This window comes from Condylostylus longicornis, unplaced genomic scaffold (assembly GCF_029603195.1).
Source record: "Condylostylus longicornis isolate FDR11 unplaced genomic scaffold, ASM2960319v2 ptg000011l, whole genome shotgun sequence".
In the NCBI taxonomy this organism is placed as follows: Eukaryota; Metazoa; Arthropoda; class Insecta; order Diptera; family Dolichopodidae; genus Condylostylus; species Condylostylus longicornis.
This window is the reverse complement of record NW_026577980.1, coordinates 3,811,909-3,949,859: the sequence shown is the minus strand read 5'-3', so window position 1 is coordinate 3,949,859 and position 137,951 is coordinate 3,811,909. Positions and strand designations below refer to the sequence as shown.

The following is a 137,951-nucleotide window of genomic DNA, read 5'->3' as shown; positions in this document are numbered from 1 at the left end:
TCTATCTCTTCTAGTTTAGCCAGAAAACGCGTTTAAAGTTTTGTAAAAGATTTTTTTAAATATCTCCAAAAATATTTTTGCTACAGCCCATTATCATATATTGGCAGAATCTGTGGACTCCCAGTGATCACAAAAAATACGTAAAATCGCTCTATCTCTTCTAGTTTAGCCAGAAAACGCGTTTGAAGTTTGGCAGAAATTTGTTTTAAATATCTCCAAAAATATTTTTGCTACAGCCTATTATTATATATTGCCAGATTCTGTGGATTCCCAGTGATCACAAAAAACACTTAAAATCGCTCTATCTCTTCTAGTTTAGCCAGAAAACGCGTTTAAAGTTTGGCAAAATTTTTTTTTAAATATCTCCAAAAATATTTTTGCTACACTCTATTATTATGTATTGCCAGAATCTGTGGATTCCCAGTGATCACAAAAAACACTTAAAATCGCTCTATCTCTTCTAGTTTAGCCAGAAAACGCGTTTGAAGTTTGGCAGAAATTTGTTTTAAATATCTCCAAAAATATTTTTGCTACAGCCTATTATTATATATTGCCAGATTCTGTGGATTCCCAGTGATCACAAAAAACACTTAAAATCGCTCTATCTCTTCTAGTTTAGCCAGAAAACGCGTTTAAAGTTTTGTAAAAGATTTTTTTAAATATCTCCAAAAATATTTTTGCTACAGCCCATTATCATATATTGGCAGAATCTGTGGACTCCCAGTGATCACAAAAAATACGTAAAATCGCTCTATCTCTTCTAGTTTAGCCAGAAAACGCGTTTAAAGTTTTGCAAAAGATTTTTTAAATATCTCCAAAAATATTTTTGCTACAGCCTATTACCATATATTGGCAGAATCTGTGGATTCCCAGTGATCACAAAAAACACGTAAAATCGCTCTATCTCTTCTAGTTTAGCCAGAAAACGCGTTTAAAGTTTTGCAAAAGATTTTTTTAAATATCTCCAAAAATATTTTTGCTACAGCCTATTATCATATATTGGCAGAATCTGTGGACTCCCAGTGATCACAAAAAACACGTAAAATCGCTCTATCTCTTCTAGTTTAGCCAGAAAACGCGTTTAAAGTTTTGCAAAAGATTTTTTTAAATATCTCCAAAAATATTTTTGCTACAGCCTATTATCATATATTGGCAGAATCTGTGGACTCCCAGTGATCACAAAAAACACATAAAGTCGTTCTATCTCTTCTAGTTTAGCCAGAAAACGCGTTTAAAGTTTTCCAAAGATTTTTTTAAATATCTCCAAAAATATTTTTGCTACAGCCTATTATTATATATTGGCAGAATCTGTGGATTCCCAGTGATCACAAAAAACACGCAAAATCGCTCTATCTCTTCTAGTTTAGCCAGAAAACGCGTTTAAAGTTTTGCAAAAGATTTTTTTTAAATATCTCCAAAAATATTTTTGCTACAGCCTATTATCATATATTGGCAGAATCTGTGGACTCCCAGTGATCACAAAAAATACGTAAAATCGCTCTATCTCTTCTAGTTTAGCCAGAAAACGCGTTTAAGGTTTTGCAAAAGATTTTTTAAATATCTCCAAAAATATTTTTGCTACAGCCTATTATCATATATTGGCAGAATCTGTGGATTCCCAGTGATCACAAAAAACACGTAAAATCGCTCTATCTCTTCTAGTTTAGCCAGAAAACGCGTTTAAAGTTTTGCAAAAGATTTTTTTGAATATCTCCAAAAATATTTTTGCTACAGCCTATTATCATATATTGGCAGAATCTGTGGACTCCCAGTGATCACAAAAAACACTTAAAATCGCTCTATCTCTTCTAGTTTAGCCAGAAAACGCGTTTAAAGTTTTGTAAAAGATTTTTTTAAATATCTCCAAAAATATTTTTGCTACAGCCCATTATCATATATTGGCAGAATCTGTGGACTCCCAGTGATCACAAAAAACACGCAAAATCGCTCTATCTCTTCTAGTTTAGCCAGAAAACGCGTTTAAAGTTTTGCAAAAGATTTTTTTTAAATATCTCCAAAAATATTTTTGCTACAGCCCAATATCATATATTGGCAGAATTTGTGGATTCCCAGTGATCACAAAAAATACGTAAAATCGCTCTATCTCTTCTAGTTTAGCCAGAAAACGCGTTTAAAGTTTTGCAAAAGATTTTTTAAATATCTCCAAAAATATTTTTGCTACAGCCTATTATCATATATTGGCAGAATCTGTGGATTCCCAGTGATCACAAAAAACACTTAAAATCGCTCTATCTCTTCTAGTTTAGCCAGAAAACGCGTTTGAAGTTTGGCAGAAATTTGTTTTAAATATCTCCAAAAATATTTTTGCTACAGCCTATTATTATATATTGCCAGATTCTGTGGATTCCCAGTGATCACAAAAAACACTTAAAATCGCTCTATCTCTTCTAGTTTAGCCAGAAAACGCGTTTAAAGTTTGGCAAAATTTTTTTTTAAATATCTCCAAAAATATTTTTGCTACACTCTATTATTGTATATTGCCAGAATCTGTGGATTCCCAGTGATCACAAAAAACACTTAAAATCGCTCTATCTCTTCTAGTTTAGCCAGAAAACGCGTTTGAAGTTTGGCAGAAATTTGTTTTAAATATCTCCAAAAATATTTTTGCTACAGCCTATTATTATATATTGCCAGATTCTGTGGATTCCCAGTGATCACAAAAAACACTTAAAATCGCTCTATCTCTTCTAGTTTAGCCAGAAAACGCGTTTAAAGTTTTGTAAAAGATTTTTTTAAATATCTCCAAAAATATTTTTGCTACAGCCCATTATCATATATTGGCAGAATCTGTGGACTCCCAGTGATCACAAAAAATACGTAAAATCGCTCTATCTCTTCTAGTTTAGCCAGAAAACGCGTTTAAAGTTTTGCAAAAGATTTTTTAAATATCTCCAAAAATATTTTTGCTACAGCCTATTATCATATATTGGCAGAATCTGTGGATTCCCAGTGATCACAAAAAACACGTAAAATCGCTCTATCTCTTCTAGTTTAGCCAGAAAACGCGTTTAAAGTTTTGCAAAAGATTTTTTTAAATATCTCCAAAAATATTTTTGCTACAGCCTATTATCATATATTGGCAGAATCTGTGGACTCCCAGTGATCACAAAAAACACGTAAAATCGCTCTATCTCTTCTAGTTTAGCCAGAAAACGCGTTTAAAGTTTTGCAAAAGATTTTTTTAAATATCTCCAAAAATATTTTTGCTACAGCCTATTATCATATATTGGCAGAATCTGTGGACTCCCAGTGATCACAAAAAACACATAAAGTCGTTCTATCTCTTCTAGTTTAACCAGAAAACGCGTTTAAAGTTTTCCAAAGATTTTTTTAAATATCTCCAAAAATATTTTTGCTACAGCCTATTATCATATATTGGCAGAATCTGTGGATTCCCAGTGATCACAAAAAACATATCAAATCGTTCTATCTCTTCTAGTTTAGCCAGAAAACGCGTTTAAAGTTTTGCAAAAGATTTTTTTAAATATCTCCAAAAATATTTTTGCTACAGCCTATTATCATATATTGGCAGAATCTGTGGACTCCCAGTGATCACAAAAAACATATAAAGTCGTTCTATCTCTTCTAGTTTAACCAGAAAACGCGTTTAAAGTTTTGCAAAAGATTTTTTTAAATATCTCCAAAAATATTTTTGCTACATCCCATTATCATATATTTGCAGAATTTGTGGATTCCCAGTGATCACAAAAAACACTTAAAATCGCTCTATCTCTTCTAGTTTAGCCAGAAAACGCGTTTAAAGTTTTGCAAAAGATTTTTTTAAATATCTCCAAAAATATTTTTGCTACAGCCTATTATCATATATTGGCAGAATCTGTGGACACCCAGTGATCACAAAAAATACGTAAAATCGCTCTATCTCTTCTAGTTTAGCCAGAAAACGCGTTTAAGGTTTTGCAAAAGATTTTTTAAATATCTCCAAAAATATTTTTGCTACAGCCTATTATCATATATTGGCAGAATCTGTGGATTCCCAGTGATCACAAAAAACACGTAAAATCGCTCTATCTCGTCTAGTTTAGCCAGAAAACGCGTTTAAAGTTTTGCAAAAGATTTTTTTGAATATCTCCAAAAATATTTTTGCTACAGCCTATTATCATATATTGGCAGAATCTGTGGACTCCCAGTGATCACAAAAAACACGTAAAATCGTTCTATCTCTTCTAGTTTAGCCAGAAAACGCGTTTAAAGTTTTGCAAAAGATTTTTTTAAATATCTCCAAAAATATTTTTGCTACAGCCTATTATCATATATTGGGAGAATCTGTGGACTCCCAGTGATCACAAAAAATACGTAAAATCGCTCTATCTCTTCTAGTTTAGCCAGAAAACGCGTTTAAAGTTTTGCAAAAGATTTTTTTAAATATCTCCAAAAATATTTTTGCTACAGCCTATTATCATATGTTGGCAGAATCTGTGGATTCCCAGTGATCACAAAAAACACGTAAAATCGCTCTATCTCTTCTAGTTTAGCCAGAAAACGCGTTTAAAGTTTTGCAAAAGATTTTTTTAAATATCTCCAAAAATATTTTTGCTACAGCCCATTATCATATATTGGCAGAATCTGGGGATTCCCAGTGATCACAAAAAACACGCAAAATCGCTCTATCTCTTCTAGTTTAGCCAGAAAACGCGTTTAAAGTTTTGCAAAAGATTTTTTTTAAATATCTCCAAAAATATTTTTGCTACAGCCTATTATCATATATTGGCAGAATCTGTGGACTCCCAGTGATCACAAAAAATACGTAAAATCGCTCTATCTCTTCTAGTTTAGCCAGAAAACGCGTTTAAGGTTTTGCAAAAGATTTTTTAAATATCTCCAAAAATATTTTTGCTACAGCCTATTATCATATATTGGCAGAATCTGTGGATTCCCAGTGATCACAAAAAACACGTAAAATCGCTCTATCTCTTCTAGTTTAGCCAGAAAACGCGTTTAAAGTTTTGCAAAAGATTTTTTTGAATATCTCCAAAAATATTTTTGCTACAGCCTATTATCATATATTGGCAGAATCTGTGGACTCCCAGTGATCACAAAAAACACTTAAAATCGCTCTATCTCTTCTAGTTTAGCCAGAAAACGCGTTTAAAGTTTTGTAAAAGATTTTTTTAAATATCTCCAAAAATATTTTTGCTACAGCCCATTATCATATATTGGCAGAATCTGTGGACTCCCAGTGATCACAAAAAACACGCAAAATCGCTCTATCTCTTCTAGTTTAGCCAGAAAACGCGTTTAAAGTTTTGCAAAAGATTTTTTTTAAATATCTCCAAAAATATTTTTGCTACAGCCCAATATCATATATTGGCAGAATTTGTGGATTCCCAGTGATCACAAAAAATACGTAAAATCGCTCTATCTCTTCTAGTTTAGCCAGAAAACGCGTTTAAAGTTTTGCAAAAGATTTTTTAAATATCTCCAAAAATATTTTTGCTACAGCCTATTATCATATATTGGCAGAATCTGTGGATTCCCAGTGATCACAAAAAACACTTAAAATCGCTCTATCTCTTCTAGTTTAGCCAGAAAACGCGTTTGAAGTTTGGCAGAAATTTGTTTTAAATATCTCCAAAAATATTTTTGCTACAGCCTATTATTATATATTGCCAGATTCTGTGGATTCCCAGTGATCACAAAAAACACTTAAAATCGCTCTATCTCTTCTAGTTTAGCCAGAAAACGCGTTTAAAGTTTGGCAAAATTTTTTTTTAAATATCTCCAAAAATATTTTTGCTACACTCTATTATTATGTATTGCCAGAATCTGTGGATTCCCAGTGATCACAAAAAACACTTAAAATCGCTCTATCTCTTCTAGTTTAGCCAGAAAACGCGTTTGAAGTTTGGCAGAAATTTGTTTTAAATATCTCCAAAAATATTTTTGCTACAGCCTATTATTATATATTGCCAGATTCTGTGGATTCCCAGTGATCACAAAAAACACTTAAAATCGCTCTATCTCTTCTAGTTTAGCCAGAAAACGCGTTTAAAGTTTTGTAAAAGATTTTTTTAAATATCTCCAAAAATATTTTTGCTACAGCCCATTATCATATATTGGCAGAATCTGTGGACTCCCAGTGATCACAAAAAATACGTAAAATCGCTCTATCTCTTCTAGTTTAGCCAGAAAACGCGTTTAAAGTTTTGCAAAAGATTTTTTAAATATCTCCAAAAATATTTTTGCTACAGCCTATTATCATATATTGGCAGAATCTGTGGATTCCCAGTGATCACAAAAAACACGTAAAATCGCTCTATCTCTTCTAGTTTAGCCAGAAAACGCGTTTAAAGTTTTGCAAAAGATTTTTTTAAATATCTCCAAAAATATTTTTGCTACAGCCTATTATCATATATTGGCAGAATCTGTGGACTCCCAGTGATCACAAAAAACACGTAAAATCGCTCTATCTCTTCTAGTTTAGCCAGAAAACGCGTTTAAAGTTTTGCAAAAGATTTTTTTAAATATCTCCAAAAATATTTTTGCTACAGCCTATTATCATATATTGGCAGAATCTGTGGACTCCCAGTGATCACAAAAAACACATAAAGTCGTTCTATCTCTTCTAGTTTAACCAGAAAACGCGTTTAAAGTTTTCCAAAGATTTTTTTAAATATCTCCAAAAATATTTTTGCTACAGCCTATTATCATATATTGGCAGAATCTGTGGATTCCCAGTGATCACAAAAAACATATCAAATCGTTCTATCTCTTCTAGTTTAGCCAGAAAACGCGTTTAAAGTTTTGCAAAAGATTTTTTTAAATATCTCCAAAAATATTTTTGCTACAGCCTATTATCATATATTGGCAGAATCTGTGGACTCCCAGTGATCACAAAAAACATATAAAGTCGTTCTATCTCTTCTAGTTTAACCAGAAAACGCGTTTAAAGTTTTGCAAAAGATTTTTTTAAATATCTCCAAAAATATTTTTGCTACATCCCATTATCATATATTTGCAGAATTTGTGGATTCCCAGTGATCACAAAAAACACTTAAAATCGCTCTATCTCTTCTAGTTTAGCCAGAAAACGCGTTTAAAGTTTTGCAAAAGATTTTTTTAAATATCTCCAAAAATATTTTTGCTACAGCCTATTATCATATATTGGCAGAATCTGTGGACACCCAGTGATCACAAAAAATACGTAAAATCGCTCTATCTCTTCTAGTTTAGCCAGAAAACGCGTTTAAGGTTTTGCAAAAGATTTTTTAAATATCTCCAAAAATATTTTTGCTACAGCCTATTATCATATATTGGCAGAATCTGTGGATTCCCAGTGATCACAAAAAACACGTAAAATCGCTCTATCTCGTCTAGTTTAGCCAGAAAACGCGTTTAAAGTTTTGCAAAAGATTTTTTTGAATATCTCCAAAAATATTTTTGCTACAGCCTATTATCATATATTGGCAGAATCTGTGGACTCCCAGTGATCACAAAAAACACGTAAAATCGTTCTATCTCTTCTAGTTTAGCCAGAAAACGCGTTTAAAGTTTTGCAAAAGATTTTTTTAAATATCTCCAAAAATATTTTTGCTACAGCCTATTATCATATATTGGGAGAATCTGTGGACTCCCAGTGATCACAAAAAATACGTAAAATCGCTCTATCTCTTCTAGTTTAGCCAGAAAACGCGTTTAAAGTTTTGCAAAAGATTTTTTTAAATATCTCCAAAAATATTTTTGCTACAGCCTATTATCATATGTTGGCAGAATCTGTGGATTCCCAGTGATCACAAAAAACACGTAAAATCGCTCTATCTCTTCTAGTTTAGCCAGAAAACGCGTTTAAAGTTTTGCAAAAGATTTTTTTAAATATCTCCAAAAATATTTTTGCTACAGCCCATTATCATATATTGGCAGAATCTGGGGATTCCCAGTGATCACAAAAAACACATAAAATCGCTCTATCTCTTCTAGTTTAGCCAGAAAACGCGTTTAAAGTTTTGCAAAAGATTTTTTAAAATATCTCCAAAAATATTTTTGCTACAGCTTATTTTCATATATTGGCAGAATCTGTGGACTCCCAGTGATCACAAAAAACACGTAAAATCGTTCTATCTCTTCTAGTTTAGCCAGAAAACGCATTTAAAGTTTTGCAAAAGATTTTTTTAAATATCTCCAAAAATATTTTTGCTACAGCCTATTATCATATATTGGCAGAATCTGTGGACTCCCAGTGATCACAAAAAATACGTAAAATCGCTCTATCTCTTCTAGTTTAGCCAGAAAACGCGTTTAAAGTTTTGCAAAAGATTTTTTAAATATCTCCAAAAATATTTTTGCTACAGCCTATTATCATATATTGGCAGAATCTGTGGACTCCCAGTGATCACAAAAAACATATAAAGTCGTTCTATCTCTTCTAGTTTAACCAGAAAACGCGTTTAAAGTTTTGCAAAAGATTTTTTTAAATATCTCCAAAAATATTTTTGCTACAGCCTATTATCATATATTGGCAGAATCTGTGGATTCCCAGTGATCACAAAAAACACGTAAAATCGCTCTATCTCTTCTAGTTTAACCAGAAAACGCGTTTAAAGTTTTGCAAAAGTATTTTATAAATATCTCCAAAAATATTTTTGCTACAGCCTATTATCATATATTGGCAGAATCTGTGGATTCCCAGTGATCACAAAAAACATGTAAAATCGTTCTATCTCTTCTAGTTTAGCCAGAAAACGCGTTTAAAGTTTTGCAAAAGATTTTTTTAAATATCTCCAAAAATATTTTTGCTACAGCCTATTATCATATATTGGCAGAATCTGTGGATTCCCAGTGATCACAAAAAACACATAAAGTCGTTCTATCTCTTCTAGTTTAACCAGAAAACGCGTTTAAAGTTTTGCAAAAGATTTTTTTAAATATCTCCAAAAATATTTTTGCTACAGCCTATTATCATATATTGGCAGAATCTGTGGATTCCCAGTGATCACAAAAAACACGCAAAATCGCTCTATCTCTTCTAGTTTAGCCAGAAAACGCGTTTAAAGTTTTGCAAAAGATTTTTTTAAATATCTCCAAAAATATTTTTGCTACAGCCTATTATCATATATTGGCAGAATCTGTGGATTCCCAGTCATCACAAAAAATACGTAAAATCGCTCTATCTCTTCTAGTTTAGCCAGAAAACGCGTTTAAAGTTTTGCAAAAGATTTTTTTAAATATCTCCAAAAATATTTTTGCTACAGCCTATTATCATATATTGGCAGAATCTGTGGACTCCCAGTGATCACAAAAAACACGTAAAATCACTCTATCTCTTCTAGTTTAGCCAGAAAACGCGTTTAAAGTTTTGCAAAAGATTTTTTAAAATATCTCCAAAAATATTTTTGCTACAGCTTATTTTCATATATTGGCAGAATCTGTGGACTCCCAATGATCACAAAAAACACGTAAAATCGCTCTATCTCTTCTAGTTTAGCCAGAAAACGCGTTTAAAGTTTTGCAAAAGATTTTTTTAAATATCTCCAAAAATATTTTTGCTACAGCCTATTATCATATATTGGCAGAATCTGTGGACTCCCAGTGATCACAAAAAACACGTAAAATCACTCTATCTCTTCTAGTTTAGCCAGAAAACGCGTTTAAAGTTTTGCAAAAGATTTTTTAAAATATCTCCAAAAATATTTTTGCTACAGCTTATTTTCATATATTGGCAGAATCTGTGGACTCCCAGTGATCACAAAAAACACGTAAAATCTCTTCTAGTTTAGCCAGAAAACGCGTTTAAAGTTTTGCAAAAGATTTTTTAAATATCTCCAAAAATATTTTTGCTACGGCCTATTATCATATATTGGCAGAATCTGTGGACTCCCAGTGATCACAAAAAACACGTAAAATAGCTCTATCTCTTCTAGTTTAGCCAGAAAACGCGTTTAAAGTTTTGCAAAAGATTTTTTTAAGTATCTCCAAAAATATTTTTGCTACAGCCTATTATCATATATTGGCAGAATCTGTGGACTCCCAGTGATCACAAAAAACACGTAAAATCACTCTATCTCTTCTAGTTTAGCCAGAAAACGCGTTTAAAGTTTTGCAAAAGATTTTTTAAAATATCTCCAAAAATATTTTTGCTACAGCTTATTTTCATATATTGGCAGAATCTGTGGATTCCCAGTGATCACAAAAAACACGCAAAATCGCTCTATCTCTTCTAGTTTAGCCAGAAAACGCGTTTAAAGTTTTGCAAAAGATTTTTTTAAATATCTCCAAAAATATTTTTGCTACAGCCTATTATCATATATTGGCAGAATCTGTGGATTCCCAGTCATCACAAAAAACACGTAAAATCGCTCTATCTCTTCTAGTTTAGCCAGAAAACGCGTTTAAAGTTTTGCAAAAGATTTTTTTAAATATCTCCAAAAATATTTTTGCTACAGCCTATTATCATATATTGGCAGAATCTGTGGACTCCCAGTGATCACAAAAAACACGTAAAATCACTCTATCTCTTCTAGTTTAGCCAGAAAACGCGTTTAAAGTTTTGCAAAAGATTTTTTAAAATATCTCCAAAAATATTTTTGCTACAGCTTATTTTCATATATTGGCAGAATCTGTGGACTCCCAGTGATCACAAAAAACACGTAAAATCGCTCTATCTCTTCTAGTTTAGCCAGAAAACGCGTTTAAAGTTTTGCAAAAGATTTTTTTAAATATCTCCAAAAATATTTTTGCTACAGCCTATTATCATATATTGGCAGAATCTGTGGACTCCCAGTGATCACAAAAAACACGTAAAATCGCTCTATCTCTTCTAGTTTAGCCAGAAAACGCGTTTAAAGTTTTGCAAAAGATTTTTTTAAATATCTCCAAAAATATTTTTGCTACAGCCCATTATCATATATTGGCAGAATCTGGGGATTCCCAGTGATCACAAAAAACACATAAAATCGCTCTATCTCTTCTAGTTTAGCCAGAAAACGCGTTTAAAGTTTTGCAAAAGATTTTTTAAAATATCTCCAAAAATATTTTTGCTACAGCTTATTTTCATATATTGGCAGAATCTGTGGACTCCCAGTGATCACAAAAAACACGTAAAATCTCTTCTAGTTTAGCCAGAAAACGCGTTTAAAGTTTTGCAAAAGATTTTTTTAAATATCTCCAAAAATATTTTTGCTACAGCCTATTATCATATATTGGCAGAATCTGTGGACTCCCAGAGATCACAAAAAATACGTAAAATCGCTCTATCTCTTCTAGTTTAGCCAGAAAACGCGTTTAAAGTTTTGCAAAAGATTTTTTAAATATCTCCAAAAATATTTTTGCTACAGCCTATTATCATATATTGGCAGAATCTGTGGACTCCCAGTGATCACAAAAAACATATAAAGTCGTTCTATCTCTTCTAGTTTAACCAGAAAACGCGTTTAAAGTTTTGCAAAAGATTTTTTTAAATATCTCCAAAAATATTTTTGCTACAGCCTATTATCATATATTGGCAGAATCTGTGGATTCCCAGTGATCACAAAAAACACGTAAAATCGCTCTATCTCTTCTAGTTTAACCAGAAAACGCGTTTAAAGTTTTGCAAAAGTATTTTATAAATATCTCCAAAAATATTTTTGCTACAGCCTATTATCATATATTGGCAGAATCTGTGGATTCCCAGTGATCACAAAAAACATGTAAAATCGTTCTATCTCTTCTAGTTTAGCCAGAAAACGCGTTTAAAGTTTTGCAAAAGATTTTTTTAAATATCTCCAAAAATATTTTTGCTACAGCCTATTATCATATATTGGCAGAATCTGTGGATTCCCAGTGATCACAAAAAACACATAAAGTCGTTCTATCTCTTCTAGTTTAACCAGAAAACGCGTTTAAAGTTTTGCAAAAGATTTTTTTAAATATCTCCAAAAATATTTTTGCTACAGCCTATTATCATATATTGGCAGAATCTGTGGATTCCCAGTGATCACAAAAAACACGCAAAATCGCTCTATCTCTTCTAGTTTAGCCAGAAAACGCGTTTAAAGTTTTGCAAAAGATTTTTTTAAATATCTCCAAAAATATTTTTGCTACAGCCTATTATCATATATTGGCAGAATCTGTGGATTCCCAGTCATCACAAAAAACACGTAAAATCGCTCTATCTCTTCTAGTTTAGCCAGAAAACGCGTTTAAAGTTTTGCAAAAGATTTTTTTAAATATCTCCAAAAATATTTTTGCTACAGCCTATTATCATATATTGGCAGAATCTGTGGACTCCCAGTGATCACAAAAAACACGTAAAATCACTCTATCTCTTCTAGTTTAGCCAGAAAACGCGTTTAAAGTTTTGCAAAAGATTTTTTAAAATATCTCCAAAAATATTTTTGCTACAGCTTATTTTCATATATTGGCAGAATCTGTGGACTCCCAATGATCACAAAAAACACGTAAAATCGCTCTATCTCTTCTAGTTTAGCCAGAAAACGCGTTTAAAGTTTTGCAAAAGATTTTTTTAAATATCTCCAAAAATATTTTTGCTACAGCCTATTATCATATATTGGCAGAATCTGTGGACTCCCAGTGATCACAAAAAACACGTAAAATCTCTTCTAGTTTAGCCAGAAAACGCGTTTAAAGTTTTGCAAAAGATTTTTTAAATATCTCCAAAAATATTTTTGCTACGGCCTATTATCATATATTGGCAGAATCTGTGGACTCCCAGTGATCACAAAAAACACGTAAAATAGCTCTATCTCTTCTAGTTTAGCCAGAAAACGCGTTTAAAGTTTTGCAAAAGATTTTTTTAAGTATCTCCAAAAATATTTTTGCTACAGCCTATTATCATATATTGGCAGAATCTGTGGATTCCCAGTGATCACAAAAAACACGCAAAATCGCTCTATCTCTTCTAGTTTAGCCAGAAAACGCGTTTAAAGTTTTGCAAAAGATTTTTTTAAATATCTCCAAAAATATTTTTGCTACAGCCTATTATCATATATTGGCAGAATCTGTGGATTCCCAGTCATCACAAAAAACACGTAAAATCGCTCTATCTCTTCTAGTTTAGCCAGAAAACGCGTTTAAAGTTTTGCAAAAGATTTTTTTAAATATCTCCAAAAATATTTTTGCTACAGCCTATTATCATATATTGGCAGAATCTGTGGACTCCCAGTGATCACAAAAAACACGTAAAATCACTCTATCTCTTCTAGTTTAGCCAGAAAACGCGTTTAAAGTTTTGCAAAAGATTTTTTAAAATATCTCCAAAAATATTTTTGCTACAGCTTATTTTCATATATTGGCAGAATCTGTGGACTCCCAGTGATCACAAAAAACACGTAAAATCGCTCTATCTCTTCTAGTTTAGCCAGAAAACGCGTTTAAAGTTTTGCAAAAGATTTTTTTAAATATCTCCAAAAATATTTTTGCTACAGCCTATTATCATATATTGGCAGAATCTGTGGACTCCCAGTGATCACAAAAAACACGTAAAATCACTCTATCTCTTCTAGTTTAGCCAGAAAACGCGTTTAAAGTTTTGCAAAAGATTTTTTAAAATATCTCCAAAAATATTTTTGCTACAGCTTATTTTCATATATTGGCAGAATCTGTGGACTCCCAGTGATCACAAAAAACACGTAAAATCGCTCTATCTCTTCTAGTTTAGCCAGAAAACGCGTTTAAAGTTTTGCAAAAGATTTTTTAAATATCTCCAAAAATATTTTTGCTACGGCCTATTATCATATATTGGCAGAATCTGTGGACTCCCAGTGATCACAAAAAACACTTAAAATAGCTCTATCTCTTCTAGTTTAGCCAGAAAACGCGTTTAAAGTTTTGCAAAAGATTTTTTTAAGTATCTCCAAAAATATTTTTGCTACAGCCTAATATCATATATTGGCAGAATCTGTGGATTCCCAGTGATCACAAAAAACACGTAAAATCGTTCTATCTCTTCTAGTTTAGCCAGAAAACGCGTTTAAAGTTTTGCAAAAGATTTTTTTAAATATCTCCAAAAATATTTTTGCTACAGCCTATTATCATATATTGGCAGAATCTGTGGACTCCCAGACATCACAAAAAACACATAAAATCGCTCTATCTCTTCTAGTTTAGCCAGAAAACGCGTTTAAAGTTTTGCAAAAGATTTTTTAATTAACTCCAAAAATATTTTTGCTACAGCCTATTATCATATATTGGCAGAATCTGTGGACTCCCAGTCATCACAAAAAACACGTAAAATCGCTCTATCTCTTCTAGTTTAGCCAGAAAACGCGTTTAAAGTTTTGCAAAAGATTTTTTTAAATATCTCCAAAAATATTTTTGCTACAGCCTATTATCATATATTGGCAGAATCTGTGGACTCCCAGTCATCACAAAAAACACATAAAATCGCTCTATCTCTTCTAGTTTAGCCAGAAAACGCGTTTAAAGTTTTGCAAAAGATTTTTTAATTAACTCCAAAAATATTTTTGCTACAGCCTATTATCATATATTGGCAGAATCTGTGGACTCCCAGTCATCACAAAAAACAAGTAAAATCGCTCTATCTCTTCTAGTTTAGCCAGAAAACGCGTTTAAAGTTTTGCAAAAGATTTTTTTAAATATCTCCAAAAATATTTTTGCTACAGCCCATTATCATATATTGGCAGAATTTGTGGATTCCCAGTGATCACAGAAAACACGTAAAATCGCTCTATCTCTTCTAGTTTAGCCAGAAAACGCGTTTAAAGTTTTGCAAAAGATTTTTTTAAATATCTCCAAAAATATTTTTGCTACAGCCTATTACGAGTATCATATATTGGCAGAATCTGTGGATTCCCAGTGATCACAAAAAACACGTAAAATCGTTCTATCTCTTCTAGTTTAGCCAGAAAACGCGTTTAAAGTTTTGCAAAAGATTTTTTTAAATATCTCCAAAAATATTTTTGCTACAGCCTATTATCACATATTGGCACAATCTGTGGACTCCCAGTGATCACAAAAAACACGTAAAATCGTTCTATCTCTTCTAGTTTAGCCAGAAAACGCGTTTAAAGTTTTGCAAAAGATTTCTTTAAATATCTCCAAAAATATTTTTGCTACAGCCTATTATCATATATTGGCAGAATCTGTGGATTCCCAGTGATCACAAAAAACAAGTAAAATCGCTCTATCTCTTCTAGTTTAACCAGAAAACGCGTTTAAAGTTTTGCAAAAGATTTTTTTAAATATCTCCAAAAATATTTTTGCTACAGCCCATTATCATATATTGGCAGAATCTGTGGATTCCCAGTGATCACAAAAAACAAGTAAAATCGCTCTATCTCTTCTAGTTTAACCAGAAAACGCGTTTAAAGTTTTGCAAAAGATTTTTTTAAATATCTCCAAAAATAGTTTTGCTACAGCCTATTATCACATATTGGCACAATCTGTGGACTCCCAGTGATCACAAAAAACACGTAAAATCGTTCTATCTCTTCTAGTTTAGCCAGAAAACGCGTTTAAAGTTTTGCAAAAGATTTTTTTAAATATCTCCAAAAATATTTTTGCTACAGCCTATTATCATATATTGGCAGAATCTGTGGACTCCCACTGATCACAAAAAACACATAAAGTCGTTCTATCTCTTCTAGTTTAACCAGAAAACGCGTTTAAAGTTTTTCAAAAGATTTTTTTAAATATCTCCAAAAATATTTTTGCTACAGCCTATTATCATATATTGGCAGAATCTGTGGATTCCCAGTGATCACAAAAAACACGTAAAATCGCTCTATCTCTTCTAGTTTAGCCAGAAAACGCGTTTAAAGTTTTGCAAAAGATTTTTTTAAATATCTCCAAAAATATTTTTGCTACAGCCTATTATCATATATTGGCAGAATCTGTGGATTCCCAGTGATCACAAAAAACACGCAAAATCGCTCTATCTTTTCTAGTTTAGCCAGAAAATGCGTTTAAAGTTTTGCAAAAGATTTTTTTAAATATCTCCGAAAATATTTTTGCTACAGCCTAATATCATATATTGGCAGAATCTGTGGACTCCCAGTGATCACAAAAAACACGTAAAATCGCTCTATCTCTTCTAGTTTAGCCAGAAAACGCGTTTAAAGTTTTGCAAAAGATTTTTTAAATATCTCCAAAAATATTTTTGCTACAGCCCATTATCATATATTGGCAGAATTTGTGGATTCCCAGTGATCACAGAAAACACATAAAATCGCTCTATCTCTTCTAGTTTAGCCAGAAAACGCGTTTAAAGTTTTGCAAAAGATTTTTTTAAATATCTCCGAAAATATTTTTGCTACAGCCTATTATCATATATTGGCAGAATCTGTGGACTCCCAGTCATCACAAAAAACACGTAAAATCGCTCTATCTCTTCTAGTTTAGCCAGAAAACGCGTTTAAAGTTTTGCAAAAGATTTTTTTAAATAACTCCAAAAATATTTTTGCTACAGCCCATTATCATATATTGGCAGAATCTGTGGACTCCCAGTCATCACAAAAAACACGTAAAATCGCTCTATCTCTTCTAGTTTAGCCAGAAAACGCGTTTAAAGTTTTGCAAAAGATTTTTTTAAATATCTCCAAAAATATTTTTGCTACAGCCCATTATCATATATTGGCAGAATCTGTGGATTCCCAGTGATCACAAAAAACACTTAAAATCGCTCTATCTCGTCTAGTTTAGCCAGAAAACGCGTTTAAAGTTTTGCAAAAGATTTTTTTAAATATCTCCAAAAATATTTTTGCTACAGCCCATTATCATATATTGGCAGAATTTGTGGATTCCCAGTGATCACAAAAAACACGTAAAATCGCTCCATCTCTTCTAGTTTAGCCAGAAAACGCGTTTAAAGTTTTGCAAAAGATTTTTTTAAATATCTCCAAAAATATTTTTGCTACAGCCCATTATCATATATTGGCAGAATCTGTGGATTCCCAGTGATCACAAAAAACACTTAAAATCGCTCTATCTCGTCTAGTTTAGCCAGAAAACGCGTTTAAAGTTTTGCAAAAGATTTTTTTAAATATCTCCAAAAATATTTTTGCTACAGCCCATTATCATATATTGGCAGAATTTGTGGATTCCCAGTGATCACAAAAAACACGTAAAATCGCTCCATCTCTTCTAGTTTAGCCAGAAAACGCGTTTAAAGTTTTGCAAAAGATTTTTTTAAATATCTCCAAAAATATTTTTGCTATAGCCCATTATCATATATTGGCAGAATTTGTGGATTCCCAGTGATCACAAAAAACACGTAAAATCGCTCTATCTCTTCTAGTTTAGCCAGAAAACGCGTTTAAAGTTTTGCAAAAGATTTTTTTAAATAACTCCAAAAATATTTTTGCTACAGCCCATTATCATATATTGGCAAAATCTGTGGACTCCCAGTCATCACAAAAAACACGTAAAATCGCTCTATCTCTTCTAGTTTAGCCAGAAAACGCGTTTAAAGTTTTGCAAAAGATTTTTTAAATATCTCCAAAAATATTTTTGCTACAGCCTATTATCATATATTGGCAGAATCTGTGGATTCCCAGTGATCACAAAAAACACTTAAAATCGCTCTATCTCGTCTAGTTTAGCCAGAAAACGCGTTTAAAGTTTTGCAAAAGATTTTTTTAAATATCTCCAAAAATATTTTTGCTACAGCCCATTATCATATATTGGCAGAATTTGTGGATTCCCAGTGATCACAAAAAACACGTAAAATCGCTCCATCTCTTCTAGTTTAGCCAGAAAACGCGTTTAAAGTTTTGCAAAAGATTTTTTTAAATATCTCCAAAAATATTTTTGCTACAGCCCATTATCATATATTGGCAGAATCTGTGGACTCCCAGTCATCACAAAAAACACGTAAAATCGCTCTATCTCTTCTAGTTTAGCCAGAAAACGCGTTTAAAGTTTTGCAAAAGATTTTTTTAAATATCTCCAAAAATATTTTTGCTACAGCCCATTATCATATATTGGCAGAATCTGTGGATTCCCAGTGATCACAAAAAACACGTAAAATCGCTCCATCTCTTCTAGTTTAGCCAGAAAACGCGTTTAAAGTTTTGCAAAAGATTTTTTTAAATATCTCCAAAAATATTTTTGCTACAGCCTATTATCATATATTGGCAGAATCTGTGGACTCCCAGTCATCACAAAAAACACGTAAAATCGCTCCATCTCGTCTAGTTTAGCCAGAAAACGCGTTTAAAGTTTTGCAAAAGATTTTTTTAAATATCTCCAAAAATATTTTTGCTACAGCCCATTATCATATATTGGCAGAATTTGTGGATTCCCAGTGATCACAAAAAACACGTAAAATCGCTCCATCTCTTCTAGTTTAGCCAGAAAACGCGTTTAAAGTTTTGCAAAAGATTTTTTTAAATATCTCCAAAAATATTTTTGCTACAGCCCATTATCATATATTGGCAGAATCTGTGGACTCCCAGTGATCACAAAAAACACGTAAAATCGCTCTATCTCCTCTAGTTTAGCCAGAAAACGCATTTAAAATTTTGCAAAAGATTTTTTTAAATATCTCCAAAAATATTTTTGCTACAGCCCATTATCATATATTGGCAGAATCTGTGGATTCCCAGTGATCACAAAAAACACTTAAAATCGCTCTATCTCGTCTAGTTTAGCCAGAAAACGCGTTTAAAGTTTTGCAAAAGATTTTTTTAAATATCTCCAAAAATATATTTGCTACAGCCCATTATCATATATTGGCAGAATTTGTGGATTCCCAGTGATCACAAAAAACACGTAAAATCGCTCCATCTCTTCTAGTTTAGCCAGAAAACGCGTTTAAAGTTTTGCAAAAGATTTTTTTAAATATCTCCAAAAATATTTTTGCTACAGCCCATTATCATATATTGGCAGAATCTGTGGATTCCCAGTGATCACAAAAAACACGTAAAATCGTTCTATCTCTTCTAGTTTAGCCAGAAAACGCGTTTAAAGTTTTGCAAAAGATTTTTTTAAATATCTCCGAAAATATTTTTGCTACAGCCTATTATCATATATTGGCAGAATCTGTGGACTCCCAGTGATCACAAAAAACACGTAAAATCGCTCTATCTCCTCTAGTTTAGCCAGAAAACGCATTTAAAATTTTGCAAAAAATTTTTTAAATATCTCCAAAAATATTTTTGCTACAGCCTATTACGAGTATCATATATTGGCAGAATCTGTGGATTCCCAGTGATCACAAAAAACACGTAAAATCGTTCTATCTCTTCTAGTTTAGCCAGAAAACGCGTTTAAAGTTTTGCAAAAGATTTTTTTAAGTATTTCCAAAAATATTTTTGCTACAGCCTAATATCATATATTGGCAGAATCTGTGGATTCCCAGTGATCACAAAAAACACATAAAATCGTTCTATCTCTTCTAGTTTAGCCAGAAAACGCGTTTAAAGTTTTGCAAAAGATTTTTTTAAATATCTCCAAAAATATTTTTGCTACAGCCTATTACGAGTATCATATATTGGCAGAATCTGTGGATTCCCAGTGATCACAAAAAACACGTAAAATCGCTCTATCTCTTCTAGTTTAGCCAGAAAAAGCGTTTAAAGTTTTGCAAAAGATTTTTTTAAATATTTCCAAAAATATTTTTGCTACAGCCCATTATCATATATTGGCAGAATTTGTGGATTCCCAGTGATCACAAAAAACACGTAAAATCGCTCTATCTCTTCTAGTTTAGCCAGAAAACGCGTTTAAAGTTTTGCAAAAGATTTTTTTAAATATCTCCAAAAATATTTTTGCTACAGCCCATTATCATATATTGGCAGAATTTGTGGATTCCCAGTGATCACAAAAAACACTTAAAATCGCTCTATCTCTTCTAGTTTAGCCAGAAAACGCGTTTAAAATTTTGCAAAAGATTTTTTTAAATATTTCCAAAAATATTTTTGCTACAGCCCATTATCATATATTGGCAGAATCTGTGGACTCCCAGTGATCACAAAAAACAAGTAAAATCGCTCTATCTCTTCTAGTTTAGCCAGAAAACGCGTTTAAAATTTTGCAAAAGATTTTTTTAAATATCTCCAAAAATATTTTTGCTACAGCCTATTATCATACATTGGCAGAATTTGTGGATTCCCAGTGATCACAAAAAACACGTAAAATCGCTCTATCTCTTCTAGTTTAGCCAGAAAACGCGTTTAAAGTTTTGCAAAAGATTTTTTTAAATATCTCCAAAAATATTTTTGCTACAGCCTATTATCATATATTGGCAGAATCTGTGGACTCCCAGTGATCACAAAAAACAAGTAAAATCGCTCTACCTCTTCTAGTTTAGCCAGAAAACGCGTTTAAAGTTTTGCAAAAGATTTTTTTAAATATCTCCAAAAATATTTGTGCTACAGCCTATTATCATATATTGGCAGAATCTGTGGACTCCCAGTGATCACAAAAATCACTTAAAATCGCTCTATCTCTTCTAGTTTAGCCAGAAAACGCGTTTAAAGTTTTGCAAAAGATTTTTTTAAATATCTCCAAAAATATTTTTGCTACAGCCTATTATCATATATTGGCAGAATCTGTGGACTCCCAGTGATCACAAAAAACACGTAAAATCGCTCTCTCTCTTCTAGTTTAGCCAGAAAACGCGTTTACGGTTTTGCAAAAGATTTTGTTAAATATCTCCAAAAATATTTTTGCTACAGCCTATTATCATATATTGGCAGAATCTGTGGACTCCCAGTGATCACAAAAAACACTTAAAATCGCTCTATCTCTTCTAGTTTAGCCAGAAAACGCGTTTAAAGTTTTGCAAAAGATTTTTTTAAATATCTCCAAAAATATTTTTGCTACAGCCTATTATCATCTATTGGCAGAATCTGTGGACTCCCAAGGATCACAAAAATGACTTAAAATCGCTCTATCTTTTCTAGTTTAGCCAGAAAACGCGTTTAAAGTTTTGCAGAAGATTTTTTTAAATATCTAAAAAAATATTTTTGCTACAGCCTATTATCATATATTGGCAGTATATACTCAATGTAAATATTTTGAATACTGATTTTATCGGGAAGAATAATTTACATGCTTGAGGACATAGTTTAAATATAGCTTTACATGAGATGAAATGTTTGTCATAGTGGTATAAACAATAAATGTCTTAACGGTAACAAATGTCTCGACAGTAAATGTCTTAACAGTAAAAGTCTTAATAGTAAATGTATTGACCATAAATGCCTTCATTCTTTAACAGTAAATGCTTTAGTAGCAAATATCTTAACAGTAAATGTCTTGACAGTAAGTGTCCCGACAATAAATGTCCCGATAGTAAATGTTACAAGTAAATGTTCCTGGCAGTAAATGTCTCGACAATAAATGCTTTGACAGTAAATTCTTTGACAGTGAATATTTTAACAGAAAATGTATTGACAGTTTTAAAGTTCCTAGCATTAAGATTTTATATATTCTCATAAAGAAAAATTTCTCAATAGTTCTACACTATTGAAATGTTGCTTTAAGGTATAGAGTATTCCTATGTATACCTGCAATAGCAACAGCGCATTATTATATTTCTATATACATAAACAATTTATTTACACAACATTTTTAATATAAAATATTTACATTAATATTTATTAAGGGATTTAATTAATTAAAATCAAAAAAAAAGTTAAATGTTCAAAAATCTTTTCGAATCTTTTTTGTCAATTATATTATGGAAAATAAATACGACGCTCTAAAATATTGTATTGGTAAATATGTATACATACATAAAGGATCAATCATAATAACAATTACATAGAAAATAATTAATATTATTTTCGCAATGGGAATATTAATTTTAATTATTTCCTCCTTCATTAAAAAAGCAATAAACATTGTGTTCAATGGTTGTAGTAAATATTGTGTGCGTTTTCTACGCGTAACACGTTTATTGAGAATTAATTCAAAATTTTTCATATTTAAAAAAAATGTCACACAAGAACGTAGTGAGGAAAGGGAAAAAACAATTTATTAATACTCGTACTATATTTTTTGCTGACATATAATAAGGAAGGTTTTTCGATGGTGCAAAATTCCGGATGTCGAGTTTTCGGTGCGAACGCACTTCGCCATAGTAAGGCAGCATAAATAATAAGATGTCGGGGTTTTCGTGTACCCGTGTATATGTCAAGAACACATTGATGTATTTGAGTTCTGGTTGGAAACTAACTAGCAAACTTTTTAGTTAATTCGAATTCCTCTATTAAGAGCTTACTAGTGTCCTTATAATTGCAAAAAGTATTTAAAACGTAATTTTTACAATTTCCTAAAACACTTTCACTAAACTAGACAATATACATATTCTGATAAAATGTATATTCCGATAAGCCGGTCGATTATGTGCTGACCACATTTTGTAAAGTATTTTTTTGTTTATGTAGCTATCAAAGTATTTAGGTTAGGTAATGTCAAGTCATTAAATATTTATATTAAAATTTTAAAATAAAAGATTTTATTTTAAAATATAGAGTTCTTGGAATTTTCATGATATCATAAATTTGGCAGAAAAACCTGTAGGCGTAAAACCCTTTTTAATTTTTTTTTTTTCAAAATTTTGATTGATTCATGTTGGCATTATTATGATTTTCTTTGTGTTCAAGCATTAAAAGTTAAAATATTTTATGATGCTTTTTTCCAGGTATTTTTCATAAAGTTTAGATGAATTTTATTTTGGTGATAGAAAATAGTTAATCCATTGCATAAAATGATTGAGGTGGCCCAATTTTCAATTCGACTGAACAATTTTAAATAAATATAAATATGTACGATTTTTTATTCTACATAATATGAGTGCGGCTCAATTGTACAAAATCAAAAAAACAGAATAGTTCTTTGACAAGTGGTTCAAAATCCTGCAAAGTTTAATATTATTTCTTTAAGCACATGATTTTAAAGAGTCAGAGAAGCATTATCAATCATTTTTAGTTTCTCATATATTTACTTCTAAAAGCTTTCAAGCTTTATAATAATACTTGAAAGTATCAAGTCTGAAAAATATCCAAAAATTATTTGAATAAAATTTGTTTTTAATTCTTCAAACTTTTTGAGCAAAAACTTTCTATTTAAAATTCCTTTCAACTTTTTACATTTTAATTGTTAATAGTTTCAAGTGTAAATTAAATTGTGTATCCATTTGGAAATCCTTCTCATTTTCTCCTATCCCTCTTCGAAACTTATCTATTTAAAAATTATTATATACAATATAAAACTGAATGCACAAGCAAACACGCATAATATATAAAAAAAAATGTTTCTATCATAAAATGTTATACTCGTAAAAGTTTATTAAAATATTTTTGGAAAAAAAAAAAGTTTTTCTCAAGAGTCTTCTTTATTACTGTCCTTGATATGAAATCAGGTGTTGCAAAATATTAAAATTAGTTTTACTTTTTTCAATGTCTTATGGCGAATGGAATGAAAAATTTTTTTGAAGTCATAAAATCAAATTTGAGTAAAAAATTATTAAAGTAAAATTTAAAATGGTAAAAAAATTCTTTACTTAAAAATTTTTTTTTTTTTAATGTACTTTAAATTGGTGAAGAAATATGAATTCGGAAATTCAGAAAAATATTCGAAATCCTATAAAAAAAGTTTATGCACAAAAATATCAAAAAAATTGTCTTAAAAACACTTTGCATACACATAGGCGTTTACTAAAAATATCTTCCAAGTGGAAGCGAACACATAAAATTTTGATATTTTTTTCTTGTTGCTGTCATTTAAAAGCTTTATTTCCGAAATTATTAATCAAATTCTTAGTAATGCTAAATTGAAATTGGATTTGCTCTTTATTCACAAATTTCATTTTATTCTTAGAAATTGAATAAATAGGTACTAGAAAAAAATATGGTCAATTATTTGGAAATAATACTATTTATGATTCTTGAGTATATTTATAATTTTGTATGTGTACGCAGAGATTGACGGTATAAAAATGCGTCTACAAGTGTTTGAGAAAAAAATATTAGTGGATTTATTGGAATTCCTGTTAAAAGTACACGAGCATTAAAATCTAAATTGAGAAACACTGTTGAAGCTATATATAAGCAACTGGCAATGAATGAACATTATAAGCTGTTATTAAAGTTACTGTTATAAGTTGAACTTTTACACAAACTTATCCTGGCATAACCCCACAAGATTATATTAATCTGCAATTGGACAGTGCATGAGGAAATAAGAAAATGTGAAACCAAATGTTTGAAATTGAAATAAATTTCGAAAATTATTGCAAAATCGGAATAACAAATCCGAAATTCGGAATTAATAATCCGAAACTGCGAATAAGTACTCATAGCATTTTCTAATTAACATAAGATAGGATTTATGTTTCTTTCATACATAATTTATAATCCGATTTCACAACATTCCAGTTACTTAGTACTCAAACTCCGAATTTTCTATATTTCAATTTTAAATCTTCTTCATACATAAAATTAAACCTGAAAACACATGTGTTATACATTTACTGTTTTTCTTTTAAAACAAAATATTAAATTTGATTTAAAAATTAAAATTTTTTTTCAAAATATTATTTATTTAAAGGTTATCTATAAATATTTGGAAATTTTAATAAAATCTTTCTATCCCATATTAAATTATTTTAAGGTTATTTTTTGAAATCTACTTAATAATTGAGAATAGTATTGGTTACATCAGATTATTACAATATAAAGTATGTGGATGTGTATTATGTGTATGAATTATAATTATATATGTATATGTATAAATTTGTGTCTGGAATTTATAAATGTCACTTATACCCTTTTTTAGAGGCCTTAAGCGAAAGAAAAAATTTAAGTGGCAAAATAAATGATAAGAAAAAGTAAAAACGCAAAAGAAAAATGTTCCACGTGTTAAATTCTTTTCACATACACTACATACATATACATATATGTTTATAGAAAAAGGATCACATTAAATAAAGTGAGGCACGTATAATGAAACATACGTCATTATTAGAGCATAAAAAAGGTACGGTAAGTGATTAACTTTTTATTTATCTGCTGAACCCTGAATTTGATTTTTGTTTTTTTTTTTTGGTTTTCCAAAAAAAAAATTTTGAACTGAATTTAAATTTATTGAAGGCTTTCGACACATTTCGGAGCATTTGACAGCTCAAACGAAAATAGTTCAGAAGAAAACACTGTGTCTATTCTTTCCGAAATCTATAAGTTCAAGTGTCAATTAACGATAGAATTAAGAAATATTGCAAAAATTCGAATTTCGAATAATTTAGAATTATTCCGATAAAATTTTGTATAATTATTTTAAAGAAGAACACCACATAAGTTGAAATTTCATTTATTCCAAGAAACCCTTAAAATTTGATATTTTTAGTGTCTAGTTGAACAAAAATAATAAAGTTATTTTTTCTCTATAAAAAAAAATTACCTTTAAAAATAAAAGTTTCTGAATTTATTTTAATGTGACGAAAATAAATACAAAAATTTGTTCAGGTGTTTTTGGATACGAAAGTAAAGCTTTCTGAAAATTAGCAATTAAATAAAAATTTTTATTCTGTCAGAAATAAAAATCAAACATAATCCTAAAATTATCTTTAAAAATATTAAGAACGCACAATATAAACTGTGGGAATTTTTTGGCTTATAATTTGGAATACGTGGAAATTTTTACTTCTACTCCTTGAATTCCGAATAAAAATGGAATTTCCCTTAAATTTATAAAACATTTAAAATTTATCAATGAAATTTTTATTTTTAAGAAGTGACATTGACATAACCTACGAGTACAAGCAAAAATATTGTAAATTGTATTTTGTTTTTTAATTCTCAATAAAAATGTCAAGTATTAATTTCAATTTTATTTTAGGATTTTAGGAAGTTTTTCAAATCGGATCTCACGAAATTGATATTGTATAATGTATGAGGTTATTGAAAGATTAATGAAAATTGATGATGTGCGTAGGTAAGTGTATTAAAATTTATTGTATTTCATAAAAGGAATATAATTTATTTAATTAATATATTTTAGGAATATGGACGCGTTCTTTTGTATGGTAAGAAGGAAGTGACGTTACGTAACATAATTTAAGAGTAGAAGAGATTGCTGCAAAAGACTCTATATAATACACTGCGTTTATATGCAGCTTGAAGCCGACTTTTGATTTGAAGCTGTCAACTTTTTATTGACTGAATATTAAACATAATTTACAATTAAAAATTATTTCAATTTATTGAAGTGAAGAAAAAATTTATTATACTCATTACAAAAATGGACCAATTTATTCTCTTTTACTTTTCTGAAATTTGAATAGCAAGGTCATTAAATTTTAATTAAAAGCACCGGAGTTCATATATAATCCATTACCAAAGCAAAGTAAAATTTTATTAAAATTTTCATTATTTATTTGTCAAAATCTTTTATTTTAACTATAAACAATAACGAATAAAATTTATAATTAAATTTTCTTTAAAATTTTAGAATTTCCAATGTCGCAATTTCATCTCATACATATATTCAATTTCAATCATACCCCATACAAAGTAAAATTAAATTAATAAGTTTTATAATAATATTGATCAGATTAAAAAGGGTAATTAAAATAGAAACAAGGCCATTGAACTAAACTCGAGGAAAATGATTTAGCAGAAAAATTTTATTTTTACGTAAAAATATTCGTTGTTGTTAACTAAAATTCTTTTTTGGACTCCTATTGAGTTCAAATTTTTATCCTTTTGTGCAAATGAAATTTTCATGTTCTCTACATTTACTTTTAAAATTAAAACAAATTCACCATGTTCATTTTATTCATTTTATATTTTTCCGAAATTCTAACAAACAAGCTAATTGAGTTTTTTTATTCAAAAGTACAGAAATTGAGGAGGTTGACTAATTGAATTTTAATTTTTTTCTTGTTTTATAGTTAAAAAATTGAATATTTTTGCATTAATTTTATATTTTGCAAATTTGTGTACCTACGCGAATAATAGAAATAGAGAGGAATTGAAGTGCAATTAAAAATATTTCAACAAACATACATATAGAGAAAGAAACCATATGTGTGTTTGTATCTTTTAATTTTGTTAATGTTTTTTAAGTGCCAAGTGCCAACATATGGTTAATATTGAACCAAACGATAGTAGCACAAATAATAATAACTGTTATACATTTATATATATATACAACTGTTTTTATTAACCTGTTAACCAACTTTCTTTTTTCCTTTCAAGGATTATTTTCATTATACGTTTATACATTTATAGTGTTGCCTAATTAAGTTTAATTCATATAAGAAGTTTGTTTATATATGTACATCTAATATGAAGTAATGTACTGGGAAATACAAATAGAAATTTAGTTTTGGTAATAGAAAGCAAAAATTCTTAAATATTTTTTTTATTAATTGATAGAATTACTTTTAACACAAGGTACACTGACAATAAGTTGAAATAAGAATAAAACGTGTGTGACAATTTAACTGTACAGGAATGACAAAAATTGTTCTGTTCTTAAAATATTTTCGGGCTATTTTAAACATTTTCAATAAAATCTATTATTGTTTTATAATTTCAATGTCATATTAAATTATGGTAGAATCTCTACATAATGAACACAGCTTGAACTCAGATATCTTGTAAAATACGTAATATAGAGGGATTGTCAAAACCACAAATAAAATGTCATTACAAAAAAAAATTTACTTGCTAAATCGAGATCTCAATACAAATTTTAAATTGTTCCGGTTGCTCATCAAAATTTCTCCAATCACAAGCTGTAGATTGAAAGAAAATTTATTTTAGTTTCAATTCGAAATTTGTGTAAAGTTTTTAAGAAAATTTCGAACACATTAATTTGAAATAATTCGCTTGTGTTCGCTTTTTTGGAAACTAAAATTAAACATTTTCTTGGATATCAATTTTCTAGTCGAAATTTTTAGAATGTTTCGTCATCCCTTGTTTTATTTCCGTCTTTTGTATTTCTGTTTTTACGAGAAATTTAAAATAATTTATAACCCTCTATCCATAACGAATTTTAGTATGATAAATTTTTTTTCGGGATTTTTTCTTTTATATTAAAAATTCTGCAGCATATAATCACAATCGTGCATTGTACATAAAGAAAAAATTATTAAAATATTGCTGTGAGACCTTCTAAATAGCCTTCTGAAAGATTTCAATTCACAATTCATTTGTTCTATTGCGAATATACATCCATATGTGTGTGCAATTATGTACACGACGGCTAATATTATCAAAAATTTAAGCATACTGAATTTCATATTGCCATATAAAAATTTATGAAAATTATCTTACTTGTGAAAAAAGTACAAAAATTTTGGGGGTATTTTGGACAGTATATTTTAATATATCTACTTGTATATATATAAAATTAAATTCATATACCATTTTAGCGTAAAATGTTAACTTTCCTTCTTAATTTATGTGTTTTGGAGTCATCACCAAATCTCTTTATTATTTCAACATCCCTTTTGGATTTAGTTCTTATATACAGTTATTCAGTTATTATGTGATTACTTTACTGAGTATGTACGAGTCACTCATACATATGTATGTATCAGAGTATAAACGTTGGTAATTTGGTATGGTACATATAGGCATACAAAAACATTTGTATATGTCAGAAATTATTATGTAAATTTGAGTGTAAATTTATAGTATACAATAATAATGTATTCATTTTCAAGTTCATGACCATCATGGGAAGATATTCGGAGACTGGGTGAGTAAATTTCTGTGTATACACATTATCTGTACACATCATACTCTATTTACAAGCAAATACATAGATATGTATGTATAACTACTAAAATTTTTGTATATCAAGATTGCTATCTGTTTCAGATGTGCCAATGTGTGTTAGAAAAGGGATATAGGACTAAAAAAGCTAAATGGAATAAAAGAGAGTAAAAAACAGAATAAAAACGAAAGAAGAAAAACAAAGGAAGACGAGAGAGGGAGAGAAAAAAGTAGAAATGAAATTTTTATTGCTCACTTTTTGTTTCTCTCGTTTTTCTTATTATTTTGTTGTTCCTACAATATTCCCAAAAAGAAAAATTTTTTTTTCTATTTTGTTGTCCTGTTTCTTGTTTTCATTCTGGTATTACTTAAATATTTTATTGTAAGTGATGTTGTTTGCGATGTTAACTACATAGTAGGTAGGTAGTCTCTATTTATTCCCAGAAGTATCGATTTGTTTTTCAATTTTTCTTCTGTATATTTGCAGAGTTCATTCATAATAGCGAAGGTGTGTTACACATTACTTCATACACATATTTATGGCAGTAAATATTCATATAATAGATACACAGAGATACACATTTTATAATAAAGAAACAAATATGCCTATAATGTTATATAGCAGGTATAGATTTGTAAATTATGTGTATACAGTTTGTTATTTCAGAATTTAAAAAAAAATTTTTTTGTTATAAATAAAAATGGTAACAGTTAGTCCTTTAGGAACAATTTTTAAATTCCCAGTTAAAATGTTTAAAATATATTGGAATATTTTATTTTTAGAATATTTTGAATATTTTGTATATTAAGGTATTTAAATTGTGGGTGTAGGTTAATATTTGTATATACTTTATTAGGTTTTGTTATTTGTATAAGGTTTGTTTAATTTATGTTGGTATTTAGAATTTGGGGATGAAGATGAAGTTTTTTGTATCATAAAGAAAATTTATGAATATTTTATTAGAAACGCGGACATTAAATTCAAATTTTAAATTTTTTGTTTCTTGATCAGGATTACAGAAAATTTAAGAAGATGAAAAAAAAAGATTATTTAATTGCAAAATTTAAAAATTTCGATGAGTGATTAGCAATTCTTTTGAAAAAATTTGCGAAATTGAAAAAATTTCAATTTTTGACCATGGAATATAAGGGATATGCAAAAATTTTTTATTTTATTCGTTAGTGCGTCAAAAATAGTGCGGCTTAGACATTTAAATCAGGTAACAAATTACGAAATTTTAACATAAGTAATACGTAAGATAAAAATTTAATTTAAAGAACTGTTTAACTGTTTTGTTTTCTTTTTTTCGACAAATCAAAAATTGAAAAATAAAATGATATAAAAATATATGAAAAATTTATAACGAATTTCAGAAACAGAGTGGAAATAGAACAAACTAAAATATATAATATTAATTTATACTACGGCAATACTTATTTATTGAATTGAGGCGACATCTATTGCCTCGTAGCATTATTAATAATAATATAGAGAAAATATTTTATTTTACTGTCGACTTCAATATGGATGTTACATTTTCATTTAAAAATTTAATAAAATGTTAAAAAATTTTTTTAAATCGTTAAAAGAAAAAAAAAAACATTTTTAATCGAAATTATAATTCCATTCCTGAGGCTCGGGGTAACCAAAATTACCTATACTTTTAACTTTCTCTGCTAATTCAGGATATGCCACCAGAGATTTATATATCGCTGATTCTAATTCTTTATATTGATAGTATGGTGGAAATGGCATATCTTCGAGTGCATACAATAATGCTTGGCCTGCTTCATTTCCAACTAAAAATGAACGTCCACAATTTGAAAATCTTAAAAAAAGAAAATTTCATATTATTGCTCTTTATTAATAATTTAATAAAATAATATTATACTTTCCAATTGTAAAATAAGATTTTTTGGTTGTAGTTATTGAAACTGGTTGCAAAATATTACGTCTTATATCCCAAATTTCTATAGCCTTTCTTGTAACACAAATAATAACAGTTGCATGAGTTTTAGACCATTCTGCATAATGTATTGGATAGATACCACTTGATAATTTTATTAATGGTGTAAAAATACCTTCCATCCATATCCTTATGCACCTTATAATGAATTATTAGGTTTATTTAATGTGGATATATGGTTACAACAAAAAAAAAAAAGAAAGAAAATTTTTTACCAATCACTTCCACACGTCAAAAACAATTTTGGACTCCATGGATTAAATTGTATTGAAAAAGCACTACCATTATGCACTTTTAATAGTTCCAAATGTTGATGTGGATGATTTATTGAACATTTATGCATACATCCCTCATCAGTTACTACGTAATAAATGTCATTTCGTGTCGGATGCAATGTCATAGTTAAAGCAGTTGGATGACGACTTGCTTCCAACGCTAATGAATTTTTTTTACTTATATTTATAGAAAGACCTTCAGGTGTTCCTTCAACTTTATCCAATAATATTTGTTGAAAACCTAATAAATAGGGACTACGTGTTACTTTATATTTTGTTACAGAACCATTCTGTGATGTAGCTAAAAATTGATCACATTCAGTATCATTATCAGATCCAACTGATATCCAACATATTTTTGTGACAGGTTGACAACCAGGTGATGTTGAACGTTGTGATATAGCTACCGGTAAGTAGGAATATGTTGTAACATCATGTACTTCAACAGAACCATCATAAAAACCTACAGCTAACAGTTGTGGATTGTATGGTGAAAATTGTAATGAAACAACTGGTACATTAAATTCGAAACGATGTTCTGGATTAACAGGATTTTTTATACTCCAAATACAGATGTAGCCTACAGTTTGATTTTTTACTGGAACAAATGTATAAATACCATAAGCAACAGCTACAATATCACCATTTTTAGGGCACCAATCAATAGCAGCAACCGCTCGTCTTTCTTTATCTTTTTGAGCAGGAAATGCCCACAATTCTTCTAATCTATATTTATATCTTACATCTAATGATAAGGGATCTGGCATTTCCATATTACGAAAACGTTTTTGTTTATTACGAAAAGCATTACCGGCAAGAACACGTTGTGTTAACATTGTTGCTAATTGGAAACTGGGTGTTTTTACGAATTCGGCAAATTGATCAATTCCACCAACTTTATAAGTTGTTATTTGAACAGTTTTCTGTTCATCAATTTCAACGCTAGATGTTTCCTTTTCAAGATCTTTATATGTATCGTACATATCATAATTTGAAACGAATGCAGAACTTGATGCTGTTTTCGTATGTTCCGTATTTGTATCACGAGTTTTATATAATACTTCAGCGGTTTGTGCTTCCGAATCAACACGGCGTCGGATTCTCTTCTTACCAACAGTTAATTCTTCATATATTTTATTATCAGCTTCGACTAAAGCTGCTTCTTCTGAATCTTTTGGAACAGTTACACTTGGTTTTGAAAATATTAAAATATCATCAGTTTCTTGTAAATTGATTTTAATGTATTTCGGTTGCTCATGTTTACTCTTTTTTCCATCTTCATCACCTTCAATAGCTCTCCAAAATGGCGTGTCAGACATTGTCATAATATTGAGGGATATCTAAAATTTTCCAAAGTTTTGAAAAAATTAACTATATAGTTAAAAAATTTAATATTTTTTTACCCTCGACATTATATCTTCCAAGGAGCTCTGCATTGTAATACTAAGTGTTTGTCTACTAGTTGACCCGAAACTAGAGCTTGTACTTAATTCATGAACTTTGGTTATGTTAAGATTTTCTTCGTTTTGTGTTGGTTCCGTACGATATTTATATTTCAGATTTTCATCAATAACTAAAAGCTTTGGAGTTAAATCATTTTCATGCTCCAATATCTAAATGGTTTTTGTTTATCATCATGCATTGGAATTTTTTGTTTTGACGACATAAATAAAATTTGTTTACATTTAGTGTGTGTGTATCATAGATAACTATATTTAAAAAATGTACGTGGTTTCTGAGGCATGGGGGAGTCACAAAATCTGATACAGTAAATTATTCATTTGGAAAGGTAAGTGTTTTTATATTTAATGTTATTCTTCAATAATTTGTAAACATATTTTGAATACACTGAATACCTATGCACTTATTTTAAACTGTGGCAAATATTGCTCCTATAGTTACGAACGGAACAACAGGTAGAATTATTTGTTTTCTTTTTTGTATTTTACGATTTTACATTCTGGGCATGTTAAATAAGAATTTATTTAACATATTTTATCGAACAATTGAATATATATAAATTTTATATACGTGCATTGTTTGAGAAAATATTTTTGAAATTATTATGATTATTACTTCTTAAATTTGTCGAATACATTTATATTTAATTTTGAATAATATAGTCAAATCTCACTTTATTTGCTTTTCGTATCTCTAAAGCCCTTTGAATTTCGTTTAAAAAAGTTGGTCTGCTCGTACGTATTGTATGCTTCCGAGTCTCTGTAGTATTTGGAACTGGTTCTGATACAGTTATTCTTTTCTTTATTGATCTGATCTACAAAAATTAAAAATTGAAATTTTAATTTGAACACGAAAAATTAAATATTGGAAAATATTTTACACTTTTACGAGAATTCATGGTGAAATAATTAATTAACAACAATTTTATTTGAAATTAAGTTGAAAATTAAATTTTATTTATTTCAATTGTCATTTTATTTTATTTCAATTGTCATGATTTTTTAAAATTGAGAATTTGAAATAAATAATCGATTATAATTTTTTATTTTGTTATCGATTATCGATTAAATTTTATCAAACTTCTTCAAATTTTTGAATTGTCTTAAATAATTGGTTTTAAATAGCTGTGTTTACACGACGATTTTTTGCATCGTTTTCATTCTCTTAGCCGACAAACTTTGTTGGTAATAGGAAATTAAAATTTTCAAATAAAATTTCATTTTAATTTTATAGAGTAATTCAATATTGCAATAAAATAAGATATTTCGTCTCATTCTGTAGTAATTCTGTATTTTTAATGAAAATAAAGTGTTTTTGAAATTTTAGCACTGAGCTGATAATTCTAAGTCAAAAAGAAAACTTATACGTTCTAAGGCAGAACTCGATTTTTATAAAACTAATTTATTGACATTTCATATTAAAAGAACACATTATTAGTAACCGCTCACTTCCAATACGTAGACACTATGAACCTATGAAAGATCTAAATGCTATTTAAACTTATTTATTTTAAATTGATTAAAGGAAGAACTTTTACAAGATCTCTAATATTCTTTTAAAATGTTGAATAAAACAAAATTATATATATATTTTTTTTATTTTTTTGTATTATTATTTGTTTAATTTTTTTTTGTGTACATTTATATACGTGTATATACTTAAAATATTTTTCATTTAAAATTAACAAATTTTTTTTTATATTTTACCTTTTCACACTTTCTTTCATTTGCTTGAAATTAAAACATTCATTTCATTTCAATTCTTCTTGTTTTTATTTTTGTATTGTTTTATCAATTTCTAAATTAGAAATTAGAAATTTCCCTTAACTTTTTACACTTACTTAATATAGAATAATAAGAATTATTATTAACATTAATTTTTTTTTCATTGTTATATACATTATATATTCTTGTTTTGTATATAATATATACATTTTGATTAATCAACTTATATAATTAATATTATATTTTAATAAAAATAGAAATTTATATTTATAATAGAAAAAAAAATAAGTGTATATACAAATGCTATCTGCATTCTGCAATAAGAATCCTGTGGTATATTAATAAATTGATGATACATACTTATTTAAAAAAAATCAAATACTATTTTAGTGATCATTTAATTTTTTAAAAGTATTGGAGTGGGTTAAAATATTCAAATAATTTAGAAAGAGAAATAAAACATTAGATTAGAAATTTTGCACAAACACTCGCTGCATCCACTATATTTTGTAATTATCTACAAAAGTTATTTTTGTTTTTTATAAAAATTTTTTACTTTCAGAACAATTCATAACAATTAATAAAAAATAAAATACATTTTCGAACTCATCTTTAGAAATTGAAAATTTTCAATTCAAAGATTGCCAATTCGAGTGGAACAATTTTCTAGTTTTTTTATATTTTTCAACTACAAGTACTGATTAACAAATTGAAAAACTAAATCCCATTGAAAATTAGTCTAAATCATATTTTACTTTATATATTAGTGCTTATTTTATGTAAAACCTGATTTAAATATAATATTTTTGATTTAATGTTTAAAAAGAAAATTGGCAAATTTTTATAAAACTTTTGATTTATTTTAATTTAATTAATTTATTAAAGAATTTGTTAATAATACAAGTGTTATACAAGTTTCATATATCACTCACTTCCCTTACATTTTTTTAAAGGTAAAAATTATTATAAAAATTATATGATGAAAAAATAAGTTTTTAAAAATTATATGTGATGTTTCAAGCGATTTACCATCTATTTTTTGTTAAACATAAAAAAAAGATTTAAAATATAGAAAAACTTCATATAAATACTAAATTTATTATTTAAAATAATTTTAGTGCAGAACTTTAAAAGCTGTGCACTTCTTATTGTAAGAACTAATTTTGTGAAAAATTTCAATGAAAATTCTTATTCATTACAATAATATTAGTACAATATAATTTGGAAGCAAACAAAATTCTATTCAATTTTAAAATTTTATTATAAATTTATAACAGTTTTGTTTTTAATCTTAAACAATTTGATAGAGGCTTTAAGGAGAAAAAATCTCAAAATTTTATGTCACTAATATTTCTTTTTGTAACCAAATATAAAATATTTTTTGCCATTAATTTTGTAATACATATATTTTTTCTAATTATTTATATTTTAGTACTTTATTTTTCATTCTAAATATTACAAACATGCTCATTTTAATAAATCACATAAATTTTCGCATATTCTTTGCTTTTTTTAACAAATAACTTAATATCTCAGTTACGCTAGTTTAGTTATGTTTTTTTATTTTATATTTATTTTAACATACATACTAAATATTAATAAAATATATTAGAAATGTAATAATTTTTTTGTTATATTTAAAGTTAAAAATTAAATACAAGAGCGCAAATAGTTTTATATTATTCAAAAATATTTTTATATTATTTATTTTCAAAAATTCTTCAAAAACTCATTATATATTTAAAATGAAAGCAATTGAAAAAAAAAACAATCAATAATTTTGATATTTGCGACAAAATAAAATGTCATCTTGTCCGAGTTAAATATCATCTTACTGAATTTAATTATATAAAAATATTGTCTTCATAATAAAAAAATTTATTGTAAATTTATAATAGAAAATTTTTTATTACAATAGTTTTAGTTGTTAGTATGAAGAGAACACGTATATTAAACACACAATATTTTATTTTTCATTTATAATACATTTAAATTTTTTAATAGTAGTTTAAAATTTTGTATTTTGAGAATTGTCATGATGTTTGGACAAAAAATTCTAAAATATTGTATAAGCTATTATCACCAATATACTAAAAATACTAATTGAAATGTAAGCAAGTATCTATGTGTCTGGCTACATTTTTTAGCAGTGCTTTTGACATTAGTTTTAAATATTGGACAGATTAATTTGTTTTTTTCTTTTGAATACATGCATTTTTAGATAATAATCAGTAAGTTTTCAGAGTTTTTAAAGATTATTTTTTAAAAAATTATAAATTGTGATGTAAATATTAAAGAGCTATAAAAATTATGGAAATAGTTAAACATTGCAAAATAGTATCGATTTTAAAATAGACAAAATCGAACAAATTGAATTATTTTCATTTTTTTTATAATGTTATTATTCTGTATATTATTAAAAATATTTAGAAATTCTCAGTCAACATATTATTAAATTTTTAATAAATCACAAATATTATTTGCATAAAAAATTAAAAAAAAAATTGTTTAAGTAAATTAAAAAAAATTTAAATATTAACAAAAATGTGAAAATCAAAAACTTATTGAATTAATATTAAGTTTTGTTTTTTAGTAATTATTTTAAAACTAGAATATTTTTATTATTTAAAATGAAAATGCGAAAGAGATAAATTTTTAGATATTGAAAAAAAATTTTAAATTTTTTTCATATTTAACCAAGAATAAAAGCTTAAATTTATAGTTAATCGAACAAAAACTAAAACAAACAAATTATATTTTGCATTTAAATCTAGTTTTTTTTTTTAATTATACAATTAATTTAAATATTTCTTATTAAATTTTTAATTACGTAATGTTTGCGTAAATTTAATTTTAAAATCACTTTGCTGCTTCTTTAACACGTTTCTCCCATTCAGCACGCCTCTGTAATATTCCTTTAAATTCAACTTCATCTGCTGGCATCCCTCCTTGTGTTACTGTTATTGGTGGTATATTAATTGAATTTGTTTGTTTTGTTGATTCTATATTATGTGAATTATGTATTAAATTTGTAGTATTTGCTGTTGTTGTAATTGTTGGTCCAATTGTATGACGTACATTTGATTTTTTATTATATAAAGGATTTAGCACACCACTATTATGATAGTTACTATTATTGTTACTATTATTGTTATTACTATTGCTGTCATTGTTATTATTTAAATTATTATTTATACTTCCAGTTGATGGTGTTGCAGCTGTTGTCATTGATGATATATTTGATGTTCTTAATGTTATACCAATTTTATTATTATTATTGTTATTAGATGATGGTATCATAGTTGATAGAGAATTTCTACTGTTACTGTTGATTAAATTATTAATGTTATTACTGTTACTATTAGTACTATTATTGTTATTAATGTTATTATTATTATTGTTATTATTATTATGAATGTTACTGCTAAAACGATTAAATGCCTTTGTTGGTGTGGAATGTAAGTTGTTATTATTGTTGTTGTGGTTATTATTATTGCTGTTGTTATTATTATTGTTATTATTACTGTTAAATATATTAAAACCGGTGCTTCCACTGTTTATGTTATGATTATTGCTGCTGCTATTATTATTATTATTATTTTGGCAATTATTTATTGAATTTAAAGTTTTTTGACTTTTTTCATTATTTTCACGTTGATTTGTTTTTTGACCGTATATATTTGAAGTGACTAATTTCTGATTATTATTATTTTGATTTAGTTGCTGATGTTGTTCAATTTTCGTTAATTTATTAAGTTTTTCTTCACTTGACGATTGATTTTCTTTATCACTATCTAAATTACCACCACCGCTAACACCACTACCAATATTGCAGTTGTTATTATTATTACTAAAAGTAGTTTTTATTAATCTACTTTTTGTTTCTTGTGTTGCTGTTTCATCAATAAATGCTTGAATATCTTCATCTTTTATTTTTAAAGATCTACGAGCAAAAACTTTCATTAGTTCCGGTGTTGAATCATCTTTATTCTTTTCAACTTGATTTCCTAAACTTAACGACTTTTTCCTCATTAAAACAGCAGCTGGAATAGCGGTTGAACTAGGTGATAATGTAATATTGTTGGAGTTAATATTGTTATTGTTATTGTTATTACTACTATTGTTGTTATTAATGGTATAATCGTCATGTATTGATGATTTTCTTAATTCAACTGACGCATGTCTTTCAGATTTTTGCATTTCTTCAATTTTCTTTTCATATTTTAATTTTTCATCATTTACAGATTTTCTACGTTCATATTTTGGTGATACTGATGAAATTTGTGATTTCTCAGTTGAATAGTGATTACGTAATACAACAACTTCTTCTTCTTCAAAGGATTTTCGTATACGTGATGTTGCCAAAACATTTGATTTACTCGATGTAGATGTTGTTGTTTCTTGAATATTAGAAACATAACTATTACGCTTCTTTTCTAATTCCGTGACCAGTGGTGGTAATGGTGGTTTAGTTTCAGATGAATTTTTATCATAACTGGTTTGACGTAATTCTACAGTTGGTGTTTCTGGTGGTGATGGGCTTAACTTTCTTCCTTCATTTTCGGCTGGTTGTTTTATAATTTTTGAAAGTACTATGTTTGTTTTTGGTCGACAAGGTTCAGCAACTTTGTTCAGTTGAATTTTCATAAATTCAGGAACGCCTAAAAATTTAAAAATGGAATTTAGAAAATATTTGCAAATTTTTATGTTTTTTATAAAAATAAAAATTACTTCTATCCTCAGCTGTCTTTTCAGAAATCGATTGACTTCGATTTGATTTTGTAATATTATTTTTAGAGTCTCGATCAACTTGTTTTGCATCATCTTCTTTACTATTTTGCCGTAAAATAGGAGTCAGTCTCTCTGAGCTTTCAACTTTCGGTGTAAACACCTTTTTAATTTCTCCCAAATCAACAGATTTCCGTTTTTCTTTTTCTGGTTCACTCAACTTGTTTTCAAAAGTTTTTCTAACATTTATAGAATGAGACAAGGATGTAGTAGTGTCCTTAGTTCCAAAATGTTTATCAGGTTTCAAATTCTGTTGAGATCCCTTAAGTAATTGTATTTTTGTAGTACCTAACATTGATTCGGTACCAGATTTGGAATCTAATGATTTTGACATTACGGAAGAATTGCTTTTCACCAAGGGCTCTACATCGTTATATTTAGATATTTCAATTAACGATTTACGATTCTCTTTAGCACTAAGATTATTTGCAGACAATTGATTTGATATTCTTATTGGCTTGCTTGCTTCGCTACGTATTGAAATACTAGCTGATGGTACTTTAAATTCAGATGACGTCTGATGTCGTTCTGGGCTATTTTTACGATACATATGTGTAACAATAACATTTTGAGCTTGTGTATTACTGTTTATACTTTCGCTCGCACTAGCAGATTTTCGCATTATCAACTGAGGTGGTGATTTTACTAAGAGTTTATCAATGCTTTCTTCAATTTCTGATATATTTTTGCTTTGTTTTGGATTAACCGTAGTTAATATGATGTTTTTAGTGAATATTCCTTGTCTCAAAGGGAATGTATCTTCTTGTGATGTACAGCTTCGTGAATTTTTATTAATTAAATTATTGTCATTTATTTCAAAGCCTAAAGAAAGTGAAGCTTCTTCAGCATGTTCTAAATCTTCAAATGATTTCCGTGAAAATGTGAGATCCGGTAAACTTGGCATATTGTCGGCTTTCTGTAGACTAGAATTAATTTCAAAATTATTGCTATTTCCATTATACAGTCGGAAACTTTTAGATTTTTCAACAGATTTTCGTTGTTTTGTTGGTACTTCTAATAGAGTATCCAATAAATTTTCCGAACGATGTAATTTTTGTTGATATAAATTGACACTTTTTGATTGTGTGATATGATGATGTTTTTCGAAATGTTCTGTTTGAGTTTTAGAATTTTCCGAAATATCTCTTATATAAGTTTCAGAATTAAAAATTTCTTCATTTGAAGAGTTCATTTGTGAACCTCTTGAATTATACTTATAATCTGGAGATGTCGATAGTGAAATATTAGAAAGTTTTAACATATCCATGCTGCCACGACTACCATCAGAACTATCAGAAAATCTCTGTTTTAAATTGACTTTCTGTTCATCTTCATATTGTTGTTGCTGGTTTGAATTATTATAATGTTGTTCCAATATTTCAGAAGAGCTTTTGAAACTTGAATTTGGTGATGTTGTTATATCTTTTGGCATTATTCTCTGTCTTGCAGCCGGACCAGATTTTGGTTTATTAGCTGAAATTATTGGTTTTGATGGGCTTGGAATAGGTTTTTCTGCATTCATTTTATTATTACTAGTCTCTGATTTCGATAATATAAAATTATTTAACATTAAACTTAGACCAGTATTTGCTTCATTCATAATTTCACGTCGGATTTCATTACGAGTTTGTTCAACTTGTTTGGAATATTCGAGATTAATGTCTTCACGTTGTAGACCTATTTAAAAATATAATTATTATAATTAATTCATTAAAATTAAGAACAAAATTAAGCTCTCACCTTGAATTAAATTGGATTTACCGTAATGATTATCATCAAGTTCATCTAAATTATGTTCCATATTAGAAGAAATATGAGTAGAAGATTTTGGGTTACCTTTACCTTTAGATCCGCGATGTAAAAATCGCTTGAAAAATCCAGTCTCATTTTGTGGTTTTGATGTGTTGTTATCCTTTTCACTGGTTCCAGTTTTTGTAATATTCCGGAAATAGTTTGAATTTGACTGTGGTATTCCTTTTTCTGTTTTTGATCGTTTTATATTTGATTCTTTACCACATGTAGAATTACTGTTTGTTGGACTATCACCTTGTTGATTCATTAAATTAGGACTAATACCATGCGGTAAAGAACGTGATTTTTCTTTATTAGATAATTCTGAAATTAAAAAATTTTCAAAATTAATTATTATTAAAAATTTTGAAATATTGAAAAAAATTTGATTATTATACCTTTGATATCTTGTGAAATTAAATTTCTTAAAGAATCTTCATTAACTTCTGGGGTTGAAGGTAAAAGTGTGGGCTACATAAAAAAAAATTATTTAAATGAAACCTTTATTAAAAAAACAAATTTACTTCAATTCGCCGATGTCGTGTTGGTCCTTTATTCTTTTTCGGTCTAATAGCCATTTTGTGTTTAGCAGCAGAATGACTTAGACGTCCAGTTCCAATTGCATTACCATCAGTTACACTTAAATCTAAATCATCGAATGTTGTTTTTGATGTTTCGAATGATGATGTTTGCAAAATTTTCACAGATGAAGACAATGTACTTGATGCAGTTCGATCAATTGATATTGAATCACCATAATTTGATGATATTTCATCATCAATATCAGAGCTACCAGCACTTAATAAACTCAATGATGATATTTCACTTTGATTTTGAGCATTTGTACTTGAATTTGCTGTACTTGATGTCGTAATTGTTGTCGTTAAGTCTTTACGCTGTGGTGTTGCAGGACTTCTTGGTAAACCTAAATCCTCATCTGATGTATCGGGACGATTACGTCTTTTACGTAAAACATCAAAAAGTTCATTCTGAAAATTTAATTAAAATTAGAAGATTAGAATGTGTTTTTTTAAATAAATTTAGGAAAAGATTTTAATATTTTGGAAAACAAATAACAAATGTGAATAATTTTCAATGAAAAACTAAAATTTATTTACCCAAATTTTTTTTGAAAACAATAAATTAGTGCTAAAACATTTCCTTGTAAAAGAATCATCATCCTCGATAGATTCCACCACTGTTGGGTGTTGTATTGGCGAAGCATTTCGATTTATATGCAATTTACACCTCTTTTGTACAAAATCTAACATTTTTTTTTGTTTTTGTAAAAAAAATGTGATCTGATTTTAAAAATTCTAATTGAAAATAATCTTTTCGCTTCTTTTTTAATTGTTCTTCATCTGACGTGTTAAAATTTTATGATAAGCATTATGAACATTACAAATTACTGTGACGGATAACTGAATTTTGATAAAATCAAAAAAAAAATGATGCCTTAAGTGTTGTCAAAAAAACTTCTCTTCTACGCCGCTCATGTGTTAATTTGAGTTGACTCAAGTCTCAATACTCAATAATACTCAATAATTTTATTTCCTAAGTGTTATTGATATTGTATTGGTCGATATTGAAAATCAGTTTTTAGGTGAAATTTTTTTATAGAAATTTAAGAATTATACGCAAAGACATGATAAGTCGGGTTGATACTTTGGTGTTACATAGTCTCTGAAAACGTAATGGTCAGAAAGTAGGTATGATTGGAAAAGACTGTACTTATCAAGGTTATCAATGGTATCAAATTTGTTTGTATTTAGTTTTAAGTACTCGTGTTGAAGGTAGTGTCTCCGTTTGCTTTACTATTAAAAATGAACTAAATAAGTAATTTAAATAGCACAATCTAATTAAGTTTCGGAAAACATGTTGTTAGAACTAACATGTTGTTAGAACTATTACAATGTTGTTAGAACTAACATGCTTTCTTAACGTAATTTATGGACAAAACTCAAAAAAATTAATTTATTCTAAATTTTATAGCGTTATCAATACTATTTTAAATTTTAATTGAATTTTATTTGTTCTTTTAGCTTTAGATCCTATTTCTAATTTAAATATAATCAATGAATTTTATAACTCGCCCCATTAACATTTTATTGAGTACAGAAAAAAAAAATTGTAATTTTCACAATAAATTATCAATTCTTTTTTTTCTTATTCAAAAAAAAAATCAAGTTAAATAAATTGAATTGAGTTCAAAACCGCACCTTTTCTTATATACATTTGGTGCTTTATCTTGAATATTGTGTTATTTAAGGCACTAACTTAGGCACACTCTTTACGTACAAGCATGTATTTTAATAGTGTTAAGAAAAATCAGCCGAATATTAAGTAAACAAAAAAAAAACAAGAATTTAAAACAGAAATTGACAACTCCAACAACAATAACAACAGTAATATTAAGTACAACAGTAACAATAATAATATTAACAACAACAACAGCTTATAAATCACTAGTTGACAAGTCAAAGACGTGTTACAAAGCAATAATTATAAAATACATTTAATCCGTATTTTAAAGAATTTTTCTCCTCTTTGCTCTTTGTTTTGCTGTAATTTTTCTGTTTTTTTTTCATATTATAACAGTATATAACAAATATAATAAACAGTAATATCACCATCAATATCATTCACACAACACCATACATACATGCACATATATGTGTAGAACTATAACATAAAGTTGACTTTCAAAAATTGAATTTAAAAATGTTGCATTAACCATTTTTTGTAGTTGTAGCACAAAAGTATTGTGATAGTTTTACATTGGTTTGGGTGCTCTTGTTACTTTATGATCATGATTATAATTTTTTTTTGCCTTTTTTTTTTTGATTTTCTTATTTGTTGCTTAATAGTTCAATATACCACAGAGTGGGTGATTAGACATAACACCAGTTAAATGCCATTAAAAATTAATAATAAAAAAAACCAGAATTGCATATATCAATGTATGTATACACAAAACAGTTATATTAGAAATCAAAGTTTACACAATTGAGCATACACACCTAATATATATATTTATATATATGTATGTACAATATGTATGTATGTATATAGATATAAAATTTAAAAGATTTTTACATTTATGGAAGGCAGGAATAGAAATAAAAAATCATGCCAAATCATGTTAAAATTTTGATCTCTTTTATAGATGTGTATGTACTTGTGTTGTTATAAACAACACATAATTTACTAATGTATTCATGTATAGTCATATCTATAATAGTAAAAATAATAGTAATTATAATTTTAATCGAGCAGCTTACATTAACAAAACTCTTAAAATGCAAGCGAGTTTATTAAATTCCGTTTTTTTTGCTTTTTCTTTCTCTAGTTTTCTCCTTTTTACTCTTACAACACCAATAAAAGAGAAAAACTCAAAAAGACATAACATTATGCATTGCATTGCAATTCTGTTCTCATACTCAATTTTATGTATACCATGCAGATTTCCACGTATGCATACATGTATGTACACAGTGTTCGCAAATCCGCTTAAATTCTATAAATTGCATGCAATCATCATCAAGGTAAAATGAAATAGTTTTTTTTTCTTATTTTTTGTGTGTTCAAGGAATGCTTATACACCACATTCCATGTATATTTAATATGCCAGTTTACTTGTAACGTTTAAACCTCTATAATTTCAAATTTGAAATTTTTAAAAATTATTTTGTAATTAAGACTTTTTTTTTTAAGTTATTATTATGCAATAATTATTTTTTAAGTATGTGCATTAAAATATAGTATTTGAAATCAATTTAATTTATTAGTTCATATAAATGGTATGTACACATGTATGCAAGTGTGAGTGTGAGTCACAAGTGGACTGTTATTTGCAATATTATAAGCATAACACGTAAGTTTGTATTAAAAAAAAAAATTGCATAATTTTAGGCTAAGCGTTTTTTTTTTTTTTGTTTATTTGTGAAAACCACAAAGCATTGCAAGATTCATACAAATGTCCATTAAAATTTTAATTAAATGGTTATTGTTTATCGAAACTGTAATATATTCCCTCTTCTACTACCCCTAAAAGCAGGCAATTTTACATATTGTTCCTAAAAATATGCAATCTTGTTCCATAAAATAATAATCCATAAAATAATGAACATTGTTTAAAGCCTGTACTAGCTATATATGTATGTAATGATTAACGTTAAATTTTGACTACTATTAAAACAACACTTAATTTTGCATACATAATTGACATTGTCAATTATTACAATTCAATAAGTACAATATAAGGGAATTACAGGTAGGTAACAGATTTTAACAATTGAACTCTTGAGACATCATTAAATATTTTAAGTTTCTTAAATTTTTTCTTTTATTTTTCCTGTTTATATTTATAGGTTTACAGTCAAATACCGATGTATTTGTACAATATGTGTGGTGCTATTATTATTGTTGTTTTTATATTCTTACTCATTCTTTTCTTTTGTTTCTTGTTGTGTTAATGTGTGTTGTTTGTTCATGGTGTGATTTGATTTTTAATTTCTTTGAGAAGGTATTTCTTGTGTTTTGCCCTGTTTACTTTTTGCTGTTCTTTCTTGTCATGGATCAGATCAGAAGAGCTTTTTTTTATTTTTTAATAGTGTTAGCAAAAAAAAAACCGAAAAAAATTCGGTAAGGTGATTTTGCTGTGGTAATTGTTGTTATTTGCCAATAACAGAATTAAATTTTATTTCATTTTCTTATTTTTTTTGTTTTATTATTAAAAAACCAGTTTTCAAAATTTTTGTGCTTTGTTTTATTTCTTTCTATATTATGCATCTTTTTTTTTTAATTTTTAATTTTTTCTCTTCTTCTATTATGCTACTGCTATGTAAGCGTACATTTATAGTTAAAAGAGAGGTAACAAGAAACAAGCAAATCCAAATTAATAATAAAAATTTCATTTTTATTTTTCTCTTTATTATTTTGCTTGCTATTATAGGTGCAGCATTGCCAAATTGTTCCTTCTCGCAAAAAATATTTTCCCTTTGTTGTAATATAGAAAAATTTTTAAAATATTATTAGAAAGACAATCATATGGTGGTGACTGGTGTGATGGGTTTGTTATACACAAGAGTGATGATATTGCATTTTTTTTTCTCAAAATTGCATACTTAAGTACTTAGTAAATTTTTTAATAAAATTAGTTTTTATTTTTTCTTCTTCTTTTTCTTTTGTTTAGTACTCATTTGTAATGTTATTCGAACATAACCATTTATTGTTGAAATTTTTTTTTTGTTTTACTTATTAATTTTTAGAAGCGCACAGGGAAAACTTGTAACATTTTAGTATTGCATAATAGTTAAATAAAAGTAAAAAACAATAAAAAAGAAATAGAAATGAATAAAAAAAATCGCTTTTTTTTTTCAAATAATTTTATTTTTCAAATAAATACAGCGCAGCAATGTAAGGAATGATTCAAAAACCATTCTAATTTATGCAGAGGTAAGTTAAAACAATGAATAGCTAGCTAGATATCTGAAGAGTTTTTGTTAACTTTCTATAAGTATGCACGTACATACTGGTATATACACGGAATTTAATTGAATTTCCAAATAAAAAAGGAAAAAAAAAACATAAAAAAGCACAAGTAGATAAAAAATGTTTAAATATTATATTAGAAAAGTAAAAATGTTGTAAATGTTATTTGCAAAATTGAAAAAGTATTAATGTTAATTTACAGTCATGTTCGAAATTATTTTACTGCAATTCGATATTGAATGCTTCATTAAGTAATTAATTAATTTTAATGCTCAAAAATTTAGCCAAACGCCTGTTACTGTTATAATCATTAAATTTTAGCACACTTGAACTAGCATAGCAAAGAGGATACAAATATTGCAAAAATGGGCCGGCATAATGAGTATGATTTTAAAATGTAACAGTATATAATAAATATCAACTATATATAAGCCATTTATAAGAATGACAGTCGGGCTTTTCAACCTTTCACTATTTATAGAAGAAAAAGTACGAGAAACAACATTGTACAAGGATTTGGATATCTACAAAGATCTCTTATATCTTATTTACAAAGATTTGGATATATTTTAATAAATTACCAACAGCAGCATTCAAAAGCACATATATCACTTAGAAACCACTTAATTTTCTACCACTTTTGGATAAGAGGGTGATTCCCTGGAATATTCTTGCAATCTAAAACTTCAAATTTTGAGTGATAACTCGGGATCAAGAGGTTGTAACACGGAATCTTTTGACAAATTTTGAATCAGAAACAAAAATTTTCTTATTTTTTCACTATATTTATGCAAAGGTTCCTGATAATTTTGTCATACTGTCTATAATGCATATATGCACATGTAAGCAAATGCAAGTAAAAAGTTGTGACGATTTCTGTTAACATTTTTGTTTTATCTAATTTTCAATTTTACTCTAACTATCTTTTTGTTTTTCTTTCTAAAATAGGTTAAATTTTTTTTATATTTCATTTTATTTTATAGCATTTTTGCTGCATATTGGGTCGCGCTTATGTTCCAATTGAAAATTGTAGGAAGAGGTTAAATTGCTTTTCAAAAAAGCGAAAAAAAAAATTAAGATGAATGTTACAATAATCTAATAGACAAGATATAAAAATCAGTTACATAAAATTTTCGTTCAATTACAAAATTAAAATTTGCAAAAAAAAAAATGAAAAATAAAATGAGGAACTTTTGTTATTAAAGAGTCGCGCATTAAAAAAGCAACTTCAAATAAAATTTATTGGTAATTTTATTCATAACATTAAATATTTATTTTATAGTTATAATTTTGTTAGTTTTGATCTCAAGTATGCTTTTATTTAAATTTAAAAAGTTGAAAATCAGGAAGTTTTTGAATTAATTTTTTACTTTTCTGTTTTAAGAGCAATCTTTATGGTAGCGTAGAGTAACGAATGCAATTTATCTTCTATAATGTTTTACTTAAAAAAAAAAGTAAATATGAAATTTAAAGCGGTATAAGAAAGCGAAATTACAATTACTCAATAAAATTGAATTACTCAATATGTGCTTTTAAATGTATGAATGTGAGTAAGAAAATATTATGACTTTGATAGCTTGAATTGAAGACCTATGGTGCTTATTCTGTAATTTAAAAAAAAAATATACATTTACGGAAAAAATATCTTGTCTTTCAAATTTTTTTAAATTTTAATTTCGACAATAACAACAAAATTTATTTTGAAAATTTAATACAAGAATTAACGATATACTAACTTAAATATTAACTGTGTATTAAAATCTGGTAAGACTGAACATAGTAATAAGAAGTATGAGAGGAGAATGGGAGTGAGAATATGAAGTGAGTAAAGTAAGCAGAAAAATTTTTACTGAGAAGTTACGATAACCCACTCGTTATATAAAATAAACAAGTAAAAAAAGTTTTCAGTCCATATGCAGTTATATGGCAGCTACCCGAACTCGTTGTCCAAATTGATTTAATTCCGATTGCAGTCGCCTTTAGCAGAAAATAAACAACTTGTGAATGTTGAATAGTGTTCGTTTTATTCGTTTTTTATTTATCGTGCGATACAGAAAGAGGCATTGAGACTTTTGAATAAGCAATAGCATTAAAAAAAAAATTACGAGAGTATTGATGATGTATTCTCTCTTTATTGCTAGACTCATTGAGACTGCGACGAATGAATTTCAAAAATCATACTTTTCATAAATATTGAAAAATTCCAATCTAACCACTTTTTTTTCTAAAATAGCTAATTTCATTTCAACTTCTGTTATACAACAAAATTTAATTTAAATTATATTTAAAAATATTATGCCATGTTTACTTTTTATTTATTTTACTGTTACATTAAAAATTGACAGTTATTTGACATAATTATAATCGCAAAAGAGTATGTATGTGTTATCATGGTGTTATAACCTTCTTTTTCTTCTCAAATTTTTATATTTTTTTTTCTCTTGCCCTATGGCTACTTAATTTCTTTTTCACCTATTTTTCTGCAACATTATTGTTCTATGATTTTATTAAAAATAAAAGACAAATAACAAAAAAAAAATGGAAAAGAAAATATTTGAACAATTTAAGATTCAAAATAAACGCATATCATAATTTCGATCGCGCTCATATTATAGCAAACAACAACGCAAACAACATACAAAAAGAGGAAAAATGAAATTAAATAGCTTGAGGCGAAAACTATGCCATGTACACAACATTAACACGCTTCGCATCTCATTGTTTTATTTATGGTTATTGTTATACTTATACGGGTACTCACTTACTTTATTTTAATATTATAAAAGAGAATAAGAGTAATATTTAAAAAATAATATAACTGTTATACTTTAAAATGTGTTGAATTCCCTATAAATACATTATTATAAAAATTATGAAAATAATAAGTTTTTTTTTATAGCCGGAAACTGAATTAATTTTGAAATTATAACAATTTACTTATTTTAAAATTCAAACAAAAATGTAAGCGTATGTGTTAGCTGTAAGTATGCAAAAGTGTTTGTATATAAGTAATTATTTATATTGCAATTATTGTAATGTCATCACTCACCACATAATATTTCTTAAAGGATTTTAGTTTTTTGCAAGTAATTTTATATTTATATAGAGTGTGACGGTAACCAATTTAAGATAATTGTAGCGTATGTGATTTATTTCGAGTATAATTTAATGGATAAGTGTGCTTGAATGTTATTAATGAATGTGTGTATATGTAAAAATGATAAAATTATTGGTTTCGGAATATATTATGCAATTTTTTACAACAGATGGATTGTGAAACTCAGAACGTTTGTTATTTAATTACGATTGATTCAAGTCGAGCAGTCAACTATAATACTAACATCACTTAGAAATATAGTTATATGTATTCAAGAGGTAATACATATTACTCAGGAAGGAGTAGGAGTTGTAATTGACAGGAACGTGCGCAAGAGCGTTATGAAGTGGAAAACTATATCCGAAAGAATAATAATAGTCAGGGTACGTGCAAAGATTAGAAACATCACACTTGTGAAATGTGGCAAAGACACCAAAAACGTACTCCCAACTGTCAATAACATTGTACAGAATAACTAAAAATAAAATATGTACTGAATCCATGCAAAAATTGGAGATATAAAGACAACTACAACAGGTGTACATGGGCTGGTCGTTCGTACAAGAAAAGAGAAAGGCCGTCAGAAATATGTAAAGAACACGACATGATAATCGACTGACCCATCTTTCCACATAAGACAATACCTAAATACACGTACTTGTCACCTCACGGCAGAATTAAAAACCGGATAGTCCACATTTGAATGAGGCGAAGGTGGTGATACTAGTTTCTTCACTGATGGACGTGAGGGAGAGTCGACATACACAGTGACCACGTACTGATTACAGCAGATACACAAATAAGGTCCGCGTTATAAGGGCTCAGAATTCATCCACAATAGAAATAAAAATATTGAACCCCACAAACTAAGCAGCACAGAAATAAAGCGAGAATAAAAGTGTGTGAGGTCGTATATTAGGCACAGTACGCAAAAAAGGAAAAAAAGCAAAAGAAAGTTGAATATGCTTTGCAGGATCTGAGACCTGTGGCCATAGAATTTTAAAAATCTTTGATTCTTAAAAAATTCATAAAAAATTGTATAGCAGAGTTATGCTCTTCCAAACGGTATAAGTTGTGTTACTTCAGCGCAATGTTGATTTTTCAGGAAGTTTAATAATAGATTCATGGATGCAGCGGTGAAGTCTAATTCCAGATTCGTACTAACAATTGTAAGAAAATAAAAATTAAATTATCGGCAGTTATTGGCCGACTATCTCAATGATAACTAAAAAACGAGTTCAGCTATTCAGTTCTAACTATACAGTTAACTCCTATATCTATTTTCGCTTTTAATTAACTTTGGTATAAAATATCATGGTTCATAAAATGTTGCTATCAAATTAATTATTTGTATGTTTAATTTGTATTCCAAATTAAAAATATTAAACTAAATTCATATTTAAAAGAAAATATTATAATAAATTTTTTTAATTAATTTTAACAGCTGAAAATTTTCGAATATAAAAACTATAATATCAATTCTCTTCGAATGTATGTACGAAATTGAAAGTCTAAACGTGTATGTCATTTATAAATAATACCAAAAAAATTACTGAACCGTTTGACATTAAATTTTTGGAATCATGTTGAGTTCAACTTTTATACTATAACATAACTAGTGCCAATTCAATAGTTTAACAACCGACCACTTTCCGCAAATGTTCATTAAAATAACAAATGTGTTGTTATTGCTTATTTTTGATATTTAAGAAAAAAAAAAAACAAAAATTTAATAGATTTTTAATTAAATAAGTCGAATTAATAACCAAAATATTTCTGTATATACGTATAATGTATGTAGGTGTGAAATAACAGATTATTAACATTAAAATTACTATTATATACTATATAACTAGACATTTTCATTTATATATTTTTGACATTGACATATTAAAAATTTTAAATACCACTTAATGTCAGTCATTTATTTTCACTTTATTCTCTCCCTCTCTCTCTCTGATTATCTTTAAAAATTTTTTATTTTAAAATCAAATCATTCAATTTATGCACTTATGTTTATGTATGTATGTACATAATTTGAAAATATAAATTAACTTTTTCTTAAAAAAATTTTAATCATATTAATTTTTCACATTTTTTTGTAAAATTTACTTTTTCATGTGCACACATGTTTGACGTCTACATTGCATACATTCAGATATACACATACGTATATACTTTTCGATATTGTAAAGAAATTAAATTGAAAGCATAAATTTAATTCTCACTTATTATTGGTCATTATTATCCAAACCATTATGAAAATAATTTTTTTTTATTAAAAAGTCAATATTCCGTACAGTTCAATCATTTTTTATTTCAATAATTTAAAAAAAAGTGTGTTGTTAACATTTTAATGACATTTAAAATTTTTTTTCCTTTTCTCTTTTTTCTTTCTATTTTTCTTTATTCTTTCTCACAATGTACACTCAAATACAATTAATTACGACAAATATAACAAACACTCTTAAGAAAAATTTTCATATTCTGTGTCATACTTATCATTTGTATGCGACAATGCAATAATTTAAATATACAATAATTATAATGGTTTTTTTTTAATGCTGACATTACCCTGAAATTTAGTTAAAATTTATAAAATTTAATTTGTATTCAATTTATATTCAAATAAATTGAATTTCTGTTTCAATATTGAAAATGTATAAATGATTCAAATTTAAAAAGTCATCAAAATGGTGATTGTAATTGACATTTTCATGACACTATTAAATTTCAAATGCAAAAATTTAATGAATTAATTATTATTAATTTTTATTTTTGTAAATGACGTACAAAAAACCAGTTTCTTTTCTTTAATATTCTAAATTTTATTGCAGTAATTAATATTATTTAGGTTATTATAGAGTTTATTTTAACACTATTAAGTGTCAAATGTCGAAAAAGAAAAAAAATTATCAAAAATCTGACATTTATTTTGATTATATAAAATGTGCTTTAATTTTTTTTTTATTATTTTAAGTTTATCCTCGAATTTTTTCAGTTAAAACTGTAATTCAATATACCAAAACCAATATTTTTTCTTTCGTTTTTTACGTTCTTTTATTAATAACGGTTAGATTTCAACTAAATTTAACTGACATTATAATATAAGTAAGATGAATTTGTCTACTTATAGTTTTCATTTAACAATTTTTTTTTATAGCTTCATATATGCTATCGTATTGCACATCGTACTACGATATAGAAGAAATATATTGGAATATAGATATTTTATGAGCATATGAGTATATATTGCAAAAAAATAAAAAAGAGCAAAAAAAAAAAATATGTAAGTAACTAGTATTATTGAAAGTAGTAAAAATAACAGTAACTGAACAAAATGAATTGCGCAAAAGAGTATATACTGTTGATTCTTTTTTTTTTTTTGATTTGGTTCAGTTCTTTTACAAAAGATTTTTATTTAAAGTCAGTATTAAAAGGTAACTGGTTTAAATCAAACATACATACATACATACATTTAACACATATACACGGTGGTCCGGTTCTATAGTGTTAAAGCTCTCGTACATAAAAATTAATTTTGACAAAGTTACAAAGCATAATGCCCCGCATTAATACGAAAAGAAACGAACTTTTTTAAGATAATTAACATTTTTATTTAAAATTCAGTTTACTCGAAACGGCAAGTCTGACATTAACCAGTTATAAACCGTTATGTAGATCTGTCAATTGAGAAAAAATGTGTTAACAATACATTGCTCTAGCTTAAACAGATTTGAAGCGATTAAGTTTATTTGAAAGACAGAAATTTTCAATCGGATTTTCTTTAACCCCGAGAAACTGACCCTAGACGTCCGCGCTCCCCAATCATACGATTTTTTTACCCGTTCGATTATGCTTTAACACAATAATCGGAACACTCTGCATCTACACATATACATATATGCCCACATATTTATATGTAAATAATGTGTGCAATCACATAGCTAATAACAAAAAAAAAAAAAATAAGAACAGAAAATTTTTGCACCATAGACACATACCAATATTTTTAATAACTTAAGATACTCTTTGAATGTCAAATACTATATAGAGAAAATTAAATACAACATTTTTCAAAGTATGTCTACATGTATGTACAAATAGTGTTTAGATTTTACCGATCGTAATTAAATTAATTAAAAGAATATACGGTTTTTTTTTATATAGACTAGACATAGTTTTAAAATATAACGTTAATTTATAATATGCAATGAATTATTAAAATTAAATACGAATTTTATGAGAGTGTGTATGTTTATTTGACTATAACAGTGATTAATTTATACTATACCTTATATGAACAGATTGGATATAAAATATGAGGTTTTGTGAAAAAAAATTCCAAATGAAACGCAATAAAGGATGAAGATACAATCATACCAACAGATTTTGAATTAAAAGTAAAATAAAGGGAGCATAGGTATAGTTGAACACGCCTATTTTGACATTCTACACAAATTGAATGTTCAAATTTGTTTTACTATGGCCGGCCAGCAGTATCTCTGTCGGATTACAGTAGTATATATTAAGCCTACTGTCGGATTACAGTAGTGTATATTAAGCCAGAACCACCGTATTGGTGGTGGCAGACGATGTGTCGATTGAAGTCATGTGGATAGCTTTGTTGTCGAAAGGAACGGATAAATAACGAGATGCTGCCATTAAGCAGAGTGGATTTCTGATCTCAGTATGGCAATTGGCATTTTGGCGGAACACTGTTTATGTGGAAAGATATCAGTTTGATGAATAGGAGGAGCTCTCGGGGTCCGCATAGATGATCTGCTGAACTTTATCGATTTGATTGGATTTAGCGGAGAGAAATGTGGCGTAAAGGGATGTCGATAGGCATCTTCTATTGGGCTAGTCTTGGGTGGCTATTGTTTACTTTGTTTTTCATTTCCAGTTTCAGCAGCAAATGTTGTGAGAAACTGTAACTATATTTGGACGTTATTTCCACTATGACTCCGAAATATCAGAAATTATTATATTTATTTTAACTATCCTATTATACTGTTTTAAAATAATTTTTTAATATATATTACATTTTCAATGTACATATTAAAAAGCTTGTGGTTTTCCAAAAATTTTAAAACTGTGAGCTCTACTTACTAAACAAAATATAATAAAAGCATAATGTTATATTAATAGGAAAATAGAAAAATAAAAAATCAAAAAATACATGGAAAAAATCGATTCATCCAACAGGAAATTTTTTTTCGTTCAAAACTCCAGAGACTGGTACGGTCCACTTTATATGAGTAAGAAAGAAACAAAAACAATGAACAGTAGGTATATTATCTTACATATGTACAACACATTTTATGTATTTGTAATTATGTATTTTTGTTAAAATACGGGTAAAGCATAAGCTTTAAAGTAAGTAAAAAGAATTATAAAATAAAATACAAGGTGTGTCGCATCTAGTTGTAAACGATTTCTGCATTGATTTTATGATAAATTTTCAGTAGAAAATAATAAATGTTTATAGGAGAGGTGTATAGATTTATGTTTGTTTTCGAGCTATACACCACAAATTGAAAAAAATGTGGTCCATACTTCTTATAAACTCCATACGGTAAGCAGAGCACAGGTTGCAATATCAACTCAGACATTAGAGTGAAACCTACACGGAACAACAAATCAAGAAATTACCAAAAGCGGCAAGACACTTACTTACTTGCCTAGTGTCCAGATGTTATTTAGCTCCGTCCAACTGTAACCAAACTCCGACATTTCAGCTTCCACTGTTCTTCTCCATGATTGCCTGGGCCGACCCACACTTCTGATTGGGTGAGTGGATTCCATTTCAAGGTCTTCTTTGCAATGTTTTCGTTAGCCTTTCGCAAGGTGTGACCAATACACTCCTTTTTACGCCTCCCGATCAAGACGTCTACATCCATTTATCCAGTTTTTCTGAAAAGTGAGTGACGCAGTCACTTTCCACGTTGTACACCCATATAGCAAAACAGACCTTACGGTCGAGTTAAATAGTTTCAGCTTAGTACCAAGGCTTACATTGTTATTTCTCCACACATTGGACATCATACCAAAAGTGATTGAGGCCCAATTGATCCTAGTTGTTATAACGGCCTCCGTACCGCCACACGCATAGGATATCGCCAATCACCAAAATAAATAAAAACGGTAATACGATGCAGCCCTGCCGAACGCCACTACATACGGCGCATGATTCACTCAGTTTCCCCTTGTGTAGCACCCGACAACTCGCGTCATCGTAACTGGCCCTAATAATAGCAATTAGTTTATCCGGAACTCCCCTCTTGCGTAGAGCCATCCAAATCTGGTTCCTGTGAACACTGTCAAATCTTCTCAAAATCAACAAACATCATGTGAAGCGGAGATCTAAATTCGACGTATTGTTCAATGGTGATACGCGCAGTATTAATGTGGTCTGTGCAAGAGTATCCCGCGCGAAAGCCAGGCTGTTCTGTGGTGATTGTGTCTTCTAAGTGATCCTTTAGGCGATTTAGAACTATTTTTGCTATTATTTTCGTGACCGTTGGCAGACCACATATGCCCGTCCAATTGTTGCACTCCGTCAAATCGCCTTTCTCCGGTATTCTGACGATGATTCTATCCTTCCATTCATTTGGAAAAGTCTCATTTTCCCAACTGTAGGTGATTAGTGAAAGCAATAACTTCGCCGAAGCAGCTGGGTTGACTTTGTAAAATTCGGTAGGTATACCGTCAATTCCTGCAGCTTTGTTCCTCGAAAGTGCTTTGATACCTGCAATTATTTTGTCCAATCGGAGGGTACTGAATCTAATTCGGGATTTTGTTTCTATGGAGAGAAATATCGTTGGTCCCTTATTTTCGTCCGTCAAGATATTAAGTATGGTAGAGAAATGCTCCATCCAACGCCGAATTTCCTCCTCATCCGAACGTAGCAAGCTTCCACTACCATCTCTCACCGGGTGTTGAGTCGAAAGAGTGCCTTTTACCAATTTCTTAGTAATTTTGTAAAGTAAGCTGCTATCACCAATAAGCGCTGCGTGTTCTACCGTTACTGCCAGGTTGTTAATGTACGCTTGTTTCGGCGCACACTACGCTTAATCTCCCTTTCCACTGCTTGGTACTTTCCTTACAACTCTGTTCTTAGAGGATCGTTATCAGAGTTTTCAGCTGTGAAAATCTGTGCTTTAAGCTTCTTACGGATTTCGATGCTTTCTCGGCAAGACACGGGCACGAAAAAAGCACAACAATGAAGTGATTAAAACAATCATTTTTGATATTATTTACAAAATTTATGTGAAACACCCTGTGTATTTATAAGTCTTTAATGCAATAAATTTTGAACTCTAACAAATATATTTTATATAATAGAAATTTAAAATGCACGATAACTTTATTAAAAAAGAAAATTTTTTGCGCTTATTAAATAAAATTTTATTCTTCCAATTTGAGTATACATTGATTTTAACATATAGCACGTACATATAGGTATATAGCCAATATATATATGCATAAGCGTTGTGAATTATTATTCAATAAACTAAAGAAAATAAATATATGAAGACAAAATATAGGCGGCAGCATTCATGCATAGATGTATGGAAAAAATATTGATTTGTCGGAAAAGTTTATGACCTTTTTGAAATTTCAATTTAAATTTGTACCAAACACTACATTTTTATATTATTGAACAAGCTGTAAAACATAATCTTAAAATCAAAACAAAGTGCAAGTGATTAGAATTAAATGTAATGCCTAATAATTTGTGCGAATTCACGGATGATGGATGACAAGTCCTTTGTTGAGCAGGCGATGGTATAATAATTATTTTCAACTATAATATTCTTTTGCATATTTTAGGGGGCATTGCAAACATTTTAATTCCATTCGTAAATATATGCTAGTACAAGAGAATGATAAACAAATACAAACATATTTTAATATATTCCCGCCATCACTTCATTCTCCCCCACTATGTTCTACGTATTTTATATATGATTTTTAATATGAACTTAATTTTTATAGCTAAATTTCTTTTGCCTTCTCTTTAAACATAATTGTAGAATCTTACATATTGAATAGTTCCGATTGATGATGATTTTATTAACACTATAATTTTTATAACTTACAGTCTTTAATTTAGAATAAAATGATTATCTTTTACATACACATATACGTTTGTAAGTAAGTTATAACATACTTGTATAAAAATATTCAACGTGTACCGACTAAAGGATGGCAAATTTTTTTTTTCTTATATATTTTTATTGAATAAGAAAAAACCGGTTCTTGGAATATAATTTCATATTTTATAAGTTCGAAAAAAGAATATTTTAATATTGAAAAGTTGATATATCAAGATCACAGAATTAATTTTCTTATACATTCTTTCTGTTTCCTCTTTTCCTCTTTGCAACAAGTTCTTTTGTAGAAATTTTGACCGGGCTGAACGATTAATAAAATTCTGCTGAATTCATATCCAAATATAAGAATTAAATGCATTTTTCCATTACAATAATAAAATTCAAAAATTACGTAAAATTGCCTACTTTTAGGATAAATTAATTTTAATATAAGGGAATATAAGTCAATGCGTAATGTAGGAATAACTGGTTTTGTCATTAAAAGTAAAAATTGAATAAGTCGAATTTTTTTAACTTTTGGCATTATTAAAATTTATGCTCTCTATAACGTAAACTATATTCTGTCAAAATTAGTTATATATGTAGTTGAACTACTTCCAAAGTTATGTGGAAATATTTGAAAAGTTGCATTTTTTTTCAAAAATCAAATATTAACTCTAAATTTAATTCAGTGAATTAAGTTTAAGAAAGCTTTCACATTTGCTTAAAATTTCTATTTTTTACAATTTTATTTATATGTCAAATTTAGATTAGTCTACCTCACATAACTCCGAAGTTATCGATAAAATAAAAAAAAATACATTGTGCTTTGAAATCAAATTTGAACTTTGAGCTTCAATTATTTCAAACATATTTTTTTCACCCAAGTCAATTTAAATGTATTAGATATCAACTTACTGTCAAATTAATGTCAACTAAACGTCAATCACTTATTTAATTTTGTTTGTCATGATGCGTGTATCTAACCCTTATCGTTTAGGATATGAATCACTATTTTCTTTAGGTGTTTCTAAAATTTACCCAAAATTAATATTTAACTCAGTTATTATCCAGGGTAGATGCATAAAAACTTAGCTAAACTATATAATAAATGCAATTTAATCGATCGGTTCAATGGACAGGTTCTATACTTCTTTTCTTTCTGTTTATTTTCAATTCTTTTTAACAGAGCAGATGAAATTTTCTTGCCTGATAGATTCTTTAAAATATTGCCATTATTATTCGATTTTCTTTCATTTTTTAAAAAATTTTTAAAAGGTTTTATTGAAATCGTTTACATTTCATTTAATAACCAATTGATTCGTGTATAGTCCGTGAATTAGAGAAAAAGAAAGAGAAAAATACATGTAGAGTGAAGAAATAAAGGAAGTATTTAAGAATATAATTACGTATAGAAAAAAAAAATAAGGAAGTTAATCAAGACTACGAGATAATTTAAGATAATTTTTTTTGTAAAAGAAAAAGATAAATTAATATTTTCTTATTCGTTTTCTTGAAAAATGAAATTAAAATTTTTAAACTCGTTCATAAGAGTAGAATATATTTAAAAGTAATATATCGACTCTCGTAACTCTATTTTTTTAAGTATGTATGCAATGAATTTTTTCCATAATTGAGCACTTTTTGAGAAATTTCAAAATCAATTTTCAAAATGAGTGGAAAATTACTTAAGAACTTAACGTGGACACGAGTGCTTTGTAGTACTTAAGGTGAACACGAGTGCTCAAAGTACTCTTAACATCAGCTACTTTGAAAACTTAAATAATACACTAGGATACTAAATATGGACGTAATAATTGAGTATATTTAGATCACCTACATCCCAACAAGGCTAATTTGAATATAATTTATTCTTTAACGATCGTAAATATGGCAGTAATTGCCATAAGACAAACTCAGTGAAGAAGAAATTTTGACAACTTAATCTTAATAATAAGCACATACATGTAGGTAGAATTATATATAGGTGCTCTCTCTAATAAATTGAAAATATTTCAAATCAAAAATTTTTCACATTTGTTACCTTATTTTTTACTACTAAATAATAAATCGCATAACATTTAACTTACCTTAAGTACAATCGATAAGCTACTTGCTGTTGCTGACTCAGAAAAAATGCTATCATGTGACTGTGAAAGTGGATCACGAGTAAAATCACTGAAAAATAGAAAAATTTAAATTTAAAGTATAAGTGCCAAGATATTTCCTTTGGTTTTGATTAGCATCCGTTTTTTGTTTTATTTTTCTAATCATTTCCGGCGACAAAATATTATTAAAATCTCATTTATACTGACTTATCTCTTAATCAGACACATTTTATCCGTTTTACAATTAATTTTTTTAAGTAAATTTTATTTTTTAATATTTTCTTATTAATTAAAGAAACAAATTTTGTATAATTGATAATGTATTTTTATAGCATTTAATAATAAAGTGGAATATGGAGAAATGTTGCTGTTCCTGATTTTTGTTGACAAAATAATATTTTTGCAACAATGTTTATAATCAAATACTTAGTTGCTTTTCGAAACGTCAATCAAATACTTTTAATTATACCCGAATATCAATGTTAACATGTCGAATTTTTGGTGAAAACACAATAATCTATTTATAGGGAGGAAGGCGTAAGTCAACAATTTTTATAGAGATGTCTGCCTGTCTGTCTGTTGGCGCAGATCAGTATCTTTTGACGTTTTTTCCAGGCACCTAACGAATCTCAGTATTACGTCCACTTACAGTCGTGAGCGGGTGAAAACGGCTAAGCAGATGCTCTGCCGTTTCATTCTCATCCAAACAACACAGTTCATTCTCTACCTTACCCATTTTTTTTCAAATGAACCTTAGAGAGCTAATGTGCAGCGAGCACTCCAACCTCGAATTTCTAGTCTGAAAAACTTAATGAGATTAGCTCTCCCGCCGATCCTTCGAGAGGCCCATAAATTTCATGGAATGCGTCCCTCCTGGGCACCCACTCCACCAGCCAGTATTCGACGTCATATTAACAGTTATGTATGTACGTCATAGTAGCATTTTGTACTTTAAAACAAAACTAAATGATTTTTTAATTTATCAAAACAAATTTCATAAAATCACTTTGATTTGTTATTGAAGGTCATTGAATTGAGGCCGGTTGTTTGCAATTGTGAAATTTTTGTTATGCGAAAATTCAAAATTATTTGTGTTTTTCAATAGCTAATATTTCACCGACTATAAAAAAAATGCAAAAAATCCAAAGTATTTAATAGTCAAGTTTTATTGCTCATTTTGACAATTTTTTGGATTTGAATATGAAAAACGAAAAAAGATAAAAATTTACTTCTATAGCAACTTGAAGATTATTTTATGTGCGAATTTGCATTAAAATTCAACCAAAGTGCTTTTATGTCAAAAAAACGTCAACGTTCGAATGAAATTTATGTTTATACAAAAATATTTTTTTTTACCATGACAACACCGCATATTTTTTTGTTTTGAATCAATTGATTTTTTCTCAATTCATTGAAAATTTTTAAATTTTATTCAAAATTTTTGAAAAATTGATAAAAAAATCTCACCTATCAATGAGTCGTCCTTCACTGAAACTCCTCTGATTATCATTCATTTCACAATTAATTTCATTAACTACTGATGCATCTAAATCTTCCATTGATTCTTTTTTATTACTGTTATTATTATTATTATTATGGTTACTACTATTACTTATATTACTACCATTATTTCTATTTGAATCCAATGGTGTTGATGACTTACTCATTATAATTTTATTATCACATTTACGAGGACTAATACTTAAATTAATCGAAGAAGTTGGAGATTGTTGTTGCTGTTGTAATTGTTTCTGTTGCAATTTATGATGATGAAATATATCCGATGATGGACTAAAATTTAATGGAAAACCTGATGTTGGTAAAAGTTTAACACCACCACACGGGCTACGTTCAGACATTCCAATATTATTTCGCGAACTACCACTTAATGATTGTTGTTGCTGTTGATTTTGTTGTTGATGTACTGTTGTTGTTGTTGAAGAAATAATTAATTTTGGTGATGATGAAAGCGCAGGTACAGTTTGTTTTTGTTGTTGATGTTCTTGCATATACTGCTGTTGCTGTGATGTACTATAATTAGGAACGGTGGGACTTTTCATTAGAATATATGGTGATATCGTCGTCGAATTAGCTGGCGATGATGGTGATGATAAAGTTAAATTTGGTATAGTTCTTTCAAGTAATATTGAAGATGAATTATGGGTTGGTGTTGTTGTATTACTTTGTGTTGCATTTGATGATGTATCATTATTACCATTACTACCAATAGGACTTGTTAATGTTCTACGGCGAAATATTCTACGTAAATTTCTTAACGGATGAAATCTTCGACGTTTTGTTTGTTCTGAAAAATAAATTAAGAAAAAAAAACAGGAATTATGAAAGTGTTTTCAATAAATTTTTCGCAATTATAGATAATAAAATATTTTTTATTTAAAACAAATAATGGAATTAATAAACAAATTTTATACCAGAATTATTTCAAAATTGTCCCTTGGCAAAACTGAACTGTTTAACAATAGCATGCTCAATTTTGACATAAAGTGTATACTTGGCATTATAAATTTCAGTACTCGTATACAGTTAGCACTGTTAATTCCAATTTACAACTAAAATTTTTACTCTTTTTCGAGAACACACAGTTGGTCCTTTGGGAGACGACGGCATTTCTTCAAACATTAAAATGCGCTTGTAACAATAATGGTACATAGTTTAAATAGTTATTTTTACCTTTTATTTTATTATCTCTAAACATACTTTCATAATTAGACTATTTCTGATAATTTATAATAATTAATTTTTGTTTTTCATACGATATAAATGTATGAATGTATATAAATATTTTTGTAATTTTTTTTAATGATATTTCCATTAGCAACGAAATTACGCCACGCTTTTAACTCACTAGATAAGAAATTCGAAATTGAAAAAATAAAACTTTTGATAAAAATTTTTTTAGATTTTTTTCTATAAATTTTCTCTTTTCATTTTTGACAAAGGAAAACAAAATAAGCTATTAAAGATTTTAGAAAATTTTATTGTTATATAATTAGAAATGAAATAATAAAAATCTTAAAAATTTCTTCACTCTAAAAATTATTGCTCTATTCTTTTCTTAATTTTCTTGCTTACAAAATTTATAAAAAAAACTTTGCACCTCTGGTTAAAGCTTGTTATTGATTTAAGATTTTCTACAATTGAGTTGTGTTCAGTGCTTCGTCCAGTTTGTGACAACACTTAGTTACTAATTTGTTGGAAATTGACAATTAATTTAACGAAGTAAATCCAGTTTTGAAATTTTAAAATTTGTGTGCCTGACACATGCATTTTGTACAAACAAACGTATGTTAGTCTAATATACGTACAAAAATTAGTTTAACTTATTTCCGCCAAATCAGTGAACATTTGTGAGAGAAATTACTTCGCTCAAAATGATGTTTTGGATGGTGAAAAACAAGCAAATGTCGTGAATAATTGACAAATGTGACAAAAATGACGAAATAAATAGTCATTTAACGTCCGGAAAATTTATTATAAGTTTCAGAAAGTAATTAAAATATGTAAACAATAATTTAATAGACTTATAAATCTGATGTTTTTCCACATTATACTGATTTACGGTAGTTTTTCCTTTAGCTGATGATGCTATGCCTTTGTGTCTGTAAACATTAACGCATACGTACACATACGTGCAATATTACATTATATGAAAAGAAATTTCTCATCATCATTATCTTGAATTAGACAAATTGTATAGAAGTGTATGCGATGGTTATAAAACAATTTCGAATGCTGTAAAAGATTTATGATTTAGCTTATGAAAAAATCAGTTTGTTGAAATAATAAATTGTTTTTTATAAATTATATGCATGTGTGTGTATGACTATGTACACTCTTAAAACCAAAAAAAAAAATTATTTTGACGTCTATAAAAATTATGCGTTCACCGGCTTTAATTAAGCTTTTTCTATACGGCAAAACAAAAGCATGAAATATAAAAAAGATAAAAAAAAACTTATAAAAATGATAGCATATAAATATTTAAGTAAAAGTGGCACACCCTTATCTTGCCGCGCGCTTACAGTTCAAATTTTCATATCTTAAAATCATTTTTATTTACATAGATGTAAATATGTTGTATAATTTTACGATGGAATACAAGGTGTAGTGAAAGTGTAGTATAACTAATGTTATATTGGATTGCATTTAATTCAAATTTAATAGGACCAACCCCGACGGACTCATTCTAGCCGTGAAGACCGCATTGTTCTCTAGACCCGCCTCTTAGAAAATCTTTGGTCAAATCAGATAAACACTAACCTTGATCTAAGCTAGAGATCTGCCAAATTTTTATAAGTCCAATAAGATCGACACATACCCTTATAGGTATGCAGAATTTAATGGTGCTGCAAAGCGTGTTCACACAAGAAATTTGACGCCAGTCCCAGTATTTATATAATGCGTTGTCAGTAATACTGCTACAACTGCATAACATATTTGGCCAGCCGACCTTTCATCTAGCATGATGACAAGCAGCAAAAACTCTAAGACTTAGGAGGAGTTCAAAAAATCTCCTACAGAATTTGCAACAAACGTCTTAAGAAGAAAATTTTCTCTATCAAGGTCTCAACTTTCTGGTAAAACAACCTTTTAAGTTAAAATATTTCCAAACAAATATATTATAAAAGCAGAGAAAAAATTAATTCACCACCGCGAGATATAAAATAACAAACAAATGAAAATAAAATAAAAACACCAAACAAAAAATATTTAAAGCAACAATTGACAAAATTTTGATATTGAATCACCGCTTACAAAGTTTCCATATGTATAAGTAAATGAAAGGTATGTACCTCTAGTACGACAGCAATCAATCAATTTTTAAATTCTTAAAACATTTTGCGTTTGTCGTTTAGATATTTACATAGGAAATATGTTAGCCATTCGATTATTATATTAGAAGGAAAATCATTGTCTATAGGTAAGTTTCTATATTGTTTGCTAATAATATATAAGATAATATTTTAAGATATCTTGTTATTGAAAGCCCCTCCGAATTATGTCGATTTGGATTAAGAAGTAAGATCCATGTAGTCTTTGCCCCACGTTCGCGTTCGGATATGAGAATAAGACGTGAGTCACCATTTCGTTCCATCTAGGCATAAAAAATTCTGAAGTCATTGTTTGTGAACCAGCCCTCTTGCAGGTTTTCTCTGTTAAAACTTCTAGTTTCATACAATTTCGGCAGAGAGATATGAGATCGCTTATGCGACGTGAATCTTGCATTGGCAGCCATTTTTTTCATACATTTCATGTTGTTCCACAACATACATTTCATGTTGGTTTGCATTATTTGTCCGTTGCGTGGCGTGAACAACTTATAGATTTGATGTGCCACACAATATCACTATTATTGGAACATAAAAACTACTGCCCGGAGGTCAAACATTTTTTTTGATTTTTCTATAATTTCGAATATATTTTTATTTATTTTTATTTTTTTTTTATGTTTATATTTTAAAATTAGTGGTATCTATAATGATAAAAGCATAATACAGGAAATTAGAGAGTAGATTACACACTAGAATAATATTAACTGGCATTTTAACACACATTGAAAACTACTCATATATCGTAGAGTCTACACTTCATTGACTGTGTAAGTATAATTATTTATTAAAAACATTACAAATAAATTTGGGAGATTTTTATTAATTTCATATGGTGCTATCTATAGTAACTTTTAAGTTAACGTGTTTTTTCATTAAAAAACGTGACCTCTTAGTTCATTTTATTTTTTTCTTTTAAAAGCCTCTTTGATACTTCTAACACAATCGTAATTTATGACACATTACCATTGTTAGACTTTTGACTTATAGTACTAAAGCTGACCATAAATTTGTACACAATATTTATTATAATAGCATTTGTAAATGCTTTTATCTTTAAAGTATAGAGGGACAATAAAATGATCGATGTGTTCTTAAAAGTTTTCGATAAACTTAAAAAATAAATGGAAATATTTATTAAGATTTTGTCTACTACTTTATTAAATTACAAATGATTGACTATTTACAGAAGTAATTTATTTTCTTAACTTAATCTTTTTCTTGTTGTACATTTATGCATATATTTATATAAAATAAAAATGGGTTAATAAAAGTGATAAAATCCACCAAATTTTTTTTTTGATAAAATTCCAATTTAAACATGAAAACATAGAAGAAAATGTAGAAGTGAAAGAAAAAAAGATTTTTTATTTTTTTATAAAATTATTGATCAATAAATTTTTATTTGAAAAAAAATAAAGAAAACATAAGATCATAATAATGAAAATTAGTACATGAATAGACGCAATAAAGATATTTGCATAATTTTAGGATTTATTTTGAAAAAATTTATTTTTGTAGTATGACAACACCATTATTTAGACATTTAATCCGATTTCCATTTGATTTTTATAACTTTACATTTGTATTTTTCGAAAAATAAATCATTTGATCATTTTCAAAATTATTTATTTAATGTTATTTTTACACTGGTGGTGAGTATTATAAACAGATTGGGGATTATTATTTTCTTGAGGCAAATTATCCATAAGTTTTTTAGAAAGTGGAGCAGCATTTTTACTAATAATGTTCAAATATCAAACTAGATTTTATTTAAAGTCATATTAAAATTAAGATAATAACGGAACCATGTGACGGGACGGAGACATCGGTGCATTTTCTCAGTGAGTTTTGAGCGTTGGCCCATAAGAGAAGGGCCAGTTTGGAAAGGCCCTGGATGGTGGGCAAGCCGTTGTGGGTCATTCTTACGGAAAACTCGCTCGGATTGATCAGAAATGTGGGTCTCGAGGGAATGCTCTAGGCAGAACACTGAGCGCTCGTTGTGGGAAAACAATAGATCTTTTAGGTCGCGGTGCATCACCACCCAATTCTGCAATCTACAATCTACAACCGAATTGAGTCTATAAAAAAAAATTTCTTAAGATTTGTAGATACTAAGACTGCTTCCTTTAGAAGACATTATCATCCTTTCTCCTTATGATCACAGACTCAAATTAATTGACTTACCTATATACAATTAACAAAATACGCGATGTTGCGGATGTGTTATTCATTTTTCAGCTTATGAAATCTGACTCAATCTCTCCTTACCATTTCAAATAAAATTTTCAAGCTAACAATAACTTGAGGTCTCGTTTCTCAGATCTATAGTTGCCTTGCATAGGGTTCAAACTTAATGAGAGTAGATCAACGATTTCAAACTTAATGAGAGTAGATAATAACTTCATTGATTTTATAATAAATTAAAAACTATGTGACCGTTTTAATGTATAATGTTTTTTTTTTAATTTTTAAAAATAAATTTCATTTCGTTCTTTATAGCGAGTTCTACGAAAAGACTTAAAAGATAACTTAAAAATAGAATTTTGGAAAAAAATTTCTAACTATTTAATTTTTATTGAGAAATCGTAAAGAAGATAAAAATCAATTAAAACTTTTTAATCTGATATGCACGTATCAAAAAAAAAAATTAAAATAATCTCTGTAAAAAGTTCTATATAATTTATTTTAAATATTTTTTCTATCTAAAATTAATCGGATCGAAAAAATTTAAAGTACAAAAATAAAAATTTAAAAAAAACCTCTTCAAAATTATTTGTCACAGATAAAATTTTTAATAAAAATTGTTTTTAACTTTAATCGAGAAGATTTGAAGTCAATATTTATTTTAGAAAAATGCTCTACAAATACAATTTTCGATATTATAAGCAAATTATTCGTTTTAATACATTGTTTATTTATTTTTAATTTTAATTTTTTATTATATTTAAATATTTAAATAAAACACATTTTAAATTGTCTACACAAATATTAATTGTCTTCTATTTGATTTATAATAAAAATTTTAGTTTTACTCGTATTATTGAAATATTGACACTTCGTTATATTATATCGATAATTAAATCGACATTAAGGTATTTATTAATCGATACTTATTAACTATAAGTTAAATGCGTAATAAGAAAATAAATTTTTTTTTGTAATTAGTCTATAAATATAAATAATTATTATTATTTTATTATTATCGTAGGTGAATCGATTGATTTTAATTTGTATAATTAATTGTTGATAATAACTAATAATTTTATAAAAAAAATATGAAATATGCGACAAAGGTATTTAACCTTTAATGTAAGTGTATGTATACATATGAACGTATTGATAATTTTTATTACGTAAATATGTTTTACATTCATATTTTATATAAAATTAATTTAAATGAAGTTGTTTATATTGGCATAATAATTTTGGAAATAACCTACGAAAAGTTATTCTAGCGTAAGTGTCACTGACTTCAAACTTTCGTACAATTACGATCGTATATTTAATAGGTAATTTGGTACAAATGAGTTTGATAATAGGGCTACTATAGTTCAATAAAATTTCGTTTATGTTACATGTATATAATATAAATACCAAAATTTTACATTAACAGATTCAACAGCTACATATAATTGCTTTCATGAAGTATAAAGGCAGTATGGAATCTTCCATCATTAATGACAATAAATCTAAAATGGTCAGATGTAGAGTTTTTTGCGCAGGACAGGTTCATGCTTGTTCATTGGGATTGATATAGATTTGCACTATTCTTCCTTGAAGCTGTTGTTCATATGTAAGAACTACCAAGACGTAGCACCAAAATTTGGAATGCTTCATGATATAGATTGCTCGCAGCCTTTTTAGAATTGGAGGATAACAAGTGACGATTGACTTAAAAATCGTTAAACGTTACTTCAATTACACCGCTAGTTTAATCGAAATGGCAGTCTTTTGATAACGTCGATAGCCTGTTATCATGTCACACAAATACCTCAATTGAAGAAGTGACTGAGGTGAAAGAAAGCTCTCTTCTGAAATCTGAAGGATGTATTTACGAATGCAGTTAAAGAGAAGGTCAAATAATAAACTCAAAATCGACCTAGGTTTTAAAAGCGTTAATCATTGCCCTACATGATACTTATACTTGTATTTCAACGAGTCTCACTTAAAACTCTGCAAGATTTACAAGATCAACTGAATAGCATAAAGATGATGCTTAATCACTATAAAAAGGAAGAAACCCCTTGATCTTGCTGTTAATTCAGTGAGTATTCATGACGAGATTGCTAGTATAAGTTGTTCAAAATGTGTAACCATATTAGAAAAATTAGTTATAATTGAGATTTCAGTTAATTCAGTGATTAATTATGACGAGATTGTTAATATTAGTTATTCAAAAAGTGTAACCATATTAAAAAAATTTGGGATAATACAGATTTGGCCAATAAATCTCAGCATAAGAAATCATTCCGTCCGTTGGTCAATTGGAGTAGGTGACTGAAAGAGAGATCACTGAGTGAGGATCAATATGAAATCAATGGTATGAATATAGCTTTAAGAATAATAAGAATAGTAAATAAAAACAAAAAACAATACAGTTGAATAAGTTAATTTGTAAATACTTTTGCCGTCTGTCACTAAGAATACTTTCAGTTCACATCACTAAGTGCCACAGATTGTATATAATTCATTAGACTAAATGTGATTATTGAGAGTTCAACTATTTGTTATTATAAGAAGCTTCTCCCCAGAATTCAAATAAAACATGTTATACATGAACAGCGTGCATATTTTTAAGACTTAAACCGTATCAAAATTCTTTTTGACTTATTTTTCAAAGCATGGATATACACTATTCATACATAACCACTTATATTCGACATTTACTCAAAAGTGTCAACAATAAAAAACTTTTTTTATTAATTAATGCATTCTAAATCTACTTCTATACTCGCCTATAATAACTAAATTAAATTTCTAAAGCACATCAATTCAATTAACAACATCTGAGATGCCTATATTTGGCTAAAAAAGTTGTTTTACCATAAAATGAATATTGTGTTAAGTATTTTGTAATTTATTGTAAAATACAATTAAATCTTACGTTACATAAAAGTATTTTTTTTTATATTTTATTAGTTAATTGTACCATATAAGGTAACTTTCCGTTTTCCAATCGATTTTTCTTCAAGAAAATCATTATTATTTAATAATTTTTTTTTCTCTTACATAAAAGAAACAAAAGTTCGCCGAGTTTTTTTTTAAACAAAGAAAAATAGTGTGAAAAAAAAATACAGGAAAGTTGTAAATTGTTAAAAATAGTCATTAGATAATCTTATTATAGTTTGCTAGAAAGAAAATATTAAGTGATATTTATAAATAGGAGGTTTAAATAATATTGAAAAAATAGTTCATACTGAGTCTTATAATTCTGACTTTCAGCAATATTTGACAGTGACATTTCATAATTTATGTTGGCATGTTGTGAATTTTGGCATTTCGAAAACCAAACAATCCCACAATAATAAAAGTATATTATAACTGAAATCACACTTTTGATATTGTGACTACATTTCAAAATTAAAATTGTGTAAATTTGTCACACTAAATTACAAATAAGGCTGCAAAACAATTCATGTCGCCATATATTTTCGAACTTACCAAAAAATATGTATACGAGTACGTATAAATTTTAATGTCCTTTCTCTTCAAATTCTCGGTGTTGATGCGATTTCTTAACAATAAATTTTTTCAAACATTTTGCTTTGTTTTTCTTCTAATTTTTATATTATAAATTATTATAAAAAATAAGATTCATATTAAAATTTTTACTACAAACATTATTACTTCCTATTCAATTTGATTTAAATTTTGAATGACAATCCAGAGGCAGAAATTTTTAAAAATTATTAAGTATTTTAAAAAAATAATAATGAATTATGAAATAAAAAATTTTTAAAATTCAAAAATATATTTATTTTAAAATTATGTAGGTTAATTGATTTGATGTCAACATGCAGGAAGGAAAGAGAGGTCATAGAATCATTTGATGTCATCATGGAAGGAAAGAGAGGTCATAGAAGAAATAAGGACTCTTAAACCTAAAAAGGCCCCAGGATTTGACCTAATAACGGCCGATATTTTGAAAGAATTACCCAAAAGGGGTATAACGATGCTTTCGCGCTTAATAAATGCGTATATAAGGTTCAATTTCGTGCCTGAAATTTGGAAAGTTGCAGAGATAATCATGCTGCACAAACCTGGCAAACCTATAGACAGGGCGACTTCTTATAGACCAATCTCATTGTTGCCTATGATTTCAAAATTGCTAGAGAAACTTTTATTGAGAAGACTTCAGCCTATAATTGAAAGTAAAAGGTTAATCCCGAATCATCAATTTGGTTTTCGCCGGAACCACTCAACCATAGATCAGATTCATAGAATAACTGACCTAATAGAAAATTCACTGGAAGAAAAAACAATATGTTCTATCATATTTTTGGACGTAGCCCAGGCCTTCGATAAGGTTTGGCATTGTGGATTAATAAAAAAACTTAGGCGATTACTACTAAGGCAGTATGTTGACCTGCTCGAATCTTACCTGACTAGTAGGAAGAGGAGTACTCTTCGCTTAGGGATATCTGGTCGGGGGTACCACAGGGGAGTATATTGGGCCCGATACTATACTTGCTATACACGTGTGATATTCCTGAATCGGAAGGAGTGACAACAGCTACATTTGCTGACGATACAGCAGTTATCGCAATAGGACGAAATGAAAATGAATCTACACAAAAATTGCAAAAGGCCAGTGATGAGATCTCAAAATGGACTAGAAAGTGGAATATAAACAGTACACGTAAATTTCACTAATAGGAAAATTGACAATTCATTTTCGGTTCGAATAAATGGTGTCTTGATTCCGTCCGCAAACACAGCGAAGTATTTGGGAATGACGTTGGACGCGAAGCTCAGATGGAAGGAGCACATAAAGAAAAAGAGATCTCAACTAGAGGAGGAATACAGAAAGTTTGAATGGCTTTTGGGGAGGCGTTCCAAATTGACAATATACAACAAAGTTTTGATATATAATCAAATATTTAAGCCTGTCTGGGCTTACGGTATTCAGTTATGGGGCTGCGCTGCGCAGACTCATATCCAATCTATACAAAGATTTCAAAATAGAGTATTACGAGACATTGTAAACGTCCCTTGGTATGTCCGTAATGCCGATATACACAGGGATCTCACGATCCTAAATGTCACAGACGAGAGATTTTTCACCCTTCCTCTCGGTAAAAAAAAAAAAAAAAAAAAAAAAAAAACATGCAGATCTCATAGAACTAGACAATATTACATAGATCACATAAGTTATAAAAGTTGCCTTTAACATCAATTAGCAAATCAAACGCGTAAACATCAAAGTTCACATTCAAGTTAAAAATTTTTCCTGATCGTATCAAAATTTACAGCTGATGCTGATTATTAACAACGGACAGTATTAGTAAAATTTTGACATGAGTATATAAAGATACCTACAATTACAGTAGACTATAAACTGCATTACAACAATTTTCTTACTCAAAAACTGCCAAAAACACAAAAACGAACCATTAAATTAATTTTTTTTTATTTTTATGAATTCATCGCCGAACAAGTGTTAGTTTTAAGAATGATATGTTAAATTGCAGTCACGATAATTCGAACCATTGTCACAAAATCGCATCGTAAATTTTTATTTTTCATTACTCTTATTTTTTATACACACATACATACATAAATATAACTCTTTTAATATTTATTTTATTAATATTTGAATTACCTGTTATTTCTTTATAGAATTTTCTCAAAAACGAATCTTAATAATAAAAGTTGTAAAAATACAATAAAAAAAATGTGATCATCCCAAAATGTCATCATACTCGCGTTTACTCTTTCATTTATTATCTCATCAGTTTAAGTCATCGCAATTCATTCGTTTATAGAAAATTTTTCGAAAAAATTAAAATATAAAATTTTACTTTTTAAATATTTTATTCTCACGCTTTTCCCCCTCTCTTTCTTGACACTAGTTCTACTTATTTTGTATTTAAATTCACTTTTTATTTTAATTTGCAATGACATCTATGTGCAATGACATCTGATGGTGTAATATTGTAATAAATTATTATGTGAAATTGAATTAAATTCTAAATTTAATGTGAGTGTTAAAATAAAATAATTTTAATGGGAAAAATATTTTTGTAAATTATTTTTTATTGAAATTTTGTCATTTGAAAACTTTTAAATTTAAATTTCTAAATTAATATTTCTTTGTTATATTATTTTAAATTTTTCAAAAAAAATAAGGAATTCAACACGTTTTTCACCTTTTAAACTCTTAGATTTTCACAACTAAACTGAATTTAAATAAATTTTTTTTTGTGTTTTTTGTTAAAAAAATTTTGTTTTTTATAATTTTTATTTTATTAATTTTTTAGCTGTTTTTTTCTCAAACAAGAATTTTTTGTTCTATTTATTTTTATTGTTTTTAAAGCTTCGTTTCTGTTCTTTTATTTTATTTGGGAGAAAACAATCAAAAAACATAAACGTACACAGCAGAAATGAAATAGAGAAAAACAAGGCGCGGATTTCGCGAAATCACACCAATAATGGTTTTGAAATAAAATTTTTTTTCTCTATTCTTTCTTTTTTCTATTATTCAATTTTTTTTCCTCTTTAACAAAAATATTACAATTTTTCACATTTTGTTTCTTTATTTATTTATTTATTTATTTATTCTTATTATTTTTTTAAATATACGCGATTATTGAATTTCTTATTATAACAAAATTCTTACCGAAAAATTGGAAACAACAACAAAAATTCTATGCAACGCGTTTTCTCTTATTTTATTTTTTTATTTTTTCTACTTGTTTTCTGGTCAAAAATCATCAAAAATTTCTATAAATGTAATTTATTATAATAAATTTGTTTTTTTCATGTTTTTGTTAACATTTTTCACTTTTTAGTTTTCTTTATTTTAGATATTTTTTTTATTATTTGAATATTAAAAAATCACCGCAGGGTTTCACGTCAAAACCATATTTTTTTTTTACCTTTAACATTCAAAATTATAATAAAAAAAATTAATACGCGTCTATCAAAATGATAACCTCACACTTCTTATACGCGCTGCTCTATACACAACGCAACGCAACGCAATTTAAAAAGAGTTAAGAAAAAATTAATGAAGGTGTTTTTCTTTTCGAACTCTTTTTTTAAAAGAAATGAAATGAAAAATAATTTTAATTAAAAGTTCAATAAAAAAAATCAATTACATATTTATACAAACACATACATACATACGTGAACCTACAATAAAATTAAATTAAAATAAAAAGTAAAAATTTAATATTAATTGAACTTTTATGGCATTTGCAATAAAATGCGATGACAATATAATAACAATAAAAATAAATAAAGCAAAAAAAACAAGTGTAATTTATTAATTTGTATTTTTACATATATGTACGTATGTGTGTATACATGTATGCATGAAAATGTCAATATTTCAATTATTTTTTTTTAATATTAATATTAATTTTAACTACGATTCCCTCCTTATCTTGTTGATATGAAGAGAATCGAATACAAAATAAAAAATTTTATTTCAACTTCAACAAAGAGAGTTAGTGTAGTCTGGTAAGATGAGGTGAGTGGAAGGTACTCGAATCAAAATCCAATTCAATACTTAACAATTATTATTAATAATAGTACTCAATAAAACAATCAACAACAAAAAATTTCGATTATTACGAAAGATTTTTCGACTTCTGTCTTCCAAAAAAAAATTTTGAAAAAAAATTCTTATTACTTTTACTGTGTTAGCCTGCCCATCGGTCCGTCTGTACCTGTAATAGATTTTAACTAGAAACGTATCTAAAGAAAAAAATTTTTTAACTGTTTTGTTACAGTCTTAGATTATAGATCGTCTCTTAATGAGATAGAGGGGCAGTTCGAGTTAAACTTGATAGGGGTCCACAGGCATAGGTTTCGGGGAAATACAAGGCGGACGAGTTTGCGAGACATGGGAACAACCTTCGGGATTCTAACTGCAAAGGAGAACCTGGGAATGCCTCTAAACACACATAGGCTGCTGCTATGCAATGCAGCAGTTGAACGTATCAACCTCAGATGGGGGAATGGAACAATATGTAACACGATAAAGAAGTTGATACTGTCTGGTTGGCAATCATGCTAGGAGGATGGGCAACCGATATATGTAGGAACTGGAGGAGGAGGAAACGGTGATCTGCCTGATATCCTCGTCTCGGGCTTTGGCTGGTAGATTGGGTTGGTTCTAATGAAGGGGAAGGGAGATATCCGGCGGCACCGGATAAATAATTTTTTTATATAACTCTTGCTTTAAATTCGACCAATATGTTAATGCCCTCATATGCAATCATTTGAAATATTTGGTATGTGAATGAAAGTGATTTAAGTAATGTAATAGATTCTTTTTTACAGTAATATATTCACTTGTTGAAGGAAAAAGTGCTACCTTGCAAGCCATTAGTTTGACTGCACTTTATTTTCTTATTGTTATTGTTTACCTGATGTGTACAAAAACAGATGTCGCTACACATGCTTGCATACACATTTGTGTGCGTGTTTATTTTATCATTAATTTTTCTTTTCCTTTTCATGTTTTTTTTTCTTCATTACTTTATTATTTAAAGGTTTAATCAGTTGGTTGATTGAGTCAGTCGCACCTCGCTTTCAATCAACATAAAGTTTTTTTTTCTTTTTATTTTTTCTTTTGTTGTTTTTCTTTTCTTGTTGCTTATAATTTTCTTTTGGAATTTAAGTTTGTTTCTTTTTTTTTTTTTGCTTTATAAATGCCATTCTAAAAAAAGAAAAATTAAAAAAAAATTTTCAAGAAAAAACAACAAAACGAAACAAGGTAGTAGATTTGCGTTTTCCTTCATAGTTTTGCATTGCTTTACCATATTTATTTGTAATTTTGTTTTCATTTTAATAAAATTTAAAATAAAAATTGTTAAAAATTCAATTTGACGTTTGAAATATTATTAATATCGAAAAATATTTTGATTCAAATGTTAAATGTTTAATTTAACAGATCTTTTGTTCTCATATCAGTTGTAAATATTGTTCTTGTTATATTTGAATTATTCGTACCTTTATGAAATTAATTGCTAACACTAGCTAATTACAAAAGTTCAAATTAACAAGCGCAAACTATGAGCCGTTCTTATTTGCTATGTTTAATCTGCTTCCGTGCTGTTACTTCCTAACTGTTATAAGTGTTCTGAGGTATTTCTATTTTCAAGAAACAGTCGCGCGCAATGCACAATATCGGTTCTAATATAAATCTAATTTTCTTGGGTCTCGTTTTGTCCTTCCTTCTCACTTTTTCTTGATCAATTTCGTTTTAGTCTTTTGTTACCAGTAAATATAAAAACCATTCATTAATGCGTTCAGTTCAAAATTTTGAACATCCAATAAAACTATTAATGTAGTCTTTCTATTCTGTTGTTACCGCTCGTTATTGGGTTAAACGACTGTATTAACTGCATTTATGTTAACAATATTTTCCATAGTAACAATATTTTGAAAATCGTTCTTTGCACCTCATCAATCAGTGAGTTCAACAGTTTCCGGCCTATACTCATCATGTGAAATCGGCAATGTAATTATAGGGATATTCTTTCTCCCTTGTATTTAACAACCATCACTAGTCTTGTTGATTACCATTTTCTTCTAAACGTTCCTTCTGTTGTAACACTTATAATATCCGTTGTAAATGATGAGCATATTCTGCAGGTAGGCAATTATTTTGAGGACCTGCCATTCAATCAGATGCTATTGTCTTAATATTTTAATGTTAGTTGCTCCTCTTTCAATTGCTGTATTCAAGAAATTTCTTGATCCTAGAGTTTGCAAGATCTGACATTTTTTTATTTTTCATCTTATTTTTGTTATTTATTACAGAAGTTTTTCATTTTCACACCCATACACGTGCACCTAATCGAACCATATGTGTATATTTTCGCTAATAATTATCATTATACAAGGTGATTACGAAAACTATTACGAAAATAAAATACAAAGGGAAATGAAAAAAAATAAAGGGTTAGAAAATTTTCAAAGTCAATGTGTGTTATTCCAAATGGGAAAACTATAAAAAAAAGATTTAATTGGATTTAATTGATAAATGGAAACTTTTCTGTTTCAGAGATTAAAATATTTTTCTATTTTAAATTTTTTCTTGACTTTTATCTGCTGATAATCCAAATACAAAGAAAACATGTGTTTTTGATAAAATTAAATAATTCTTTTAATTTTCTTTAATTTAGCTGACAGTTCTATACATCATACATACATATCATACATACATATATGTGCATATATATGGAAAAGTATTGTGTGAATCTAGAGTAACAATTGAAAGTGTTCAAACAAGTTAAAACCTTTTAAGACACAAAAAATACACAATAAAAATGTTGTAATTAAGTTGAAAAATAAAAACATAGATGGGGCTTCTTAAATCATTAATGTCACTATAAAATATTATTTCTTTATACAAAATTTCTAATCTACTCTGAATTTTATTCTAATTTATATTCAACTTGTCATTATTAGTCTGTTTAGAGGCCGAAATAATTTAAATATCTCGGGGTATAACGCTTATTTTTAATTCAGGAAAATTTTTGAAAGAAAATCAAATAACACTTGGCGGACTGAGTCCAATTACATTTGGCTAAATTATATATGGGTTAATATTGCGCTGGAACTCAAGCGATTGATCTACTCTGCCCCTTTCCACCGATCACACCTAAACTACCTCCTGAAGACCTATCTTTTAGACAAATTCGCTTATTTTAAGATTGCGTCCTTCTGCTGTGGATCCATTCACCACGTTTACCGTGAAGTCTCCCTAATTTCCCCACAGACCCTGCAAATGCCTGTGGAGAAATTAAAGAGACTTCAATACTCAATTTCCTCATGTAGCCCCTGAGTCGGCAGTGCCACGGTAATGGACTGTGAACATTTTCACTAAGTTCCAACTCATTCGCAATAGCCTCCTATATCGTTTCTGGTCATAATTTTAAAAGTTCCTTTAACTGCCTCGGCCTGGGACGAAATCTCTATGACTCTGATCTCGCCTCCTTTACCTCTTTCATGAATTTCTCCTAAATCCCCTGCGGCTGATTTTTTACTATGGCATTATTTTGAAACTTGTTTTCTATTATTTGAATGGGTTTATTTACACGTGCATACATTGAACGTATGCGTAGGACAGGAGAACATGTACTTCTGCCCCACAGGCCGCGATAAGGGCGCTGGAGTCGGAGACTTCTACGTCCAGAACGATCCTAGTTTATAGGTCGTCTCTTAACGAGATGGCAGGGCAGTTCGAGTTAAATTTGGTTTAGTTCCCGGACACAGTGGGATTTCGGGCAACTACAAGGCGGATGAGCTTGCGAGGCATGGAACGACCTTCGGAATTCTACCTAGAAAGGAGAACCTGGGCATGCCTCTAAGCACTCACAGGCTGCTGCTACGCAGTGCAGCGGTGGTACGTACCAATCTCATTTTGTCTTTAAGACACCAAACGGTTAGCATTTTCATATATGAAACTGTTCAAAATTTATATTGAAAAATTTAACAATTTATATTAAAAAATTTCATTAATCAACATCTTTTATTTGTATTAAAATTAAAATGCTTCACTGTGTATAAAATAATATCAAGGATTTTTAACTTAATTTCTTTATTAAATTTTTATTAATTGCAATTAATCTTTTAATATTTTTTAAAAAATGCATATGTGTACATAAACACTTATATTGTTACAGCGTAATGAAGTTTTACTCTTCAGAAACAAAAATTAAAAAATAATTAATAATTCACAATTACAAATTAAATTAATAAAAAAAATAGTCGGATTTCGGGATGTAATTACCATTTTCAATTAATAATTAATAATATAAAATTATCAATTATAATATTAAATATTCAAAAAGGATAAAGAATTCGAGTTTGTTAGTTAAGTACAAGGTTTAATCAATTAAGTAAATTGTGAATTTATCAATTTTCTTAAATTTTAATGTACATTAACGTTAACAAAATAACATTATGTAAGTAATTATTAGTTTTATACAACGAAAAAGTTATTATATTTTGAGTTCGAGAGTCTAGTTAAAGCGACTAGACTAAATTTATAAAATTTCAAATGCTATACGTATATATAAATTATACTATAATCGAAATTGTACTTTTAAGTACAATTTAATGAGAATCAACTTAATTTCGAAAGAGAGAATTTATATTCAATTTAAAATGATCTGTAAGTGTACTAAATGAACTTATGTTTTACAATTAAGACTAGAAATACTACGACCATAAAGTTTATTGAATTTAATTCATTATGATGAATGTATATTTCCAGGCTAAATATTTTTCCTTATTGTTCTCGGGTTAAACCCCCTAATAAGTAAATTAGGCATACAAATCCAAATTCAAGTGTAATTTTCGTGGGAACAATTAAAAACCTCCACCGATTAGATATAACTATTCCAACTCTTTGCAGTTTCTTTAAAACATAATTGTTAATTGGTGACCACAACAGGCGATCTATACAAAATTTTATTTGAAAAGTAAACTACCCCTGTATAGGTATACAAATTTTAATTAATTATTTAATTAAATTTACTACCTACGATAAGAATTTTTTTTATTAATAAACAGGTTTTGCAACAAATATGCATGTAAATATATTTGTAAATGTATATATATAACATAATATTTCTTATAGGTATAAGTTGCGTATCGTATTATATATTAAGCTCTCTTCATACTTTAATTCCAATCTATTTTTACATTCTTTCTTTTTAATTTTTTATTTTGAGAAATTTTATTAAAAAAATTGATCATATTTTTTTTTAATTATTGCTATACGTAACACCATCTATATTGTTATATATATGAACTAGATTTCTGTTAATATAACATGTATGCAGTAGTATTTGAAATAAAAATTATATCAATAGATTAGTTGGTGACCGCTACCTTAATCAGGCAACTAATCATAATATTCACCTATATAAGCAACACTCTTATATCACCATTATCTTGTATATTTATCAATATATGTAGATATACGAGTATATAGAAAAACAATAAAAAAAAAAACATTTTTAGATAGGTAAGAAGCAGCTATACAAATGACTATAAATGGTAAAATTAACAAAAACCATCAGTCATTTTTTTTTATAGATAGCAAAAATTATAATGAATAACAAAACAAAAGAGGAAAAAAAAATTGTAATAGGAAGAAAAGAGACAAAAAACGTAATTTTTTTTGTTTTGATTTTTTTCTTTTTAATTTCTAAATTGAAAAAAAAAAATTATTTTAATTTTTCTTTTTTTACTGTTTTTCTTGTATTTTGTCATTTACGTCATTATTGATTTGGGAATCCATAAATGTAATATATATGCATATCCACACATATACATAGATATATACACATATGCACATATAAAAATTAATAATAATAATAAAAACAGCAGCAACACACACAATAGGAAATTCCTTCACAAGGTCGCGTTATCATAATTTTAACAGAAAGAGAACAGCAAAACGAAAAAAAAATAAGAAGAAACAAAAACAGAGATAAAGAGCATATAATAATAAAAATATGTGACATTTATTTTATTTGACGTGTTGAACCATTATCTATATCTACATATTACATACATAAAAGTATATCGCTTATCTTTATTCTAAATATGCATACACACAAAAACACATATTCCATAAAAATTTTAATACGAAAATGTTCTTTTATTCTTTCTTTCTACCTCATTTTAACCCGCTCGGTTCTCACATATTTCTTCTTTTAAATAAAATTCCAAAGTCTAAAACTAAACTCTTTTTCTTATGTTTCGATAATAATTATTCCCCATTCCATTTGGCTGACAATAAACAACAGCAAGTATAAGCACTCAACTCAGGCAGATAAAAATAGAGAATATTTTGTATATGTACTGTACGTATATAGAAAAATGAAACGTGAGAAATAAACTCGTAATTTTAGAGAATAAGTAGGTAACATAAGTTTATGAGCTATTTTTAATAAGTATGTATGTACTAAAAGAATATATTTCAGTAGAATTGTCATTAAAATGTGAATATTATTCATTTAAATGTGAAGCTACATAATGTCTGGCAAATTAGAATTAAAATTTTTTATATTAAATTAAACACTTTAGAAATTTTAAATTTTTTATCACCTTATATTTAAAATAATGTACTTTAACTATCTTTTAATATTAATAAAACGAATATTTCTTCACGCACCACCGTCGCCAGCTTTCAAACAGATGAGGTGAGTTTGAAGGCAAAATTGTTGAAGCTTCAAAGGTTGGGTTTTCTGGGAGTGACTAGAGCAAGGCGAAACGGTCTCACGGCTGGTCTGGAGGGATTCGATGAACCGTCGCCTTTGCAATCGACTTCTTAGATCGACTCATCGACTTCTTACAGGTGATGATCTCGCAGATAAAAGATTCGCATTTCCATCCCTTTTTTTCTAAATTTTAAATTTACATAATTACATAATTTTCTAAATTTTTAGCAAAATTTCTTAAAATTCTTTAAAATGAATAATAATATAGTGTTCTTTTAATAAATATGTTTAGTCCTGATAAAAATAAACTGTGTAAAAGAGAGCAATGCACGTTCTTCAAAATATTTTAATGTTATACACACATAAGTACACATTTACTATTTTCTACCATCTATTCTTTTATTAATTAAAAAATTGCATACTTTTGGGGAGACGAAAATTTTTAATAAAAAAAAAAAAACAAGAACAAAAAAAAATTATATTAAATTCCAAATAAAAATATTCTAAATTTAATTTTGAAAAATTATGAGCGTTGAAAAGAGAAAATTACGTGACAATTGAACGGTAAAAAATATTTAACAGTATACACATACATATGTATAGGCGAAGTCAAAGAGAGTTTTTGGTAAAAATGATAAGAGGTGATGAGATAAGGGGAATACGAGTAGCTTTTACTAAAGAAAGACAAGAGAAAAATTTTGGAATTTTTATATAGGCAAAAAAAAAAAAATTTGCTTTTAGAAATTTTGTTCTTTTAATAGAAATTTTTAAAAACAAAATATTTTTATAAATTTATACTGTTATTCATATACATAAATTTATTTTAGGCTCAAAATTTGCTCAAAGGGATTCGTTGATGTGAATAAGTTCAGGAATATTATATAAGAAGACATGAAATCAAATGTAGTAAATTTGAAAATCATTTGGAATTCACTTCATGTAAATCGGAGGAATGGAAGGAATTAAATTTTGCAATAAGCAATTTTTCATAATAAATTTTTTATTTAATAATAATTTTAATGGCACTTTAATATAACAAAAAATAGCTAGTCAATAATAAATTAACAAAAAAAAAAATTAATTTCAAAATTTGAAAAATAAAAAATTAGCTAATTAAATTTTTTAATTGAAAATTTTTATTATTACTGTCACCTTATAAATTAGCTTGGAATTGAAATATGTAATAAAACAACAGTAATATATTTTTCCCAAATTACACTCACAGTATAACATATAACAAACTTAATGGTCAATATTTCAACAATACTCGCAAAAAATTACTAATTAGTAAAAAAGAGAACAATAATTCATACCAAAAAAAACGTAATTTATTTTCTCTTTTAACTGATATTGTTAATGTTTTTTACCTCTCTCTCTTTTTCTCTTAAATTATTTTCACTTTTTTATTATAACAAAATAAAATTTATATTTTTACTATTAAAATACAACTGTATTAAATATATTTTTTAATTAATACTTTATTGTGCTGTTAATATACAAAATTGACATTAAAGTTAATGACATTTTATTTTAGTGAAAAAAAAAATTAAGTTAAGTACATGCAAGCACACACATAAATTTATACAAACTCAAAATGTACTTTACATCAAGCTACTTACATTAAAATTTAAAAAAAAAAAAATAAAAAATTAAATGAGAGAAAGAAAATAAAAAGAAATATAAACAAAAAAAATTCACTTCCTAATCACCCATAGGGTGATTCCTATAATGTTGGAATTCTTCTCTTAAAAATATAACAATATAACAGAAATAATATAACATTAAAAATTAAAACAAAAAAAAGAGAAAAAAATGTAATGATCATAAAAAGAAGAAGAAAAAGAGCAAAATACTTGCTAACTGACAACTAAAATCTTAATTAAATACCGTTATATTGTAGATATAATCAAAATATATTAGCTGTCTCTGTCTTGTGAAATAATTGATGCATCCGGTAGCAGCAATTTTATATTGTTATTATTGTTGTTATTTTTTTTTCTTTACTATTTTCTTAATGGCAGCTTCTTTTAAATATTAAAGGCATAAAATAAGTTCAAGTATACTCAGAAAAAAACCAAAAAAAAAACTTCAGGTCAAATGAATTGTGTTGTAAATAACTTTTAATGTTTTATAATGTAAATAATGTAGAAAATTAAACAAAATAACAAAAAGAAAAACAAACAAACAAAATGTTATTAAAACAAACGAAGTTTAAAACTAATTAGGTAAAAAATTTGTTATCGAACTTTCTGACTATTTAAAATTCGCTAAGACGATTCTGAGGGGTATTAAATGGGCAGACTTTACTAGTCTTCACTTATGTGACACCCAAATTGAGGAAGTGGCGCAATTTAGCTCTTAGGTAGAGCCGTGACAGGACATTGAGGAACGAAACAAAATATAGACCAAAGATTGTCGAAAGCAAGAATGAACTTTAATCGGCTATGGTCCGTATGGAAGTCGTCCTACTTGGCAAAGAGCAACAAGATTAAACGGCTACAGCCGTGAAAAATTGTTTACGGACTCAGTATATCAATGAGGCACAGACTTATATCAACAGATTCCTGAGAATAATATGCAGATTATTCTGACCCAGAACAATAGCCACCAACGAAGTTTGGAAGTATTACAAAAGCTAAAAAGTGGAGATGAATACGATACATGTTACGGACGTCATATAGTACGATATTCATGCAGCTATTAGATTGGAACCTACAGGGAAAAATGATAGTGGAGAGGCTTCTCAACACAAATCAAATGGAAAATGCTGGTCAGAAATAATGTGCCTAGAACAAAACAGAGTGTGATTCAAAGGATTTGTTGAAGATTAAAAAAGCTCAATGTATCAGAACAAACCGAATGTACTAAGGTATAAAGAGTATTATGTACATATATGAATATAAATTTTTAAAAAATTGTATACTTTTAGGTTTACTCATATGAGACTCTGGCATACTTTTAGGTAACCTTTTAGATAGTGGTTAACGATATTGCAATTTGTAATCTAATTCCTCCACTAATATCTGACAAACTTTAATATATGCAACCATATTTATTGAGTAAATTACATACAATTATGGTATAAAAATATTAATTACTTTAATGTGCATAGGGTTTAATAGATTGCAATTGTTGGAGGAATGAAAAACTCCGCCAAGTCAGATTTTTAACTATAATTAAGTTTATATACAAAAAAAAATACCGTTAATTATCTTTAGACTGATAATTACACTTATAGTTCAACTAAAAGTTGTTATAAATGCAGTTTTCGAAAAAAACTGTATGAAATTTATTTTGTAATGTTTTTTTTTATATATATCACTTTTATTTTGTTACATACTTAAATAAAATTTTATTTAATTATACGATCTAAACGTATATGCATTGTAAACCTTCAAACTACGAGTATCTATAAGCGTTTTAGAGAGAGAGATTTAAAGTGATTTATTCGAAACATATAATATATAGCAAATGTGCAATAAAAGTTAACTGTTATATGTTTAAATTATGTTTGTATACAAGTATATTCCTTAAATAATATGACATCGGCGATCATAATTTTCACTTTTGATTTTGTGGTTTTAAAGAAAATACAAAAAAAATATTATATTTGAAATTTTTCCCTTTTAGCATAGTTAATAGTGTATTGTGATACTATGTATACATTGAATTACTGTTATAAACGACATAAGTATATTGTGTAATTCAACTTTGTAAATAATTTAATATTTTGTGTATAATTATATTTAAGTGTTAAATCCAATATAATTAATATAATTTGTAATAGAAAATGGGATTTTAAAATTACAATTTCATTTTAACTTTCAAAATCAAGCCTAAATATATGTATGTAAGCGAATAGTTTTGCTATAACGTGAATAACCCATGATTATTAGTGTCTATAAGAGGTAAGTATGTAAAAATTTAGAGGGTGAAATATAGATATTGAAATATTCTTCAAGTTTTCTTTTAGTAAGAGGTTTAAAAGAAAAAATTATCGAAAAATACATTTATTTCGCTACATCCAAAGGAACATATGGTTCCACATAAAACCATATACATATGAAGTTCTCACATAAAAGGAGAACCAACCAAAGTCGGGTCAAATTTGTATCCATATATGTATATAAGTCCCTAGGGTGTGCTCAAACATTTTTCGTACCTAATTAGATTTTATAAGCAATATTATTGTAAGATATTTTTTATGCCTAATAATTATACGAATTTTAATTACATTTTACAATCCCTCAAATAAATTCACTTATAAATTTTAATAAAAATAATTACAATAAAAATTTTAACATCAAATTTGCTACAGCAAATACCGAAATAAATTTTAGGAAAGTCACAAGGATAGTCTTAAAGTAAATAATCACTTTATTGTACCTTAATTCTCATCTAAAAATACACAAACGAATTCGCCGCAAAAACACACAAGCAAAAAAGAAACATAACATGACATTTTCAATTTTAACATAAAATTTCATGTTTTTACCACTCAGGAGAGAAAATTAATAAAAAAAAAAAAACAAAATATAAGAGAAAAATATTTCATATTTTATATGACCTTCAATTTAGGTTGGGCTCCAATAAAACTAAAAAAATGTAAAAAAAAAATTAAAAATTGAAATACGCATATCAAATTTTCAAAAGTGAAACTTTAAAAGTGTGTGTAATTTTACAAATTTTTATGTTTATTCCAAAGTACAAATAAATCACTTCATTGCCCTCATTGTTTTAATTCTTCTCTCCCCTCATAAAATCTTTCATCTCACTAAAGCACAATTCATATTAAAAATCACAATTTCTCTACTCCCCTTACCATCATTAATCTCTCCTCTTCAATAATAAATATGAGTATTTTACGAGTACGCTCTCTTCCTAGTACTTAGTTTTTGTAAATTGTAAAAGCCTATAAAATCATTAATTTTATTTATTAATATTATTTTTTTGTTTTTCTGATATTATTAGAGCAACGATGCGTAATTTTGAGTATGCTGAATCATTGAAAGTAATAAAAATAAACAACAACAACAACAACATAAAAATAAATGGAAAAAGTTTAATAATTCTGAATATAACAAGAGTAAAAGAAAAACAAAACTCACCGCACCGCACCGCACCGCAATACAAAAATAACGCAACAACCTTTTTAAATCAACGCAAACCAATGGCAAAACAATAATAATAATAATAAAAAAAAGTGATCCATAAAATCTGAGAAGTTTTTAAATAGCTCAGTTGTATTTTTTTTTATATTTTAATTTTTCGAAAATCATATTGAAAAGATCAATTTTCATGGTTTTTCGATTTTTCCATTCTATTTTCATTTTAGACACAAAAAAAAAATAGAAAATTTTAACCTCAACCGCAGATTTAAAAAATTTATTTTAAAACAAGAACAACTACAAAAAAACAACAATGAAATTATTTTTATTCATGTAAGTTGTTGGTGTTTTGATGTTTGTGTGTGTATAAGGATCTCTTTTTTTCTTGTTGGTTAAGTTTTAATTCAAACAACTAAAAAATGACATGACAAAAAATATGTTTTTAATAAAAATATGAAAAAACAAAAATTACAATTTTAATAAGAGAGTCTCGCATTTTGAAATGTTATTCAAGGGCAGTTGTCAGTTTATCACGTCATCGTTATCATCAGCATGAACAAACAGCAACAGTGTCACTATAATAGCAACAGTATTATTGTAACAGCAAAACAATAAACTATCATCATTATTATTATTTTTTTATCCGTGGTTTTTATTTTAAAAGGTTTCAATTTGGTTTTGGTTTTTATTTTTAATATAGTTTTGCAATAATATAATATAATAATAAAAAGAACAACAATAATAATGTTAGTTAAAATAATAAATATAATAATTATAATAATGGTAAACCGTTGAAATTGAAATACCATGACTTTGATATAGTTTAAATTTCTATAAATGAATTAAAAATAAAAAAAAAAATTACGAAAATTTACAGAAGAAAAAATTATAAGCAAGTTGATATGGATACTATCATTTGTGCGTTTTTTAGCAGGAATGAAGACGATTATGAAACTACAGGGTCTTTATATTATTAAACACTAAACAGGCTATTCCTAAAGAATGAATAACACTATTCCACGTTAAATGAGTTATCATCATACTTCTATTCATCCATCCGTCCCAACAATAACTAAAAAACTAATTGAGCTAACCTCACCAAATTTTCAAAAATGATTTGTAAAAGTTAGTACCAGAACCCTATTCAAATTGATTTGAAGTGATTCGGTGCCGAAACCCTATTTAATGCGGGACAGTGATTCGGGCAACTTTAAAAATTATTTCGCTTTATCTCAGAAATTATTGAAGCTATAATATCGAAATTTCGCTTAAGCAAATATATTCTTATGTTATTGGGACTGTTATGTGTGATAAAAATCGTTGAAATTTCATGACTCCTTGTGGTGTCTGCAATACAACTTCAATAGTTATTTGAATTAGCAGGCCCGGCTCGACCGTGGATGCAGAAGATGCACGGCATCGGGGCGCCACTCTAAAAGGGTCTGAAAGGGCGCTAAAATCGAAAAGTGATTTTCCACTTAATTGTTTTTTGTAATGTTTTTTTTTTAAATCAAGTTTCCAATCCAAATTTTTTTTGAAAAAATTTTTGCTTCGCTCAAATTAAAAGACACAAAAAAAAATGTAGTCGTAGTAGGCTTTTTTTTAAAGAATTTTTTTTCGTTAAAAGCTTTTTGGTTTATAAAATACAGACATTTTTCATTTTCGTTGCGATATTTTCAGTAAGAAAAAATAGTATTTTATTTAATTTAAATAAAATATAATTTGTTTTGTGAAATATTTAATTTTAATTAGACATTAAAGTGTAAGAAAAAAGTGTAATTTGTTAGATAATACCATTTTTGTGAATATAGTGATTTTTATCAATTTTATATAGATTTCAAATTATCAAAATTTTCAAAAGAGAGATTCGAACTTCTAAGTAATCATGCCGAAAAGTTTCACTTTCTTATAAATTTTAACGAAATTTATAATTTGGGTGACGAAATAATGAAAAATAAATGTACCGATTTACAAACTGCATTAACTGATGGTGAAGAAATAGATATAAACTCTTCTGAGTTATATAATGAACTTTTAATATTTAAAGATACCATAACACCGCAACTAAACAATTATGATCCCTTAAATATTTTAAACTTTATGTATATACAAATGCTTTATTTGGCATATTTCCAAATTTAACAATGGCTTTGCGGATACTATTAACTCTACCAGTTTCTGTAGCAAGTGGCGAGAGGTCATTTTCTAAACTTAAATTAATTAAGACATATTTGCGATCAAATATTTCTCAAGAGAGATTGGTTGGGTTAGCAATGATTGCTATTGAAAGCGATATCTGCGATGATCTAAACATTAATGATATTTTGGATGAATTTGCTGCGATAAAAGCAAGAAAAATAAATTTTTAAGCTAACTATCGTGCAATTGATTTTATGTGTAATTGATATCAGTTACAAATAAATGTTTAATATTAAATATTATACAATAATCAATATTTTGTTTAATTTGTATTTGATTTTTTTGATATATTTTTTGATAAAGGGCGCTAAATAGAAACTTGCATCGGGGTTCTAGTACCGCTAGAGCCGGTGCTGTGAATTAGTTATACTTTGGAAACTACTAATACTCCCACATTTATTTTCCACAAAAATAACCAAATTTTATAGTAAAATTTGAAAGTTCGGAAACGGTGCTCCCAGTTTAAAAATTCAACTTTAAGTGTTTTTAGTAGATATAAAAAGAGACCCGATTAATCCAAAATTACCGTGCATTTCCATAAAATTTTACGACCAGTAAAACCCTGTTCTGTACATATGTATGTAATAAGTATGTAATTATATGGAATAAATTTTCTTGTTTTTTCTTTGAACTTAAAGTGAATTTTAAAATAAAAACATAACAAATGCAAAAAAAAACATGTTATTATAGAAAACCTAAAAATGAGAATATTTAAAAAAATAAAATGCGGTCACATAATAAAAAAAACGCGTAAAATAACGCAAATCTATCATATATGCAAAGAACAATTAAACAATGGAAACCATAAAGAAACCTGAATAAAATTTTAGATAATTAACATTTTGATTATTTAAGAATTTGATATTCATTACAATAAAATAACAACAAAATCACAACAAGAATTCAATTATACAATTTATTTTTAAATCTCTCATCAACCTCATACATACAATTAATCGTAGTTATCACGTAATTTTTAATAATGATATTATCACTATTCTTATTGTTTTATTGCTCTTGATTTCAAAAAAAAAATTTTTGCAATAAATTTTATAAAAATAATATGCTTATGTTAATTAAATTATACCTTTTCAGTTAAATTTTATGCTTGAATTTCATACAACTTATACACACTTGAATACTGTGGAGTAGACCGGTGATAATTTATAGAAAGAGTCAAGTAAATTTTCAGTTAATTCAAAACAGGTTTGGCTTCGCGTCAGTTTGTAATTTATACGACGTGTATTTGACGGGAATTATAGAAATAGTATGGGAGCGTCATTTTTTAATCTTTATTTTCCGGACAAATTAGACGAAAGAGTTAAATGAACTGCATATATATACTTATATGTATGTATAGATGCAATAATAATAAACCTTCATTAACTGCCAACAATTGATTTTGATATGCTATAGATCTGCGTATCGTAACAGTAGTTCTAAATAATTTATTGCATATAATAATTACTAATATTTTAAATAATAATTAAAAACTTACCAGAGGAACTAACTGATGGAGACAATGAGGTTGCCCCCATTGGTTCAGCTGTTGCAGCCATTTCAAGAGGTGGGGAATTTTCTCGAACACATGACATTAAGCCAGTTGACATTCTAAAATAATAAAAAAGTAAATTAAAATTAAAAAAATTATTAAAAATTTTTAATTTGTTTAATAAATAAAATAAAAAATATTTCAAATATTCAAAATCAGTTGAATTAGACAAATAATTTGACAGAAGTTTGATAGGAGTTTGGCAATCTTGACAGAATTTTGACAAGTTTGGCGGAATTTCTAAAAAATCTAATTCTTTAATGTTTAATCGAACAATTGAATTGAACAAATTAAAAGTGTTGTTTTAGCCATATGTTGTACAGTAGAATACTTTTTACTTGTTTTCATTACAGACTGCCCATAATTACAATTTTTGTACCCATTATTCATACTCGGTCTAGCAATATTGTTCAACTATTAATTTTGCTAAATACGAATAAAAATCTAATTTTTTTTTCTTCTTTATTTCTTTTTTTTTTCATTAAATCACCACAGTTACATAGAAATTCTTAATGAATTACGGTAAAAAATAAAATGAAATATTGCTTAATTATATTGCCAGCTAAACTTAAATGGTGGGTAGTTTTTATACAGAGAAAGAGAGAGTAAAAAAAAAAATTAATTTTTTTGAAGCGTTTTTTTTTGTTTCATCTTCTATACGATTGAAGTAATCATTGAATAATTCTTGGTGATTGGTAATTCACTAAATAACATTTTATAACTCTCATTCCATCATCATCGTATAGACACAATATTAAAGCAAGTATATTTAATATTAAGTATTTTTTTTTTGTTACATTTTCTTTTTTTATAATTCATTTTTATTAAGATACAAACAAGTGTAGCACTTATATTACATAAAAACTTCTAACCTATTAAATTTTTAACATGTGGTATCAATTGAAAAATTTTCAAATCAAAACTAAATGTGGCAATGTTGTTCATTTTTAAGATGGCGTTTAGAAGAAGAAAAAGGTCCCGTTCTTTTCGCATATTTTATTTTCTTGTAGACTCACATTGAAAAAACACTCTAATTATTAAGTATGCTTGTAATTTTGTAAATGTTTTTAATTTTAATCATAATTTTTACATTTTTTTTATTTTAAGAAAATAAAATTCGGTAAATTTTTCGATCATCATTTTGTATATATTACTAATTTTTACTGTCCATCTTTTAAACGTAACTTAAAATTTTTTCTTAACTTAAATATTTTAATAATGACTTTCATATGTCATATCAACTAAACTATGTCATGATATGTTCAACTTATGTTCATATCATGACGTAGTTTTTAAGAGAGAAAAATATTTTCGAATAAACTATACATTCACTTTACTTCAAACACTGACAAGTTGTTCAATATAAAATTTAGAATATAAATCGAAAAAATCCACAAATCTCATTCATAAAATAGAAATTTCAATCTGATATTTCTTTTTTCCGGCGTTGATTAAGTCCGATAACAAAAGTTGAGAGTTTGAGAAAGTTTCGAGAGTTTAAAAAATTTTTCACTTCACAAGGTCTTCACAAACACAGCAACTTCAGATATTAATTTGCTTCATAAAAATTTTATTGACGTATTTAAAGGACTATGAAATAGAGGAAATCGGCTCTTATGTGCTTATGAACAGTTCTAAAGTTAGGAAAACTGCCTTTTTCACAAATTTTTATTTTTCCTCTTCCTTTATTTCTTTAATTTTATTTCCCTTGAACTATAAATATGTCAAGTAGCATATGCACAAATGTTGTACCTAAAATATTATGTATCACATATAATATACTATATTCACAGATTGTTATGTAAATACTTATATAAGAGGAATAACGTTTAAGTGCGTTTTCGTCTTCATTACATAAGTACACTTTTCTTTGGTATTTTAGAGGGTTCTAAATTCAAGTATAACTATTTTTATTTTACATTTAAAAGAAAAAATTTAAAAAGGAGAAATATTTTTGATATTAAAAATTATTTTAGATTAGGATACATTTAAATTTACATGTAAAATACAGCATTGAAGCTTATTTTAATAATCGAATCACAAAGTCATGGTTATATTTATCTTAAAAAATCGATATTATCACAGAAAACACTAATCGATTATTCATTATTTTGCAAATTAAAGTATCCTGAATTGATACTAAAATTCGACAGACAAGGGACAAATACAAAAATGTTAAAGGATTTGGTATAGAAGAAGCAGTTTGAATAATTAATTAAGAATTACTATAGAATTTAAAAATATATAACGCTAGCAAACGCATAAGTACGTCATCCATCACAGAAATTTAAAAACCTGAATTCAATTTACTTTAATTAAACATTTACCAAAATACACGAATGTTTTATGGATAACACTCTACTTTTAAATATTTATAGGAAATATGTACATACATAAAATTATCATCTAATTCTTATATAATCATTATCTTCTATAGATCTATTTTAACAAGTGTTTCCACGAGTTAATATTTTATTTGAAATAATTTATTGAAAATTATTCAAAACTTCAAATCAAAATTACTTACACACCTATTTGCACAATTATATATTATCTTTAATCTTATATAACCAGTATACTTAAACTAATTATTTGAATATTGCAAAATATTAATAAAAATAAACAGGTTTTACTTCGTATAATTTCATAAATATAAATTTTAAAAATCATATAATTAAGTTTAAATTATGTTTTCCTGTTTGAACATCAAATATTACTTGAATATGTATCATCATTATCGATTTACGATCTATTAAAACACATTATAAACCAAATACAGTTGTGCATAAACATGTACATATGTGGAAAGTATAGTGAATATAAGTGGTGTGTGTCAAAAAATTGCTACTGTATTGAATTTACAAAAACTACATAATACAAAAATTATATATTTTGTGTAGAAATTAAATTATTTAGGTTGAAGAAATTATAATTAATTTAGAGCAAAAATGTCTTTAATTTATTTATAATGTATATTTGTCACGTAAACATTCACAATGTGTCAAAATTCATGTGCCAAACAAAATTTTTAACCATACCGCTTCAACAAATTTTATTTCGATCGCATGAACTGCAATTTCTCTGTAATTTGATTGCTACATATGCATTTCAAATTTCAATTATGCGATTAAAACAACAAAATCTACTCCATTATTGAGTCGAATGAAATTCACCACTGTGTGTCACTTTCGTGAATTTTCAAAAGTCACTTCGTAATCCGCAGCAAATAGAAGCATTATAAACAAAATAATCAACATAATAAAGTCACGAAAATGTGATGCTGAGAGTGCTTCATTAAAGCCAATTAAATAATTTAATAACATTGGGGGCCGAATTCTAGCAAAGATATCCTCTTTCTTCACTCTTTTTTAATCTAAAAAAATGTGGCGCAGGTTAGTTAAGAAAGAAATAGAAAAGAACTGCAGAACATGGCCCGAAATAAAGTTACTAGCACACAACTGAGATAAAATGGAGAAGCTTTGTTGATGACTTATGCTCTCTAAAGGAATAGAAAAGGAAACAAAAAACTGATTTCGGCAATTACATTCGGCAATTATTACCTGACATTTTGTGTACCTTATAAGTGTAGAATTTTTCTCAAATTGCTCTCAATTTTAAATAACCAAATTTTTTACCCAATAAGCTATAAAATAACTTAAATGTTTCACTCACCTCCTGGTGGACAAAGTACACAATCTGGCAAAAATCATCATTCAAAACGTTTTCATAGAGAATTTAAAAATAAATTAATAAAATTGTTATTCATTCTTAAATTCCTGAAATTGCTATGCTTGTCTCATCTACGTTTTTTTTCCGTAAACGTTTAATTAAACGAAAATTTTTTAATAATAAAGAAAAAGACGATTTCTTTAAATATTTTATAATAAAATTTTCTTCTTCACAATTTATTCAGTTTTTATACTAAATTTATGAAAACTTAATTAATTTATCAAGAAATTTGAAATTATCAAATTAAAATTTAGACCCTTCCTTTTTTTTAATGGTGACATTCAGAATATTTTTTAATTAATTTTATTATTATATTTTCTTTCTTAATTTTTCTCTGTGGTTTTTTAATTACTTAAAATATCCGGCGTTTAAAATTGAAATTCTTAGAAAATTTAATTATAGATTTCCTTTCCGTTCTTTTTTGGTTTTTGTTGTAGTTTTTCTAGAATTGTGCAAATTTCTTTTATATTTAAGGCGAAATAAGTAAATAAGATAGAGTTTTTATGAAATGAACTAAAAGAATATTTGAATTGATTATTTTTATAAAAAAAGAAAAATTCACATTTAATTACGAAATTATAGGTGAATTTGAAGTGCACGTTACGAAAATTACAAGAGACAAATCAAAATTTAAATTAAGTAATTGAAATCAAAATTCAATAATTCATATTTTGTCTAGATTACTTGTCAAATATTCAACTTTAAGAATAAAAACAAAGCGAATATTGTAAAATATATAAAGAAAACAATTTTGACGTATCGTAAATGTCAAACATCCTTCAACAGCTTTTGAACATTATCCGAAGTATAATGCAAAAACTAGGCTGAATGTTGAGTGTTTCAACTTTATAATTCAACAATTTCCAATTCGAATTCTTTTAATATTCAAGAATGTCTTATACAAAAATTGTGCAAATAATAAATGAACACTTTCATATAAGAATTGTTGGTATATCGTAAATAAAAAAATAAGTACAATGCAATAAAACCCGGAAAAGGAAATAAAAAAAAAACAACTTTTCAACAAAAAAGAAATGTGAAACTCTTTTGCGAAAGCCGGGAACTCTTGCTTATAAAATGCAATTACACAGTAAAATATTAAAAAAAATTAAAACGAATAAAACATTTTTTTTATTTAGTATCTTTTAAAAATGTGCAATAGCAGTCGAAAAAAACTTGAAATTTTTTATTTTTTTGCCAATAATTTTCAATAAATATTTATTCTTCGTTCCACAAATTACATCATACTATATTGCAACATACATGCTCGAATGTACATAGGACGAGCGTATATAGCTTATGTGAATGTATAAATAACGTACATAAGTCCTAAATAAGTACAAATATGCACATAAGCATCTGAAGAAATAATATGGGAGTATTATGTAAGAATTCATGCACGTATTTAATTAAACATGTAAAGTTGTGTTGTTAAAAATCGGGACACTTTGGAAAATTGTTATTGTTGTCCTAGTCTTTTATTCAAAAGACGAATAAAACTCTGACATGACGTATAAAACTCGCTATTGCTGCACATCTGATCAGTTGACACTTAAGAGATACATTAAATATTAGTAGAGGATTTTTCTAATATGGGAAATAAATGTCAAATTATTAAAAGTTGAATTTATAAATTATTTTTTGCTCTCATTATAACAGATACATTTTCCTCTTCTCTTTCTTTGCTACTTTCAACAATAACCACTGAAAATGTTGTGTAAACATCAAATATGACAATGTTATTCCACAACATGTCATATATGGGTGCCATATAAAAAATTTTAATGACATAAAAAGTGAAAAAAAAACTTTGTGTTAATTTTATAAATACTTTATTATACCCTGCACTTCGTGAAGGGTATATTAACTTTGGTATGGAGTTTGTAACTACTTAAAGGAGCCATCTGCGGTATGGACATATATATATATTCTTGCTCAGCGTAAAATTCTGCGTCGATTTAGACATGTCCGTCCGTCCGTCCGTCCGTCCGTCCGTCCGTCCGTCCGTCCGTCCGTCCGTCCGTCCGTCCGTCCGTCCGTCCGTCCGTCCGTCCGTCCGTCCGATCGCACGATAACTCAAAAACGAATAATGCAATCAACACCAAACTTTCACAAGTTTTTTCTTTTGTGCCAAGGACGAACCCTATTGTTATTGGACTAATTCGGACAACGGGTTCGGGTAGCTGCCATACAACTCAAAGAGTTTATTTTAATTATTTCAAAAACTAATAAAGGTACAAATGTAAAATTTTGTATACATATGTCCAATTATATTCTACATATGCTCTAAAAATTCTAATGAGATAGCTGCACCGGTTCGGGTGGCTGCCATACAACTCCAAAAGCAAATTTTTTATAATCGGCAAAATAATAAAGTCAGATTCATGAAACTTGGCAGTCGTGTGTCCAATTATAGGTCAAAGATATTTCTGAAGTTTTTGTGGAATTGCTTGACAGGTTCGAGTAGCTCCCATACAAGTCCAAAAGCTTACTTTAAATATTTGGAAAAATAACGAAGTTAGATTCATGAAACTTGGCAGTTGTGTGTCCAATTATAGATCAGATATACCTGTGAAGTTTTAGTGGAATTGCTTGACAGGTTCGGGTACCTGCCATACAACTCCAAAAGCTAAGTTTAAATATTTGGAAAAATAATAAAGTCAAATTCATGAAACTTGGCAGTTGTGTGTCCAATTATAGATCAGATATATTTGCGAAGTTTTAGTGGAATTGCTTGGCAGGTTCGGGTACCTGCCATACAACTCCAAAAGCTAATTTTAAATATTTGGAAAAATAATAAAGCTAGATTCATAAAACTTGGCAGTTGTGTGTGCAATTATAGGTCAAAGATATTTCTGAAGTTTTGGTGAAATTGCTTGACAGGTTCGAGTGGCTCCCATACAAGTCCAAAAGCTTATTTTAAATATTTGGAAAAGTAATAAAGTTAGATTCATGAAACTTGGCAGTTGTGTGTCCAATTATAGATCAGATATATTAGCGAAGTTTTAGTGGAATTGCTTGGCAGGTTTGGGTACCTGCCATACAACTCCAAAAGCTAATTTTAAATATTTGGAAAAAAAATAAAGTCAGATTCATGAAACTTGGTAGTTGTGTGTTCCGTTATAGGTCAGACATATCCGTGAAGTTTCTATAGAATGGTTTCACAGGTTTGAGTAATTGCTATACAACAATGAAAGGTGCAGGGTATAATTCAATCGGTTCATACCGACTGAAACGTTTTTACTTGTTTTCAAATAAAATTGTTAAATTTTACTAATTAAGTCATATAAGACCAATAATTTCTTAAATACTTTAATATAATTAATATACATAATCTCTGGTAGTTACGACGAAATCTTAAAGTATAAGAATAATTTCCAATTTTATGGCACTATCAGGAACAATTATATAAAAATTATTTAAGTACATACTTTTACTTACAAACATACAGCTATCTTATATAACATATCTGTCATCACATAATGTAAACTATGTAGCAAGAATAAATTATGCTGCGAACTAAGCCAGCTGAACTAAAGTATTTTTTTTGCCCAGACATAAATTGTAAAAGATAAAAAAAAAACTAAAAATATTTTTTAGATTCAATTTTTTCTTCTCTTATTATTCGTTTCCATGCTTTATGCATTCGATTTTTTGGTGGAATGCGGTTTGCAAGTAAAACCAACCAAAAAAAAGAAAACAAAACAAAAACGAAATATCGAAATGATAAGAAAGAAAAGCAAAAAATGACTTTTTCCAAATGATACTAACCGCGACCGTCTAGCGACAATCTATTTATTTCAATTTTTTTTGCTTCTCTTATGGGTTTTTTCTGTTTTAAAGTTGATTTTCACTGAACTGCATGTATCTATGCCTCTTATATTTAGGCATAGATGCGATAATAATATCCGGCCAATAGATTTGTTTTTCAAAAGAAGGAGAATTTTTCAAATATCTTTGGTTTTAAAACTTTGGACTCACGATGTAATCGTTACTTCTTTTTGTTTTTTATATTTTGCTTGTTTTCATGATTCTTTGGCCCACACAATTTGTTAAAAATAGAACTTTCTATATAGGATTTTTCAATTCACTATCGCTTATTATTTAATTTATATTTTTTTTAATATTCATTTAAATTTTCATTTGTGTTATTTTTAAGGAGAACTCATAGAAGTAAAAATTTTTATAATGAATATTGCAGTTTATCGATAATATGGAATTTCCGAAGTGGAATAATTATGAATCATTTGGGCGTTAAAGTAGGGAAAGTATTTGTGTGTATGCGAAATATTGGCAATTTAGAAAAAAATTGAAATTTCGTACTGAATTTGATTAAAATCGAAAATAAAGTTTACCATGAGAATAAGAGATTAAATTCCATAAATTCGGACGAAGAAATACAAACAATTTTGATACGTTGGTGAATATCGTAGATAAATATGATTGCACCACTATTTTTATTAATTTCCCCATTATTTTGCATTTAATACGAATAATTTATTATTATAATCGAATTTAAGGGAATCGAATCGATTGTAATCTAATTTGAACTTAACATACACAATTAATATTACAAATACTGTCAATTATAAGTCATGATGACATTAGGCTGAATTTAAATGTGTTTTTAAGTATGTCACACATAAGTAAAGAAAAAAATTGGTTAATCAACTAAAAATACGTTTTTTTAATCATTATACTATTTCGTTAGCTTTGCTTAGCACTGTTTAATGTTAAGAACTAAAGAGTAAGAAAAAGATCATAAATATTCAATTTACTTAGTGGGTCTATAAAATATTTTTTGCGGATTCATTAATAACAACATTCTGCGAGTTTTTATTACCAAATATTCATTCCATATATAAAACCGAGGAATATAAAATATAATTTCAAAAAAGAAATTATCAAAAGGAAGTTTATGACATTAAAAATGAAATAGGAGCATCATAAAAAAAGTAAACATTTTAAGAAATTAAAAAATTTATTTTTAAAAGAGTTTAACTTTTTGCTTCAAAAGAAATCAAAATAAACATTTAAAAATAATTTTATTTTCTTTAAAAAAACCGAAAAATATATTGAAAATTTTAAAAATAAACAAAAATTTTAATGACAGCCATTAAAACATTCTGCAGTATGATGCTGCATAAATTTTTTCTTGTATTATTTCTAAATTATACTTATTAAGAACAATAAAAATTTTATATTTTTACAATTAAATCGTAAATATTTAAAGAAATTGGCAATTCTATTAAATTCTACACAATTTGACAGTTTAAATAATAAGTGCTGCACTACATAGCAAGTCAACTTGTACCAACTCTATAAAACTCTACTAAATGGCAACTATATGACTCTTCACGTCAACTTATGACTCTTTTTGAAAATTGTAATTGTTAAATTTATGTTTAAATTTAGTTGACACTTTGTCAAGTTTTATACCAAATGTCAGATTACTGTTCTAAGGATCAGGTAGCTGCGTTGGTGAAGGTGAAGTCTTCCGGGGGTTGGACAGAGTTTATTGTGTGCTCATCCTGCCTGCCGGGAGGTAGAGGTGCCCACCCAGACGAACAACTGAAATATCTAGTGGACTTTTGTGGAATGAGGAACTTCCAACTGATAATAGGAAGTTATGCCAAAGCCCACCACACCGTCTGGGGAAGCAGTAATATAAACAAAAAAGGTGAGTGCCCACTTGAATTTATATATTGCAATAAATTAATGGTTATGAATGAGGGCAATAGGCCGACATTCATAAATGCAATCAGGGAAGAGGCCCTTGACGTCACCCTGCACATTGAGTTTATTCGCAGTAGGGTTAGTGGATGGCATGTCTCAAATGAGACATTTATGTCCGATCATAGGCAGATTAGGTTTGATATCATGGTCTCCGGGGGCCTGGCAGAAGAAATGTATCGGGTACCCCCATCCACAGATTAAAATCAATTCGAAACCCTCCTCATGGATGGGATTGGATCCATTCCTGCTTCTGTCAGAACGGTGATGGATATCGAACTGGCCAGCGAGGCTCTGACGGCGGCTATTACTAGTTACCATGGGGGCTGTCGCGCTAAGCTGAGGTGGAGCAATAGGAAGTGCCCGTGGTGGAATGAAGAGCTTTCAAGGCTTAGATTAAAGACCAGAAAGCTATTCAATAAGGCCAAGGCGTCGGGTTCTTGGGAAGAGTATAAAAACTCACTCACGAAATACAATAAAGAAATTAGGAAAACGAAGAAAATTTCGTGGAGGGCGTTCCTCAAGGGCATTGATGAACTCTCCAGCAGTGCGCGTCTTCACAGGGTACTTTCCAAAAAGTATGCTAGCGGGTTGGGCCTAAAGGAACGGCCTGATGGCTCCATGACTGAGAGCGGAAAGCAGACTTTGGAGCTTATGGCGTCAACGCACTTTCCTGACTCAGAGATTCTTCGGAATCACTCAAATGCGGTCATTGAACCGAGGGCATCCTGGCCCAGCAGGGATGACTGGCAACGATCCCGCCTGATCTTCACGCTGGGCAGAATTAGACGGGCTGTTTTCTCTTTCAGGCCCTTCATATCTCCAGGTGATGACGGGATATATCCTGCATTTTTGCAGAGGGGTTTCCAACATATCACTAGAGCACTGTTGGAAATTTTTTGTGCTAGCTATGCTTGGGGTTACATCCCTCAGGCACGGAGGGTGGCTAAAGTGACGTATATTCCGAAGGCAGGTAAGCGACCAAGCAACCACCCAAGGTCTTTCCGTCCAATCAGCCTTACTTCTTTTCTACTGAAAGCAATGGAAAAAGTTATTGATAGATTTATACGGGACGATGCACTGGGAAGCAATCCCTTGCATGAGTCTCAGTACGCCTATCAGTCGGGAAGGTCTACTGTACTCACTCTGCAGAGTCTGGTGGGGGTTCTTGAAAACTAACTGGAGGTGCGGGAGGTGGCAGTTGGCTGCTTCCTTGATATAGAGGGAGCTTCTGACAACACCCCATATCATGTTATCTATGAGTCGTTGCACAAACGAGGGATTGATGCGACGATGAGTAGATGGGTTAATCGGATGCTACAGGATAGGATTATTAAGTCCACCATAGCTGACGATATACTCTTCATCTCCGCTGCAAAAGGGTTTCCGCAGGGCGGGGTTCTTTCGCCCCTTCTGTGGTCCATTGTAGTGGTAGATCTAATCGCTGCTCTCAGGGGCTCCGGTGCACGTGTATGGGGATACACGAACGATGTGGCCTTCGTCGTACGGGGAAAATTTGAGAGCAGTATTTCTGATTTTCTACAGCAAAATTTACGTGTTGTGGAAAGGTGGTGCGAAGGCGTTGGGTTCAATCTAAATCCAAGCAAGAACACTTTGGTCGCCTTCACCGGACACAGAAGCAGGGATAGATTAACGAGCCCAAGTCTGTTTGGTGAACGTATTAGTTACTCTAAAGAGGTGAAGTATCTGGGGGTAACCCTGGATGATCGCCTCTCCTGGAATATCCATATAGATAGAGTTATCGAGAGGACTACGGCGGCCTTGTGGACGTGTAGGAGCTTCATAGGGGGGACCTGGGGAATCAGTCCCAGGATAGCACTGTGGCTATATACGGCCCATGCTAGGCTCATCGTCACCTACGCGTCGATTGTATGGTGCCGTAAGGCTCAGCAGGCGGGTGTGCTTTCCAAGCTGGAAAAGCTACAGATTCTGGAATGATTGAAAGGAAGCTCGGCTAGTGACTTACGGACTTCTCTCTGGTGAGGACGGGGCAAGGCTAAAGTTGGCCCAAAGGTTTCACAGAGACTTCATTGACAGCGATCCGATTCTAAGAATAACCATGTCGGATACCTGTCTGCCGCGGTACAACTTCGACCACAAGTACAGGGTTCTGTTTCCCGATCGATGGACGTGGGATCGGGGTGGCCCGGTACTTGAGTCGGGTTCGAGCGTGTGATATGCGGACGGGTCCAAAACGGGGTCGGGTGTGCACGGTGTTCCAGGCCGAAGTACATACAATAGAGATCTGTCTGAGAATCAATTTAGAAAGGGGGTATAGAAACCGCACCATCTTTGTGTTCTCGAACAGCAGGGCTGCACTGCTGGCGCTTCGTTCAGCTCAGGTTACATCCAAGTTGGTCTGGGGCTGCCTTGCTGCACATGTGGAATTGGTATCGGAGAACAGAGTCACGCCCACTTGGGTGCCGGGCCATGCAAATTACCGATGGGCTGATTTTGTGCAGCCGCTGCCTTTCTGCGGTCTACCTTCTTCCGCCGGTGGGGCCAGGCTTGCCTGCCTGCTCGCGGCGGAATGCGGCCGTCACTGGCGGGACACGAAAGGGTGCCGTCATGCGAAGGTGTTTCTTTCGGCGTACTCCAGCGAATTCACCGCAGAGTTACTGGGGATGAGCAGGAATGGGGTTCGCACTATTGCGAATTTCTTCACGGGGCACTGCCCAGTGAAGTACCACCTGCATAGGCTGGGGAAGTCGGGCTCCCCCCTGTGCAGATTTTGTGGTGGTTGCGATGAGATCGCCGTGCACATTCTCTGCGACTGTTCGGCGCCGGAATTTTCTTGGACATGGGTCCCTAAGTGTTCGGGAACTGTTATCCAACTCCCTTAGGGATATCTCCGGCTTTGTGATTGGGACGGGGATATTATAGGTGGGCGCGTGGGGGGGCTACAATAAGTCAAAAATATCTGCGGTGGCTTAGGGGGTTACTCCTGTCCCACTCGATTCGCTTAAAATCTACAATCTACAATCTATACCAAATGTCAAAATTTTTAAAATTGTTAAAAATTATCCGGTTTTGTAAATCAATAATTTTTAGATAATACTATTGTTTATTTAACTTTTAACATTTTTTTATTTCAAATTCAATATTAATTTTCTATTTTCTTATTCAATTGAAAGTAACAATTGAAATTCATCCGAAATCGTTTGATTTCCATATGATATGCTTTCCATATTGATATGCTCATTTTAATTTACCGCAAATTTTTCATCCTAACCTAATTTATGACAAAGTTGATATTAAATATAAATTTACTTTCTTTAATGCAATCAATTTTGAAACTATTATTTTTAATTAAAATTGATTCTCTTTTAATATAAATTTCAACATATTTTTCATTTGTTATACCTAAGTACATCAAATTTATATAGCTTACGCATCGTGTCATTATGTGTCATCATGAAAATAAGAACACATAATTGATGGATGCTATGACAATGAACAATGAATTTATTGATTGAAACCTACAAATACAAAAATGTGAAGTAAAAATTAAATAACTCGAAATCGAAGTAAAAAAAAATTATAAAAGAATAGAGCCACAAAAAAAAATAAGTGATTTTAATTTTTGAAATCATAAATCTAATATTGGGCATGGAATGAAAAACGATTATGATGACGATGCTCTCAATAAACACCACTAATACAAACTCATATTTCCCATAACAGCAGACAATTGAAATACACAATACTTTAATTTTTGTTCTCCTCTTTTTGAAATTAACCTCTATAATTAACCCCCATTAGCATTTTAAAACCACATATAACTAAAAATAAAAGGAAAAAAAAACTTAACCTGAATGTTGTTTTATTCAGATTTTAAACAGGAAAATGAATTTTAAAATATTTGATCTTTATAATTATTCACCAACTTCGTAAAAATAAAAAAGTGAATTGCAAAAATTAAGATCTTTATAGAGCTCACTTCAAAAATCAATTGTAAATGATTTTAGCCAAGAATGTAACTAGACCATTAACATAATGTCAAGCAATATATGAACTTTTTGTAAAATGGACGTTTACTTGAAAGCAAAATAATCTACAAGAAAAGACTGCCTTGGCGTTCGTTAGACGTGCATATGTACACTTTTAAAATGTCATAATTAATGACATCACATCAAATTGAAAACGACCCTCACGATTCTCAAATTAAATTTTATACATCAATAAAACCATTAAAGCCAAGTCTACTACTGCTTCAACATATAAAGTAGCAAAGACGAGGGTTAACAAAAATTTTTATTTAAAATACGCTATAATTTATATTATTTTTGAAATTAATAATAATTTACGTTTTCGATGTCTTCATTATATTAAAAAACAAAAAAACAGAAAAATAAAATTGCGGAATGTAGCAAACAAGTTTTTTCACAAAATTTTATTTATTTTGCCATAACTATACAAACAAATATTTTTATTCACCAAAATAAATTATTAAGTAACTTTTTGAAAAAAATAAATAAAAATAACCAGACATAATGTTATTCAATAAGGAAAAAACAAAAACAAAATATACATAATAAAATAATTAAAAAAATTTTAATCTAACTTAACCTAACCTAACCCCTTGTTGCTTAGCCTAGCCTAATAGGTTTAACCAATGGCACAATTAACTAAAAACTAAAAAAACAATAATAAAAAATGACACAAAATCAATTCTCTACATCTATAAATACGTAACCAACCTACCCAAATACATACTTACATCAAAAAAAAAAAACGAAAACGAAACAAAGTCAAAAGGTACAAAAACGCGAAAAGTAAAATTCATGTTAGTTTCGCTCTGAGGAATTATTAGAAATGAAATTCGCAATAAGAAGTCGTAATACAAAAGCAAAAACTTATTGTGAAATGAATAACATGCTGAGCGCACTGTGGCGAAAATAAAACCAGTTAAATTTACTTACGTATGGTGAAATGTACGTATATACCATACGAAGATTTTTTCTTTCTATTTTTCCTTCATCTACATCTCATAAAATATTGTTAGTAGTTTCGTTAATTGCCTTCATCATCTTATATTTCCATATTTGTTTCTGGAAAATTTAAAAGCACCCCAAAAAATATATTAACATATTTTTTTTTTTTAATTTATCGTCTTTTTTACATTTTAGTAAGATCTTTTAAAAGCGGGTAATTTCGTGATTTTAGTAACCGAGTTCTTTTTTGACAATATGTTGTCATTTAACAATATTTTTGAAGTTGTACATTTTCTTGCAATTGAACTGTCAAATTTAACAAAATTTTCCAAATTATCCCTTACTCTTTCCAACCCAGATCCTATTTTTCGATAAATTTGTTTAGCAAAACCGCCGAAAGTCTTATAAATTCTATACGCCTGCTACCAATTTAAATGTTAAAAAACAAGAGAAATTCAAAACCCATTTCGCTGGTTTGAACTATAATTTATCACCAATATATATCATCAATTCTATTTTATTACCAATTTTATTGCCTTTTTTTATAACAATACATATGTATCTCTATATACTGGTGCGGGTACAATTTATTAGTATTGCATATGTAATATTTCAGTTGTGCAAGCATTCCGGGGAGATTTTTCGAAAAAAAAAATTATGCATACATGCAACGCGCTCCTTACGTTACATAGATACGTATATTTGCATAAATATTATAAATTTTATATTTTCATTGAATATGCAATATTTATGCATATTGTCATTGCAAATTGAATCATCATTATTCAATTTCGTTAAGTAATACCCATAATATAAATAAAATTTTTATACATTTTAAAAAAAATTTTAAGTATCAAATTTAACAAAATATGTGAACATGCATGTATTCTATGTGGATTAATAAAAGAAAATTTTATTTAGAAAATAATTTTTATGGATTCCTGTTAGTTTAATAAATTCTTATTAGTTTTGAATTTTGGTTAGTTTATATAATAGATTAACAACTCGTATGGTTTGAGCAATAATTGACATAAAAAGCGATATCTTTTTAAAAATTTAAGTCAAGTGATTGACTTTCGCTATAGTATGGTACATAAATTAAATCGATTTTTAATTAAAATTCGAGTTCGATTCACAATTAGTTCAAAACTATACTTATTTCGATTATCACAACCTTTTGCATTGTGTCGAATACTTTCAAGAAAGAATCGAATCCAAATAGCATTCAATTATCGAACAATATCGGAATAAAAGCTCCACCTTAGTTAACTATCATTTATCAAAATGCAAAATACAATTTCAGTTTTTAGTTTAAATTTCTCAGTTGAATATCAAGATAATTTATTTAACAAGATTCTAGTTTCATAATCAAATAAATTTAATAACAATTTTTTACGGTATCTTAAATTTCACTGAAATTATTTTTCAAACATTGACATTAATCTTTCTTAAACGGATTAATCCGTATAAAATCTAACCTGTACTTGTTTATGTAAGTTTGCATGTATAATTATATAAATATTATGGTATAAAATTTATAGTTTAAATAAATTCATTTACAACAAGATCAAAAAGATCTGGTCTTATATCCTCAAAATTGAAAAAAAAGTGAAGTTGGATCTAACTAATGGTTTGTAAAGTAACACTTTTCTTTTCAATAAACTTTTCATAGCGTGCAATTTAATATTAGCTTTTTCCATTTGCAGGAATTCGGAAAAGCTTGCAGTATCGGAAATAAAAGGGCAGAAAATTCAAATTTGACAAATTTCGAAGGGCGATAACTTGACAGATGTCGGAGATTTTTTCCTAACGAAATAAGCTATTTATTTATACCGAAACGCTGTTAGAATTTCAGAATCCTATAAGTTATCGTCTAGAGGAAAAACGATACCAGAAATTTAAAAAAAAATGGATTGTAGGCCATATTTCCATTTCCATACCCATATATGTTATACAGCTGTAGAAGAAGCCAGTCACTACTTCCTTGTATTTGCAGAATTTAGAAAATATTTGTGGTTTTGTTAAAATAAATAGTTAAAATGTGACCTTTTTCTAGGACTTTGCAAGGAAATTTCTATATACACATAAACAGATACTCGGACAGACGAACAAAAGAGCAAAACTAATAAGCACTTTCTTTTGGAAAAGTGCTAAGAAGCTATTGTGAATGACAAATGGTACGCATTTGAAAATAATTTTTTATTTTAGTAATTTTAAGGAAGAGGGAAATTTTCAGAAAAATTGTGATTTATTTAGGATTTTCTTTCTCTATGTATTCTTTCTCCCATTTTAAGAGTTAAAAAATTATTTCATATCCACGTTTAGTTTTATTTTTTTTTTGGGTTTTATATATTTTTACTTTTTCAATTTATTAATAAAATTAATTTTCCAAAACAAAGTTAAATATTTTATAAATTGAATTTATTGGTAATTGGGGCCATATATAAAAAAAAAGAGTACTAAAATTTATGATTTATTTTTTCTTCTATTGAAAAATATTGAGGCAATAATTTAATTTTAAAAAAAATTTACCATGCGATAAAGTTTAACAATTTATTATAAGTTTAAAGCAAAAGAAATTACGATTTCATATATGCAAAAAAGAAATTAGTTGTTTATTGTCAAGTAATATTTTGACAAGCTGATATAACGTTAATTTTGAAATTCTAGTTTTTTATAGAATTATTCAAATTGGAGAGATTTGTTAAATTTTTGGAGAATATTTTAGTTGTAATAACCATAAAATACATTCACAACAGTTCCTATTACCATCCTCGCTTCGCATGATAAAATCTGCTAGAGATCGTAAAATTTAGGTACCAAAAACTAAAAATTAATATAAAATTTGTACAAAAAATTTCCAAACAATTAATTTTTGTGATAAATAAACCATAAATCTACAGCATTATTTAAGTAACTTTCTCAACTACCAATCAACAATAAAATTTAACAAATTCTTTTAATAATCATAAACAAGAACCTTTAACTAAGATAACAATAATTACCATAAATAAACAATTTACAAAATGAATCCATGAATCTATGATTTCCTCATTAGACACAATCAAAAAAAATTTTTTGTTTTGTTATCTTATGCTGAGAAACCATAGAAAATAAAATTGATAAAGAAAAAAGAATAAAGAAAAATTTTAGGATAAATCATGGCCGGCCATAAGCCAAATGAACAAAAAAAAATGGAAAATATGTTTCCGTATCGTTTATTTCATTTCTCTCTATCTCCATCTCTCTATACGTAATTTATATTTAAAGGACAATAAGGCTTAAGAATTTATACATCATTATTTTTTGTCTAATAATTTTTTTTTTCTTCATTGGTGTAAATAAAAAGGGGCAAAAGTAAAAATATTGAGAAATTTAATTTTATGTACAAAAGCAGAGAGAAAAAAATGAAACAAATAAAATTTTCTTCTTTTGTCTGTTATTGAATAGATCCTACATATATGTACCTGTAGAAAATGAAAATGCTACGAGAATTCCACTAATGTAAGCATTTTTACTGTCAGAATAGACAGAATGTCACTTTTCTGACAGAGAAACAAACAAAGTGTCAAGACACATTTGCTGTCAATTTTCTTTGCACATTTTTGTGGTAAAAAAAAATTCTCGTGTTTTCAACTTTTTCCGACTGATTAATCTTCGCTCGTTGATTAAAATTCTGTTCGATCGAAAATTGTTGACAAAAATAATTACCAAAATTCTCTCATATTTTGCTGTGTTTATATTTGTTTACCTATACGTACGTACATTGGAAAAAAATTATTGCTGTCACTGGATGAAAGAAATACCGACGGTTTTGTTGATATTTTTCGATTTTAATTCATTAATAATCAATAATCTATTTTGAGAATTATACAATTACATGATAATTGTCAAAATATTAAGACTGTCATTTTCATCTTTTCTTATACTATTTGAAAAAGTTGCAATTTTGTTGAGTTGCAAGTATATAATATGCATGTATGTACAAAAATATTTAAAAATTTTAAATTTATATCAAAAAAGTTTGTAAGCAACAAAATTCTACAAAAAATTTCAGAAAATAACATAACCTCATTTTTTGTTCAAAACTGTTTCTTTTTTATATAGAACGCCGCATGTTAATTTAATAAATTTTTTGTCCTTTTTTTCATGTTATTTTTATATTGAATAAAAAATTCAAATGGATTTTTATTTAAATAGAATTTTGTTAAAATATACAATATAAGTATACATATATATATATACATTTATATGTACATTGACTTTGTTGCTTGTATTTCAGGAAATGATAAAAAAATTGTTCATTTTCAATTTCGTATGTTAAAAGCTTTTTAATAAAGTAATACAAACTTATATACATACATTCGCAGATGTAACAATATTGTTAAAATTTTTTTGGTTCATCCTCTGGTGTCCTTAAATATTTGTTCACTGATAACACCAAATATTTACTGATAACTTTGTAAATACGTATAAACTTGAATACCTATATACGTGTGTATATATAGCGAACTGTGAATGGTTATAGTTATTGAATAAATATAAATAGGATTTTCTCCTCCCTCTCTGATGGCGCTCTTCTCTGTTTGTGTTTTAATATCACATTTTGTCATTCAGATTATTCGTGAACTTTTGTTTAAATATTTTTTGTTTTCGTTTATTTTTATGCAGTTTCCTTATTTTTTTTCTTAATATTAAATAGAGTAAACATTGCTTTTTAATTAAACTATTGAAAATTTGCTCTCATTGTTCCATTACTCCCATTTTATAATGCATAGTGTTAAAAAAATTGAATGTCCTTTAAATTCATTTAAATTCGGAAATAATAATAATGCTAATTTTTTTTGGAAATATTAAAAAATTTGTGCGAAACTTCCATTGAACACAAAATAGTAGAAAAATTTTTAATTGTTTTGATTTGACAGAAGAACAGTGTATTGTCAATATCTTTCAATAACAATAAATTTATAATTAATTTCAATAATTGTTTTCAGTTATCGTTGGAACATAAAACTGTTACACAGCCACATAATGCTCATTGTTCAGTTTTGTTATGTAGAAATAAGTTCTTCCGACAGATGTCGTTAGCTTTAGCGTAAATTGTAAATTTATTAATTTGACACATTAAATTTGTCGTAGATTAATGTTAACAAAATGGCGATGCACAATGGTTATAAGAAATTATTAACTTTGTAAAATGAAAATATTATCATATTTCGAGCTCGAAAGTTACAAAACTACTAGACCAAATTTGTACAAATTACTCTATAATCGAAATTGCACTTTCAATTTAATTTCGAAAAAGATCTTTATAATTTATGATGATGTATATACAATATTGGATATAATTTCAGTGCTATATATAATATTGGATATAATTTGGTTGAGCCCGGTTCGATAATAACTACACCATTGCGGTAATAGTGTATTAATAACCGAATCAATTTTAAAACATCACTCCAGATTTCAAATGTTCACATTTTTATAAGTGTTTGCAACAAAATTATTGTAAAAAACTCAATTCAGAATTCATTCCGGCCAAACTGTGAATTGATAATAGAAATAGAGTTCAATAATAAAAAAATTTCCAACAATTTTCTAATTCGAGCAATCATTAATGCAGAAAACAATCAACCTGATTATTTTTTTTTCAAAAAAAAAAAAAAAAATTAAATATGCCATTATTATAAATTACAAAATCAACTCTTCATCCAATCCAATTATTTTGTAGTTTCTATTCCTTTATAAGTCTTTTCTTTATATTTCAATTCAAATTTTTCAAAAATATTCTTATAATTTGAATACTTATTCCTAACTTTCAAACAAAAACTTTTATTTAATACTCAAAAATATTCCAGTTTTCTCATTTTGTTTCTTTAATGGACTTTATTTAAATATTTTATTTATTATTAAAAAATACAAAAAAAAAAAATATTTTTCATAAAAACTAAATGGTAAAAAATTCCTAACATAATAAAGCACTTATTGAACTAACAGAGCAGCAAAGAACAAAAACAAAAAAAGAAAAATTCTTATTATCCAAACAGGAATCCTTAAAGAACCCTTTTTTTCTTCCTTCTTCTTTGATGGTTTTTCTGAACCCAATATAATACATACTCTATTCCTGACCATCATTTTCTATTCAACTATAAATAGAGTACCATAATAATTATTATAATACATTCTTATATATACAGTATACTCATATTATGAACAGGTACATATATACAGTACACGATATACAACCCATAAGCATATTTTATATAAAAAACCTCATTGTGTACGATGCTAAAATTAAAAGGCGAGAGAAAATTTTATGTCATTTTTTTTCTAACTTTTATGAAACTTTACTTAATAATACAGTTATATGAATTTCTCCCCTTTCTAAAAATTTACTTACTATGGAGTTCATATTTCTATTTCTGTTGTAAAAGGAAAAAATTACACGAAATTGGAAAAAAAAATTTTTCAATGGGAAGTTAGAGCGTAAAAAACTATAATATACAACACAGTTTGATAATAAAAAAAATAAGAGCTAAATGACTAAAACTATTAATAAATTTTTCAAAAGGTGCTCTAAGATATCTTAAAAATTTTAGGTTTCAATTCTTTTCTGCGACCTTAACCGAAAAAAATTAAAAAAATTCGTAAATAAGAAAAATTCTCATTTTTTTCTTAATCTTTCCGCACCAATTAACTTTCAAAAATATGAAAAAGAGCTCTTAAAAATTCTTGTAAAGGTTAAAGGTCCTTCTTTCTCCTTCACTTCACCACACTCTTCTTATATTTCAATTATCTTTAAAAAAAATAATAATTATTTTTTTTTTAATTTAAAAAAAATTCAAATTTGCAAAATATTATTAAAAATATTTTTTTTTTACTGATCCGAATTTCTTTCCTTCAGTTTTCCTCATTTTTTCTCATCAAAACTTTTATTGTACAGTTTGAGCATTCTGAAATTTACTATTCTTAGTTTATTCTCTCATTCCCAAAACCCTTTTACTTTTGTTACTCTAATTTCCTAACCAAAAATAACTTCTACAGAAATAAATGAAAAAAAGGTAAAGCATGAAAAATGCATAGAGCAAGAGAGAGAGGACAGAGGGCGGAAATCATTGAGATTGAGAAAATGAGAGACAGAGGAAAACGGAACAAAAATCAAATACCTCCTTATTTGTTTTATTTTTCTTTTTAACATTTTTCATCATTATTTAATTTTCAACCTGAATCCTTTACATTTACTTTTCAAGATAAATAACAAAAAAGAGTAAATAAAAAATCAAAAAATTTAAGATTTTCTTACAAAAAATAAAAAAAAAATAAAAACAAAATCAAAACGGTAACAACAATAAAATTAAGGAACAAAAGCATAACGAAAGATACGAAAATATTTTCTAACCTAATAAATTTTATATAAACATTTCACGTTTCATACACACACAAACCCACACAAAAAAATATTGTTCAAAATCCGAAAAAGTCATTATCCTTTCTGCTGTCCCCATTTAAATTTCTAAGCAAAAAATTTAAAAACAAAAATCAAATGTCAAAAAATTTCTCATTCCTTCCACTCTTCTAATTTCTCATTCTCTTTTTTTCAATTTCCGCTCGCTTCTCTTCTTCTTATACTACCACATTACGTCTTCTGTCATTCTCTTTGTGGTTTTCTTCAATTCAATATACAACACAACACTTTTACCATCATTTACAATTTTACGATATTACGAAATATTTTGTTTTTACGATGTAACCCTACCATAAAATCAATATCGTAAGATTTCAATAAAAAAAATATTTTTATCGTATTTTTTTCCCAATTTTTTAATTTATCAAAAATAATTCCCAGTTTAAAAAAACAAACCGTAACAATAATTTTCCTCCATGTCCTTTTTTAATTGCCAGGATGTAAATAAGAATTTAAGATTATAAAAGGCTTTAAATACAGAATCATAAAGAAAGGTTAAGTATACCATAAACACAAATCAAAAAAACTAAAGGACAAAAAATAAAAAATCAAACAAATTCACAGGAAATTCTATGTTGACCGTGGCGTAACTAACCTACATTCTGAGGAATTACAAAACGGAAAACAAAAACAAATGTAAAAAAAAATGTGTGTACCCTTGAGTGTAGTTGTGTACCGAAAAACATGCGCATTCAAATTTTATTGTAAAATAAGTGAAATGTATGTGTGTAACACATTCAAAAGGATGCTGTAATTGAAATTGTTTGACAGTATTGATGTCAAGTTAAATTAGATGCAATTTCTATATAATATGCACCTTATTCCTTTGAAAACAAAAAAGAAAAAGTAGGATGTATTAAAAATTTTTTCGTATTGAAAACTGATCCCTTTGAATTTTTTCTTCATCCTTTTGTCGTGCCATACTTATTATATTTTATGGGTGCATTGCCTCAGAATATCGAATTTCCTTTTATTTTTTTTATTTTTATATCCTGTTCTTTTTTCAATTTTATGTTTTTGTATTTCTTTTTAATTTTCACAATTTGTAGATTATTGTGTTCATAAACATGAATTCGTAAATCTTGAACATAAATATAATGCGTAAATAAAGGATTTTACAATGGAATTGTCTGAACTTCAAATTATTAGTTTCAGTTCGATTTGTCATTATCTGTCTTATTCAGTAAAATTGGAAGTATAGTGTGTAGTCTATGACATGGTAGGATTATTTATACGGTCACTACAGCCAGCGGTGACTTATTGTAGTCCTCCATATCCCACTTATACTACCTCGGTCTCAGGTAAATAACCTAAGATATCACTCAAAGAATTGGATGCAGCCTCCTCAATACTGAAAAATATCCGCCCAGACTATCCGAATCTTCTGATGGACAGGGCAGAACAAATATAAGTCCTCTGGGCTAAAAGGAAATCCGATTTTCCCAGTGTTTGCGAGAGCCGTGTAAAGCACAGTGCAATTCTGGGACTAATGCCCCAAGTTTTTCCAATAAAACTCGTACACGTCTACAAGGTCGGCCTTGCTCTTTCGATGACTCCATCAACATGAGTATTCCAGATGAAGGGATCATCTTGGGTTATCCTGAGATATTTAACTACCCCGGAGTACGCAGTACCCAATGCGCAAAAATAAATGTAACGCATACCATTCCTACCATATTAAATTGTATTATAAACATTTTAATATAAAACAATACAACTTGTAAATAAAGAATGTATTGGTACATAATATAATAATGATATAATAAGGATTGCACATATTATACACATAAACACAAATAAAATTAAAAATGTGTTATAATAAAGAAAAGTAAACAGTGAATAGATAAAAATTTTATACACGTGATATAATATACTAACACATACACACGTAATGTAGGTAATTATGTTATGCATAAAATAATACTTTTAACTCAAATTATATAAGCATAAATGTGTACTATTATAAATGTATGCATGCCGTTTTCTGTATATCACAAGTAGTATAACATTTGAGTAAATTGTCTGCAAAACGGTTAGTCTACTAACTAAAATATACTTGTATGTACTGCAGGCCAGTACACATTGTATAAGTATATATATTTGAATTTGTTCTGTAAATATCCTGAATCCTCAGATTATTCTTTTATATTTCATCCTTTATATTTATTCTTTTAAGTATATTATGTGTGTGTTATTTTACAAGGTAATATCCTTGATTCAAAAAATAAAGATTTGTTATCATATATATCTGTAAATATTTATTTTACAGATTTTTTAATTGTAATATACTTTATTACATTAGATTTTTTTTTTGTTTTATAATAAAATTTTCTATACACACATATACAAAAGATAAAAACAAATAAAAAAAACGAATTCTCTTTTATTTCTCTCGATATTTTTAGATATTTTTATTATACATCTTAAGAAATTATGAAAGAATGAGGTTATGATGATCTAATAAAATTTATATTATGCTCCATAATTCACAATAGCATACACAATATATAAATTTAAAAAAATATTGGATTAAATACACATGCACACATACACATTTGCAGTTTATTTATTTTATTTATTTATTGATTGATTTAAATTAAATAATAATTATTATTGATTGATTTTTTTTGAAAAAATACTCTTAAAATTGGAGCATATAAATATTTTATAAATTTTTGATATTTTCAAATGATAAGGCAAAGAAAATCGAATCATCATTTTCGATTAAATCAATCAAACAATTTAATAATAATATTTTTTTTTTCAAAATGATATTGCTTTTTTTTAAGTTAAACAAATATAAAAGTAAAACAAATTTATAAAATAAGTGCACGTCATATTCATTCACAATTTTAAATTGAAAAAGTATGTCAAATACATACTTTTTTTTTACTATAATCGAAAATGTCTGGTTTGTTATTGAAATTGATATTAATCGAAATTTTTTTGACATTTCGACATCGATACGAAATAAAAATTTCTGTTATCAAATAAAATTGAAGTAACACGACAATCATAATAAGTCTCAAGTTTTAGTCCTTCTTATTTTAGAGAGAGTCATTTTTAGTAGATACTAAGAAGCAGTATTGCGATCACAGTAGTATTGTATGATTTTTTCTAAGTAAGTTAATTTTAAATTGCAGCTTTCAATACAAAAATGCTAAATAAATTCCATATTTTTGTTTTTTAAATTAAACACAAATTTAAATTGCAAATGAGGGCCAGGTGGTTTTTTCAAATTCTTTAATGAAATATAGAAAAATAATTGCATTCCTTCAATTAGAAAAAAATGCATTTGAAATTGATTTACAATTGCTATTTAAAAATTTTTTTCCTTTTATATTAAACTATAAATTTGAAAAACAATAAGGTTAACAGATTTTATACATTGTCTAAAAAAACAATTGAAATAAATAAAATTAAAGCAAAATATTTTCGTTATTCCGCAAAAAATGTATAAATTAAAATTAAAATATTTAAAAAGAATTTAAATTTTATCGGCAAATTTTTTTTTTTTTTAATTAAAATAAATTTATGGTAAATAATGAAATTGCTTTGAATTTAAATCATAAGCTATTACATAAGTGCATCTAGGACTCAGCTGCAATTCAAGTAAACAAAAAAAAATTTTTAATTAAAAATGCTAATTTATTGTTCCTGAATTTATTAAAAATTTCCTGTAGTTTTGCCATTTGGATCCGTTTTGGTACCACCAAATCTTTTTCTTTCTTCTATTAGAACTAGCCCGGGTTTTTCAGAAATTATCCAAGATGCCTAATAATTATAATATATGCCTAGGCTAAAGACTTAGAATGATGCAGGCTATTCCGAAGCTCTTTGAGGGTATTCTGGTTGATTATTACTTTTTTGTGGTCCTTTTATTCGGACTGATAATAATAGGCCAGCATGGTTTTTTATTCGGACTGATAATAAGAGGCCACCATGGTTTTTTAGCAGGGGTAGATTTGTTGTTACCAATTTGGTTGGGTTTGTCTCAGATACTATTAATATTAGGGAGGGATGTGGCCAGGTCGATGTTATTTTTACAGATGTTAGTAAGGCCTTTGATACTATTTCGCATCAGGTTATACTGAGAAAGTTGGCTAGCGTGGGTTTTTCCTTCGTAACTTGATATGGGCCTATTCCTATTTAAATTGCAGGTTTTATTAGGTTTCTTTCCGTTCTGTTCTGTCTGATGTCTACTGTGCCGGGTCGGGTGTTCTGCAAGGTAGCCATTTGGATCCCATACTTTTTTTAGTCGCGATTAACGACGCTTTTGGTTATGTTCTGGATTCCGCGCCTTATAGTTTTGCAAATGACTCCAAGATTGTGAGGACGGTTTGTTGGGAGGTTGATTGTATAGAGTTGCCGAGGAGACATGGCTATCGCCTTAACGGGGTGGGTTTTTTTGAAGGTGAGCACTTTTTGTAATCTTGGGGTTATGCTTGATCGCAGACTGGATTTTGTTGCTCATTTGAATATGATTCTTGAAAGGGCTAATTCGAAGCTGGGTTATTGATCCGTATGTTGCGGAGCATTTGTATGTGTCCTTTGTTAGGCCAATTCTTGAGTATGCTTGTCAGGTTTGGGCGCCCTTTCGTTTTGTGGATATTTCTCGTATTGAATCTGTTCAGAGGAAATTTTTGCATTTTGCTTTGTGAGGTTTCTCCTGGTCTGATCCTTTTAGTTTATTTTCGTATGAAGCTAGGTTGATGTTGATCGATTTGCAGTCCTTAAGGGCGCTTAGGTTTGTCGCTGACTTAGTGTTTATCCATCAGCTCGTGTCGGTGACCATTGTGGCTCCTTCTCTATTAGGTCAGGTCTCTAGGAATGAGCCGATCATTAGAATGTTGCGTTCTGTTAATTCTAATTCTTTGGTGAGTGTTTGATCCAGCTATTAGTAAGAGTACTCTTAGATCTAGACTTTTGTGCAATTTATATTTGTAGTAATATTTTTGTTTCTTCTTATTCTTGTCTTTCTCTCTCGTCTTTATTTATCTATATTTTCTATTTTGTTTTTCTCTTTTGCCAGTTTTCCTGGTCGTCGGTTTTTTGTTAGTCGTTATGGTTTTTTGTTGGTATTATTATTTTTAAGTTGTGCTCGTAATTTATTTTACTTGCCCTTTTACCTACACATTCCTTTCTTTTTCCCTCTCTTTCCTATAAATGATGACCCTGTTGCTTGGTAACTGATAGTTGCTTAGTTGCGACCAAATGATGTCTTTATTTGCATCTGTTGGCGATATGCCTAATGCTTGATCTAAGCAATAGATGTCTGATATTATTCAAAAAACCTCTGTCTTGAATTCTAAAACGACGGACATGAGCACAATGGTTGGCTACAGTTTCCAGCTTCTCCGCTTCGTCACAGCAGCTCTTTTACGGAGCAGCCTATCTTCGTGGCATGTTCGTCAATTGGACAGTGTTCGGTTAGAACCCAGCAAATAGAAGAATTATTCGAAATAGAATAAATTTTATTTATAACGTTCTATCACCCCACTACTCCTTACAATAAACTTTAAATCATAAAACCATTAAAATACCACACAAAAGAAAAAATCCAAAATTCTCTTTTAAAATTCCAAAAAAGAAATTTCTAATTTATTTTTACGTGAATTTATGGTTAAATTAAGTAAAATTTTGTTAATTATGCAATATGAATTTTTAATTTTATTTCTATAAAAAAAAAATTTATTCGAATGAAAATGGGGAATTAAAAAATTTTTCTTATAAAAATATAAAATTTTTTGTGAACAGCAATCGTCATGTTTGAGAAATTATTTCTCTTTATTCCATTTCATTACAAATAATACAGATTCACTCAAAAATGTAATGACAAATAACGAATTTGAAAAATTGTACGTAATTGCAATTAAGTTTGTGATATTTAAATTCAAGGCATGGCGTTAATTACATCACCGCTATTTGAGCCCGTAATAAATTTTATATTAGTTTGGAAAATCATAGTACCGTTGATGTGAAGATAAAATTTTCTAATACTCACTTTACTCTTCAATTAAAACCCCAAATGTTGAATAAATCGAAAATGATAGAAAAATACTGCATTTGCGTTTTTGTTACTAAAACTAATATTTATACCGAAAAGTAAAATATTGCAAATATTATAATTAAAGTCACAGGATATTTTAGTAGTTGGCAATCTCAAAAATAATTTTGTACCTACGTGAATATTTTAACTACCGTTTAATCTTTCATTAATCCTTAATAATAAAATCCTTAAATATTCCCGTTCCTCCCTTACTCTCCTTCCCTCTTCAGTTGCGGTTTTTTTAAAGCGACCCAAAAATAAATTTATTTTCAGATGAAAAAATATTTCAATGTTTCTTCCATCGATAATAAAAAACCATATACATACTTATAAACCCCATATATTAAATTAAAATATTAATAAATATTTTCCACTAAAAAAAAAAAACAAATTTTTAAATCCATACTTTATTGCATTATAATAACCTTGAACTCTACATAACCACCGAAAGTACATATTTTTATTATTTATATACATATACATATATATCATAGTATACTCAGGGAAAACTTGTGACCTCACCCCTGACCATCACCATAACACTGTAATAACATTACAGTGAGTTGAAAAAAAAAATACAAATACGATTTTTTTTTTAAATTTTGCAGTAATAAAATAAAATATTAAATAAATTTTAATTCATGTATAATTTGACATAACTATATACAGTGGTGGATATAATTTAAATGTGTATAACCCATTATTTTACTATGACATTGTTACTTACATATAATACATAATATAACTATTTAAATCACATAGTATAACAAAAACACAAAAAAATTAATAAAAGCCAGAAGCGCCATCTATTGCACTCACCAAGAAACCACTATTTTCCTTTTCACTCTATTGTATAACAGTATATATAACGTTTTTCAAGTAATTGAGTCATATTACTCTCTATGCTTATAAAATCTCATGTCCCTTGCAGTATATATAAATTTATACACATATTTTATATAGATACACATATATACAAAGATCACAAAAGAACTCATCATTATCTTTTACAAAAAAAAATGTTATCTACTTCTGTCATCGTATCTCTTCAGTCAAAACTGATGAATCGTGAGAAAAACCAAATGAAATTTTTGTTTCAAGGATGTAAAAAATATAAGTACACACATATATAAATAAGTACAGGCATCTGTGTATTAAATTTGTAAAGTTCGTATATGTATGTGTGTATATATTTACTTTTAATTTAATAGAATGTATGTGTGTATGTATATATATTATACATATTGACTAACCAAATTTTTAAAATAGACACTGAAAAAAAGAAGCATAATATCCTTGAGAATAATACAAAATATTTTATGTAGCTATGTAGATTTTCAAACTGTTATACATATAAATTCTATGTATGTAATATATTTAAATAATGAAAAGAAGAAAAATAGAAGGAAAATTTCGGATGTTTTCTCCTTGACCTTGCAAACAAAATATTTTTTTCAATACATGCTTATGTACGTACATACTTAAATACCTATACAAAAAATTCTGTATAAGTACATAATTTATATCCGAAAATTTGCCTTTGTTTTATATGAAACATGTACGAAACAACATTCGTCATTATATAATTTTTACAATATGATCGGTGCTTATAGGGTAATCTTAAATTAACGTATACGTTAAGTTATGGGTCGGAGAAATCAACGTAAATTATAAATGATTAAACTTTTAAATTTTCAAATATACTTTTATATAACAAGATAGAGTATGTGCTTATCACAGCATTCAAGTTTAAAAATGTTTGAGATATTCATTTGAGAATTCAACTTGGAGATGGCGGCATGGAAATTTTGAATTTTTTTTATAAAATGTTTTAATGTTCTTGACAGTGAACTTTATGCAAATTTTTAGATTTGATATTGAAAAATTTATTTAAATTAAGAATTTTGAGGTTAGAAATGAAATTTATGCGAAACTAAAATAATATTGACTAGGAAATATCTTTTCATCCCGACTTCACATTTTTTAATATAGGAATTTTCACTAGGGAGAGTTAGTTTCAAAATTTACGATATTCATGTATTTTTTTTAATTAAAAATCCAAACAAGAAACGGGCACCGACCACTCCGTTATACAAATTTTGAATATTTTACTCTAATCCTGATTCTAATAATTAAAAATATTGAAACTTCAATTCCTTTACTAACACTGGCTTCTCAATTCGGACTTTTCATTGCCAAATTTCAATCTAATATATAGATACATAGACTACGATTCCTTAGTTAAAGCACTTTGACTCAGACTGTAACTACACGATTTACGCTTCTCAACTCGCACTCTTTGACTCCGACTCAGACACTTTGACTTTAACAGTTCGACTCCTACTTTTTGCTTTGTGGTTTCCAACTCCAACTTAGATTCTCCTAATATAACTCCGACTTCAACTCCGAAATTTCTCCGAAACTCCGAACTAAAAACTCTCAACTCCGAAAACATGTAAAACTCTTATTTTATTTCAAATTTATGTTTACTTATATACACTTTAACACTTCTTGAATTTAATTTCCTTGTTTTGTAACAGTTCTGTATCCTAAAAATTATCATCTTCCTTCCGACAATATCTTGTTAAATATAATTTTATAAAGGATAATTAAATAATGATAACTTATTTTTGGGTTTACTCTACCAGAACAAAATAATTTTATTTAATAACTTCCTAAATTCCTTAAAACTTTTCCTCTATAGTCAGTCAGTCCTCTTTTATAATATTTTAATTATTTAATTGGTTATGGTTTTAGATGATACAAAAATATAAAGATGCTAAAAAGAAAATTGACATTTCAAAAGAAGAAAATTCATTTTTAAGAAAAAATACGAAAATTTGTTATGTTTTTTAAGAATATAAAATAAAAAAAAAAAAAAAAAGGATTAAATTTTCAATAAGGATAAAGAAAAACAAAAGCATTTCTTAATTAAATTTTATGCTAAAAGGCAAACAATGTTATACAAATAAATTTTTATATGTATGTGTTTATTTGCCAATGTGTTTTAATGTATAACAAAAATTTAATAAGTAATTACAAAATATAATTATACAAAATGCAAATTTTTAACCAGAAATTTTGATAATGACATTGAAATAGCTGTGAAGTATCAGTTAGCATGTTTAATTGCATACATACTTTAAATATTGCATACTTAAAGGCTCAATTTATTTTTTTGGAATATCGTTACTAAAATACTCTTAGCTAAGGCTAAATGGCAAATATACTAAGGAAACATTAAAAAATTGAAATAGAAAATGTTTTTCCAGATGAGCGAGCACATTACATATTTTGACAATTTTTCCATAAATCGCGTTCCAGATGGTCGTTTTTTATATTTTAATAACTTGTCGTATTAATTGCATTCCAGGCAGACATAATGGGCAGATATAGTTAACTGTAATTGATGAAACCAGTCTTGGGATATAGTCTTTGTACCCAAAATCTTTTAAAGTCTTAATATTTAAATAGTTTTTTTTACTAAAATATCAGGGTACGTGAAATCTATTTCATAACTAAATATTAAAATTTCATCAATGAAAACTAAATATTTAATATCTGATCTCTTAATTTCCATTTGAATTTTAACCTTTCTTTACCATATACATCAATTTTTAATAAATAAATTATATTAAGTATTCATGATTTGTTGGATGATGGCTCATAATTATATTCCCAGACATATCCTAGTGAACAAAAAATATTAACAAAAATCTCATTTTTCCTTCCTTCCTTAATTTTAATGTACTCTATAAATAAAATATAAAAAACAAAAAAACCTCAATTTCTGAATAGTAAAAATTCTGAATTTTTATGGAAGTTAAAAGTAAAAATATTCTACAACAATAATATGCCTAATAATAAACTATCCTATGTATATCAGTAATTATATAAAACATTGGTATACACAACATTGACATGAAAAGGATCTTAAGTATACGTAAATATGTATAAGTATAGAGGCAGAAAAAAAGAACACCTAATAATCGTCTTATGAATTCTTAATGTCCTATAATTTAATAGGAATATAATATAAATTGAGAAAAGAAAAGGAATAATGAAAAAATAAAAAGAAAAAAAATATTACATATTTTTAGGCGTTTCTACTTTTCTTTCACATATTTCCTTTCCTAAGAGCTACTACAGATTATTATATAAAGTTATTAACTTCTAAAGAAAAATATAAAAAACTTAAGATGAAGAAATTACTTAAGCACATGTTCAATATAGAAAAACAAATGCATGATGAAACTGGTTTGCCACAATACTTAAAATTAATGCTGAGTTTAAAGTGAGTTTTCTCTTCGCTTCACTACTTTGAACGCGTAAGGACCCAGTGGTCTTCCTACACTCTTTTGTACCTACGGATACCATTACATCGCTATATCGCACTATTTCGGAGGGCGTCCAATGTACGTTCCAAATACCTCGTAAGCATCTATTGAAGTTTCTCCGTGTCGCTTTTTTGAACGATTCAAGTATCACACCAATATAGCGGGACCGACTTAACACAGCTATTTCATACACTCAGCTTTATTGATCTGGTTGAGAGTCACTCAAATGCCATTCTTGACATCTCAATTTTATTTTGGATATTACCTTCCCCCTTCCACTTGTGCTAATGATACTGCCATGGTATTTGAAATAAGTGATATCCTTTATTGGGCTATATGGATTGATTACAAAGCTTGCCCACGTTATTTGCATTGATATGAAGTTTAAGAATAAATTTATCAAAATATCATTCCAGAAGTGCTGTGCATACACACAGTAAAATGTGCACATACACATATAAAAATATCTATTATAAGTTTCATTATTTTTAATATCAAATTGAAAGTCCTAAGCAATGTTAAGAGTTGTGGATTGCCATACAGAATTTCAACACTCACTGTGAATTATGTATACATTGCATGAGTACAAAACATCAGCTATTACTTCCGAAATTATAAAAAGAGCTTATTTAAGAAAAAAAAGGAGAAAGAAAAAAAAATTATTGCAAAGTTTTTAAATTCTCAATAAAGGGAACGTAACACTTTCTTGAAGAGGAAAACAAAATTATTTTTTTACATTTACATTTATTTTCATAACATAGAAAACATTTTATAATATTAAATATTCTATTAAGGTTAACATAAGAAAAACAAGTAACAAACAAACAGAAAAAACACAACGACCCTCTCTCACTCATACACAAAATAAAATAATTTGCAATTTATAAAATGAAAATGGCAAAAAGAAAACAAAAACCAGAAAAAAATGGAAGAAAAATCCTTTTTTTTTATAAATCACATTTGATATGTTTATGATGGTTTTTTTGATACAGTTATTCTCAAATTGGTGTGAGATTTTTCTTCTTATACTTAATATCATACGTATTTGCATAAACGGAACAAAAATTGTAAGAGAAGGAGATGAAAATAACGCAAAAAAATGAAGGCAAAAAAAATGGCGACAATTTGGTTGCAATAAAAAAAAAACTTCTTTTTTATTTTTCTCTTTTAAGAATGCCATGCCAGTAAGAAAGAAGAAAGAAAACAAAAAGAAAAAATTTCTTCCTCCTCTCCCATTCTCTCCTGTTTTTTCTCTTTGCACCAATATCACAAATATTCAAATTAAAGCATCGATACGCGTAAATATTAAAATGAATATAAAGTGCTTTTAAGGATTATTATTATCGTGTATTATACATCCGTACCAGCATATAAATTTTTGTAAAATAACCCGTAATATTAAATCTTTAAGAATGGGAGATACGCTATGAAGAGTGCCTATATATATATATATAGAATAGAAAGAGAATACAATACATAAATTCCAAATGATTTAAGAATTTAAAAAATGGGACGCGATTTTAAAAACTGTTTTATGTCATTGTTATTGTTATAACTGTTTATTTTATAAGTTATAAAGGAAGAGCTAAATGAGGTTATGAAATAAATATCAAATTGAGATGGCACAAAAAAGTGAAAAGAAACAATTTTTAATCTTTATTTAAATAATATAAAATTGAAATAAAATTATGCCTTTTAATTAAAATAAAATTTATAAATATGAACGATTTAAAAAAAGGGGGCAGGACGTCGTGAACATTATTCGGAACATTAAATTCTTTAGTAAAATTTGATCTTCTGTATATATTCTCTTTGCAACAAACATAGTTCTTAATTTTTATTTTAATAAAACCGTCTGCAACAAAATGTTTAATATCAAAAATTGACGATACCGGAACGTTCGTAACGTAAGACGCATAAAATTGTCGCACGATATTGCATTTTAAATTTTTGAACAAATATTCATTAAAAATAACTACAATGACTTATTCGCTCATTGTAACACTCAAGAGTTATGAGGGAGAAAATATTATATAAATACAATTTTGTTATTATGTATATTTGCTAACAGACGGCGTTTAATAAGAACAGCTTTTAGAGGAAATTCAGGGGCCCAAAACCGCACTGTCACCTAAGGGGGATAAAGGGGTGATTGAAACGATCAAAGTTACGTTCGTGTCGTGGTCATGTCTCGCGGCGAGCCTCTTGCTCTTTGAGTTTCAGCCCTATATCTATACGTCAGCTGACGACAGGCGTCCCGAGTCAAGGTGGAACAGCATATGCCGATGACTGCGTGGCTAAGGGGGAGCTTAGTCGTTAATATCCGGAATCTGGATACCCGGCGCCCTCCAAATTAAACAAGCCTTCCCATGATATGTCGGGCTCTGCCATGGGTGGCTATACTTTCCCGCGCTACTCGTGGGAACATAATGGAGAATGAAAAAAATAACAACAACTGTGACAAATACAACAACTGCAACAACAACAGCAACAATACTAACAGCGACAACAACAATACTAAAGACAAGATTAATGCAAACGGTTAGTCAAGGGTCTGCGAACCCAGAGCTTCTCTCGACTGACGCAGAGCAGGAACTCCTTCTCACGCCAGTAGAGGAAAAGGCGGCGCTTCCGATGGAGACGGATAATCCGGATCCTCTTGGACCTACTATCCAACAAACTGAGGAGGACCTGAAAAGAGTGGACATCAGGGGAAAAAAGCAATATTTCTCTGATGCATCCAAGCAGCATATCGCAGCTTATATCAGGGATGGCATGTCCCCAGAGGAAGATCGCAGATACGAGAAGGAAAGGCTAGAAAAGCTGAGGGCCAGCGGATCGGGTGTTGTGGCATACCATCCCCAGAAGAGGGAAAGGTCAGAAAGCAATACCACTGATGCAGGGCCCTCAAAAAAGAGATCGATGAAGGGCAATATTGAGAGAAAGGTCCCTGGGAACATTCCTTAACAAAACCCGCAAATGGTTTCTTATTGGGATGCAGTAGCATAGGTCAAGGTGGCCATTACTCATAGACTGCATCCAGAAGAAAGGCTATCCGAAGTCCAGATGGTGAAAATCAAAGTAGCCATCATGGATGAATTGGATAAAGTTGTGGATTTTTATCCACAATTCACTGCAGCGTTGTAAAGGGATGGATGGATATCCGTAACATGCAATAATCAAATCACCAGGGAGTGGATAACCAGTGTCTGCAGAAAGATAAAGCGTTGGGACAGTTGCAACGTCGTGGTAGTGGATGGCGACGACATGCCCAAACAGCATGTCTGCGTCACCAACATGCCAAAGGACGAGACAGCCATCAGTCTCTCCAGGGACAAATTCCTAAGCAGGATAGGAAAGCAAAATCCCAGATGAGTTCGTGGAGGGTGCTGACGATGGATAAGGAAAAGGACGGGGGCTGCTCCATCACCTTTTCCTTGGATGATTCCGGATTGGAAGATCTACGGAAAGCGGAATTCCAACTTTTCCTGAACTTCTTCCGTGTTATCGTTCGGCTTTAAGAAAGGAAATCCTCTCAAGGTGCTGGCGACAGGGCAGGACAATCAAAAGAGTCAAAACTCATTGGAAAGTCTGAAGTCGCTCCGAAAATGGCGGCAAGGGAAACGAAAGGACCATCGACCAGCGCGCCAAATACAAGCGTCCCGGGTGAACCAAAAGGGCCCAAGCCCATTGTGAAGCCCAGAACTGCTTCGGTATTTGCTGTTGAAGGGGCTAGTGTGGCACCTAGGACGGCAAAAGAGGCTGTGGCAGGGCAGACGCCCACCAAAATGCGTAAAAAGGCGGCAATGAGAAGTAAGGCTCAAATAAAGCCTTTGTCTAAAGAGCCAAAGCCCATATACAAGAGCCGGAGGAAATGATATGGCTGTGAGGTGCATCCAAATAAATCTACAGCATGCTAGGGCATCTCCTGATGTTCTAGTTCATAGAATTATGAAGGATCACCTCGATATCGCCCTAATCCAAGAGCCTTACATAGTGAAGGATCAGGTTAAGGGCCTAACAGCTGAGCTATTGCATGATAATACAATTAGAGGCAGGCCTAGAGTTTGCATTTTGTTTAGTAAAAGGCTAACATTTACCATTCCAGATTACTGTTCTAAGGATCAAGTAGCTGCGTTGGTGAAGGTAAAGTCTTCCGGGGGTTGGACAGAGTTTATTATGTGCTCATTCTACCTCCCGGGAGACTGTACCCACCCAGACGAACAACTGAAAGATCTAATGGACTTTTATGGAAGAAAGAACTTCCAACTGATAGGAATAGGAAGTGATGCCAACGGCCACCACACCGTCTGGGAAAGCAGTAATATAAACAAAAGAGGTGAGTGCCTACTTAAATTTATATATAGCAATAAATTAATGGTTATGAATGACGGCAATAGGCCGACATTCATAAATGCAATTAGGGAAGAGGTCCTTGACATCACCCTTCACACTGGGTTTATCGGCAGTAGGGTTAGTGGATGGCATGTCTCAAATGAGGCATCCATGTCCTATCATAGGCAGATTAGGTTTGATATCATGGTCTCCGGGGGACTGGCAGAAGAAATGTATCGGCTACCCCAATCCACAGATTGGAGTCAGTTCGAAACCCTCTTCATGGATGGGATTGGATCCATTCCTGCTTCTGTCAGAACGGTGATGGATATCGAACTGGCCAGCGAGGCTCTGACGATGGCTATTACAAGTGCCTACCATGGGAGCTGCCGAGCCGGAGCAATAGGCAGTGCCCGTGGTGGACTGAAGAGCTTTCAAGGCTTAGATTAAAGACCAGAAAGCTATTCAATAAGGCCAAGGCGTCGGGTTCGAGGGAAGAGTATAAAAACTCACTCACGAAATACAATAAAGAAATTAGGAAAGCGAAGAGAATTTCGTGGAGGGCTAGAAATTAGGAAAGCGAAGAGATAACTGGCAACGATCCCGTCTGGTCTTCACAATGGGCAGGATTAGATGGGCTGTTTTCTCTTTCAGGCCTTTCAAATCTCCAGGTGATGACGAGATATATCCTGCATTTTTGCAGAGGGATTTCCAACATATCGCTAGAGCCCTGATGGAAATTTTTCGTGCCAGCTATGCGTGAGGTTACATCTCTCAGGCATGGAGGATGGCTAAAGTGACGTATATTCCAAAGGCGGGTAAGCGACCAAGCAACCACCCAAGGTCTTTCCGTTCAATCAGCCTTACTTCTTTTCTATTGAAAGCAATGGAAAAAGTTATTGATAGATTTATACGGGACGATGTACTGGGAAGCAATCCCTTGCATGAGTCTCAGTGCGCCTATCAGTCGGGAAGGTCTATTGTACTCGCTCTGCAGAGTCTGGTGGGGGCCCTTGAAAACTCACTGGAGGAGCGGGAGGTGGCAGTTGGCTGCTTCCTTGATATAGAGGGAGCTTTTGACAACACCCCATATCATGTCATCTGTGAGTCGTTGCACAAACGAGGGATTGATGCGACGACGAGCAGATAGGTTAATCGGATGCTACAGGATAGGATTATTAAGTCCACCATAGCTGACGATATACTCTTCATATCCGCTGCAAAAGGGTGTCTATAGGGCGGGGTGGGTTCTTTCGCCCCTCCTGTGATCCATTGTAGTGGATTTTCTAATCGCTGTTCTCTGGGGCTCCGATTAGGTCATCCGAGGGCGTTGGGTTAAATATAAATGCAAACAAGAGCACTTTAGCAAGCCCAAGTCTGTTTGGTGAACGTATTAGTTACTCTAGGGAGGTGAACTATCTGGGGGTAACTCTGGATGATCGTCTCTCCTGGAATACCCAGGATATAGAGTTATCGAAAGGGCTACGGCGGCCTTGTGGACGTGTAGGAGCTTCATCGGCGGGACCTGGGGAATCAGTCCCAGGATAGCACTGTGGCCCTTGCTAGGCCCATCGTCACCTACGCGTCGATTGTATGGTGCCGTAAGGCTCAAAAGGCGGGTGTACGGGCCAAGCTGGAAAAGCTACAAAGGCTCCTACCGCTGCATTGGAGGTGATGATCGAGTTGCCGCCACTGCACCTGTATTAAAGGAAGCTCGGCTAGTGACTTACGGACTTCTCTCTGGTGAAGACAGAGCAGGGCTAAAGTTGGCCCACAATACTCACAGAGACTTCATTGAGAGCAATCCGATTCTAAGAATAACCATGTCGGATACCTGTCTGCCGCGGTACAGCTTCGACCACAGGAACAGGGTTGTGTTTCTCGATCGATGGACGTGGGACCGGGATGGCCCGGTACTTCAGTCGGGTTTGAGAGTGTGGTATGCGGACGGGTCCAAAACGGGGTCGGATGTGGGTTCGGGTGTATACGGTGTCCGCCCGGAAATGCGTGTATATGCAACCCTTGACCCGTATTGCACGGTGTTCCAGGCCGATATATATGCAATAGAGATCTATCTGGGAATCAATTTAGAAAGTGGGTATAGAAACCGAATCTATGTGTTCTCGGACAGCAGGGCTGCACTGCTGGCGCTTCGTTCAGCTCAGGTTACATCCAAGCTGGTCTGGGTCTGCCTTGCTGCACTTATGGAATTGGCATCGGAGAACAGAGTCTCGCTCATTTGGGTGCCGGGCCATAGTGGCCATGCGGGGAACGGAATTACCGATGGGCTGATTTTGTGCAGCCGGTCTGCCTTCTTCCGCCGTGGGGGCCAGGCTTGCCTGCCTGCTCGCGGCAGAATGCGGCCGTCACCGGCGGTATACGAAAGGGTGCCGTCATGCGAAGGTGTTTCTTTCGGCGTACTCCAGCGAATTCACCGCATAGTTGCTGGGGATGAGCAGGAATGGGGTTCGCACTATTGCGAATTTCTTCACGGGGCACTGCCCAGTGAAGTACCACCTGCATAGGCTGGGGAAGTTGGGCTCCCCCCTGTGCAGATTTTGTGGTGGTGACGATGAGACCGCTGTGCACATTCTTTGCGACTGTTCGGCGCCGGAATTGTCCTGGACATGGGTCCCTAAGTGTTCGGGAACTGTTGTTCAACTCTCTTAGGGATATCTCCGGCTTTGTGGTTGAGACGGGGATATTATAGGTGAGAGAGTGGGGAGACTACAATAAGTCAACATGAGTGCGGTGGCTTGGGGGGTTACTCCTGTCCAGCTCGGTTCAATTAAAAATCTACAATCTACAATCTAGAGAAAATTCATTTGAGCGTTCAAAATAATATGAGAATATCAATACAGTATTGTGTTACTTGTAATTACAATTGCTTATAAACGGAAAAATTATTTGGGCGGGACGGCACTTAAGGACCGCTTACTTATTTAAGTATTTTGGGTTTATATACAAAGTTGAACTGAAAGCTGAAATTTAACAATATACTACTACGCTTTATGACATTAAATCCACTTTTAGTATTCATTTTTCGTTACTAACATATTAATTGTTAACCTTCATTAACCTTCGTTTTTCATTTCAAAATAGCAGAAACGAATTTGAAATGAAAATTAATTTTGTAATATTTGTTTTTTATTTTAATAGAAAAAAATTAAATTTTGTTTATTAATAATTTTTTGCAATCTTTTTCTACCTTTTTACTCACATTTAATTTGAAAAGAAAACAATCATTTCATAAAAATTCCAATATAATAGGAAAGGATTTTTGAAATCCTTTATTTCTTTTATGATTTTGTTTATTTATTTTCCTTTCACATCCTTTCTAGTTCAACAGTCATAATTTCTAATGTAGCCATGTTATATGAAATTTGTAAATTTTCTGAAATGATTTCATGATCTGAATATTTGATGGGAACCGTTTTTATTAACTGAATTAAGAATTAAATGGAAATGGTTATTAAAATTTAATTTAATATTTTCAAAATAAAAATATTATAAAAAAAATATATTTTATAAGATTGCGAATTTAAAATCACTTAATTTTGAGAAGGGATGAATTTTAATGGAATGTTTTGTTTATTGTAATGCTTTCTTTATAGTAATAGGAGCATTAGAGCCACCAACTAGTCAAAACTATCAGATCTCTGAAGTTTACAAATTCTAAAATCTTAACATTTTGCTAAATAAGAACATCAAAAATATTAATTTTTTTTATGACCGATAAGAGTAAGTGTACAATAATAATAGCAGTAATTCTCTCCCCCTTAACTATATAAAATTAAACCTTAATTAAAAACTCTTATTATTTCTAACTTAATGCTTAAATGAGCATGTTGTGATTTTATAAAGATTCCTAGATCTTTATTTTTACAAAGATAATGTTCTTGATTTAATTTAATTTTAAATAAGTACAAGAAATAATAATAAAAATTTAAGAGAATTAACATGAAAGCTTGTTTAATATTCATATTCTAACAAGTTAGAAGCAATATACATACGTACAATCATAAATGAATTTTTATATTTTTATAACAATTCAAAAAGGGGACACACAAAATATTAATATAAAAAATAAATATGTAAATTTTTATTTGACAATCAGTTTATATGAGTAATTGTGTGACACTAGTTGAAAAAAACTGGTTTTGGGATCAAGTTAAAGGGGTTTGCGATATGGAATAAGCAGAACCTGTCGTTCAGAAATAATTGAAATATCTCGATAGGAAATACTTCAAAAAGTCGTTTAGTCTGAAATAATACAAACAGTGATTTATGGTATTATTCAAAAAAAGATGAAAGGGAGGTAACGTCCTTGCAACAAGAATAAGAATAAAAATTCAGTCCGTAATTTATCTTAACTTCGAATAACATCTACTGCGCATCGAAATATTTCGACTCCCTCTCGCCAAAACAGTATTCCAATTAAAAATCAATTCATTTTACCTTAAAAATGATATTTTGACACATTCATGCAAGAAAATACAAGCTCATTTTTGTACACCAGCAGTAGAGAAGTAACGAAAAATTTGATATATTTTACATTTTATACTTGTATACAAACAACAGTTTTGTATAACTGTAACACTAAAAACAAAAAATACAAATAAAATAAAAAAAAAACTTTTAAGGTGCAAAATAACATAAAAATGACTTGAATTTAAATTCGTAATAAACATGAATATCCTTTTTGTGATTCCAGGAATTGCCATCGAAATTGAAGATTTGAAAAGATTCCCTTTTTGTATATGTTTTTATTTTAACAATTATTATTGTTATTTCTAAGAAAAATATGACAGAAAATCAAAAAAAAAAAAATGATTTTTTATGAAAAATAAATCCTGAAAATTTTCCATTAATTTAGATTTTAGTTTTAAATTTATATTGATGCAAAGGGAATACGCCCTGAAGTCAAGGTAATTTATTATTTATTTTTGAAATAATCATTTTAATAGTCATAAACACTTTAGGAGTCAAATTAACAAGAATTTCAAATTCAATGACACCAAACAAGTAGGAACTAGTGAAATAATTTTGTTTTGTTGCATATCAAAGTCAAATACTCAGCTGTGTTGGTGTTGATTTGAAGTCAGTCAGTTATACCTTCATTTTACTTAACATCAGGATATATTTCACTCATTTAAATTTGGCAACACTTCATTTATGTATGTGTAAAGCTTTTTTATGTGTACCCATTTTTAGGATCTAAACCATTCTATTTAAATATTTAAATTTTTATTTCCTTTGTAGTATACACACTTAAAAGCAAAAAAAAAAATAAAAAATTCATAATCCTTTTCTTTAACAACAAATTTTGTTTAAAATTTTATAAAAAAAATTTTTTTTGTGTATGTCATAAAAATTTCAAGCTATTCAAAATTTCTACTTTTACACAAAAGTTCATATTCAAATAGTGTTAACATTAAAGTCAGAATTGTTTTGCGAATTGTGATGTGAAAAAAAAACAAGAATTTACAATTTTTTGATTTGTTCAAGGAAACAAAACCGGAAATATTAAAAACAATTAAGCCGAGAAGTATGCAATTTTTTCATAACTTTTCCCCACCAAATTTTAGGCATTACTACTTAATTCCATATTTAATTAAATTACAACTATTTTTGATGACGACTTTACTAGTTGATTTGCTACAGGGCAAGATTATTGAGTCCGCTATAGCTAACAACACGCTCTATGTCAAGCTGCCGCTGCCAAAGAGAGCCCACAAGGTAGGATTCTTTCGCCCTTTTCGTCTATTGTGACGGAGGACTTGATCATTGCTCTTAGGAGCTCCCGGGGAATTTTTGATCTTCTGCAACTCAGGGTTGTAAAAGCTTCGGACTATATATATAAATCCCAGCAAAAGCACATTGATTGCCTTCACAAAACACGGGATTAAGGAGCAACCACCGCGTTCCACTTGCTAAACTAATTTTGTTTGTGAAACTAATTTTGTTTCATTGCATACTTTACGGACATTAGGTATCTGGATATCTGGGATTACTCTAGATGATGGCCTCTCCTGTAATATTCATATTGACAGGGCAATCGAGAGAGCAACGGCATTCTTGTGGACGTGTAGGAGTTTCGTTGGCAAAACTTGGGATATTAGTTCTACGGTGGCGCTGTGGCTATACACGATCCTGGCTCGGCCGATAATCACTTACGCGTCTGTGATCTGGTTGGCTTGTCTGGGAGTGACTGGGGCGATACTTGTCGAGTTATTGCCGAGTGTAAGGTATACTGATGGATACAAAACGGACTCTTGGTTCTTGGGCAGACTCGGGCCTACACAACAAATTGAATGAGACCTGCATATTTCAACAAATTTCTTCTTTTTTCTATATTGAAAGATAAACTGCTAGAGCATTGGTACACTCTCAGACATCTCTTATTTAAAATACCCCTGTTTTGTAGACAAAAACTTTACACAATTTCAACCTCACACATGCCAAAACCTATGCATATGTACTTCTATTATTTTATTTATTAAAAATTGTTCTTACATAGTAAATAATTTTTAATTTGAACAATATTCTTATATGGCTTGAATTTACAAAAGAATTTTATTGTAAAAAATTAAAAAAAAAAAAATTATGCGGAAATTTTTCTGAATTTTTTTTTTTTTGATTCTTCAACAAAATATTTTATTTTTTCATTAGAAAATTTGAACTTTGAACTTTTATATGAGATAAAAATGAAGAAAAACAAAAACAAATTTGCATATATTTTAAAAAAAAAAGTTTTTCGAATTTTCTTTCCAAAATTTTAAGCAAATAAAGAAGAAAAATTAGAAAAAAACAGAAAAGAACACAAAAAATTTCATTTTATCTAAAAATGCAAAAAAATTTTCCAACTTTTATTTTTCCTTGTTGAGTAGCACCAATGAAACACACACAGACACAAAATTTTCTATATGCAACAATGAAATTTAAACAATGCGCGAGTGATGAACAAATAATTCGCAAATAACATCATGTTGTTTTCATTGTTTAGAGATGTTTTGTGTGTGTGTGTATGTGTTTGATGTGTTCTTTAGGTACTTAAGAGCATATTATTATAGTTTCTATGTGTGTACTAAAACTTAAAAGGAAAATTTATTAAAGTGAAAATAAAAAACAAAAGATTTTTAAAAAAGATTATTATAAAAAGTGGAAATGTTGAAATTTTCAGTAGAATAATTGAATGAATTTGGCATTCAATTAAATTTAAGAAAATTGAAAAAAAAAAATGAAAAAATAATTACAAATCATTTAAATAAGTGTTTTTCTTTTTAGAAATCAAATACATAATCCAATTAAAATTAATTTATTTGTATAAGATGAAAAAAGGAACAGCATCTGGTGTTCAAGGCAACAAAAAAATAAGGAAAACCGCAGCACGTGTTCCTATTCGTGGAATGAAAAATTATGAACAAAGAAAACAGAGCACTTACCTATACACTTAAAATTGGACATAATATTATAGGTTACTCAATTCAAATTGACTTTGTATAACAGTTAGTATAACAGTATAACTGTTAGTATAACAGTTAGTATAACAGTATAACTGTTGATATAACAGTTAGTATAACAGTATAACTGTTAGCAAACCAGTTAGTATAACAGCATAACTGTTAGTATAACAGTTAGTACAACAGTATATCTGTTAGTGTAACAATATGACACTTACTTTTATGGGAATCAAAAATTTATAAATTACCAATTCCGTCTAATAAGAGTGTAATTTTGAAGTATACATAATTTTGAAGAGCTATAATAAGAAACATGTTCCAATTTTTTGAGGATATTAAAACAACGTACTTACCAACCAACAGAACGAATATAATGTTGAATAAACAAATGAATTAAGATAAGATTCTTACCTGAAAAAGAAGAAAGGAAAAATAAAATAATGAATTTTTAACATATTTAATATTTTTTATATATTAAACAGCAATAATATTTTTTATATTTAACATATTACTAATTGTAATACTTTACAATTTCGAAAATAATAATTAAAAATATTAGTCTGCTACAGCTAAATTATTTGTTGCATTACGTAAGAGATTTTCATTTATAATTATTGTATATTTAAATTCATGTATGAATGATTTATTACTTAAGATAATTACTAACTTTCAACACACTCTACTGAGAAAAACACTTGACTAACGCAATAATTGCATAGTCGAACAAAATTTCATAATAAAATTTTTACTATTTTTAAAAATTTCTTACATTTAATCATTTATAATTATTAAACTATTTTAATAAATCCCGCAAATAATCTGATTTTGCAATACATTCACATAACAGTCTCATAAAATTAGTAATTTATTCAAATAAAATGTACTTGACGATGATAACAATTACAATTACCATCATAACTTTGAAAATTTATATAACAATGTAACAAAAAAATTGTATACTTTTTAAGATTTCAAACTATATTAACCACAATTTTAATATCCAATTTCAATAAGTGGGCTATATGCTTTTTAAATGTAATTCCTACTTAAAATTTTTGGCAATATGTATAATAAGAAATTATTGAAGAAAACTATATTTGTATATACACATGTGTATGCACAGTCACGGTTTTATTTATACTATATTATATGTAATATATGTACAAATATATGTGTGCATGTACACTGGAATAAATTGAGTGTTTTCTTATACTTATACACATGCATATAATTATGTTATTTTGTACATTAAATCGGAAATTGAAGGCTAATCTTGTATTTGAATTCAATCTAATTGTACTAATAATCTACACACTTACATTCACATTCATACATACTTTTAAAATCGATTAAGTATAAGTGTATGGCAAAACTAACAAAAAAAAATAAAAATTTATTTTTACAAAATCTCAGACAAAATTACTTAAATTATATGATGGCAAGGCGATATGGTTTTAATCTTCTTTCAAGAGAGACCAAAAAGAATTTCAAAAATCAAAAAAAGAAAAACTAAAAAGAATCGGAAATGAAAAACAATCATCCATCACATATCACCCATCACCCATAAATATATACTTTATCAATATAAAAGATTTGAAAATTGAGATTTAGGGTACACTTTTGCTTGCCTTATTTTTAAAGCAATTTGCAACGATATTAAAACCAAAAACCAAAAAATACAAAGAAAAATTTAATCAAGATTCTTGAGTTAAAATCCAAAAAAAAAAAAAAAAACAAAAATTGTTTTTAACCATTTTTCAAGTAATTTAATTTAAGTGTAAGTATTATACACGTATTTTAAATTAAAGATTGCATTTAACCAAAATAAAATTTGTAGCAAGCCCAAATAATTTATGGGGTGCTTAACAGTTCTCATTCAAGAATCATATGTTAGTTATTCCAGCTTATAATTGCAACATCGTATCGTAACTTAATTTCAAAAATGAGTCACTACAACACACAAAACATATACAACCGCAAGTAATTTTTAAAATTTTTTTTACGATAATGATAGTCATATCGTAAATTTCAAAACTACGATAATCGTAAATTGAATTTTACGATATGACTACTAAAAAATTTAACTACAGTATTGTTGAATCATTTAGTTAGAAAAATATCGATTCAATTCCATCACAAATCAAAAACAATAACACACAAAACAAAAGAAAGAAAAATTGAAATTTCACAAGGCCCATCACTGTTGATGAAGTTCACATTTTGTTTTCTTATTACAATATACACATGCACATATGTGAATATATAGCGTACTAAAATATAGTATTGTCTAAGTAGATACAAGATTTTTGAGATGATCAATTTAGCATGAGATACTTAAAAGAAGGAAAAGAAAAATAGTAAGAAAACAAAAAATAAAAACTGAAAATTCATTGAACATGAAATCATTTTACTTAAATTGTTTTTTTTTTTTTTTTGCGTTTTTTTTAAGACACACAAACATAAAAATTTGTTTTAAAAAGTTTTATTTTTGTTTTAGATCGTAATTTATAAGATTCATCACAGCAGAACCGACCGACCGACCGAATATTTTCAAGGCATGAATTGAAGTTTTTTTTTTTGTACTTTGTTCCATTTGAAAATTTGTATTAATTTTACGTACATACTCGTATGTATGTACATATATGAGTTTATACAAAAGAGTAAAAAAAACATTATATACCAATGAAGATGGTTCCTTCCATTTTATAATCAGTGTTTCCGGCTATTCTTACATCACAATTTATTATATGTAGTAAAAATACTTTATTCACGTACACATGCATAAATATCATAATATTAAGATAAAAATGCCAAAAATCCATTATGAAAATCCAAAATAATAGATCTAATCCAAAATGTAAATAAGTTTTCAAATACTATAATTTTCACAACACTCTCACGGTTAAGAACAAATGTTATTAAATTTGCGAAATTTGTTACTAGTTTACTCAATACGCGGAGTTTTTCTTTTTACACAACATTCGCGACATTTTAGAGTGAAACAATTTTTATAAATTAATTTGAAAAGAAAACTGTTATATACATCGTCTGATTATGTATAAAAGTTGGAACGTTTTGCTTGCACATATGTATACACTATTTACACTTCAACGAATAACATATTATGTAAAAGTAAAAACTGTATTCCAGAATAAGCTGTAATAACAAAAACTGTATGTTTTCCTGTTGTGAATGATCAATTTTTGGGATGTTTTGCTCAAATCAAAGGAAATTTTGAAAGAAACTTTAAAAACATTTTCAAAAATACATATACAAATATATTTTTTCAAAATTTTTAAATAAACAAAATGTTAACCAAAACAAGTTTACTGTCAAATGAAAACAGTTCATGTAGTTCAATTTTCTATAACATGTTAATCGAACTGTACAACATGTTGCTCTCTTGTTGTTTGAATAGGATATTACTTCAGAAGATTTTTATACACGAATTTTGTTGCTAGAACAGCATCTTCGGTAACATATAAAAGTTAATTAATATTTTTAATAAAACGAGTATAATTAAAGTAAATTTACTGCATGCCGAAATAAATGTCAACTCAATAAAAACGTTAGCAAACGTATACTACATATTCTGATAGTTTTGTAATTAAATTAGGTCGTTTATTGTCGATTTTTGTATTAAACAAAAAAAAATTGTACTTGGAATTTTAAATGAAATATTAAAAAAATTTTTTGAAAAAATAAATTTAAAATTCTTCTATAGTTTACAAAAAAAACGCTTCAAATACTTTGTTTTTGTTTTATTTTTAAGGGTGTAAACAAACTTCTTTTTTGAAAATTTATGCGAATTTTAGCTCTTAAGTTCTGGAAAATGCGATTATTTTTGGAAAATGCTGTAATTATACTTAATGATTTTCTCTGTTTAATTTTTCAAATAATGTTGAAAAGTAATTTAGTTTGTTTCTTTTGTAATTTCTTTATTATTTCGTCAATTACACATTCATATCTAGTTATATTTACAGTAAAATATATATATATAAACACAAATATAGAAAATAATTTTGTATTCCAAAAAAATTTAATTACAAAGTTTTGGTTCAGTGAATGTCATGTTTTTTTTTTATTTTGATTCTTGTGCTATTTTTAAAGTAAAAGTTTTAAAGAAATAAGTACTTCTACTATAAAATACTTAAAATATTGCTTAAGAGTTACATAAGAAATAAATTTTTTTTTTATTAAGTCCATAAAAATGTAGAAAATTTAAAATACAATCCAAGGTCTAAAATATATATTTTACCTTGAAAATGTTTGGATAATGTTGCTTATACAA

The 137,951-nt window shown here is 28.6% G+C and overlaps 2 protein-coding genes across 4 annotated transcripts; both read right to left on the bottom strand.

The window, feature by feature from the left end:
* Window positions 1-30,273: 30,273 nt before the first annotated feature.
* Window positions 30,274-34,096, bottom strand: LOC129619329 (dynein axonemal intermediate chain 4-like). Its single transcript, XM_055534570.1, has 6 exons — window positions 34,077-34,096; window positions 33,044-33,179; window positions 32,313-32,522; window positions 30,850-32,249; window positions 30,560-30,772; window positions 30,274-30,496 (listed from the first exon to the last, which is right to left on the bottom strand). Exons 1-6 carry the CDS (start codon window positions 34,094-34,096, stop codon window positions 30,274-30,276), a joined length of 2,202 nt encoding a protein of 733 aa, XP_055390545.1.
* Window positions 34,097-35,235: 1,139 nt separating this feature from the next.
* LOC129619194 (homeobox protein 2-like) lies at window positions 35,236-89,655 on the bottom strand. Of its 3 annotated transcripts, XM_055534314.1 has the most exons (9): window positions 89,541-89,655; window positions 60,938-61,775; window positions 59,453-59,540; window positions 41,198-41,662; window positions 41,072-41,144; window positions 40,725-40,997; window positions 40,623-40,667; window positions 38,826-40,559; window positions 35,236-38,755 (listed from the first exon to the last, which is right to left on the bottom strand). In XM_055534314.1, the coding sequence occupies exons 1-9, from the start codon at window positions 89,650-89,652 to the stop codon at window positions 36,954-36,956; spliced, it is 5,430 nt and encodes a 1,809-aa protein (XP_055390289.1). In that variant the 5' UTR covers window positions 89,653-89,655; the 3' UTR covers window positions 35,236-36,953. The 3 variants fall into 3 exon arrangements, with proteins under 3 accessions (XP_055390289.1, XP_055390288.1, XP_055390290.1); XM_055534313.1 differs by having other exon boundaries at window positions 40,623-40,997; XM_055534315.1 differs by lacking the exon at window positions 89,541-89,655 and adding an exon at window positions 72,146-72,665 and having other exon boundaries at window positions 40,623-40,997.
* Between the last annotated feature and the right edge of the window lie 48,296 nt (window positions 89,656-137,951).

Excerpts from the sequence above, each read along its gene's own strand:
- LOC129619329 (XM_055534570.1), bottom strand. The coding sequence starts at position 34,096 with ATGAAAGAAAGTGTGAAAAG. Across the intron at positions 32,250-32,312 it reads TGGAAGATATAATGTCGAGG|ATATCCCTCAATATTATGAC; the intron begins GTAAAAAAATAT and ends GGAAAATTTTAG. Across the intron at positions 30,497-30,559 it reads TCTTATTTTACAATTGGAAA|ATTTTCAAATTGTGGACGTT; the intron begins GTATAATATTAT and ends TCTTTTTTTAAG.
- LOC129619194 (XM_055534313.1), bottom strand. The coding sequence starts at position 89,652 with ATGTCAACTGGCTTAATGTCATGTGTTCGAGAAAATTCCCCACCTCTT. Across the intron at positions 41,145-41,197 it reads CACGACATCGGCGAATTGAA|CCCACACTTTTACCTTCAAC; the intron begins GTAAATTTGTTT and ends TTTTTTATGTAG. Across the intron at positions 38,756-38,825 it reads AAAGACAGCTGAGGATAGAA|GCGTTCCTGAATTTATGAAA; the intron begins GTAATTTTTATT and ends TTAAATTTTTAG.